Source organism: Nycticebus coucang, chromosome 8 (genome assembly GCF_027406575.1).
Source record: "Nycticebus coucang isolate mNycCou1 chromosome 8, mNycCou1.pri, whole genome shotgun sequence".
Lineage (NCBI taxonomy): Eukaryota > Metazoa > Chordata > Mammalia > Primates > Lorisidae > Nycticebus > Nycticebus coucang.
In genome coordinates, this window is record NC_069787.1 from 123342615 (window position 1) to 123486793 (window position 144179).

Consider the following 144179-nt stretch of genomic DNA (forward strand, 5'->3'; position numbering starts at 1 on the left):
ATCCAAGGTCTTTTTCTTTGCAATTTCGCCTAGGACCAGTCAGCACCACATGCTTATGGATGTATATTTGATCTTTACACGCTGTAGTCTGAAAATAAATCTCCTTGAAATAGAACATCATGCCCTCGTTTCCTGTGGGAGGTTTTGAATCTGGTTAATCAATTCTATTTTTCAAAAGCCAGCTTTGATATCTGGGTGTTCTTCCTCACCATCTCTTCCTGGCCTAGCACAGTATTTGCTGAGTGGGTCAATCTTGGGCCAGAAAGAACAATGAATGTATTAGAATTGCCAAGGATTAGAAACCGGAGCATTTCACTTCATAGGTCTGAGTTCCAAAAAATCATGAAATTCCTGAGCTCTTGGGAGATACTGGCATCAAAGAGGGTCTGATTATCTCAGCTTCCCTTCCAGTCCCTAGAGACTGCACTGGGTTGTAAAAGTCTACAGGAAAGAGCACACACACCCCCATGAGACCTGGTAATCTCAGTGACTCCCAACACCATCCCCCAGCAGGGCCTCTTAATAGACCACTGTGACAGGAAAGCACGTACTGGTCTCTGTCCCTGATTGTTTGCTTGTTAAGGCTGAGAAAACACTCCTCTTCATGGCTGCTCCTCTCAACAGCTGAACTCAGGGCAGAATGAGCTCAAATAACATCTGCATTGACCTCAAGCTTAAAGTCACCAAACTTCTTCAAAGAAGGACATATTTGAATGTGTAGTCTTTGAGACAGGGGATGAGGGCAGCTAAGGCCTCATCCTCAATTGGATGGATTAAATGCCAGTCTAATTAATTGACACTGCTAATGAATCCAGAGCAAGGGGAAAGCAATAGGTTTTATTCAGGCCCAAATGTTTTCCCAGCCAACTGCGTGATTTATGAGCCATGATACAATACCCATCCTACAGCCAGACACCAGATAGTATCAGGCATTCCTCTTGTTCATTCTCAAATCTTCAAACTTTGGGTCAGGCACTATTTTTAAGTCCTGGAGATGTAGTTAGCAATAAGACATATAAGACATAAGACAGACAAGGTCCCTCCTCTTCTGATTCTTGTATTTTAGTAGTTTGTTTTCTAGAAGACAATAATAGGCATAGATGAAATAATCCCAGACATGGATAAGTATAATAAAAATAATAGGCTGAGCTTGGTGGGAACTCAGAGTTGTTGCAGGTCTTGTGACCTTCCAGCCGGGACGCCATCTTGGCCTTGGAAATGCAGCTGTAGTTACCAGACACACGACGGAGATGCCAGGGCCATCCCAGCAATCACTGCTGTCTCACGCACTTCCCCTCCTGGGCCCTGATGGGACTCTGGAGGTATCCAACTGGGATGGTGGCTAGTCCACCAGTGGTCCCCAATCTTTTTGGCACCAAGGACTGGTTTCATGGAAGATGATTTTTCCAAGGACTGTGGGTTGGGGAAATGGTCTCAGGATGATTCAAGTGCATTACATTCCTTGTGCACTTTATTTTTATCATTATTACATTGTAATGTAATGAAATGATTATACAACCACCATAATGCAGAATCAGTGGGAGCCCGGAGCTTGTTTTCCTTCAACTGGACTGCCCAGCACTCGCATGGCCTCTTCAGTTGCACCTCAATCATCAGGTATTAGCGTCTCATGAGAAGCCTGCAAACTGGATCCCTCCCATGCGGTTTACAGCACGGTTCATGCGCCTGTGAGAATCTAGCGCTGCACTGACCAGACTGGGTGAGCTCAGGAGGTGACACACAACGATGGGGAGTAACTGTAAATATAGAGAAGCTTCACTCACAGGCCCACGGGTCACTTTCTGCTGTGCGGCCAGGTTCCTAACAGGCCTTGGTCCATCCCCGTCTGTGGCCCAGGTGTTGGGAACCTCTACAGCTCTAAACAGCCCCCTCAGGACCATTTATTTAGCTCTGTGGCCTTGGAGACCCAGTCCTCTGAGTATTTAGACTCTTAGGCCTGCAAGGCATCCCAAAGCCACCTCATCATTCTGCCTGGTCACGGGAAAAGATAGATTTCCTAGGTGAACCTCCCACTTATCCCTTTAAGCTCCAAAATGTCTCTGGTAAGCTGTTTTTGAAGGAAGTATTTCTAAACTATGTTATCTACCAAGCTGTTTTATTAAATAGATGTTAAACATAATTTAACTGTTTCTTAATAAACTTGATACCACCCTTAAGCTTCAGTTTTCCTTTCTGTGAAAGAGAGACAACTGTAGCCCTGACCTCACAGAATTATCTGCCGGGACGGCATGAGGCATGACACAGAAGGTGCTCAGCGCAGAGCCTCACCCACCCTCAGTGTCAACTAAGCAGCCACGGGAACTAGCACGCCAGCGCAGTCCTGGCAAGCCAAGCCATGCGATGTTATCTCTGCCGGCAACACAGGGATGGTCACCAGCGGCTGCCTGCCACACTCCTGTTCAGAGGGTTGTTTCTTATCTACTGTGTCCTGGGGAAAAATCAAATGCATCGAGAACTATGTTTATAGGCTCAATTAGAATCAACACAAATCCCAGGGAACACTTAGCGGACAGCCGTGGGTGTCAGATCTGATCTGCAGAGCCTTCCCACCCAGGAATAGAGTCTGTCTTTTGAAGTGTTGACTCAATCAGCTCTCCAGGGTCTAAATGAGTGTGTCGTTACTGTACTTATTCCTCCTTCTGTATACAAGGTCATATTTCTCTTTAATAAATACTTTATTTAAAGTGCTTTTATCATGCACATATCTTTAAAGATCTTGCTGGGAAGTTGCTCTCTCCCTAGCCAAGAGACACCCTACAGGCCCCTGGAAGTGATGTTGGCACAAACCAAAGCCAGGGCTCCTTGGAGGACATCTGGACATGGGGATACCAGACGCACGTCAGTCCAGGAGAAATCTCTAGTCTTCACTGTATAAAGCAAATCTTAAAAAGGAATAAGGTTACCTCTGGCTCTGTAAGTTGGACATTTGCTATCAGCTGTCTTCATACTAATGGGATCAGAACCAGGTACGATGGCTCACGCCTATAATCCAAGCACTCTGGGAGGCGGAGGCGGGTGGATTGTTTGAGTTCAGAGCTTGAGCTCAGGCATTCAAGACCAGCCTGAGCAAGAGCAAAACCTCATCTCTAAAACTAGCTGGGCATTGTGGCCTGCACCTGTAGTCCCAGCTACTCCAGAGATTAAGGCAAGGGAATTGCTTATGTCCAAGAGGTTGAGGTTGCTGTGAGCTATGATGTTACAGCACTCTACAGAGGGTGACAAAGTAAGACTCTGTCCCAAAAAAGAAACCTAAGGGGATCACTGTGATGTGTGTCTGTTATGAAACCAGACAGATATGAATGTACTTTTAGAGTGAACTGTGTTTCATTTTTTCCAGCTTAGGACCATTTTCCCTTCTTTGGGCAACAGTACTCAAGTCCAGAAATGGCCATATGACTTAAGCCTGGCCAATCAGAGCACCATAGCCTAAAGGAATCATGGTGACTGGTTCAGCTATAAATACTTTAGTCAATAAATAGGCTACTATTTTTGTTGGGGGGAGTGGTAAAGAGTTTCTTCCTAAACAGGAGAAGCAAGGCTAGACTACTACCAGTGGTCATCTTGCTACCACAAAAAGAAAACCGATGTGAGCACAAGACGGAACCCGGAGGACGTCATCTGACAAGGTCAAGACTTTGTTATATATGTTAGTTCTCTTTTATTTGATTTTTTTGAGCCAGTTTGAGTTGCGATTTGGTCACTTGTAACTGACAGATTTCTGATAATATGTCTGATAAGATGCAGTTCTTAGCCCTGTGTGACCTTAAGGTGGCCAGCCTCCAGGATGATCCCACATGCACTTTGCCTACTGGTACTCACATGCTTGAGTGGTCCCCTCCCACAGACAAAGCAGGGCTGGTGAACTCAGAAGCACTGCTGGATTGTGACTTCTATGGGCAAATTAAAAAGTGCATTCCGTTTTCTACAAGTTGAATTGCTCATCCTGCAGGAAGTCAGCCACAGTTCTCACAGTGCTGTGAGAACACTCCCGAGGCCCAGGTGAAGACGTCCACACGGAGAGAATCAAGGCCTCCCATAGCCAATGCCAATTAGCCAGCCGTATGAGGGGGCCACCTTGGAAGGGATCCTCCAGCCCCAGACGACCTTCATGAACAACCCGTGGTCATGACTGCAACCTCATCAGACAGCCTGAGCGAGAACCACCCTGCCAGTTTCATTCCAAATTCCTGACCCACCTTGAGACAAGAAATAATTGTTGTTTTAAGCCACCAAGTTTTAGAGTAATTTATTACCTATTAGATAACTAACAGAATTCTGCTACTTCTCATCTCCTGACCCCAGAAGGAGAAACAGGACACCATAATGTGTACTTCCCAGGATCTGGTCCCTCAGGTCTCACTCCATTTCTAAGAGTTCCCAGAAGGGAGGCGATGGCCACAGTGGAATCCCCCCTCCCCGATGGCATGCCATCCCTTTCCTCGAGTATCATCATAACCTCTCTAGGCACTGCCATTACTTGCCCAGGGTCAGTGTCTCTGCCCAGTCACTGGGCTGTCCCCTGGCCCCAAAGCCTCTTCCACCTAGCTCTCAAGTTCCCAAAGCAGAGCTCAGGCATCATGGACTTCTGTGAGCTAAGGGCTCACTGCGTCCCTGGCAGAAATGGGGCTGTGGCTCTCCCTTTCTCTGTGATATCACTTTCACCTTTTACCTGCCCATGAAGCTTGGGATGCATAAATTTTGTACATATCAAATGAGACCTCAAAAGTCCAGCTGGGCCATTTTTCTGTCCCATTGTTGGAACAAATAGCTTTCTGTTTGAAACAGAGCTTCCTAATAGGAATTTTTGGGAAGATGGAAATGTTCTGTGTCTCCACTATTCAGTATACCAGCCACCGGTCCCATGTGATTACTGAGCACTTGAAATGTGACTGCTGTGATATAAGGATTGAATTTTAAATTATACTTAAATAGCCACATGTGACTAACAGCCTCTGTATTAGGCAGCCCCACTTTAGAAGCAGTGGTTGGCAAGCAAAGATATTTTCTCTTGACCAGAAGGTTTGTGTTGAGATAAATGTGACCTAGGAGCAATACTTTTAACACCAGTGTCTTACCCAAGTTTAGTGGAAGGATCTCTTTCAGTTTTTACTTTAAATACCTCCTCCTATCTTCCCCTCAGGACTCAGACAGGAGCTGGGGCTCACTAATCCTACCACCGTCCAACTTGCCCATATACAACTGAAACTCCAGGGATGGGTGCAGCCCTCTTTCAAAGGGATATCTGTACCATCGAACCTGGAACCTCAGGCTGGGAAAGGATGTGGAAGCTTAAGGAGTCCACATGTCCACTGACCCCTCACTGCTTAGGATTATGCGTTTACTAAGCAGTCCCAACTCACTGGGAGATAAACATAAAATGGCTCAATAATAAACATAATTTATTAAAATTTATAAAAATAAACATAATTTTCCCAATTGCTATCTTCCAGTTTGATTTGCTCCTCACAAATCAAAAACAAAAGCATTATTGAAAGGCTGTCATTCGTCCATGAAGCTCATTGGAAGAAGGAAGACAGGTGGTTGAGGAGAAGAGAAGTTTATTACTTTGTCATCAAAGGAGGAAAAATGGAGGACCACAATCTCAAGGCCCAGATTTCTATAAGCAGAAACACAGGGCTTTTAAAGGGAAAGACCTCAGTTCCAGGCTATTGTCACTTGCCTGCACTTCACAATTCACTGAAGACAATCTTGTGATCCACCCACCCCCCAACCCCAGCAGGCCCACACAGGCCTCTGCCAGCACCTGGCCTCCATCTCAACAGTTCAGCTGAGCCATTTCCTGCCCCTCCTGACCTAGTCAGGGATGCAGGACTCACTTTCCAAAAAGTGCGAGGGACCTTTTAAAGAAAACACTTTTGCCGTTTTTTTTTCTTTTTTCTTTTTCTTTTTTTGGCTGTTTCCTCTGTTACATTAGCACATCATGGGCAGATTCATTTACTCTCCTTTATTTTGAAATACTTAACTTAGGTTGGTCCACTTTAAAACCTCTTCCTCTGTCTCTAATTCAGGATGCTCTCTGGCCTACTTCCCTCCATTACTTTTGAGATCCTCCAGGTTGCTGGCATGGGAAGGTGTAGGGAAGAAGGGGCCACACCATTCCCTGATGGGGAGATCCCGCCTGGAAGGACCTCCTCACCCCCGCTCTGCACAGCTAGCCTCTCAATTCAGGGTCCCGGTGCCAGAGGGCAGTGCTCTTGGGTGGCTCATGGCAAAACAGTTCAGGACAGGGGGTCTCCAGGTGCAGACCCCTGCCACCCCCACCCCCTGGCCACCCACTTTGCTTCCTCTGCGTAGGAAGGCAAAGGGAAGTCCTGCAGTCCACCCCTCAGATGTCTGGCCGGGCAGGAAGGGGCCACTTTCTCCTTCTCGCAGCCCCTCCCCCACTTCTTTTGTCTTGGGGCAGGAGTGGACAGTGAGGATAGGGGAGGAACCCCTTCTTACTGTGAACCCTGCCCAAGGCTGGGAATGACTCCTTTTCGCTCCTCCCATGTAGAAGGAGCAGCAAGGCGGTAGGGATAGGAGTGGGGCTGACTGCGGAAAGCCCTGGGCAGCCAGTCCCTGGCCTGGCTTCCTGTAGCTCCCTTGAAGGTGAAGCATTTAGCTCCTCTTCAGCTGCCATACTAGATGCGAGGTCCAGAGCAACAGAAAAATTCCCACTCCACCAACCCCATTTCCTTGTTGTCTTGGGCAGGACATGTGGATCTTGATAAGCTGCTTGTTGGTCTTGAGTGAGTTTCTGGCAAAAAGGCTGCAGGCAGAAGCTGGCCTTGGACAGCAACTCCAGCAGCAGTAGTCATCGCTGGCTTTTCAGGCAATGTCACCCTGTTCTGAGGTCCTCATATTGGGCAGGACGGGCAGAGGGGCTTCCAGAGTATTGGGTCAGGCCCAAGGGCACAGCTCTTGGCTTTCTCTGTTGACTTATAAGTGGGCAGTGGGGAAAGTTCCAGCCTAAGTGTCCTGACCCCTTGGGATAAAATTATACTTGCAAGGCACAGACAGGGTGGCTCAGGAACCAGGAGCAGTCAAATCTTCCAGGTGAAGGGAACCATAAAGGTGGGGTCTGGGGGCCGAGCAGGAGGCTGAGTGCTCACTGGAACCATTGCCAGGGAGCCAGACACAGCTGCTAGTTCAGTGTTTCTTGGGAACAGATGACTCTCCAACGTCACACTCAGTCTCTGGACCTTGCATATCATTAGGCCAAAGATCAAGCTGTTGCCATTCACAGTGGCCTGCACATTCACAGGCCCCTGCGAAGGCCCCTGGGAGTGGTGGCTCAGCCAGGCTCCAGAAGCTACCTGCCTGCCCTTGATCTAGACCACAAACAGTCCCCGATACACGAGCCCTGCTCTGCAACCCTGGAGGGGAAAAGGGCCTCGGCCTGTCTTTCCATTTTTCTTTCTCCTCCTCTCTCCTTTTTTTATTTTTATTTTTTTTATTTTTAGCTTGCTTGTTCATCATTCTTCTTTGTTTGAAGTACTCTTTTTTTGTTGTTGTTCATTTTCTTTCTTGTTTTTTTTCAATGCTTCCTCTGGCGATGCTCTGTCCCGTTGCCTCCCCAGTAGCTGGGATTACAGACGCCCACCACAACATCTGGCTGTTTTTGATGTTGTTAGTAGAGACGGGGTCTTGCTCTGGCTCACTGCTGGTCATACTGTTCTCGAACCTCTGAGCTCAGGCCTCTGAACCACCCACCTCGGCCTCCCACAGCGCTGGGACTACAGGCATGAGCCACCACGCTTGGCCTCCTCTCTCTTTTTTTAAACCGAAGAAAGAAGGGACCACTCACTCCATACCTACCATCTTAGGGAAGCTCGCTGCATTGATGCCAACGTGGTATTATTGCCACTCACTACCATCCTACCGACCACCTCAGGGAAGCTCGCTGCATTGATGCCAACGTGGTATTCCCACTCACTACCATCCTACCGACCACCTCAGGGAAGCTCGCTGCATTGATGCCAACGTGGTATTATTCCCACTCACTACCATCCTACCGACCACCTCAGGGAAGCTCGCTGCATTGATGCCAACGTGGTATTATTCCCACTCACTACCATCCTACCGACCACCTCAGGGAAGCTCGCTGCATTGATGCCAACGTGGTATTATTCCCACTCGCTACCATCCTACCGACCACCTCAGGGAAGCTCGCTGCATTGATGCCAACGTGGTATTATTCCCACTCGCTACCATCCTACCGACCACCTCAGGGAAGCTCGCTGCATTGATGCCAACGTGGTATTATTCCCACTCGCTACCATCCTACCGACCATCTCAGGGAAGCTCGCTGCATTGATGCCAACGTGGTATTATTCCCACTCACTACCATCCTACTGACCATCTCAGGGAAGCTCGCTGCATTGATGCCAACGTGGTATTATTCCCACTCACTACCATCCTACCGACCATCTCAGGGAAGCTCGCTGCATTGATGCCAACGTGGTATTATTCCCACTCACTACCATCCTACTGACCATCTCAGGGAAGCTCGCTGCATTGATGCCAACGTGGTATTATTCCCACTCACTACCATCCTACTGACCATCTCAGGGAAGCTCGCTGCATTGATGCCAACGTGGTATTATTCCCACTCACTACCATCCTACTGACCATCTCAGGGAAGCTCGCTGCATTGATGCCAAGGTAGTAGATGTGTCTTGCACTTTTCTCAGAAATGAACAGAAAAGAAAAAAAAGTAGAAATTAAATCTCGAGGACGTGGTTCTGACAGAGTACCAGCTCCCCATGTGCACTTGAGTAAGAGAAAGGAAAAAGCACCGGCGCTCTTAAAGCATTAGCCTCAAATCGGCTTTTGGCAATCTTTTCCCGGCCAGAATATGTCCCTGTTCTCAATACCATCTGTTCTCACACACCTGCAACCTTTAAATAGGCCAAATGTTCCTAGGACAGGTGAAAAATTTCTTTCTATATGCAACATAGCCCATACAGGAAATGTGGTTTCTTGAAACTCACTAGATTCTGAAACTTATTTATAATTTATAGGGAAAACATTCAAAATGAATGTGTAGCAAAGATTATAAAACATGATTGCCTTGTTTCTTTATTAAAAGGAGGATATGGAGCTGAAAGCTGGGTCAGTTGTTTTTTTCCCCCCTCTCAGCTGAATTGCTTTTTCCTTGTGGTTTGGCTAACTTTCAGAAGACTTTCATTTTTTTCTAAAAAAAATAAAATCTATTCGTTCTTAAAGATGAGAAGGTTCACTCACTGTGCTCAAGGTTATATCTTAATAGAATCGTGGCGACATTTTAGATGGTTCATTTTCTCACAACACAGCCACGAATCAGTATTGTTCCACTTTATTTATGAGAAAATACAAAGGCACGAAAATTTAGGAAACTCCCCGGGGTCAGATGAACTGACCTAAGATTTTAAGCCCTCACCCTGTCCCAAGTATTTTAGCAGCTCTGCTACTACTGACGCCCTGGGTAGAGTGCCGTGGCATCACAGCTCACAGCAACCTCCAACTCCTGGGCTCAAGCGAGTCTCCTGCCTCCGCCTCCCAAGTAGCTGGGACCACACGTGCCCGCCACAATGCCTGGCTATTTTTTGTTGTTGTTGCAGCAGTCATTGTTGTTTGGCGGGCCCAGGCTGGATTCGAACCTGCCAGCTCAGGTGTATGTGGCTGGTGCCTTAGCCACTTGAACCACAGGCACCGAGCCCAGAAGCATATTTCTAATGCTTCTGTTTTGAATGAGACCTTACTAGCTTCCCGGAGGAAATACCTGACGGGGTAATGATCTTAAGTTACTCACCACCTAGCATCCTCTCAATCAGTGGTTCTCAACCTTCCTGATGCTGCAGCCCTTTAATGCAGTTCCTGTGGGTCGCGACCCATAGATTGAGAACCACTGCTCTCAATGTCTCTCTTCTATCGAAAGGGATCTTCTTTTCTGCTGTGTTTTTCTTTTTTTTGCAGTTTTTGGCCGGGGCTGGGTTTGAACCCGCCACCTCCGGCATATGGGGCCAGCGCCCTCCTCCTTTGAGCCACAGGCACCACCCTGCTGTGTTTTTCTATGTGTTAATACTTCATTGGTGTGAATTCCTTTCCTAGTCTACTGTCTTTGCGCATCTCCTACCCATACCAGATCCTCCACTTGTTCTGTAGATGTATACCCAACTGGCCCTTCTCTTGGTTTTTTCCATTTCTTTAAAAATCTGTGGTGTATGTTTCATAATGGAATCCACGGACTTAGGAAACCACATTTTTGGCCTTTGGACACCAGCAGCACCAGCACAGCACCGCCAGAGTATAAACGCTGCTTGAAAGGTCTCAAACACGTGGACTAGCCCTGTTAGTGGACGCTAGTCATTCCTGGTCCCAGGAGTAGGAAGCTAAGTCAGTGCTCAGTGTCCCTGTGTAGGGTGGCTCTGGGAAGCACTCCTAGGCCTGTCAGCTCCCTAGAGCAGAAACTGGCAGCCATCTTTTCTTCCCCCTCACCAGAAGCCTCTTTATGTGGCTACTAGGAAATGCCCCTCCAGCGATGGAGGCTTCGCCTCACCTGCATGCTGGCCTTCGACCCAGCCTGTGAGTGCCAGCACCTGATACCTACAAGCCTCCATTTCCCTCTCTTAAATAAAGAAGATGCTTTCAAAATGACCAAATTGAAATAAAAATGAAATTACCAAATTGCCCATCTCTTTTAGGCTGTGAAAGGTTTAGAAGAGCCTAGAGAACATCACAAAATCTCAAAACTGCAGATGCTGGCGTGGATGTGGAGAGAAGGGAACACTTTTACACTGCTGGTGGGACTGCAAACTAGTACAACCTTTCTGGAAGGAAGTATGGAGAAACCTCAAAGCACTCAAGCTAGACCTCCCATTTGATCCTGCAATCCCATTACTGGGCATCTACCCAGAAGGAAAAAAATCCTTTTAGCATAAGGACACTTGTACTAGACTGTTTATTGCAGCTCAATTTACAATCGCCAAAATGTGGAAACAGCCTAAATGCCCACCAACCCAGGAATGGATTAACAAGCTGTGGTATATGTATACCATGGAATACTATTCAGCCATTAAAAAAAATGGAGACTTTACATCCTTCATATTAACCTGGATGGACGTGGAAGACATTATTCTTAGTAAAGCATCACAAGAATGGAGAAGCATGAATCCTATGTACTCAATTTTGATACGAGGACAATTAATGACAATTAAGGTTATGCGGGGGGAAGCAGAAAGAGGGACGGAGGGAGGGGTGTGGGGCCTTGGTGTGTGTCACACTTTATGAGGGCAAGACATGATTGCAAGAGGGACTTTACCTAACGATTGCAATCAGTGTAACCTGGCTTATTGTACCCTCAGTGAATCCCCAACAATAAAAAAAAAAAAAAAAGAAGAGCCTGGAGAGACAAAGAGTGGCCTGAAGCCACGTGGATCACCTGGAAAGCAGAGATGCTTTGGCATGTTCTGTGTAAGCCAGTATGGATGGTGGAGCCGTGGAAAAACCTCGCATTTAGACAGAGAAAAAACAAACTTTGGGATAAAAAGGATCTGGAATCCATCAACTCCAGGGGTTCCCAAAAGCCTGTCTCAGCACTTTAAGACAGTGGGACACTTCTGTCTTAAAATGGCTATGGAAGGGAGTGCTAGAAAAAGGAGGCCTTGCCAGAAATGTATTTCTGATCTGCAGGTTTATGAATGACTAGAAATTTTGCCACCTCTCCAATCCCCAGTGTGCAGATGAAGCCCCCCAAATGGGACATGACTATTCCAACATCTATGACCATTGAGTGGTAGAACTAGAACACAAATTCCCCAGATCAATAAGCATTTCTTCTTTTAGTACAACACAGAAATACTGTGCTGGAACTGTACTTAGAGGGAAAAATGTTCTGCTCCATTTGAACATCAAAAGGGGTAGCCAGGGTGGGGATGTGCCACCCCGTGCCCTGGAACGCTGTAGGCTCCAGCACACACTCCTCAAAGCCAGGTCTGAGCTTACAGAGACACTCAGAAACACTGAGGCCAGGCATGTCACACAGATAAGAATAAAACGGTCCAGATCTGGGAGATTATTGCCCCTAGAATGCTTAGAGTCCCTGTTTCCTCCTTCCAATATTAGCCTCCTTCCAAGGCTGAAGCTGGTCCTAAGGTAGAGTTTGGTGGATTCTGTGCGAAGATTTAGAGGCTCATTACAATTACTGTGTTCCCAGCACAGAAGTAAGGGTAGGATTGTAGGATGGGGTGTGTGTGTGTGTGTGTGTGTGTGTGTGTTTGAAGGCCTAGGAGGCCCCGAAGGAAAGAACATGGTAGGCCAGATATTAGGGAAAACTTGCTAAAACTCAGAGCTGTTTCTCTGATGACATGGGGGGCTTCCTTCTCTGTCACATTCATATGTCAGTGTTTTTTCACAGCGACGGCACAAGACAGAAACTACCATACGGTAGAACAGCTTCAGGCTGATCTTTTGGGTTGTCAGTTGCTTTTGTGCTTTAAGAAATTTAGTCAGGAAGGTAGCAGGCAGGCAGCATGCCGACCTTTTCCCTAGTTTGAGTCAGCCCCCAGCATCACTGCAAGTAAGGAAAAGGGAACCCCTCCTTTTTTTTAAACACTTCAGAAGGCACCATGGCAAATTTCACAGTGCATTCATAAAACATCTCTGACATGGAGATGTCTGGCCGGCTGGAATTTCTGGATGGCTTTTCCTACTGTAGTGATTTTAGCAAATTGTTGTCATTCTTCCCTCCTGGCAAGAGAAGGGAAAATCCCAGCCTTGAGAGCAGCGGTTCTCAACCCTGTCGCGACCCACAGGAACTATATTAAAGAGCCACAGCATCACAAAGGTTGAGAGCCACTGCCTTGGAGCATTAGTTCTGGCTCAAGGACATGGGATTTTCCTGGAAACAGAGACTGGCTCAGTGTGATGCCCCAGAGGTGAAGCTCCGTGTTGCTAAGATGCCTGCTTCTTGCAAGCAGCAGTGGGGACTCTCTCTGCTTGAGAGAGTCTTGATGCCCTTCGGAGTGACACAAAACCTCCATTACTTACTAGCTATTTGACATCAGAGTAATTTCAGCCCAAGAAAAAGGCCAAACTTAGACAACTTCACTAAGCAGAGTATTTTAAGAATTACAAGCAGAAATCATATCACATGAAATAGTGCATTTCAAAGCTGAGTACAAATTAGACTGCCCTGTCGGCCGCACAGAGAAACAAGGAAGTTAGTTGTGAATGTGTCTGTGACCGGCAGCACACGGACTGGGCGAGCATGTTCCTGGGCTCTCTGCCCCAGGCCTCACAGAGCCTCAGCACCTGGAGACCCCTCAGCCTCCTCTGTCAACAGCTGCATGCGCTGGCAGTCATTGAGGCAATAGTGACATCCGCCCACATAGCAGAGCCAGAGCTGTGATGCAGTGCAGAATTCAGGCTTTTCTGGGCCCTTGCAATGACCACTTTGTATCCCTAACTTCTCCTAAGGGTTTTGTTTACCAGGTGCTCGCCTGTGCCTTAGCCCAGATCAGGCAGTAGCACCCGGCTGTGCTGATAGTGTTACAGTCTTTACTGCCACACAGTCACAGCACCAAACTATCCCCAGGCTAGTTTCTGTGGGGAACGGAAAGTGAGGTGGCAGGGGCCCCACAGCCTGGGAAGTGCTCAGGGAGTGACTCCCAGCCACTTCTCCTCTTTTAACAACATTCTTTCACCTGCCAGAAGTAGCCCCTATTTACTTTCCCCATTATTGGCAAGCACAGCTTTTCCTCCTTAAAGTTAATCCTTGCCCCAGGTATTAAGATTTACCTTGCTAAAGATACTTTATAAATAAAGCTGCTTCCCCAGCCGGGTGCTGGCTGCCGTCATCAGCTCGTCAGCCCTCTCACCCCACCCTGTCCTTTCTCTCTTGTTTCTTGTCTTTCTTTCTAATTTCCCGCCATTTCCACTCAGGTTATTTCTCCTTACCCACGCTGGTTCATGAGAAGTTTCATTTAAGACTGTCTTGATGAAGCTGTGAAAACTGCTCCTTTTATTAAATCTCAACCCTTAACATAGCTTTTTATTTTATATGATGAAACAGAAAACACACATCAAATGTATCTGCTGTATACTGAAGTACCATTATGGCCACCCTGTATTTGTCTCAAAAGCATTTGTGCAGTTGTTTGAGTTACCAGCTAAACTGGCTGCTTTTGTCATGGAACATCACCCTTACCTGAAATGATGGCTGAGAGACAAATTACCCTTACTCAGACTTAAGTATACAGCAGAAAGTTTCTCAAAAATGAACAACCAGGCCTGCCACCTCAAAAATAACTGACAGTATTTGTTGTGAATGGTAAAATTTAAGCAAAAATTAGAATTTTATAAAACTTGTGTCACCCAGCATGAGCTTTACAACTTACCAATATTTAAAGACTACCAACGAGATCAGTGGTGATATTGACAAAACAGTTTTTGATATGGTGTAATAAAATGTGTCAACATTTTAAAGTTCTGGATAACTCAGTAACACAAGATTTTCTAAGTGACCAATGGTTTGATGTTAAAAAAAAATTATGCACAGGTAAAAGAACCTTTAAAAGTACAAGACAGACCAATAGTTTTTTGTTTGTTTGTTTGTTTTTTAGAGACAGTCTCATTTTATCACCCTGGGTAGAGTGCTGTGGTATCATAGCTCACAGCAACCTCCAACTCCTGGGTTTAGGTGATTCTTTTGCCTCAGCCTCCTGAGTAGCTGGGACTAAAGGCAACTATCAAAACACCCAGCTATTTTTTCTTGTTGTTGCTGGGGCCAGGTTCGAACCTGCTCCCTTCGGTATATGGGGCTGGCACCCTACCCAATGAGCCACAGGTGCCACCCCAGACCAATAGATTTTAACACAACAAAGATTAAAAACTTATCCATGCAGCTTCAGCTTCCACATTGCAACTAACCTTTAAGAAACTACCACTTGTGGAATCTGCAGGATGGCACCGGACCCCTGATTCTCCACATATGTTTCTACTTGTCAAATTGCCCAAGAGATTGCTGAGAAAATTCAACAACAAAACCAGTATGAAAGAAAAGGTGAAAAGACACCCAAGCTTATGGTGACAATCAGAGCTTTGTTGCAGAAACTGAAGGAAAAGATTGCCCTTTTGAAGGACTTATTGCTAAGAGCTCTATCAACACATCAGATAACATAACTTGAAGGGGATCGAAGACAGAACCTATTGGACGATCTCATAACTCGAGAGAGACTCCTTCTGGCATCCTTTAAGAATGAGGGTGCCGGGCGGCGCCTGTGGCTCAGTGAGTAGGGCGCCAGCCCCATATGCCGAGGGTGGCGGGTTCAAACCCAGCCCCGGCCAAATTGCAACAAAAAAATAGCCGGGCGTTGTGGCAGGCGCCTGTAGTCTCAGCTGCTCAGGAGGCTGAGGCAAGAGAATTGCGTAAGCCCAAGAGTTAGAGGTTGCTGTGAGCCGTGTGATGCCACGGCACTCTACCTGAGGGTGGTATGTGAGACTCTGTCTCTACAAAAAAAAAAAAAAAAGAAGAATGAGGGTGCCAAACAAGATCTAATCAGGTCCAGCCTGATGAAGGAAGAAGCTAAGTGAGGAGCACCCAACCCTTGGCTCTTTGAGGAGCCAGAAGAAACCAGAGGTCTGGGTTTTGATGAAATCTGGCAACAGCAGCAGAGAATTATCCAAGAACAGGACGCAGGCCTTAATGCCCTTTCCTCTATCATAAGTCACCAAAAACAAATGGCGCAGGAAATTGGGAATGAACTAAATGAGATAATTGACAACCTTGCCAATCTACCCTGTTTCCCTGCAAATAAGACAGTGTCTTATATTAAGGTGTGCTCCTAAAGATGTGCTAGGTCTTATTTTCAGGGGACGTCTTATCTTTCCTGTGAGTAGGTCTTATTTTCGGGGGATGTCTTATTTTCAGGGAAACAGGGTAGTAGAGAACACAGATGAAAAACTTTGCATGGAAACCAGGCACATGAACATCATGGACTGGAAGTCAGCCTCTCGTGTGATGATCATGATGATTTTATTGCTACCCATGGCCATTGTGGTTGTTGCGGTCTGGCCAACCAACTGATGGCAATAAAGAGACCACCAGCTGTGACACCTGACAAAGACAGCCCAGCACCCTTTTGGTACAAACCTGCTCTCAATAAATCCCCCCAAAGCTCAACAACAACAACAAAAAAACTACCACTTGTACAGTTTTGTTGTAATGTCAAAGTATATACACAATTATCTGAAAAAGTTCATGAACTGCTCCTTTTTCCAGTGACTTATCTGGAAGTTAGATTGTCTTTGTATACTTCAGCCACAACCATGTATCACAAGAGACGGAATCCAGAAGCAGAGAGGCTCCAGCTGTCTCCACGAAATCAGGTGTTAAAGGGTTCTGCAAAAAATGTAAAACAATGTCACTCTTGTATTTTGTTTAATTTTAGAAAATAGTTATTTTTTTATAAAAATGTGTCACTTATGAAATGGGTTGTTATTTTTAAATGAATTAATAAACACACATTTCTGTTTTAACTTTTTATGGCAAATATCTATAAATATAATCCAAATTTAAAAAATCCTTGGGGAGGGGTCCTCAAAATTTGTAAGAGAATAAAGTGGTCCCAAGTCCAAAAATGTGAGAAATGTTGATCAACTAAAACCTCCCATTGGCTCCACGCCTCTAGCTCAAGCGGCTAGGGCACCAGCCACATACACTGGAGCTGGCGTGTTCAAATCCAGCCTGGGCCTGCCAAACAACAATGATAACTACAACCAAAAAATGGCTGGGCGATGTGGCCAGCACCTGTAGTCCCAGCTGCTTGGGAGGCTGAGGCAAAAGAATCGCTTAAGCCCAGGAGTTTGAGGTTGGTGTGAGCTGTGACGCCATGGTACTCTACTCAGGGTGACGGCTTGAGACTCTGTTTCAAAAAAAATAATAATAAAAAAAATAAAACTTCCCATAATAAGGCTATTCTAACTAGGCAGCACAGAAGAGTGAAAAGAACAGGCACTTTGGACAGACCCGGGTTCCAGTTCCAACTTCACCACCTAGTAGCTCTTTGACTTAACAGATCACTTTGTTGCTCCAAGTTTCAGTTTCCTTATCCATAAAATGGAAAACATAATACCCACCTTATAGATTGTTTGAGAGTTAGAAATACTATTTATAATTCACTTAGCATAAGGCCTAATGGTAGATGCTTGAATATTTGTTGATTGAATAAATATACCCTGTTTCCCCCAAAATAAGACAGTGTCTTATTTTAAGGTGTGCTCCCAATGATGCGCTAGGTCTTATTTTCAGGGGACGTCTTATCTTTCCTGTAAGTAGGTCTTATTTTCGGAGGATGTCTTATTTTCGGGGAAACAGGGTAGTAAGATGTTCAGTGTAATCAATGAATACTTTTGGTTGAAAGGAACAAAAACAGCTTTCACAACAGTAAGAAAATTACCTTCCATAACAAGAAGTTCAGAGACAGAAGAGTTCAACAATGTAAGACCCTGATCCTTTCTACCTCCTATGCTAAGGCCTCAGCGTGGGCTTTCTACATTAGACAGGTGGAAGACAGCAGCAGTGTCCCCAAGACATCACAGGCAGGACAGTGTCTTAAAGTAGAGACAGCCCCCCACACACACACACACATACACACACATACTGTCTCTTCTGAAAGAAACATTTTCTTTCTTTTTTCTTTAAATAGATTTTTACAAAGAATGTATTCAAAGATTTTGACCCACTACATAGATTAAGAATCCCACTCTTTAACTAAAATAAACAGATTTTGGTAAGATTTTAAGTTCTGAGAGATTCAAGGCTGATACCAAGTCTTTAGATTTCTACTGCCTCAATGCTGAAGGGCCACCGGACAGCAATTTTAGTTTACACAACTCCACTATGATGCCTGGTTCCGTTCCTCCTGTGTCAGACAGCTTTGTTCTGCTTCGTTAACCCCATCTTTGCTCCTTGATAGTTCTTGGAATCCAGTTTCCAGATTTTTGGATTTCCTTTAAAAGGAAGTGTCACAACCATTTCCTAGGGATTTTTGCAGATAAAAACAAATGGAGAATCAGATTCTTGACTGATGTCTGGAAACTGCTGGTTGAGTTGCTGCTGAGATAAGCACATATTAGAAGTCCACACAGCCCAGAAGACAACCTGATGGATGTTCATTGGGAAATTCTACATCTTGCACACAAAGATGATATGTAGCCTGGAGTTCTGAGACTTCTTGACGGGAGGGTTTGGGGGCTGTGGCTGCTATCCAAAGTCATCCTCTATCGGAGGTGTACCAGGATCTTCCCTTCACCCTTTTAATTCCTCTGACAAGCAGAGGAGCCCAGGGCTGATGTATAGAGGGGCAACAGCCACCATCAAAGCCTTCTTGAAATTCTTGTTCCTGGATTCGCAACTGGTGTTGAAAGGATTGAACTCTAGTCCCAGCCCTGCTGGATGGAAAGCCTTCTTCTGTGAGGCTGCACCCCTGAGGAGGGGACTGGTACAGACTGGGATTCACCAGAAGACACTTTTTCTGCATTGCTTCCAGCAGACTCGCATTTCATTGACCTGAATTTGGCCACGTGTCCATTTTTGCACCAATCCCTTGCCAGGGGAATGGGATGTTCCTTTGACCAATCAGGCCCATTTTTGGCACAAGAGGTGGGGTCAAACTTCTCCAAGGCACAGGCCTTCAAAACAAAATTAGGGGTTTGTTAGGAAGGGAAAAGTAAGAATAAAAGGAATCAGTAGGCAATCACATAGGGTCCACTACTGTCAGTAAATAAAGTTCTAGAATAGTGGGTCCCAAATGCTGGTAGGCAGACTGGCCATCTGAGAGCTTATTTAAAAATATCGCTCAAACTGTAATATATATGTGAATTGCCTGGAGATCTCGTTAAAATACAGATTCTAAATGTGTACCAAGTTCTCAGATCAGGTAGCCGCTGGCATATGGACCACACTTTGAGTAGCAAAGATACACATCTCACATTTCCAAATTACTGACTCAGAATCTCCCAGGGGCTGCCCATTCTGAGAACTGTGTTCGGTGTGGTCAGTATCAACAACTTACAACACAACGTGCGTTCCACAAGCTCTGATAGAAGCCGGTACCCCGCCTGCCATGGGCTCATTGCCACAACTACAAAGGGTCCAGGCTTTGTTGGAGAGGGAAGCAGAAGGCCTTTGTGTGATGTGAGAGGTGCTGCCATAGAGATGTCACAGGTGCCCCCAGAGCCAGGTGACAGGACACTGTGGTAGTGAAGGTGAAGTTGCCAGAGGAGGTTTCCCAGAGGAGGAGAGGACCCTGGAACTGGGCCCAGGCTGAAATAATGTGGGTGTGAGAGAGAAAGCCTGGAAATGTGAATGCAGACGCACGTGTAGTGAGAATAAGATGGAGTCAGCTGGGCTGCGGCTGACACAGCTGGCCCGTCGCTTTAGGTCCTAAGTGACCTTTACCTCGTGTCTCCTGTTCTTGTTTTGTAAACTCAGCTTTAACCTGAAAGTGTGTATCTCGAATAGTTTAGGGCAGTTGGTTTAGGGGATTAACTTTTTAATTAGAAATGTTGTTCCAGGGCAGGGGTTATGTCAATTACTGTTTATTATGTGTCATGGGTTATGGCGATTACTGTGGTTTAAGATAAATGTTAGTTAAGATAACGGTTAGTACAGTTCTTGCTTTTAACTTTTATATATAAAACTGTTATTTGGAAAGGGAAGAAGAGAAACAGTCTTGGAGAGGTTGCTCTCACTGTTCTCCAGAATCCTGGCCTTCTGACAAATAATTTGGAGGCCCCATCCCTGTCTCTGCATTTTGGCTAATATGGCAGGTGGCCAGAACCAAGTATATTCAGGGCAGTGAGAATGTCTCTGTGGCTTATATACAGGCTGAGAAGAGGCAGGGGAAGAAGAAGTTGGAAAGGTAGCCTGGTGCTAGGTCACAAGAGGCCTTGAATGCTGTGTTAAATCACTCTGTAGCTGTTCTCAACCTTGCCTTCATAATATAATCACTCAGAGAGCTTTAAAATACCCCGATGCCCAGGCTACACCTAGATCAATTAAATTCTACTTTCTTGGGGGGAGGAAAGGGAGGAGGGAAAGCAACCATCGGTACATTTTGGAGCAGGTGATGGGCTGTCCTGTGTCCTCCCAAAGCTGAGGACGACAGCTTGAGAGCTAGTGCCTGGCTGACCCGTTTGCATAGAGAATGTTCGGCCCTGTGAGAAGAGCCCATCCTTCTGAAATGTACTTTTCATTTCAATTTGATATTCAAAGTCAGAATCATTAAAAAGCTTTGATGCCCCAGAAGCCATGTGATGGGCGTTGGAATGGAGCTCCCTGCACAGGGCCCTGCAGAGCACAGGCAGTTGAAGCCTGCCCTTTGTTCTCCCAGGCCTCGCTCCGCTGAAAGCTGATCCCTATGAAGCCTCAATCACCAGGCAGAGGGCACTTCTTTCTTGTAGCCCAGACTTCGAGGATCTTTGACTAGGACAATCTGCAAAGGATTGGCCAAATGAGAACACACTTCCCCACCCCTCACTCCCTCTTACTAACTGAATGCCTACTTGAGAATTTGGGCATATTTTTACTTGATAAGATGAAAACATGAACTACCCACATTATGGAGGCCAACAGTCAGCTTTTTGTGGGCTCTTCACAACAGGCATTTTTATGTGTGCTCTTGGTTTTGATCTTGGTATTCAGCTGTTGAAATGTTACAGTTAAGAAAAGTTGTCCCTTCTCTCCTTTCTCACTGCTAGTTCCTGAACTAATCTTTATAGTGTCCAAATGTTGCTGTGACACATTCATACTTAAGAGTTCCCTTAAGTTGCTGAATTTCTGGGGCATTTAAAAAAAAAGTATTTTAAATGATTCCATATACGTATAAAATGAACACAATTAAAACACAGCACCCCAAATTTGTTTACCCTCTAGCTTGGTCCCTCAGTTTTAGTCAATATAGTGTTCAGACGTCTTCACTGTGGTGAAATGAGCTCTTTGGTGACAGAGAAAGGAGACTGACCACATGTGCCACTGCCACAGCCCAGCAGGTTCCTGGGAATGTGCTCCCAGCTTTGGGCAGACTTGGTGTGGCCTTAATGATTATTTTGACTGTGTCTTGTTTTACAGTTCCCACCCAACACATGGGAGGTGAAGTGCTTCTTTGTTTTCAGGATTAAAACATCTTCTCCTTTGCTTTTGCTTGGAGAGGCCCCAGATGAAAGGCATGCCATGTTTCTCTATAGCACTCACAGGCTTATTTTTCAAATAATTCACCCAATCTCTTTCCACCGTGAAAATCCAGCCTTCCTCCACAATCAGATGATGAGACCTGAAAAAAATGAATAAATAAATAAATAAATAAATAAATCACTTATCTGAAGCTCTGATGCAGAGGATGGATTCTAAGGAAATGACAGGCTTTTGCTCTGGCTGTGCAGATGTGACTAGGAATCCACACTAGGACTCACACAGAAAGGGAGCTGGCTTCCATGTGCACAGGCGTGCCAGTGTGTGGGTGGCCGGGGGCAAAGCCAGCCTCCACTGGGTTTGAGACCCTGAGCAGGAGGCCTGGCTGCCGCTTGACCACTTACAAAGTGAATATGCAATTAGCAAACAAAACCTCTGTCCCCCCACCAAGTCCCTATCCCCACCATCCCAGAAGCCTGTGCCCAGCAGCCTTGGCTGTGCAGCGGCTTCCCATTCCTGTGGGCCACTCTAACCAAGCTTGGCTCTCCCAAGATCTGCCTGGATACAGACAGGCTGGCCTTTGAAGACAGGAAGGGAGTGGAACTTCCCTCAATGTCAGGGCTTTCATCTTGGTTCTGGGGGACATTACCTTCCTCTTTGTGGATCACTGATTGCTTTCAAAATACCAGGAGCCATTATTTTACCTTACAGGGGTATTGTGTGCTATGATTCATTTAGCTGGGGCTCTTAGGAAAACAGTAAATGCCTTCTTAGTCCTCATTGTACCAAGTGCTTTAACATCCCTGGCAGCGCCACTCACCTCACCCCACAGGCGGAGTCCTTTGACTTATCTGATGCTCACAGGGCCTTTCAGTCCCTGTGCTGACAATGCATGGCTTCCAAGTGAATCCAATAAACAGTAAGTAGTGTTGTGAATTTAGTCTTTACAAAAAAGCAAACTCATTTTCTAATGAATAAAAGGAAGACATAATTTCATCCTGATTAGGAGAGAGGCACAGCCCATACAAAGGTCTGACAATTAAGTTCCTGAACTCTTCCTAGAAAAAAGTGCTACACGCCTCATTACCGAATATCACTATGGTCACCTTTGAAGAACTCCCCTTTGGGAAGCTGTGCACTGACAACAGTGCCTAGTCTTTCCTTCAAAGCAATTTTGAAACTCTTTTTCTGGAATAGCCTCCAGAGCTGTCACCATATTACCCTTGATGTCATGAATGTCACTAAAATGTCTTTCTTTCAATATTTCCTTTATCTTTAGGTAAAGAAAGAAGTCATTGTGGGCTAGATCAGGTGAGTAGGGAGGGTGTTCCAATACAGTTATTTGTTTGCTGGCTAATAACTCCCTCGCAGACAGTGCCCTGTGAGCTGGTGCATGGTTGTGATGCAAGAGCCACGAATTGTTGGCAAAAAGTTCAGGTTGTTTTTGTCTAACTTTTCAATAGAGCCTTTTCAGCTCTTCCAAATAGTAAACATGGTGTCCAGGTGGTATAAACTGTCCAGGTGTATAAACTGTCCAGTGTATAAAACTGGACAGGTGGTATAAATTCATAATGAGTAAACATTGTTTTGACCCTATATTTGGACTGATGGAAATACAGAGTTGGCTGACTTGCCCTGTGCACGTTGACACTTTGTTTCAGGGTTGTATTGGTATACCCAGATTTCCTCACTACTGATCACATGGCCCAAAACATCACTTTGCCTCTCCAAAAGGTCTTGACAAACTGTGATTCTCCTTTGCTTTTGTTCATCAGTGAGCTCCTTTGGAACCATTTTTGCACATACCTTTCTCATGCCAACATTTTCAGTTAAGAATTTTATGTTTCTCTATCAGTGTTTACTCAGTCTGAGTTTCTCACAGTCAGTTGATGATTTTGATCTACAATCAGATGACTTTTGCAATATTCTTGTCAGTTCTGCTCATTACTGGCTGCCCTGACCTCTCTTCATCAGTGACACTTTCTCTCCCCTCAGAAAAATCTTTAATCCATTTGTACACTTCCATTTTCTTCATGACATTATCCCCATAAACTTGGACTAACACAACTTTGATTTCACTTCCACTCTTGCTAAATTTAACAAGAATTTGACAAACATTTGTTGGTTGCTGAGTTGGTTCCAACTCAAGCTCCAACAGTGTCATGACAGCACACAAAAACACGCAACAATAATGAACACCACTCAGCAAGACACTGTCACACATGGACATGAACACAGCTGTGAGGTGCTGATATACCAAGGTTATGAAACTTTACAGAGTTGTTTGTACAGTGCTGACAACATACGTTCACAGTGGCAAGTTCTTGAATTTAATTGTTAGAACTTCGTATTTTGGAGATAAATAGGATAAGAGTTTAAGTTTAACTGAAAAGATCTTCCTCAAAGGAAAACTATTGCTCACAGCCTAGGGATCCTACTCAAGCCGTTTTGTACCTTTCCCCTTCCCTTTCTTTCCCCTGACCCCCTTCAATGCCAAAGTGCACAGAATGAGCAACAGAATGAGCCTTTACAAGACACATTAGTTCATCTTGGGTGGTACAGAAAGGCAGTGATTATAAATGCAAGAGACACTTTGGCAGCGGGAAGGGGGTAGCTCCTCCCAGCTCTGTGAATTTTACATTCTTCCCCTGGGGGGAGCAGCTATGGTTGCTGCAAGCCCATACTGCCAGCAGTCAGGGGGTCAGCAAGTACCCAGGGAGGGGCTGAAGGGTTTTCTGGAAACCTACCCCATCTCTGCCTCTGATTCTAGGGATGCATCAGATGTGCCAAACTCATCCCATTCAGCAGTTTTAAATTGCCCATTACATGTGTTTTTAATTTTTATGTAATAAAAGAACAAATGGTTTATAATTAAAGACCAGTTGGTGATTAAAATCAGTTCTGTTGATGGCTAACAAACACAAGTAGAGGCTGATATAAATCTTTATGAGATCGCAAGGCCCACATCTGTGACAGTTCCTCCTCTCCCAACCATGTTTCCTCTGAGGCAGCACGCCTGTCCACTTTCCCCCAACATTGTTTTGGTCTAGTAATTCTATCTTGCTTACACAATTGCTCATCCTTTAACCTCCTGTTTTTGATTACCAACTGGTATTTATTTTAAATCTAGTTACTGGCCAATTAAATAGAAATTAGCTACATTTAGAGGCAGGGTTTCCTGATATTGCTTCTTCCTTTGACAACTATTCATTCTTCTTTAGGCTATCATGACAGCAGAAATCCCAAAGGCAAAGTTTAACACTGCTTTGCCAGGGCCCTTCAGAGTAGCCACCTGTCAGATCCAGAGTTGAAGGAATTGGGGAGGAGATGCTGTATTCACCCATTAGGATCTGGAGCAAGCTGGGCTGGAACTGGAGCTATTTCCTGTTGCGATTCAGTTAAGCCCTTTCTGATTCAAGACAGACTGTCCTACTAGAATGTCAGCTCATTTCACTGAAGAAGAAGAAAAAAAAGAAAAGAACATTTTCTGCTTTTCTTCGTTTTTCAGAACAGCTGGAATGCATCTTCCTTTCTACCCAAACACTGACCACTGTTTGGTTGGGTGAAGGAGAAACTCCCTTCCTGGGCTGGGTGGAGCACATAAACTAAGTTGGTTCTGGTTAGCAGGGAACAACCCAGCTATAGGCTGCCTATTTTCAAATCAAACCCATTGTGCTAATCACCTAGATCAGTGGTTCTCAACCTTCCTAATGCTGCAACCCTTTAATACAATTCCTCATGTTGTGGTGACCCCCAACCATATAGCAATGAAAATAATTTTATGGTTGGGGATCACCACAACATGAAGAACTGTATTAAAGGGTCATGGCATTAGGAAGGTGAGAACCACTGACCTAGATAATCTGATTTGGGTAGTATTTATTCTAAAATGAGAATAAGAAAAACATCTGTGACCAAATTCATTAGTGTAAGCCTTTTTCAGTCCCAACATGTGCTTGTGCAGACTGCGCAAAGTGTATATAAAGTCTATAGGATGTGGGACTATTTATATTGTCTCCTCATCGGGAAATGTTTTCTTCCATTGCCACAGTTTGGATATTTGACTCCTCCAAACCTCATGTTGAAATATGATCCCCAGTTTTGGAGGTGGGGGCCTAATGGGAGGTCTTTGGACCATGGGGGTAGATCCCTGTGAATGGCCTGGTGTTATCCTCCAGGTAATGAGTGAGTTCTCACTCTTAGTTTACATGAGAGCTGATCATTAAAGAGAGTCTGGCAGCTTGCCTCCCCTTTGCTTCCAGTCTGGCCATGTGATCTCTACCCACCAGCTCCACCATGAGTGGAAGCAGCCCAAAGTCCTCACCAGTTCCTGCACAGCCTGTAGATCTGTAAGCCAAATAAACCTCATGTCTTTATAAATTGCCCAGCTTCAGATATACTTCTATAGCAAAGCAAATGGACTAAGACACCTACAAGGGTCATTTAATCTTGTTTATAATAGGAAAAAACAGAAAATTGCCTAAAAGTATAATAATAAGGGATTGGGATTAGCTAAATAATATATTACACATTCAGTGAATGGAATAAAGTGCAGTCACTAAAAATTAAAGGCAAGGGCTTCCACTCTGAGATGTAGAGAGCTAGAAGAAACATCATTCTCACATTGACAATGAAAGTTATTGGGCTAACATGAAATTCACATTTTTTGAAACTATCAGAGAGCTAAAGTTTCAGAGCAAACAACGGCCAAAATCTAAGGAGAGGTAATGTTTACAGAAAGAAAAGAAAGGCAAAATGCTTACTTGAGGCAGATGCTACTGGACACCAGTAAGAAGAGTTCAGCTGAATACAATCACATGCCATATGATACCACTTTGGTCAATGATGGACTGCACAAATGATAGTGGGCCCACATGATTATAATAGTGTATTTTTACTGTACCTTTACTATATTTAGATATGTTTAGATGCACAAATGTTTGCCATTGTGTTGTAACTGCTACAGTATTCGGCATAGTAACATGCTGCCCAGGGTTTGCAGCCTAGGAGCAATAGGCTATACCATATAGCCTGAGTGTGTAGTGGGATGTACCATCTAGGTTTGTGTAAGTGCAGTCTAAGATACTTGCATAATGATGAATTCGCCAAATGATGCATTTCTCAGAATGTAGCCTCATCATTAAGTAATACATGACTGTACTTGATAAGCTGATAAAGACTAAGTATAAACTGGTGGGTGAGTATGAAACCCCTTGGGGATGAGGGTGACAGAATTTGGGGGATCTGCACCTCTTGCGGGCTCTTGGATTATACCACCAATAGGTGTTCACATTGCAGAACTGAGAAAGGGTTAGAACAATCTTTATAGGAGGATCAAGAAACTTCAGCTGGATCCATTTGTCCTATCTCCAAGGAAGAAAGTCTTAATCTGTAGAGGGAAAGGGCAATAAGCAGGTCATTGGTGAACACTCATTGCAAAGGGAACAAAAAGAAAACCTAGGGAGGGATGGGATTACACACTCGGCTCATAAATACAGCTAAGGTAGGAGCAAGAGAACTAAAAGCCATGCCCTTCCCCCAGCCCAAAGATATGGCATATAACTAAGACGGAGGCTTATTCAAAACAGAGAACACCACCTGTTTCCTGGTATCAAGCAAAGAGGCTTCAAATAACAAGTAACAGCAGAATACTACTGGGGAGAGATGGGCAAAGAGACTCTTTCTGAGGTCTAATAGAGAGGGAAGAACTAAAATTTAGAACACAGACATTGCTCTGATAAACTCACTGCTACTTCAAACAAAATGTATGTCTATAAGAATTTAAGCCTATGTTGAATTGAGGACAAGAATGCCAACCCAAACCTAGATTAATTAAAACCTCTACATTAATGATCTAGCAGAAGGAAAGACATCCCCATATCAAAACTGAAAAACTGACTCAGCGCCTGTGGCTCAAGAGGCTAAGGCGCCAGCCACGTACACCTAAGCTGGCAAGTTCGAATCCAGCCCAGGCCCCCCAAAGAACAATGATGGCTGCAACCAAAAAATAGCCGGGTGTTGTGTAAGGTGCTTGTAGTCCTAGCTACTTGGGAGGCAGAGGCAGGAGAATCGCTTGAGTCCATGAGTTGGAGGTTGCTGTGAGCTGTGATGCCATAGCACTCTAGCCAGGGGGACAGCTTGAGACTCGGTCTCAAAAAAAAGAGCTGAAAAACTGTTGACCTCAGATTCTACTATCCTACACAAAATGACTAGCTTTCAACAGAAAATTACAAGACATATGAAAAGGCTAAACAAACACCCCACACTCCTAAAAGACAAAGCAATCATCATAATCATATTTAAATATGATACAGATGTTGGAACTATCTGACAGGAAATTCTATTTTATTTCTTTTTTATTATTTTCCATCCCAGCTTTATTAAGGTATAATTAACAAAAATTATATATATATTTATAGAATGATGTTTTGATAAATGATTAAGTGAAATTAATTAACATATCCATCACCATATTTATCCTTTTTTTTTTTCTTGTAGTTAGGACACTGACTCTTAAAAAATTTCAAATATGTGGTACATTATTGTTAACTATAGTCAACATACCATGTAATAGATCTCCAGAACTTATTCATCTTCTCTAACTAAAACTTTGTACCCTTTGACCAATACCTCCCAGTCCCTGGTAACTCATTCTACTCTCTATATTTCCATGAGTTCAACTTCTTTGGATTCTACATATTAAGTGAGATTATGCTATATTTGTCTTTCTGCCCAAGCCTATTTGATTAGGGACATGCTCACCACACACACACTCACACACAGTTGTGTCTTTAATGACAATTAAAGATGTTCCAGACACTGTCAAAATCTTCCTTAAAGTATAAAGTTGATACCCGTTCAGATTTACTGACTTAACCAAAGGTCATACATACCACTTTCTCCTGTATTTTTTCTGAGAAGTTTTATGATTTTTAAGCTTTATGTTTAGGTTCTATGATCCATTTTGAGTGAATTTTATATAAGGTGTGACTTACAAACTGAAGTTCTTTTTTAAAACATATGGACTGCTATAGCCTGAATGTTTGTGTTTTCCTCCAAATTAATTTCTATGTTGAAATTCTAACCCCCAAGATGATGGTATTGGGAAGGAGGGCCATTCAGAGATGATTCAGTAAGGAGGGAGAGGACCCCCTAAATGGGATTTTGCTGTGAACTGATAGTGAAATAATGGCTTTTTATGAATTAGGAGGCCCTCACTAGACACCAAACCTGCCAGCACTTTGATCTTGAACTTCCCAGATTACAGAACTGTGAACAAAAAATTTTTGTTATTTATGAGCCACCCAGTCTATGGCATTTTGATGTAATAGCCTGGATGAACTAAGATGTGGACATTCAGTTGTTCCTGCACCATTGATTTAATGAGACGCTCTTGTCTCTATTGAACTGTATTTACATTATTATCAAAAGTCAATGGACTATGTTTATGTGGGTTTATTTCTGGTTTCTCTCTTCTGTTTTTTTTCTTTTTTTTTAAATTTATTTTTACCTTTTTTAGACAGAGTCTCACTTTGTCACCCTTGGTAGAGTGCCATGTCATCAGCTCACAGCAACCTCCAATTCTTGGGCACAAGTGATTCTCTTGCTTCAGCCTCCCAAGTAGCTGGAACTACAGGCACCTGTCATGATGCCCATTATTTTCAGAGATGGGGTCTCGTTCTTGCTTAGGCTGGTTCCAAACTCTTCAGCTCAAGCCATCCACCTGCCTCGGCCCCCCCAGAGTGCTAAGATTACAGGTGTTGAGCCACTGTGCTGGCCCTCTCTTCTGTTTCATTGATAAGTATGTCTATCCTTTCTCTATTGCCCTTGAAATTTGGTAGAAAGTCTTCAAAGTTTTTGGCAATTCTATTTTCTTTGACTTTCTATATAAATTTTTAAACTAGTAACAGGAACTACATAAAAGTCTGTAGGAATTTTGATTGGACTCTCAATTTACATAACAAATTGAGATGAATTAACGTTTTAACAATATTGAATCTTCTCATCTATGAATATGGTATATTTCTCCACTTACTTGGATCTTATAATGTTTTCCTCTTTGGTGTGTTGTACTTTTCCGTGTACATATCCCACATAATTTGTTTCAGGTTTATTTTTTGTGCTATTCTAAGTGGTATTGTTATTTGAATTTTAAATTCCAATTTTACAATGCTAGGGTATAGAAATACCTTTGATTTGTGTGCATTGACTTAGTACCCTGAGACTTCACTAAATTCCTTTATTAGTTCTAGGGGCTTTTGTGTAGATTTTTAAGGAATATCTATACAGGCAGTTATCTGTGAATAGCGATCCCTTTTATTTCCACATCTTGCCTTATTGGAACAACTAATATTTTTCGGTGTGATATTAAATGGAAGTTGTGAAAGAAGATATCCTTGTCTTGTTCTAAAAATGTCTTGTACATTTTTAGGGAAAAATGTATTCAGTTTCTTACCATTAAGTATGATGTTAGCTATAGGTGTTTTGTAGATATCTTTTCTTACATTAAGGATATTTCCTTTTATTTGTACTTTAATGAGCGTTTTATGATGAATGCATATGAAATTTTGTCATACTCCCTTTCTGCATCTCTTTTTTAATCTGTTAATATAATGCCTTACATTGATTGATTTTTAAAATTTGAACCAATATTACATTTCTTAGATCAATGTGATTTGGTCATGGTGTAAATTCTTTTGTATATTCCATTTTCAATCTAAAAAATTAAAATATACATCTAGGTACAGAAATACAGATATATAGATTGAGATAGTGTGTACACCTACATGTACATTCAGGGCTGGGGGCAGTGGAAACGAAAGTGTGAAGGTTTGCCTGGAGATCTGTGGTGTTTAAATGTAAGAAAATTCTTTTTAAAAAATTGTGTTTTATATATATACACACACACACACATATATGTTGCACAGGAACCAATCTGAAAGAGCTCCCAATAATCAAAACTGGAAGAATTTGAGCAAATAATAAATAATGAGAGTCCAATATTAGATTATAACCAACAGAATAAAGTACATATGCAAAAGTTCATACATATATGAATGAATGAGTTATTGTTATTATTATTGTTACTGTTATTATTTACCAGTATTTTCTAAAACTTTCTACATGGTCGGTAGAAAGTTTTAGGAAATACTGGTAAATTATAATAATAATAATAAATCACCCAAAACTGAAATCACTGACAAGTGATACCTATGTCTTACATTTTGGTCTAAATTGTTCTCACTAAGTGGGCTTAGTATGAACTAATCTGGTATCTCCTGTCTTCTGTATTCTGCGCTGTGTTGAAAACAACAGTAGGTGCGGTCAACGTGAATTGCTGACGTAAAGCATTGCCTTACCACTATTTCCTTTTGCAAAATAGATAACCATCCCCTGGATTTAATTGGTATCCAGCACCTATCTTAGTGCTTTGCACAAAATATTCAGTAATAGCTGAGTGATAAATACATGTTCTGTTGTATTTAAATTAGTGTAAATTGAAGAACACCTGAAAAAAAAAAAAACATGTATAGCATCTGATAAATAGAAATGACTAAACACAGACTGGAGCACTAAGTAAGTACTTTACATATGTTAATTTATTCAATCTTTGCCACCCTCAGAGGAGGAGGTATTACTGTTACCTCCATGTTACAGATGAAGAAACCACGGCGCAGAGATTAAATTGGCACAAAGCACACAGCTGTGGCAAGTAGCAAGCCGTGACACACGCACTTCTATGTTCTCTGTCATGTAACTTCTCACAGCAGCTCACTGAGTTAGATGTCATTACCCCCGATTGGCAGATGTAGAAACTACGGCACAGAGCAATAAGTGGCCTCCCTCAGAGTGGCGGGCAGGGACACTTGGCCTCCAAACCCTTCCTCTTTCTGCTGCACGCTGCCTCATGCATTAACATGAAGTGGGCAAACCAAAACAGGAAATTACCAGAGAGCTGTTAAAACACCTCTCTGGTGGAAAGCTCCCCACATGGATTAGTTCTTTCACAAGTCTGCTTAAATTTCACACCATCCACCTGCATGTTTTTTTTCTTCCCAACCAGCTGAGAAGGGTGACATTTCTTGATCTCTGGTTTAAATCGGAGAAGCTTGCATTACTACAATCACCAAAGAAGCTAGCTTACAGAGATTTTTTTTTTCTCTCTCCTTTAAATAGGCAGTTGAAAAGGTACAATCCTGCTTCCATTCCTAAGTCCATGAGAAAGTGATTATGGGCATTCTCAGGCAACAAAAGTAACTTCATTTTTGAGAGTAAATACCCTGTTGACAAGTTGGCAGGGCTTCCCTGTTTGGAAAAGAATGTGCAGAAAAAACTGAAAGATAATTACTGTGTGGTAACCTAACAGCGTGCGGCAGGGCTGCAGCCTGCCTGGCAGAGGCAGATGTGGCCACACAGTTCATTAACGCTGTATAGTTGGTTTAATTCCATTTGGGGTAATTAGAGAAGGCTCTAGAACCTGCATAGAGCTTCAAAATAGACTTTCTGATCTCAGCAGCAGTGGGGTGGATCTAAGCTACCACCGGGGCCCCAGGATTAGAAGACTTGAATTCCTCCCAAACCCATTTGCTTTTCTTTGACAATCATCTCTGCATGGACCATTGTGATGGAGGACAGCAATAGCCTGATGGTCACAATAAACCCAAAGTTTGAAACTGGCTTTAAAATGTGCTGTACAATGACTCCATTATTACGATGACCTCTTTTGCTTAAGTGTCAGTTATAATCACAGGAGTTTCTCATCTTCACAGTAAATAAATTGTAGTAATAATTGCTCATGAAGTGATTTTTCTATTAACATAATTTTATTTTTCCAAAGATTTTTTTTTTTTTGAGACAGAGCCTCAAGCTGTCACCCTGGGTAGGGTGCTGTGGCATCACAGCTCATAGCAACCTCCAATTCCTGGGCTCAAGCGATTCTCCTGCCTCCACCTCCCAAGTAGCTGGGACTACAGGCGCCCACCACAATGCCTGGCTATTTTTGGGTTATAGCCATCATTGTTGTTTGGTGGGCCCGGGCTGGATTCGAACCCACCAGCTCAGGTGTATGTGGCTGGAGACTTAGCCACTTGAGCCACAGGCACCAAGCCCCAATGATTTATTTTAAGAAAGTTAAAAGAAATCATTAGAGAGGAAAAAAGTAGCTAGGTAATATTGCATATTTTCTATTTAAAAATTCTTGGCCAGGCACAGAGGCTCATGCCCATAATCTTAGCAATCTGGGAGGCTTAGGTGGGTGGATCACTTGAGCTCAGGGGTTCAAGACCAGCCTGAGCAAGACCGAGACCCCCGTCTCTACTAAAGATAAAAAAACTAGCTGGGTGTCATGGAAGGCCCCTGTAGTCTCAGCTACTCAGGAGGCTGAGGCAAGAGGATCATTTGAGCCCAGGAGTTTAAGGTTGCTGTGAGCTGTGATGCCACAGCACTCTACCCAGGGCAACAGAGAGACTGTCTCAGAATAAATGACTATAAATAAATGAATAAATAAATAAATAAATAAATAAAATTCTGACAGCACTTTGAGAGTGTTCAGTAACTTCCTGATCCTCCTCTGATCTCCGCTTTCTTTTTTCTCCCCTTCCTTATGACTGCTCTTCCTCAGACTTCAAATATCACCTGTGCAAACTTCCTCCACATCCTTTACACCTCTTGGACTAGCTCTCCTCCAGCCTGTGTGATGACAGTGTGCAGCACAGCCGGGAGGTCCTGTCACATGTACCCCACAGGTGCTGCTCAAAATCCCTGGGGGTTCCCTGCCTGAGGTATCCACTTAATAATTTTCTTGGGCAAATGGGTACTGCATTTTATAAGTTCTCTGACCTTGAAAATCTGTCAGCTGACTTTGTTTCTAATGCCGCACTTGCAGCGTGCAGTCTCTGGTCCTGGCAACTGAGGGTGAGAGGTGCAAGCTATCCAGCTCTGCTGAGCAAATAGGGAAAGCCAAGCTGCCGCTAGCTATTTTCCAAAAGTCTTCTATATGGTTAATTGGCCAACAGATAATCAGGTGGCTTTGAGTCTTTTAAAAAAAAATAAGAACAGCCTTTTTTCTAGGCCACATGTATAGCCTGTCAGAGCAACACAGAACTATTTGCCAAAGCCTGTAGCCCCTGTCTTTAGCAGAAGAAAGAAAACATGTGTGGTTTTTGTTTGTAGCTGTGGGTCACTATGGCGTGTCACTGATCTGATTAGTGCTACCGTGGGCCTTGCAACAAAGGATTGCTGTTATCTTGCCAGGATTTTGTACTGAAATATTCCCATGTCCTCTTTCTTTTCACCTGCCTTTCTCTGACTGCCTATAAGGAGTAAGCTGGCTTCATTTATTCACCTATCTAACCCTTTACACGTACCCAGCTACTTTTCTATGGAGAAAGGCAAAAACAACTGTGCGACCTCTCTCCTGCCCCTTTACAGGAGTGGGGACAAATACCCACTGCATAAAGCTTAGTACTGGTACCAGGCCCCATTGGCTTCTGATTCCTAGTCCGACTGACTAGCTCAGTGAGAATGAGACATTATCGAAGCCAGCTCCATTCAGTTAATGGCGTAGGCTTCCTGGCTTCATTTCCTCAGCTCTGGAGTTCATCATGCCATAAACCACAGGGACTTTGTAGGCATGTTATTGTATTAGCACCATATGGAGAATACTCATGGAACCCACATGCAGAATGTGTGATGTCAGACCAGTTTACATGAGTCCAAATTTTGTGCAGCTGTTAGACTCAGATGTTTCATTTCATTTTTTATGTCAGCACTAGCTCAATAAATTCACTGATCCTGAGATTGAAAAGTAAAGAGAGCTTTGTGTGCTCACGCATGTTTCAGAGCCAGGAAACTCTGTACCACCCCTGTGTAGATCTGAACTCACGACCAGGGGTCACATAGAGCCATGGCTCCCGTACTCACTGAAGGACAAACAGAGGTGTGGAAATCAATAGAAAAGCAAACAAAAAGGACTGCAGCCTTCTCACAAATGAGAAACTATTACTTAAGATCAGATGTGTTCTTTGAAATGGATTCCTGCAAAGGAAATTTCAGGATAGACGTTGCCGTTTCTTCAGAAGGCGTTTGATAAAAACTATCCATCAAACTAAGAAGGAAAAGTGTTGGGTGACAAGTGTCTCTGCCTCTACCTCTCAAAGAACCAGCAAATCTGTCGTGGGTTCGCCTCTATCTCTCAGAGAACCAGCAAGTCTGTCGTGGGTTTGCCTTCGTCAGGGCAAGATGAATCACTGTCTTTCACCAGTGAAAGGAAACCTTTAAAAGATGCCACTGAAATGATGCCAATATTGAAAAATAAACAGCTCTCAATGTTTTCTTGGAATTAAGGATAGAAAGCTACACATTTTTTTTGAAAGCATGGATTTTTAGATTTATAGATGCTATATGACTCTCCATTATCTGACTAAATGTGTTATTTAAAAATCAGTGCTGGAGATCTGTGAGGTTGGCGGCGCGGGGTTGAAGCAGGCGGAGCGATCATGTCACACAAACAAATTTACTATTTGGACAAATACGACGACGAGGAATTCGAGTACCGGCAATGTCATGTTGCCCAAGGATATAGCCAAGCTGGTCCCTAAAACACATTTGATGTCTGAATCTGAGTGGAGGAATCTTGGTGTTCAGCAGAGTCAGGGATGGGTCCATTATATGATCCATGAACCAGAACCTCACATCTTGCTGTTCCGGCGCCCACTACCCAAGAAGCCAAAGTAATGAAGCTGCCAAGCCACTTTTCAGCCTGAAGCTTTAAACAGCTGTCCTTTCTAATATCTTTCTGATAACATTATTACATTGCCTTCTTGTTTCTCACTTTCTTCAACACACTGTTTGAATGTCCTGGTTACTGCTTTACTTCCTGAGTAGAGCCGACCACCACAGCCCAGCCAGGTGAAGGCCACAGCCTCAGGGGAGTGTGGCCCCAGAGCCACCTTATCCTCTGTGTCCAAAATGCACTTAGAGATAGAGGGAGTACCTGAGAATAAGACCATGGCTATTACAGGGACTGTGTAAATTTGATGTTTTGCTTTTTCCTGCTGGGTGTTTTATGTGTGGTGACTTGTGGATTTGTTTCAATGTATTGGAAACTTTCCATTTTATTCAAGAAATCTGTTTCATGTTAAAAAATCTTGATTAAAGAAGAAGTTTTTATAATCTTAAAAAAAAAAAAAAATCAGTGCTGAGAGGCCAGCTACGGTGGCTCATGCCTATAATCCCAGCACTTGGGAGGTTGAGGCAGGTGGATTGCCTGAGCCAGACCCCGTTTCTAAAAATAGCCGGGTGTTGTGGGGCATCTGTATCCCAGCTTCTTGGGAAGCTGAGGCATGAGAATCATGTGAGCCCAAGAGTTTGAGACTGCTGTGAGCTAAGATGCCATGGCACTCTACTGAGGATGACCAAGTGAGACTCTGTCTCAAAAAAAAAAAAAGAAAAAATTGGTGCTGAGAACTGTGGATTTTCTGTAATTCATTTTGAATAGTCTGTGGTTCTTCATAGTTCGGTGAAGAAACAGAACTTTGGGGATTAAAAAAAGAGGGCAAATTCTCTGCTTTTCTGGACTGGTGTAGGCACAGTTTCTGGGCCTAAATTAAGACTGGGTTTCAGGTTTATTTTCTCTTTTTGCACCAGCCTTCTCACCTCAGTTCAGGGACTTTCAGGCTCATCCCCTCACCTGGTGAGACGGCTGAGTATAGCTTTGCACACCAGTGCTTGTCTGAAAGTGTTTGGGGCATAAGAAACAACATGGAATTATTTTTCAACTTGTCTCCCCTCCCCTTCATGTTTTGTTGAACAGGTTTTTAAAAATCAGAGAAAACAAAACTACTCCAGCTTATCTTCTGAAGAAGACAGGAAACATTCAGCCGCAGCCTGCTGTGAACATTTCAGGGTTTGCCTCTCTCTCAGATGATGGCGTGCCTAGCTCCTTAAGACAGAAACTCCCTGCCACGTTCAACAGGCAGGCTCCTTGAGCAGACTTTGGGACATCCTGGGCTCATCTTAGGCTCTGGCTTTTAATGCTCAGTCATTAAAACCTCTGTAGGACCCTCAATGAATCCCCAACAATAAAAAAAACCTCTGTAGGAGATGTGTAAGCATAGTGGCTATTTTGGGGAAGATCCACTGAGTGGGATGTTCCTAAATATGTTAGGGAGAAAGGAGTGATTTCAATTTAACAACAAGGAAAAGAGTGTGCCTGGAATGAAGGACAATCACATTTATTGGGAAGATTCTGCTCTTTGAACAGAAGGCTTTGCTCAATGGCACCATCAGCCTCAAAGGTTTCTGAAACCCTCTGGACCTGGTGAGAGATGCTGAAGTGTTTTGGGTCCTGTTTGAATACAGTGCTGGCTGGCTGTTATAACTCAGGCAGGGTAAGTCATATGGCAGCACACGGCTGATGAGCTGATGCTGAAAATTCTCAACTAGGAAAATCAGAATATTTGCATGAAGGCCTCGTGGCAATCATGCAATTACAAAAACGCCTCACATTCTGAAAGCTGAACCTTGGTGAATGAGAACCCTTTGAATTTTTTAAAATTCATTTTTCTCATGATTCATACCATTTCATCATCTGTTAACAAAGAGTCATATTGTTTTCCCTGTGATGTGTATATATCCATTTAGTAAGGATATGTAAGAATTTGCAGAATAAAACAAATGTTATTGTAAAAAAAAAAATTGTACCATATGCCTGATTTCTGGAGGTGGTTTTATTCTATATTATTGATGTTTTCTGTATCTTTACTCTCAACCCTTCATGCCCTGAAAAGATTACTTATCTTTGAGTTTAAATAATCCATTAACTCTTTCACCAGAAGAAATTCTCCAGGCTGTTCCTACCAAGGGATTGAGGGCTGTAATGATCAGATATTCAAACACACATGATAAGAATACACAAAATTCGTACCTGGATTAACAAATCTCCTTTTTAAATCCAGCAATGACTTGATACTAAATAGGTGGTTCATATGTCTGGTAATCTAATTTGCCAGGACAATATTTACTTCAAATATTTAATCATATTTTTAGTTCTCTTTTTCCAGTATTTCAATTTTGTGTCTGTTTCTCCTTTTGATACTCTACATTTCCTCAATGTTCTGGGTTTTTCTAATTCTTTTTCTCTTGGTTGGTCAATTCAGGAAGTCTCTTGCTGAACTAGCTTCACACCCGCCAATTCTTTCTCTGGCCATGTCCAATAGATGAACCTATTGAAGACAAGTCTTCATTTCTGTTACCATTTTTCAATGCTGATATTTCCTTTTAATTCTTACAGTTTCCATATCTCTGCTGACACTGACCATTTGATATTACATGCTGTTTATTTTTTTTTTCATTCAAGCCCTTAACATATAAATCAGTTATTTAAAATTCCTTGTCTGATAATTCCAACAGGTTTTGACAATTACTCTGTGCTTTCTGATTGTGTATTTTTTTTTCTTTTAGTATGCCTTGTACTTTTGTTTTTGATAGGCAGACACTGTGTATCTGTAATAGGTACTGAGGTAAACAGGCCCTTGGTGTGAGGATTTATGTTAATCTGGCCTGGAGTTAGGCTATATTTAATGTTTGTTGCAGTTATAAGTTCTAGAGCCTCCCCTCTTGGCTTTGAGGCTCCCTCCCTTTGTACCGCCAGAAAGAGTCTGGGTCTTTCCGTTCTTCCAGCTGTAATCCACTAAAGGTTGTTGGTGTGGTGGTAAAGTATGAAAGGGGAAGTGTTCTAGAATCTTCTGATTAAATCTCAGTCTTTTAGTGGGCCAGTGCCTAAGAGGTGTGGCCTGTACAAGGGTTTCTGTCTATCCTCTCTGAGTATCATCCAACACTGCCTCCTACCCCCTCCCACATAGACAACATATCCATTCTCAGTGCCCTATTGACTATGTCTGTTTTGGTTTTGGTTTTGTTTCTTTTAGGTAGGACAGAAAGACTAGGGACTGAAGTAGAAAAAATCCCCTAAGCCAAGTGTGGTAAGGTTTCAATATTGCCTTATACAGTAGTCCCCACTTATCTAAAGAGGACATGTGCCAAGACCCCCAGTGGATGCCTGAAATTTCAGACAGCTCCCAACCCTATGTACACTATGTTTTTATGCACACATACCTGTGATAAAGTTTATTTCATAAATTAGAAACAGTAAGAGTTGAACAACCATAACTAATAATGGAATAATTATAACTATATGTATCTATACTGTAATAAAAGTTATGTGAATATGATATCTCTCTCTCTCAAAACATCTTATTGTACTGTACCACAGGTGACTGAAACCATGAAAACTGTAGATAAGGGTGGGGGGTGGATTATTGCAGCAAAGTCTTTACTCTCGGAGAGTGGGCTTTTGTTACGGAGAAGAATCTGGAAAGGTTACACTTTGCTTCTCTTATAGCTCCCTGCTAGGATCACAAGGGGATCTTTTTCAGCTCCTCACCCTGAGAATCTGACGGGGCTCTTGGTGGAGAAAAACCTCAAGATTGTAAGAGAAGTCTGCCTAGGATGGGGTTCCAGGTATTTTTCACTGTCGCACTAGTCCACACTCAGCTTCCAGCAGTTCATCGTGATTACTAGTGAAGTAGGCTTATTGGTTAAAGTCAGGTTACTTCAGCTTATTTTTTTTGGTAAGGGTTAAAGCAGAGGAGATTTTCTTGTTACATGGACTCATTTATATTAAAAGCTCCTGTTTTCATGAAAAAAACTGGTCTGTTTGGGGATCTATCTACTTCCTTAAAATTTTACCTTGATCACGTGACATTCAGCATAAGTGAGTCCACTTGGGTTTAGTCTGGTTTGTTGGGGTCTAATGTAGCAGTTTGATTCTAAACAATGGCCTCCATAATTTTTAACACATGTTAGAGTGGAACCAGAGGCTGTAAACTAAAATTAAATCCCATTTTTTGCCTTTCAGATTGACAAACATTAAGAATGACAATATTCAGTATTAGGGAAGGAGAAAATGAACGTTCTCAAATTGTGCTTATAGGGACCTAAGTTGGGTGTTGCCTCTTTTGAAAGCAATTTCACATTATAAAAGTTTAAAATGCACAACCCCCCAGGGCAGCACCTGTGACTCAAAGGAGTAGGGCGCCAGCCCCATACACCAGAGGTGGCAGGTTCAAGCCCAGCCCCAGCCAAAGAAAAAAAAAAGAAAAAAAACTGCAAAAAAAAGCTAAAATGCACAACCTCTTTCACTTATTAATTTCACTTCCAGGGTTCTATCCTACAAGATACACTCACACCATGTGAAAATATATATGTATAAGGGTATTTACTAAGTAACTGTCTATAATAACAATAAATTGGAAACGATCTAAAGTTCTATAAGTAGAAGAACGTTTTAAAAAAAAAAACCATGATTTATTTATTCCATGGTTATTGTGCAGTCCACTGATAAAACAGGTAAATATACCAAAATGGTAACATAGCCAATATATTGCTGTGTTAAAAATCAAGTTATAGAAAGGTATGTAAGTGTGATATTATCTTTGTAAAAACAAAACAAGCAAAACACTACATGTGCATGGGGGTGGGGCTGAGGATTCAGAGACATGCATTTGTATTTGCCTAGAAAAAAGTCTGGAAGTATAGACATTAAATTCTAGCAGTTAATCACTTCTCCTGTAGCAAAGAGGAGAAGCTTCCCATTTTAGAGGAGATTAAATACATTTGAAAAGCAAGCATGTATTATTTTTGTAATTAAAACATGCACACACAAAGCAAGCAGGTCCCTTTCTCTGATTAAAGAGAAAGCTGTCTGGGAAAGATGGCAATAACCTTTAATTTATATTTCTAAGCAATTCCAGGAATCTTACACAAGTTGCATTTTTGTCTGAGTAAAAATCCTCTTGGGAATACAGCAGGGAAGGAAAGTCACTTCTCTGCCACTGAAAGAATTGGTTAATCTTGGCTGTGCAAGAGTTGAGAGCAGACACTAGGTCTCTTTTACTTATCTTGTCACACTAGTGTCTGCCCCATGCCAAGCCCTCAGCAGGGCATCAGTATCTGCTGGCTGAATTAATAAATTATATGAAAGAAGTGACAATGTCTCGGTGACAAATGACTATGCTGTGTACATAGTCATGTACAGAAATCTGGCAAGGAGCTAATAGGAAGTTTCTGTGTTCTTAATGAGCATTCTAGAATGTCAATACTGAAGTTACTAGAAGCTTGGGAGTGTTGAGGAAAGTAACCAGACTCAGAAGGAATGCTGCTCACTGACTGAGAATCTCTCCTACTGAAATAGCAAGAGAAATTGCCTGGCCAATTTTCTCTCTGCCAGCTCATAAAAAGGATCACAGACTTCAGAAATGACATAAAAGTATAACATTTTAGTTTTAATTTTTGCATTCAAAAAATAATGAAGCTAACAGGGCCAGAGTTAGGATTTCTTGGGGATGTTAACGGGTTATAGTGCATAACTACAAGATATTAAGATAAAAGGAGAAGTAACTAGTATTTATTGAGCACCTCCTAGCTACGCTCTGAGTCACTCAACACGTGGCACCTCCTTAAATCTCACAACAAGTAAAGTGTTGTCTTCATTTCATAGATGAGGAAACTGGAACTTGGATAACTTGTCTCAGGACACACAGCCAGAAAGTGGCAGAGCTGGGATTCGGACACAGATGGGCCTGGCTCCAAGCTCCACGCTCACCTCTGTAGCCACTGGACTCTGTCCTGGCTGGCTTCACTGTGCCTTACACATCATATTAACGTGAGAGCGATCCAGGCAGAAAACTAAGGGTTTGGTTATTAGGAACTGAGTAAATGGGACCATCACATCCGTAGAACTAATCCAGAGATTCCATAGCCCTATGTAAGATCCCCACCCATCTTCCACTTTTGCAAACCATGGGGAAATGACTCAGTATTACCAAACAGGACTCTGAAAATCTTGAATAAACACAGGTGTGCTGTACATTCCCTGAACCCACCCCAGGGTGCACACCCCCCCACCCAGACTGAGGCAAATCACAGTCCCTGCAGAACTGCTTACAAGGTCATCAGTGATGCGAGATGGGCGCTTGTTATAAATACCCTCATGGAATAAAGTTCTTTGTTTACTTTTCCATAATATTTGCTAACTCAGACAAAATGGGTTTTGTCTTAATTGTCACCACAGAAGTTAACATGTCAGAGTGCTGGTGCTTTCAGCAAGTCCCTGCCACGTTTGAGTCCTCCATACCACGCATTTTATGCCTGGGGTTGGCCTCCATTTAGAGTGCGCTGGCAGCAGCTGCATCTATTGCTTTGACAGACTCGCCTGGACCTCTAAATGCTAGAGTGCCCCATTTCTCTCCTCCTCCTTCCTACTCTCCTCCCAGAGCTTTGTGTATCTTTTATATACCAATCACACGTGTTCTTATTTCCCCAAGCTTCATGTTTTCAGCCAAATGTCCAATAGAAGTCTCCCATGGACCACAGCTGGCAAGGAAGAAGGCGTGGCTCCTGCCTTCATCTCCAATCTATTCCTCCCCTCTGCCATGAATTCAAGTCTCTATCTCAGTAAACAGTATCATCAAACCTAAACATTTTCCTGATTTCCTACCCTTCCCCTGCCCCTGTATCTAGTTCCTAGTAAGTTTGGAGGGTCTGCCTCCAAGACAGCTCCAGTCCATCCACTTTACCTCATGTCACTGCTATCAGTCTCTTGCTTCAGTTCCTCTAAGCTGGTCTTCTTTCCACTGGTCTTCTGTAACCAGCGAGAACGATAAATTCAAAATATAAATGATGTTGATCTCTTCTTTTAAAGCACTGAGTCCTTCCCAGTTATGTTTTACGATGGTCTATAGCACTTGCGTTCTCTCCCTGCCTCTGGTCCCTCACTCCCATGTCCCTTCTGCCTGGCAGCCCCGCACTTATGCTGCCCTATTCCTGGGGCACACCAAGCTTACTCCTCTTGGGGTTTCCCTGGCTGCTTCTCAGGTTCTGACTTTGCATGGCTGGAGCCTTCCTCATCCAGGGCTGGGGAACCTGTGGTCTCAAGGCCACACGTGGCCCTCCAGGTCCCCAAGTGCAGTCCCTCAACCAAATCCAAACTTCACAGAACAAATCCTTCAGTCATAAGGCCACACTCAGGGATCCAGGAGACCATGTGACTGGAGGATACAGTTCATGGCTCTTCCATGACCACTAAACAGTTGTCCTTGACTCTTTGACAGTCAGACTCTATCATAACATCCTATTTTAGTTTCTTCCTAGCACATCTAATGATCTAAAGTGATTGTGTTCAGTTATTTATCTGCTTTTTGTCTATTTCCCCTCATAGTATGACATGTCCATATCAGCAGGGACCTTCAGCTGTTCTTTTTAATTCAGAACTATATTTCCAGAAGTAAAATTTTTTTAAATTGAAATAGGAGTAGAAATTGCCTGGGTAATTTTCTCTTTGCCAGCGTACAGAATAATAGATCACTAATTCACAAATAACTTAAAAGCATACTTTTTTTTTATAGAGATGGAATTTTACTTTGTACCCTCAGTAGAGTGCCACAGTGTCACACCTCAGGTGATTCTCTTGCCTCAGCCTCCCAAGTAGCTGGGACTACAGGTGCCTGCCACAACGCTCAGCTATTTTTTTGTTGCAGTTTGGCTGGGGCTGGGTTCGAACCCACAACTCTCAGTATATGGGGCCAGTGCCCTACTCACTGAGCCACAGGTGCCACCCTGAGCATACACTTTTAGTTTTAATTTTTGTATTAAAAAATACCATAGTGAGTGGAGACAGAATTAAGATTCTGAGTCAGAAGCAGACCAGCACATAATAGGTGTTCAGTAAAAGCTTGCTGACTGTGCAGTACATGGTTGCTTGACCTGATTACAAAGAAGTGAAATGCTGCCTTAACTAGCCTGAGGCTATCATTAGGATAGGAGAACACTGTATACTCATTTTAAGCAACATTCTAGTTAAATGACAAATTCTGGCTTGTGTTAAAAATTTACATTACACTGTGTCATGACTTACTGGATCATTTATCATATCAGTAGGACACTGTGAAACATCCTTCACTTGAATTCATCCAAAGAATACTATGGGGGGAATCTGCTTTCTTAATAGTGACCAGCTGCCCTTACTGAACATTTGTGTTTGATTTTCATCAGCTTGGATGTCTAACATCATGTCTAAAGTGCTGAGATGGCCAAATATGGGCTGCCCTGATTAGTGACCTCCATCTCCTCTTCAAAACAATCCCTCCCGGTTAGTTAAGCTAGATCCTGACAGGCCTGGCTCTCAGCCAATGAGCCAGTAGGACAGAGGGCTGATTGCCTTTGAACGCCACCTTTTCTCAGCAGAGGTCCATGGTAAGAATTCTGTTCCCTCTTGGTAGGGGGGATGGCACTGGCATCCCTGCCCCTTCTCTTTCCTCTTTCAGACAGTAATATGTTATTTATTCTCATCACTACTCATGAAGCCTTGTCTGAAGGCAAAGATGCAGAGTGCCAAAACTCGACAGAAGCTTGAGGTTTCCTTTTGCCTCCTAAGGAGAAGGTCTAAATAGAGGCATTTTATAAACAGCTGCACGTTCTTTTAGAGAGGAAATTGGAGGAACTGGCTGGCTAAAAGAAGATGAAAAATGGAGCTGTATGAAAGTCTTTTCTTCTGATAAATTATGGGTAAACCTGAAGGGGCAAGGAGACAGTGGTCCTTTCGTTATCTGCAAACTGAGCCCAGGACATACATATACTCAGAGTATGTGACTGAAGTAGATATTCTTTAACTCTAGGTTAAAAAACAACAACAGCAACATAAAATTAAAAAGTCTTGATAAGTTGCAAGGAGAGGTCATTCCTTTCCACTGGATTTGCCCTGGCTGGGTTGTGTGCATCAGCTTAACTGAGCAAGATTGTCTTTTGCAGGTTGTTAGAGATTTATTTCAGGAGTCTGTGTCAACAAAGAGTGCAAAATGAGTTCAAGTTGGATTCCGTAGATTGGGAGGAAGGAGAACATACATCATAATGAAGGAAATAGAGAAAGATTTCCTGAGGAGTCACAGCAGTTAAATTCTTTAGGTCATTATTATTATTATTTTTAATCTGAAAAGAGGAATGCGAGATGACATATACCTGCAAGGGAGTGGGGCTGTTCTGTTAGTTCCTGAGACTCAAAGCCAAAAGCTAGTTTTGGCCTAGTACCAGTTTCTGTCTATATTAAGACTAAAACATGTAAAGTCATGGAAATTTAGAGTTAGAGAGAGCTTTGGAAATCTTCCACTCAATTACTAGATGAGGAGACAGGTCTAGAAAAGTTTGTGTCCCAAAGTTAAAAAGTAAAGTGAATTTTACCGCCACTCTCCTCTCCTTTCCTCCCCTCCCCTCCTCTCTTCTCTCCCCTCTCCTGCCCTCCTTTTCTCTCTCTTCTCTTTATCTTGGAAATTCTATTTTTTAATAGAAAAATATTTTAAATTTTATTTATTTATTTATTGAGACAGAGTCTATGTCACCCTGGGTAGAATGCCCTGGCATCACAGCTCACAGCAACCTCAAATTCTTGGGCTTAAGGGATTCTCTTGCCTCAGCCTCCCAAGTAGCTGGGACTACAGGCACCTGCCATAACGCCTGCCTATTTTTTGTTGCAGTTGTCATTGTTGTTTAGCTGGCCCAGGCCGGGTTCAAACCCGTCATCCTTGGTGTATGTGGCTGGCACCATAACCACTACACCATGAGCTCAGAGCCTATCTTGGAAATTCTAAACCTAATTGAAACTATCTGCTCAGAATACACCTAAGAAAGGGATCATGTGCTGACCTAATGTCACAGCTGGAAACCATCTTTAATTGCAAAATGAAAAAAGAATTAGACAAAGCTCAGTAAAAGAACATATTTCTACTTTGACAGATTTTCTTTTCTTTTTTTTTTTTTTGCAGAGACAGAGTCTCACTTTATGGCCCTCGGTAGAGTGCCGTGGCCTCACACAGCTCACAGCAACCTCCAACTCCTGGGCTTAAGCGATTCTCCTGCCTCAGCCTCCTGAGTAGCTGGGACTACAGGCACCCACCATAGCGCCCGGCTATTTTTTTGTTGCAGTTTGGCGGGGGCTGGGTTTGAACCCGCCACCCTCGGTATATGGGGCCGGCTCCCTGCTCACTGAGCCACAGGCACCGCCCTACTTTGACAGATTTTCATGAATATTTGTTTCATGTATGAAGGTATTCCTTTATTTTCCAGAAGTTTCCAAATGAAGAGTGAAAAGAATTTTGGTATCCTTTGATGATAGTGGTTTAAATTGACTTTCATTTCTGTTCCTTGAAATTTCTTTTTCTCAAGCCTCAGCTACTCCACATGCAAAGACCAGGGCCACCTATTTGCATGCTGCCTCTGTGTACTCAAAAAGCAGCGGGGGAAAGCGAGAGTCCAGGCATGTAGATCCACCGGCTCTAGAGTACTTGGACACTGGCATCTTGATTTGCAAGTCATCAGGGAAATATTTCAAATTATTGTGAGTCAAATTATGTCATTGGCCTTCTAAAAACATGATGACTCCAGAAGTATCCCCTCAGGCTTAGAGCCACCATCCCTGACTCCAACTAAGAAAAATAAAAATTCCTTTTTCACTAACTCATACTCTTAAGAAAAGGGAAAAAATAATGAATCTCTACAATAAGGGAGCTTGTCTCCATTAATCATAATAGTGAACATTAGAAACTATCTTAATATTCAATAATAAAGTGGGAATTAAGTAAATCATGGCATGTAACCTGCATAAAATATTGTTTAAATGTCAAAGGAATAATTATGGAAACTGCAGTAATATGTAAATGGTTGTTCAGTAATTATGCACCGAGTATCTACTGTATTCCCGGATGCTTCCAGGCAATGGAAATAAAGGAGAACCTCAAATAGCTTGCAGGATAGTGGAGGGGTCAGCATGAATATGCATATCAGGAAGAAAAGGTGGTGAGGACAAAGGCCAGCAGGTGTGTTCTGGGAACTCTAAGCCAGTCAGTAAGACTGGGAGCTGAAGAGGTAGGCAGGAACCAGAGTGAAGTGGCTTTTGGATTTGCTCTGTATCTAAAGAGGTACCATTTTATGTTTGAACAGGCTATAATACACGACTAGCACATGCATATAGATATGTTTTCCTTAATTCATTGAATATATTAGGGAGATAGGTAGAAATCTAGCTTTCCAGGGAAAAAGGACAGGGCTGGGCCTCTAGGCCCCCATCTTACCTTAACCCCATCTCTAGTGATTGCTCACACCTGGGGAGGAGGGACCAATCTGTCAATCTACCAATCAGAACTTAATGTGCCAACTGCAAAAGGATGTAGAAGACTTTCTAGCCATCTTGAAGGTGACCTAGAATACCCTTAAGACTAATTTTCATGTCATTAGTTTAAATTTACATTGCAATTCATTTCCACCTCCCCCCATGGGCTTTCAGAGAGGCTCATGGGAGGTCCACATGTGCAGTAAGACTTTGGTTCCAAGGTGCCCTCTGAACTGCTTCTGTTCACAGCACTGTACAAACAACTCCGTAAGGTTTCATAACCTTGGTATATCGCCTCACAGCTGTGTTTGTGTGTTAACATGTGGTGGTGTCTTGTGAGTGGTTTTCATTATTGTTGTTGTATGTTTTTTGTGTGCCATGGCAAGAATGTCAGAGCTTGAATTAGAGCAATGAACAAACATTAGTACATTTCTGTTAAACTTGGCAAGAATGGAAGTGAAATCAGGGTCATTTTAATCCAAGTTTATAGGGATAATGCCATGAAGAAAATGGTAAAGTACAAATGGATTAAATATTTTTCTGAGGGGAGAGAAAGCACCACTGATGATGAGAGGTCAGGATGCCAGGAACAAGCAGAAGTGATAAAAAACATCGCAAAAATTCATCAAATTGTGCATCAGAATCATTGGCTGATTGTGAGAGGCTTAGCAGACCAAGTAAACATCAATAGAGAACCAGTTAGAAAAATTGTAACTGAAGATCTTTGCATGAGAAAGATGTGTGCAAAAATCATCCCAAAGGAGCTCACTGACTAACAAAAGCAAAGGAGAGTCAAAGTTTGCCAAGACCTTTCAGAGAGGCAAGATGATGTGATGCTTTAGGCCATGTGATCACTGGTGACGAAACATGGGTGTATGACCCTGAAACAAAGGATCAAAGTGCACAATGGAAGTCAGCCAATTCTCCATGATCAAAAAAGTTCCGTCAGTCCAAATCAAGAGTTAAAATGATATCACTAACCTTTTCTGATAATCAGAGGGATTATTCATTATGAATTTGCACCAACTGGATAAACAGTTAACTGAGTTTACCATTTGGAAGTGGTGAAAAGGCTGCATGAAAAAGTTAGACAAAAACGACCTGAACTTTTCACCTGCAACTCATGGCTCTTGCATCAAGAGCATATATCTGCTCACCTGGCACTATGAGGGAGTTTTTAGCCAGTCCAAATAACTGTGTTGGAATATCCTCCCTGCTCACCTGATCTGGCCCCCCGTGACTTTTTTCTTTATGTGAAGATAAAGGAACTATTGAAAGGAAGACATTTTGATGACATTCAGGACATCAAGGGTCATCAATGACAGATCTGGAGGCCATTCCAGAAAAAAAATTCCAAAATTGCTTTGAAAGGTGGACTAGGAGCTGGCATCAGGTGGTGCACAGTTTCCCAAAGGGAGTACTTGGAAGGTGACCTTAGTGATGTTCAGCAATGAGGTTTATAACACTTTTTCTAGGATGAATTGGTGAACTTAATTGTCAGACCCCCATATGTTCTGTAAAGATAAATGGAATATATGATCCCTACCTCTGAGAGGCTAACAACCTAGTGTCGGGATACTATCATCTAAGAAAATAGTGCGTAATGTAGTCTGATGAGCATTTCAAAGGAATTCTCTACACAGCACAAAAACAAATGCTTTGGCAGGAAGGGAGTGGAAAAATGATCCAGACAGTGTGACCAGAGGATAACTACCAATCAGGAAAATAAAACACATTATGAATTTCAACAGAAAATGTTGAATATAGGGAACTGGTTAATCATATTTTGGAAAATTGCTAAGGCACAATGGGAAGAGTGAGGTTTCAGGAGCAGTAACTTCAGGAAGCAACTGCACTGCCCACCCCCAGGTCTGACTAAACAAAGGGAAAGGATTGAAGTTAGCAGAGTTTAGAAGCTTGAAGAGGGGCTCGGACTTCAGGGAGGAAGGTGGGGGGAAACTGGTTCTGGGAGTGCCGAAAAAGCTGGAGGACACAAACAACTGCTTCCTTCCGTCGGGATGCAGGACGGAGGGTCCTTGCTGGGTGACGGCAACATCCTTTCAGGCCTTTAGGTCTCTCTTAGTGTCCCGCCATTGTCAGAAACCAGAAGGAATCCTTAAGGGGGCTGCAGAGTCCCAGCTGCAGCAGGGGCTTCGGAGCTTAATCTCCAGGACGGGAGTTTAAATCTTGTCAAGTGAGGAGGCAGGCGTAGAGGGAGGGCATTTCAGGCAGAAGGAAACCACATATGCAAAGACAGGATGCCATCCTGGTGCCTGGTGTTTGGAGGATAGTACTGAAATCACTTGGAGCTGAAACAAAATGAATTAGGACAGTATCAAGAAGTGCAATTGGGAAAAAAAAAGAAGTGCAGTTGGAATAATGAAAGCTCCCTTGTGTCCTGAAGGGCAAGGAATTCCATATTAAAGAGGAAAGCAGGATAATGCTTTTAAATGCCTTTTGATGTGTTTTTTCCTTTTTAGCAATTCAGGATTTTTGTCACCCTTACGGCCATTAAAAATAGACTGACTTTGAGGCTTATTGTCATATGGAAGGGGAGTATTTGACACAGCAGAGAACAAAGAGGTCTTTGCTTGGATTTTTGAATTTCAAAATAGTTTTTTTTAACTCCCTAGGGAAACAAAATAGCCAGAGGGTGAACCTTTTTGATTTGCAAAAGTATGGCTTTTTGAGACTGAGAAAGATTGACCCAACTCCAATAGCTTTATGGAAGCCATAGTTAGGCAGTCACAAAGTAGAAATATGTCGGATAGGACACAGGGCAAGTTCCTGTCTCACAACGACAACAGAAAAGCCTTCAGTAGCTGAGGAGGATTCAACTACAGGGCGGATTCCAGTGTTCCCGCTGTCTTCACTCATTCCACCCACCTCTGCGTCAAACCTGGGCAGGTGAAGGAATGTGTAAAGTTGTGAGAGCTTCCTGAGACATGTAGCAGGATGTCTTAGAACAAAAATGTTTATTCCTCAATTCCCCAGCGGCAGGCTGTCCAAACTGCCTGCTCCTCAGAGAGACCTTGCGTTGACATGGCGTCACATGGTCATCTAAAGATGGGCCAAGGATGTTTCTCCAAACCATATCATGTATAGTTTTCTGGTTTTTTAGCTTTACAAATTCGGTATATATGGGACTTGGTGGGCCCATATTGTTGCCTGTAACTGCAGTTCATTCATTTACTCTTAGATGCAATGTGTTGTGAGAATGTTCTATGACTTACTTAAGCCATTTCTGTTCTGGTCAATGGATTTTTGTGTTGTCTCTAGGTTTTTTTTGTTATGAACAGTGAGGCTATGAACATGGCATTCATTTTTCCTTAGGGTGTACATCGTGGATGTAATTGCTGAGTTATAGGCTATATATGATCGATTAACTTTATAAGCTAATGCTAAATAGCTTTCCAAACTAGCATACTGATTAGAATTCTCAGCAGTCTTTCAGAGTTTTTGTTGACTGCATCCTTCCTGTGACCAGCTATTGTTATACTTTTTAATTTTGTTAACCTAGTGGATGTAGAATGTCATTTCATTATCATCCCAATTTCCATTTTCTTCATTATTAAAAGGTTGGGTGTCTTTTCATATGTCTACTTAGCTTCAAGGACTCTTTTCTGGACAATTCTTTTGTATGTCCTTTGCCTTTTCTATCAAGTCTCTTACCTTTTGATATCCATTTGTAGATTTTTAGATATTCTGGATTCTAATCATTTGTTCCTTATCGTTGTTGCAATGATCTCCTCCTATCCTAACTTGTGGTTTGTTTTCCCTTTCTTAATCATGTCTTTTGAAGAACAAATGTTCTTAATTTTATGTAGCCAAATTTATCAGCCTTTTCTTTAACTTGATGTAACTTTTTTTTTTTTTTTTGAGACAGAGCCTCAATCTATCGCCCTGGGTAGAGTGCTGTGGCATCACAGCTCACAGCAACCCCCAACTCCTGGGCTCAAGCAATTCTCCTGCCTCTGCCTCCCAAGTAGCTGAGACTACAGCGCCTGCCACAACGCCCAGCTATTTTTTGGTTGCAGCCATCGTTGTTGTTTGGCCGGCTGGGGCTGGATTCGAACCCGCCAGCTCAGGTATATGTGGCTGGTGCCTTAGTCACTTGAGCCACAGGCGCCGAGCCTTATGTAACTTATTTAAGACATTCTTCTCTGCGGTCATAAAACTTTGTTTGAAAAGTTTAAAATTTTACCCTTCACTTTTACATTCTCAATCTGTATGCAAGCAATATTTCAGGATGGTGTGAGGTAGGGACCCAATTTTACTATATCCATATGGATAACCAATCATGCTATTTATTGAATAATCTGCACGTATTTGTCCATTTATCAATGTTCCACAGCCATCTTAGATTTTTAACAAGTCTTGAAATTTGATACGAAACCCTCCTCCCCTCATTCTTTAAAAATGGTTTGGCTATTCTTTGCTCTTTACTTCTTTATATGCATTTTGGAATCGGCTTGTCAATTTTGAAGAAATATCCTATTTGAATTTTTACTGGAATTGTATTGAATCCATTCAGTCTCAACCCACTTCATTTTCACTGAAGTCACATGGACTCCACTGAAATTGATCTTAGTAAAGTCACCAAAAATCCCCATATTGTAGAATCTAGTGGCTTTTTCTTTAACCTATTAATAGCGTGCAGCACAGATAAGAGTGCTTTCCCTTTTCCTTGACTCACTTTATGCTCTGGGCTGGGGAAACATCACACTGTTTTGATTTCCTTCTTAATCCACTGAACTCTTCTTAGTTTTTATAGCTGGCTCTACCTTACCTCTGAGAGTTGGAGTGCCAACTTCTCTGTATCCATTCTCCTTAGTTCTTTTCATACACACACACAAAGGTGCCAAAAAATGTATATACATTTTAAGAAAGGAAAACACTATATGAAAATTGTAATACTCAATATATGCCAATAACAACAGATGAATACAAATCACATTTGACTTTTACAGTTACAATCAAAGTCTACACAGAATATAATATATAATACATAGGGAACATGACTTATAATGTGTATACATTTTAGGGGACCCCCAGTGTGCAAAGGGACCTGAGCTTCAGACTCTTATATCCAATTGCATGCCTGATATTTCCAGTTGGTCTTCAAAAAGGCATTGCAGACAATGTATATAAAAAAGAACTCTGTGTGCTATCCTAAATATTTTCTTCCGGTCTAAGTAAATAACTCTATCATATACCTAGTTGCTAAATCCCCTCAAGACCAAGATTCAAATCAGTTTGCATTCTTCCCTTTCACTATACTCTACATCTAATCCATTAGGAAGTTTGTAGGTGCTACCTCCAAAATATATTTTGAGTCTGTATACTTTACTTCACCCCTCTGCCATCCTCCTGGCCTAAGCCACCACCCTCTCTTGCTTGCTTTGACTAACTTTGATAGCCTCCCAATTGGTATCTTGGCTTCTGTCTTCTTGTCTCATCATAACTCACTTTCCATGAGGTAAACAGAGTAACCTAAGAATGAGGATAAAATATTTGCTGCCTCTGCTTAAAATTTTCCAAAGGCTTCTTAGAATGATATCTAAACTCCACACCATGAGTACAAAGCCCTACTAAGCTGACCTCTTGGGTCCTTCTCACCAGCTCCATCCCTTTGGGCCTCCTCTTCATTCCTCATGTGTGCCAAGCCCTTTTCCACTGCAAGGCCTGGCATGTGCTGCTCCTGACGCCCTCGATTCATTACATGACTTTTACCTCCTTGTCCTGCCATCAGCTCAAATATCCTCAGAGTGGCTTTTCCTGACCTCCCGGTCATGACACTCACCGCAAAAAGTTTGGAATTATTTTGTATGCTTATTGGTTTACATACTTATTTCTAACTGGAATTAAGTCCTTTGAGGGCTGGCCTTATCTGCCTTGTTCATCATCCAGTATCCATAACAACACTTGGCATGTAATAAGTACTCAATACGTATTCACTGAATGGCTAAAACCTTCTCCCAGAGGTCGAGTGTGCTGTGAGAAGAAAAAAGACAGGCAAATGAGGCTTGTAGATTACCTTGCTTTTTTTTTTCATAAAACACTATGCAAAAATGGTCATGCAAATTAGCTTGGTACAGAAAGGAGCAAAGAAAAGGAAAGCAACTGATATGTTAGAATACGAATGTGAATGGTATTTCTTTCCTTCTATTACTATTGTTTTACTATGTGTGCAATAAATCAAATTAGCAGAGAAAATTAACTTTGAGTTTATAAATTCTCATAATGAAATGGGCCAAAGCGGGCTTGTGAAAACCATTTATATTTATGAATTTGGAAAAAGAAATAAAACTACCAATGAAAGCTCATCCCGGTGTTGTTCTTCACCTTGTCTGACAGTTCATGTCCAAAACACTAAACTTACACATTTGTTTTAGAATCCTAAATAACTCCATCTCCACTACCATCATCATGTACTTCTTTAATTTAGTAAGTATTTTGTGTCCCATACACATATATTTTAGAGAAGAGATGTAAACAATCCTCAATATTTATATTATTTTTCTTTCAGCTTTAATAATAATTTTAGCAATATTGCAGATGGATGTATAAGTGAAAATACATCATGGCTAATACAACATTCTGCTTAACAAACAGAATATCCTATTACTAGAATAATCAGTAAATGAAAATAAAATGTGCCCATGCAATGGACTGAATGTTTATGTCCCATAAAAATTCTTATGTTGAAATCCTAATCCAAAGAGGATGATTCGTGGAGGCGGGCCTGTGAGATGAGCCCCCATGAATGGATTTGGGCCCTTAGAAGAAGAGAGAGCTAGCCATCCTCTTTCCAGCCCGTGAGGATATAAGATGGCAGCAGAGTACAGTCCAGAAGGGGGCCCTCACCAGAACCCACCGTGCTGGCCCTCTGACTGCAGGCTTCCAGCCGCCACAGCCGTGAGAAATAAATGTTTGTTCTTCATAAACCACCCAGCTTATGGTGCTTTGTTGTAGCAGCCCAAACCGACAGCTTGTATCTTTTTTAAATATAGGTATTTATTTATATATGTTTTAAATAAACATGATTACTAGACAAAAGTTATGTCTCCTTTAAGACATACTTTTTTTTTTTGAGACAGAGTCTCACTTGGTCACAGCAACCTCAAACTCTTGGGCTCAAGTGATCCTTTTGCCTCAGCCTCCCAAGTAGCTGGGACCACAGGCTCCTGCCACACACCTGGCTATTTTTTAGAGACACCGTCTCACTCTGGCTCAGGCTGGTCTCGAAACTGTGAGCTCAGGCAATCCACCGGCCTTGGCCTCCCAAGTGCTGGGCTTTCAGACATACTTCTTCATTTAGCATAAATATCTATGTTGATCAAGTTTTATTCAGCACAATTATTTTTTATTTTAGCATTTAAAAAATTTTTATTTACCTGCTCAGCACCTGTAGCTCAAGAGGCTAGGGCGCCAGCCACATACACCAGAGCTGGCGGGTTCGAATCCAGCCTGGGCCCGCCAAACAACAATGATGGCTGCAACCAAAAAAATAGCCAGGTGTTGTGGCGGGTGCCTGTAGTCCCAGCTACTTGGGAGGTGGAGGCAGGAGAATCACTTGAGCTCAGGAGTTAGAGGTTGCTGTGAGCTGTGATGCCACGGCATTCTACCCAGGGTGACAGCTTGAGGCTTGGTCTCAAAAAATAAATTTTATTTACCTAATAAATCCATACATAATGTTTGCTATGTGCCTGGCACTGTAACTGCCTTAAAATATGAACCCATTTTATTCAATTCTCATCTAAACCTTATGACATAGGTACTATTATTATGCCCATTTTACAGATGAAGAAACTGATGCACAGAGATGTTAAATAGCATTCTCAAACCTCACACAGCTAGTAGTAGAAGCCAAAGCTGTGGTTCGAATCCAGGCAGTTTTTGCTGCTGGGTATTCACTATAACTGGATGTTGTATTGTTTAAAATCTAGTTAAGTAAATGAAAATACGTTTTCTTATCCAACTGGGATAATTTTGTCTGTGCGTGTTATTTTGAGTAGTTACTTGTTTTGAAATACCATGAGAAGACCGAATACACACCACAAGCAGACGGGGAGGTACCATTTAGTACACACCATACTCTGGAAGATATCATTAATACTCCTGTGATTGGGGTCACTAGGGACCATTTGGCAACTTGCGCTGTGCACAGCTCCAGAGACCAGCACCCACATAGACTCAACGTGGCTGTCACCCTTAGAGTTGTTTAGGGTCTAAACATCTTGTTATCTTGCCAGTGACCTAAAGATTATTGGCTAACTCAGAGCACAACTTTCAACTGGGAGATTCTTCTCTCTATACATAGCTCATTTTTAATTATACCTCCATCAAAATTTATTACTCAGAGAGTATATTAAAATGCCACTCAGTATACTCCATAGTTGTCATATCCCATTCCATTTTCAGCACACTAGGAAGAAAAATGCTTTAATGTTTAAATGTCTCCATATATGGTGCACTACCCAGCTTTTTTTCCCATGTGAAATGTTATGGTTTTAAATGCCTTTCTGAGTACTTTTAGAGAAGGCAACAAATCTAAGCCAACGTTACATGAAATGCCAAATTCATTCCTTGGTCCACTTGCCTTTAGATAGTTTTGAGAACACCCTGTTCAATTCTCAATTAAGTTGACTGGCAATCAGCTGATTTGGAATTCTTGTCCTACTGAGCTTAACCCCAAAAGGTAGGTGCAGTTATTCCCAGAAGAGGCAGAGCTAGAGGAGCCCTGGGTACATGGGATCTGAGTGGCCCTCTGGCCTAATTTATCTTCAGACAGATGAAGAGTCTGCAGAGAGTAGATAGAGTTGTCTGTACACACACCGTGTGTTGGTGGCAGAAACAATACTGAACTGAAGGTTCCAAACTCTGATTTTTTGTTTTGCTGTTACATCTTGTACCTCTGTTGACAACACAGTCTTTATCTTGTGTGAACACTCTATTTTATTTATTTATTTATTTTTCCAGACAGAGTCTCACTCAGTCACCCTGGGTAGAGTTCTGTGGCATCACAGCTCACAAACCTCAAACTCTTGGGCTCAAGTGATTCTCTTGCCTCAGCCTCTCAAGTAGCTGGGACTACAGGCACCTGCCATAACACCTGGCTATTTTTAGCTCTTGCTCAGGCTGGTCTTGAACTCCTGAACTCTTCCCAGAGTGTTGGGATTACAAGTGTGAGCCACCACGCCAGCCTGTGTGGACCCTTTAAACTACTCTGTCCTAACTTTGCCCTTACTGGGCCCATCAGTAGAATTCTGGGAGCATTGACTACATCTTCAGACAGGGAAAACGACTTCTAGTTCTTCTAGCTCAGAAGTCTGGGCTTCACCACTTATGGTGTGAATTAATCCATTGGTTAATTAACTTCCATGGGCTTTCTCAAACATGAAATGAGAGTATTGGACAAGTGGCCTGCCAGGTACTTTCTAGCTCCTGTATTTCAGGTTTCTGCAACCTCCTTGTGACTTCCACTTACATTTGTAACATATAATCATCCTTTTAGGTCTCCATGAAATGAGATAGTGTTTGTTAGTGGCTTAGTTAATTTTGCTACCTCATTTTCCACACGTTGCTTTCAGGGCCTAGGACTCTAACTCTCTAATGTTGTTCCCTTCTTACAAATTACCAATAAATTTGTGGTGACCTGTCATCCCGTTCTACTCTTTTTTGTTTTTGTTTTTGGTTTCCTCATGTCTTATGACAAAGACTCTAGGCTTTAGGATAAGAAGCTGTGAGCTTCACTCTCTACTGCTATTATATATACGTATATATAATGTGGGGTCTCTGGATTTCAGTTTCCCATCTATAAAGTGAAAGATGGGCGGCACCTGTGGCTCAGTGAGTAGGGCGCTGGCCCCATATACTGAGAGTGGCGGGTTCGAACCCAGCCCCAGCCAAACTGCAACAAAAAAATAGCCAGGCATTGTGGGGGCACCTGTAGTCCCAGCTACTCAGGAGGCTGAGGCAAGAGAACCTCCTAAGCCCAAGAGCTGGAGGCTGCTGTGAGCTGTGACGCCACAGCACTCTACTAAGGGTAATAAAGTGAGACTCTGTCTCTAAAAAAAATAAAAATAAAAAATAAAGTGAAAGATAATAATATTAACACACAATTCTTCAGAGGGAGATGTAAAGGACCATCTGAGAGAATGGTGGTAAAATGGCTCGGGGAATTGCAAACTGCATATGTTGCTAAAATATTTCAATCTAGAAGCTGAAGGACAGCAAGGTAAGGATGGCGTTGGATGAGAATGGGCCCTCCCTGCTGCCAAGTCCCCCTAGCTCTGATTTGGCCCAGGGTTACATGGACTGACTTTTCTCCAACATCAAACAACTATGGTGGCCTGTCATTACTTTAAGACATTTTTTTCCTCATCATTTTCTCATTTTTTCTCTTATAAATCTTTCCAACATATATGTATGGCAATTAAAAAGTTTTAGTTGCAAATTGTAGAAAACCCGAATCAAGCTAGTTTAAGCAATATTGGAGAGCTAATGGTTTATATTACTAAATAGTCCAGAGATAGATCTTCAGGTAAAGTTTGACCCAGCAGCTCAATGATGACCGCTGGGGCCTGGCTTCCCTCCGTTTTTCTCTTCTGCCCTTCCTAGTATTTGCTTTGTTTTAAGGCCGGTCATGTTATGATGCTAACACAACTGAATGCCAACTCTTCGACATTCTTGTCTATCAAGAAAGAACACGTGACTTTTTCCCAGCTAAAACCTTGATGTTCACTTTGACTGGATGAGCTTAGGTTACATGTCCCCTGTGAATAACTCTCTGGCCTCAGGAGATAATGCATCGACTAGTTTGACTTAAGTCACACCCGCCATTCCTGGGACTGGAGGTAGATTCAACTGGATCCCTAGTTTCTGGGCTGATAAGGAAATGAATGGGGAGAAATAGATGCTGAGGAGGCTCTTAACAAAAGACCACTGTAACAGTTTAGAAAAAGGTGCTCTCCTTATATGCAAAGCTGCAGTGGCCAAATGCTTCAAGACTTTTTCATTTGAAAACTAGATAAACAAGTTTAAATCAAATTCAGTGTGTCTAATGAGATACAAATTGACTTTCATCACTAGACATAAAGAACAATTATTAATCTTTGGATTTTGTGATTTTTATAAAGCATTAGATTTTATACTTCAGTGCTCTCATGAGGGAAGTTTTTTGTTGCTGTTGTTTATGCATTTTAGTCATTCACAATATTCTCTAAATTGAAACAGCAAATGTATTTTTCTTCCTTCTAGTGTAAAATCGAATAAGCAACAGCACATTGCAGGAAGTCAGTCTAGCCACAGCAAATCTGTACTTGTTTTTGTGAGAGAGGAAAGGAAGAATGAGTATTTGCCCCGTGGTATCAATTTCCTGTTTAATGTTCTCCAAGAGGCATTTGGAAAATGCCCAGCAACACAGATGTACGTAAATGCCATACATAACCTGTTTTCGTGAGTTGGAAGAGGAGTCTATAAAATTATGACAAGGCTGGTTTACCCTCACCTCCTGGGAGTTGGTGAGTCACTCTATCTTTAACTTAATGAATTGGAGGATGGATTATGCCAGAGTTTGGCATTGGAAAGATAAGAGGCATAGGAATGGCATGGCATTTGGCTTCTTAGAACATGTTCTTATTCATTTAAGGCTACTGTTTGCCCCAAAGTCTCCATGTTCCTGCTGGAGGTTTCCTTAGATTGCCTGTAAGAAAAGTGCATATGCAAAAACAGCTTTCTAGCTCAAACAAACAAACCACTACCACCACCACCCCCAACAGAAACCCATCTGTAAGATTTGCAGACACAAATTTGTTTTTAAACCACAGGAAAATGTGTGCACATATCACAAAGTATCTCTTAGGTGTGGGCAGATGTGTTCTCGGTTCTGCAGTCATATCACCCCTGACGACTCCCACGCTATTTCTGGACATCTTAATCAAAAGGTCATGGTTTGGTTGGAGAACCAAAATTCTATTTTTGTTGCAGCAACTAACCTGTGAGGTTACTGCAGATTTTAAGACCTTAGCACACAAAAGAAGATTCAGATATGAAGAGTCTGTTCTCTCAATTACACTTTTGAGCTACTTCCTCACGTAATACAGGAGGAGAAAAAATAGTTATGCTCTATTAAGCACCTACTATGTATAAGAAAGGCCTTTCTCTATCCCACTGTTAATCCTTACAACACTCCCACTACTTGTTCCAGATCCCCTCATCTTATAGGTGAGGAAATCAAGACTTAGAGAAGGTAACAGCCCAAGGTCATCCTATTAGCTGGTGGAGCCTGCGTTTAAACCCAGGTCTGTCTGGTCCTATAGGCCATGATATTTTTTTGAATTTAAAAATTGTCAATCTGGGATTCATAAATGCACATCAGAATATCCTCCAGAGCCTAAAATTAAATGCAAATCTGTTAAGTATGTGTATATATGCATTTTTCTGGGAAGTCTAAAACTTTTATCAGAACTATCAGCTATATTTCCAGGGCCTATCACAGTCTTGAGTATACTAGGCACATGATAAACATTTGTTCAATGGATAACATGGGTCCATGACATACAAAAGGTTAAGAACCACTGCTTTTACTCTACATTTCTAGATTGCTGTAGTTTATCCCATTATCTATACTACAGTTTAACACATTCGAATCTCCAGTACAAGTGGCTTTGTCTTGGATACATACATTCGTTCTCTTTTTAAAAAAGATTAAAAGTGGAGAATGTAGTTGGTAAGCCATTTAGAAGTATTTGATATTTGTCTGAAAAGATTAAACTTTCGTAGTCACTATTGTCTGAGGATGAATTTTTTCTTAAACAGAGCACACCAGGCAAAGAACTGGAACTATTTAGACGAGCCCTACAGAATAGAAATATAATGTGAACTACAAATGCAACCCACATGTGTAATTTTAAACTTTCGAGCACCCGTATTTTAAAAAGTAAAAAGAAATAGGTCAAACTAATTTTAGCGATGCATTTTAACACAGCATATCCAAAATATTATCATTTCTACCTGTAAGCATACCACAAAGATTACTGAATCATTTGACATTCTTTTTTTCATACTAAGTCTTGGAAATCCAGTGTGTACTTTACACTCAATTCAGAGTCCCTTTCTCATGGTTGGTGGCTACATTGGCTCATGGCTGTCATATTGGACAATAAGGAGACTCAAGTGCTTGAAAAAGGTGGGAAGGTCGATGAAGCTTGCAAGAAAGAAGGGAGAAAACGCATCAGGTTTTCCATTGAAGAGACACTTCGATGATCCAAGATACAGTGACGTTAGATCAGGCTGCCGCTTCATGCTGCCAAAATGACAGCTTTCTAGTTGCTTATTAAGATGGGCTTGAGAAAACAGCCCAACAGTCAGCATTTCAGCTTAATTCTTTTCCTATTCCAGCAGTTCTCTTTTCTTGGCAGCAGCCCAGCAGATCCATGGAGGCACATATGCAAGGGAAGATGTGATGAGGGTGACTGAAGTTACACCCAGTGATTATAATGATTTTGTTTTTCCACCACACCTAGAGCTAAGGATCTATGAATTTTACATGCACATCTTAGGCAATCTCTGGCCCCCTGGGGGAGAAAGGCAAAGTAGAAGTCCTGGGGTTGCATTCCTTCATTTTACAGATAACAAGGAAGGCAGCTGCAGAGAGCCTGAGGGCGCAGACTGCAAGCAGGGACCACGCCTTAAAAGAGCCCAGGAGATTTTGTTCTGCACCCTGCCCAGATTTACTCACACTTCTTTCAAGTGCTTTTTGAGGCCCTGTCGAGGCTTTTCTACAGTCTTGTCCTGCTCGGGCCTGACTTTCAGCACAGGTAAAACACCTTCTGCCGCTAAGCAGAGCAGTTTTATGGTGTAGAAACATGAAGATATAAAGCAACTTCAGAACTACATTTCTTCTTCTAAATGTTTCAGTTACTCAATGTGGATAAGTCTTCCTCCATAAGATACTTAGAGTCTGGTTAGCCTGAGCACCACCCTACAGTTCACCACAACTGAGCAATTATCTGAATCCAGATGACATGGTTTCATTTTATCCCTGGTGACTTAAATGAAAACCATTTGTTTCGGACCTAAGGGGAGATATTTTAAGCTGTAAAAGACAAAAAACAAAAACAAACAAAAAAACCCACATGAAGAAAACAGAGACACTATTTATTGGGGAACCTGCTGTTGCAGGAAGATGAAGCCCAATGGAGAGAAAGAGCTCCCAAACACCATATTTATAAGAGGAAGGGCTTTATTCACCCACCGGGAGCTTAGGGTATAAAAGAATTCCAAATGGCTGCACTCCCTGACTGGCTTGGTCTTCCCTTTTCATCTGCATTCAAAAAGTTCCAACCCATAGGAACCTTTTTCACTGGCCAGTTTGAATAAAGCGGGAGATGCTGTTCCAGCCCCCACAGAACTATAAGATTTCACGGAAGTGGAAATTTCCAAGTTCCAGGAAGTTAAGTCTACAAATTCCCAAGAGCTAAGTCACCATGGAGAGGACCCCGCAGGTGTATCCTTATGGTCTCCTTGAGAAGAGCTATTCTTCTAGACCTCACCCTTCTCGGGTATCCTCTCTCACTGCCATTTTCACAACCTCACAGTACTCAAATACATTATGAAACATCAATAAGAGAAATTCAGATTGTCAGGAAAATAGAGAGAGTAGGAAGAAATCCTACACGTAGACGGAAGTATTTGATTGGTGAAGTTCAGGATGGTTGAGAAAAAATCTCTCCACCCTCACTGTTACTAACGACTACTTTTACTGGTGCCATCACTGTCACTAGCATCACTACTCCCATCATTGCTACCAGCACAATGGTACTTTTGTACTTGGCAAGTCAGTGGATTCAACCAACTGCTGATGGAAAAATAAATATAATTTTTTACTCAAAGTAATAACAATACAAATAAAAAAATCACAGTGTAACGACTGTTCATATAGCATTGACATTGTATCAGATATTATAAGTAATCTAGAGAGGATTTTTAGTGTTTGGGAGAATGTATGCGGATTATATGCAAACACTATCATTTTACATAAGAGACTTGAGGCTCAGTGCTGCAGCACCCATAGTACAGTGGTTACAGCGCCAGCCACATACACCAAGGGTGGCGGGTTTAAACTTGGCCTGGGCCTGCTAAACAACAATAACCACAATAAAAAATAGCCAAGTGTTGTGGTGGGCACCTGTAGTCCCAGCTACCTGGAAGGCTGAGGCAAGAGAATCTCTTAAGACTAAAAGTTTGAGGTTGCTGTGTGCTGTGAAGCCATGGCACTCTACGGAGGGTGACATAGTGAGACTCAGTCTCAAAAAAACAAAACAAAAAAAGAGACTTGAACATCCTAGATTTTGGTGTTAGTGGGGACTCTGAAACCAATGCCTGGAGGATACCAAGAGACAACTGTATCACCATCATCACCACTACCATCACCACCATTACCACCATCACCATCATCACCATCATCACCACCATCACTACCATCATCACCACCACCATCACCACCATCACCACCACCATCATTACCACCATCACCATCACCACCATCACCACCATCATCAACATCATCACCACCATCACCATCATCACCATCATCACCATCACTACCATCATCACCACCATCACCACCATCACCATCATCACCACCATCACCATCACCACCATCACCATCATCACCATCACCACCATCACCATCATCACCACCATCACCATCACGACCATCACCATCATCACCATCACCACCATCATCACCATCACCACTATCATCAACATCATCACCACCATCACCATCACCACCATCATCACCATCACCACCATCATCACCATCATCACCACCATCACCATCATCACCACCATCACCATCATCACCATCACCATCACCACCATCACCATCATCACCACCATCACCATCATCGCCACCATCACCACCATCACCATCACCACCATCACCATCATCACCATCATCACCACCATCAACATGCTTCTCCTTCCATTACTCTCCTTTCCCAGTGGTTGGGAGAAGGACCTGGGAAAATAATGTTTTACAGGGAGTTTCTGCTACACTTAAGGCTGTATCTTCCCAGCAGGATACGGGTTCATGGAGTGGTGTGAATTGGAAAGTGCGGCGTTTGTAAACCAATCTACAATCCAAATAATTTCTTGCTGTTCCATAATGATGTAAAGTTACTTGCCGAGCTACTAGCAAAATAAAAAAGTCTAAGAAAGCAATTAACTTGCAGGGTGAAAATATAAGGCAGAGATGACGGCAGCTGAAACCCCGTGGGGAATAATGAGATAGGAATTCTTAGGACTTAATTCATAAGGGAGAGAGTCAGAATGTGGAGGAGTGGATGGTAGGCAGTGACTCATGTTCCCTGCACAGGGTACAAATTCACAATAATGAGGCTGATCCTACAGGCATATGTGTAAACCAGTCTTAGAACTGCAATCACTAGTCGTGGAAGATCATTGACTATTCTGGTTAATTTCTAAGATTGCTTTTGTAGTACACAAAAGCCCCGCTCACAGCCAGTTTATAGCAGAGGCAGCTGAGGGGGCTGGTTTGTCAATCCGTGTGATGTGGAGCAAGTTTCCTAATTCTCTGAACCTCAGTGTCTCCATCTGCAAAATGGACATCTGATGCAGTATACATTAGAAAATGCATAATTCATTACAGAGGATTTTCAATAGTTAATAGGAATGAGGATGGTAATGTGGACTTTGTTTACTAATTGAATGCTTGCCTTACCTCTATTAATCCCCTCTGCATCCCTAGGAAATAAGGACTGTTATTATCTCCATTTTACAAATGAGGAAACTAAGACTTAACAATGTTAAGGTCACACGGTTTGCAGGAAGATTTTTTTCTGCTGTACAACTAGATTTCTTTATCGTGCACACTGTGTAATTTGCAATAGTTTTAAAGGTCAATGGAAGATGAAAATTATCCAAACCCAAAATATAAATACACACAGAAAAACTCACCAATCTGGGCCATTTCAAAGGCAATGCAGTTTTATTACTTTCAAGGACATACAGTGACAAGACCATCAAGTGTTAGCAGTCCAGGCCCAGATTTAGTAAACAGATAAAAATGATTAGCTTATCTAAGAAGTTCTGGTCTTGCCTACACTTTGATTAGAGAGTTTTATAAATAAAAGAAACCTCAAGTGTTGTTGTTGTTGGTTTTTTTGCAGTTTTTTCGGCCGAGGCTGGGTTTGAACCCACCACCTCCAGCACATGGGGCTGGCGCCTTAGCCCTTTGAGCCACAGGCACCGCCCACCTCAAGTGTTAGGAAACAAATTATTTTCTTTGGTAAACAAATGCTTCTTTTCAAATGTTATTTATACTACTCATTCACTTACTAAGCCTTTTTTTTACAGATAGCATAAAAGTGCACTTCAACTCAATCCCTGCACAAATGATAAAAAAATTAGAGATTAAAAAATGCCCCAATTAAAAAGTTTTATTGTAAACATTAAATTTCCTAATCAGCTTAATGTTTGTGTCTTTTAATTCTTTGGAATATAATGTTCTGAATAAATGTAAATTTCTAAAGTTTTTTTTTTTTTTGAGACAGAGTCTCACTATGTTGCCCTCAGTAGTGTGCACAGCAACCTCCAACTTTGGGCTTAAGCAATTCTCTTCCTTCAGCCTCCCAAATAGCTGGGACTACAGATACCCGCCACAATGCCCAGGTATTTTTTTTATTGCAGTTGTCATTGTTGTTTTTTAGCTGGCTGGGACTGGGTTCGAACCCACCACCCTCAGTGTACATGGCTGGCACCGTAACCACTGTACTATGGCCACTGAGCCTAAAGTATTTTTTAATACTTACAGTTATCCAATCTTCACAAAAATATTTATTCTGGTATTCAACACGAACAACACAGTATCAGCTATGTCCTTTGTTACTTTAAAGAGTTTTGAGAAATGCAATCTTTACTCAAATGAAATATATGTGTCTTTTTTTTTTTGGAGGCAGAGTCTAACTCTGTCACCCCAGGTAGAGTGTTGTGGCATCATCGCTCACAGCAACCTCAAACTCTTGGGCTCAAGTGATCCTCCGGCCTCAGCTTCCCCAGTAGCTGGGACTACAGGCATTCACCCCAGTGCCCATCTAGTTTTTCTATTTGTAGCAGAGACAGGGTCTCCCTCTTGCTCAGGCTTGATCTAGAATTTCTGAGCTCAAGCAATCCACCTGCCTCAGCCTCCCAGAGTGCTAGAATTACAGGCATGAGCCACTGCACCCAGCCTTTTGTGTCATTTTTGAGTACTTTTTATAATAAAAAATGGAAAAATGAAGAAAGTGTTTAGACAGCACTGGTGCTAAGTGCATCCTCAGTCATGGACCTATGACTTCCATTAACTTTGGTGTATCAGACATGGCCCGTTTTGGATGCAGAATGTTTTAGCTATTGCTGTAAATACATGGAAAATATTTTACTATAACGTGGTCCCCTTAAAAGTTAATGAATTATTACAAAAAGAATATTGGGATTTATTAAATATGGTGGTCCCGAACCATGCCAAATATTTTGTGGTTTTGTGGGAATACAGCAAAGGTAGTTATTGGTACAGAAATAATTGAGGGTCTTAGTAAGTCCCAGCTGTTGAACACATGATCATTTCTTGGGAGGACAAATAACAATATTTTTCCATTCCTACAGTACATTCTGCTCTTGATATACCTGCATAACTACAGTGAACACTTGGTGGGAGGTACACACAGAGAAAGGAGACTGACCGAGACTAAATGACTAAAGTGCTTTTTTTGTTGCCTAAATGAAACTTCATTTGGTTGACAGATATCCGTCTAGAGCTAGACTTTCCATGTCATACAAACACTGCATGAATAATTTAATTCCATTTTGATGGGATGTCTTTCTTTATAAAAGCTAACCAAACATCTGTAATAAATTTTTTATTAGGTGGTATTTGGTTTTGATTGCATATTTGTAGCTAAATTTGATTTTTAACACACAAGTTTTAAGCACCTGCTTTATGCCCAGCATTATCACCTGCACCAGCAAAGGAAAAGCATTGGCACTGCCCTTCAAGAACTTGAAGTCTGAGTGACAGATGAAATATATGTATTCAGAATCATAAATATGTTGAGTTAGGAGGGATCTTGGGAATAAAGTCCAACTGAGATTCACCAGAAACAAGTGAAGTAACTAGACAGCTTGGGCATCATGTCACATCATTAAGGGACAGGTACTTTCCTTCTCAAGTGAGTTTTCTGTCATGCAGAAATGTGGATCTCTTGCCTAATCATCTTTTTTTTTTTTTTTTTCCAAAGAGGGTAGAATTCTAAGCTTTCTAAAATTTCCCAAGTTTTAAGTATTGCTAACTAATTTGAGTTTTATTAGAGCCAGATGAAATACATCTGTGGGCTTTATCCAATCCAATTTTGCAATCTTCGGTCTATACTAACCCTTTCAATTCACAGCTGTTGAAAATGGCATGTGTAGGTGTTCGCTGCTGTCGCCTGAGTCTCTCCTTAGTAACTTGGGTCATAGCTGTGAAGGTTGCCAAGCATTGTCTTCAGTCATGGCCTTGGTATTAAAGTGCTTCCGTGTGGTCCATCCTGCCTTTCAAAATTACCTTGTAGCTTGACCAGACCTGTTTCAGAAGTTACACTGAAGACTATGAGTGAAAGACAATGCAACCATCGGCAATATATAGCCTTCTCATCTGTCCCGGTCCGCCATTTTGCTACCAAGAAAGCCAAAGGATCTCTTGATCATATTGCTGTCGTAACTGCTGATGGGAAGCTTGCATTAAACCAGATTAGTCAGATCTCCATGAAGTCACCACAGCTGATTTTGGTGACTATGGCCAGCTTCCCAGAGCATACAGCTGCAGCTATCAAGGCTATAAGAGAAAGTGGAATGAATCTGAACCCAGAAGGAAGGGTCATTAATTCGGGTACCCATTCCCAAAGTAACCAGGGAGCACAGGGAAATGTTGGTGAAGCTGGCCAAACAGCACACCAACAAGGCCAAGACTCTTTACTGAGGGTTCGCAGCAACACGATGAATAAGCTGAAGAAGTCAAAGGACAAGACCTCAGAGGACACCGTTAAGCTCACAGAGAAACAGATCAGCCAAATGGCCGATGACACAGTTGTAGAACTGGACAAGCATCTGGCAGTGAAGACCAAAGATCTCCTTGGCTGAGAGACCTGCCAGGGGCCAGCAACACTCCAGAGCACGGAGTGGGTAGCAGCTTGGCACCCCCAGCCCCCATCCACACGTAAGGCTGTTGCCACGTGATAAGTCCTTGTGAAGCCCGGCCTTCCAGTGGAACACCCAGACTTGTTCATTCTCTTCCTCCTACCCCTCCTCACCCCATCATGCTCTGGGCCTTCAGTCTGGATGGTCCTCATAGAATATCTGCTGCTGGAAAAGAGTTGGGTTTTTTAATTTTTTAATTTTTTTGCAGTTTTGACCAGGGCTGGGCTTGAACCCACCACCCCTGGTATATGGCGCCGGTGCCCTACTCCTTGAGCCACAGGTGTCGCCCTGGAAAAGAGTCTTTACTTGGGCATTTGCCTTCACTGTGATGTTGCCAAGGGACTAGGACCATTGGCAAGCCTAGTACTGCCTGCTCCTCCATCTCAGGAGCCTCTTTTTATTTAGGCCCTCTCCACAGTTTTGAACTCTGCTTGAACTGACATGGGCCTTCACCTGTGACTGGACACCTTTGCTAGAGGCCCATTTTCACCAAGCATTAAAATCTAAATAAATTGGAAGAAATACCAACCACTAAAGAAAAAAAAGAAAGAAAGAAAGAAAATGGTGTGTGTAAAGTCTAGAACTGTTATCCAGGACTCCCAGTCCAAAGCTTTTATTATATCACTATACATTCTCTCAACAACAAAAAAACAAATTAAATGACTTATTCAACAAATTATTTCTTGAGATCTAACTGTGTTCCAAGCACTGTTCTAGGCCTTAGGGATGTAACACCAAACAAGAGAGCCAAATTCCAGACACAGATAATAACCAAGTGAAAAATTATATAAAGTGCTATGAGTAAAACAAAACTAGAAATGTGACAGTAGCAGGTGTGAGTGTATAATATTAGACAGGCTGGTCAGGAAAGGCCTCGCTGAGGAGATTACATTTACCCTGAGTTACAAATGACGAGAAAAAGCTCATGCAATGATCTGTGAGAAGAGCTCTCAAGGCAGAAGGAAAAGCTGGTGCAAGTGGGCTTGTGTGGGAAGGAACAGAAAGGACTGAGTGTGGCTATAGCAAAGTGAGCTGTGGTGAGGGGGGTTGGAAATGGGGTCAGAAAGACAGCCAGACACCTCCTAGGCCTAGCAAGGAGTCTGGAATGAAATGAGGGTCCCTACAGGGAAGCAGCATTAAGTTGATCATAAATGGAGAGTTTCCAAAGAGGAAGAAGCATCATTTGATAAGTAAATGGGGGTAGGTAATGGAGGTTCTTGAATTGAAGCTGTGAAATGGACCCAATAGTCTGGGAGATGCTTGAAATTCCAGTGGGCAAAACAATGATGCAAATGATGAATGAGAGTCTGTTCTGTCAGCTGAGTGCAGAGGGGGCTGAGGTCAGTGCTCCGAGTGAGGGCTGTCTTCCAACCCAGGTGTGAGGGAGCAGTGGAGGGAAAGAAGAGGAGGGAAAAAGTGTCACGGGCACTAGGTGGAATGAATGGATGGACGTCGGAACAAATGAAAGAGAAAAACTGCTGTGAGAAACTTAAAGGTTTCAGCACTGGCAGGCTACTTTGGAAGTAGCCCTGGTGACTAAGGTATGAGAGAACTACAAGATGTTAACTTTCAGGGACTCATGAGACCTCTATTGCTGGCAGTTAGAAAAAGAAAATTAGAGAGGCCTCTGCGGTGACAGAAAAAGAAAATTAGAGAGAGGTTTGGAGCTGCTCTTTGCATCAGTATAAATGGAGGCTGAAGTCTGAGAAGCTGATGTCTGGAGAAAGAAACAGGCCAAAACCCTAACCCTGAATATAACCACAGGAAGGCTGAGAGTTCAGTGGAACTAGGTGTTTGTTCTGTTTTGTTTTTTAAATTGATCTGTTCAGTCCAGGAAAAAAGGACAAAGCCCCTTTGTAAACTCAGGTTTGAAAAAAAATAGTTTGCTAGAGATAGGCAGCTATTCTTTATCAATGTAATAAACACTAATATTCTTTATATTAGTGTTTATGAACACTAGGAACACACACTAGGAACATACAGGAAAATGTTATTTGAAATAAAATTTAAAGACACATAACATTTAGACTCAGCTGAATGGCTTCTCTCTAACCTTTGCTTGCTGCTGGTGATTACTTAATGCTTGACTGTGAACCTGTCTTCCCCTGGGTGTTCTAGCCTCCCCATACGTTGTTAGGCTGACAGTCTGGAACTTGAAGACTGAGTTTGCAAACGAAACAAAACTTCAGGCAGACTTTTTAACACAACACTTTACTTTAACCATGGAAAAGTATGTCTTATCTTCCAACGAAAATAAAAGTTGGTAAGATCTTGGGTAGTAGAGGAATTAATGCTGGAGCATAGCACAGGCCAGGAGATAATTTAAAGAATAAGCAATTGATTGTTTTGTAGGAAGACCCTTGACTCATGTCACCTCCCTTTAAAAGAAGAACCACCATTGTAAAATGAGGGTTGAAAAAAAGAACAAGGACAAATTTTGCCGTTCAGAATGTTACATTGCGCCTTCCCTGAGGAAACTGTGAGAAAGACCATTCAGGAAAATTCTAAAGAAAAAATGTTCAACTATTTTAAGAATGCTTCAATTTTTTTGTGTGTGGGTGGGGGAGGTTTGTTTAGAAGGAAAATTACTACTATTGTTTTTTGTAAACATTAAATACGCTCATCAATACTAGTCATGAAGAATTAAAACAATACAAATCTGAACATGAAAAAATCATCTGACTTTCTACATGATATTATCACTTAAGATTAGAAAAGTATTATCCAGATGCTTTCTCTGTATGTACACAAATAGGAAGAGAGAGAAATAAAAAAAAAAAAAAAGAAGGAATAGGGAGATAGAGAAATACTTTGATGAAAGTTAGGTCCTGTGTTGCTCTTTGAAATAAAATATATCACATTTAATTTTACCTGAATTTCAATGGAAGAGAAGGGAAAAGAAAAGGCCCAAAATTAGAGCTAGAAAAAGGTAGAATAAAGCATTAGAAACTATGAAAATCCATTACACGTACTTTGGCCTCTAGTGCCATACAAGGTATACTAATCTTTGCAATTTAGTAGACATTTATTAGCTTTACCTATTTTAGGATACATATTTAACACTTCATTTTGACGAACTATCCTTAATAACCTTTCACGCTTAATTTATTCCATTATAATGTATAGAATAACTTTCTATCATGAGAATATATTTCCCATTGATATATGATAAAAGGGGAAAAAAGACATTATAGTCCCCTCTTTGCACAGTTCTGCTATGCATGAATTTCAGCACCTACATTTTAATTAAGTAACCCCAGCATCCCCACTAACACAGTTCAATATTCAGTTACTACGATTTATCAACTGAGGATTCTATGAAGTCGATAGACTCAAACATTGCTGCTAGCTTTTCACTATACAAATTACTATGTACGTAACAGACACCTCACAATCCATGACTAACACATCGCTTCCTTCAAAGATAGTTGGTGACTGGTCGCTGAGCATCCATTATTCAGATCACCCACAGAGAGCAAAGTGCACTGTTGTGTTGCCTTCTGTCCCCCAGCGATAAACCGTAACATTTTGCAAAAAACGGGTAATCAAAAGAGTGAATTGACTAACAAATGTGGAAGTACAGCAAAGAAAAGAAAAAGAGCTAGTGCTGGAAGTGAAATTAGAATCCAATGTAAATGGAATTACAGAGGAAATAGCCATGACACTGTCTACACTGCTGGGGTTTCAGAGCTCCTAAAAATGCAGCCAGGGGAACACCGACTTCAGTGAGGAAAGTGGTTGTGATGAAAAGAAGGCCAATGTCCCAGGGGAACTTACTCCAGGGAAATATTTCACGTTAAAGAAACCCAAGCAGATATTTCATGACATTAAAACTGCAAAGGATACAAAGTTGGAAGCTGATCTAAACCTACAGAGGAATATGAAACTTTCCAAGGCACAGAAAAGATGTATACAGGGTGTCATACCATGAGAAGGAGGCAAGTACTCCGGAGGCTTCTACACAGTAAAATAGTTTAATATCAATACCTCTAAGGCTTTAAATTATGTGCACTAAATAAATGTTAGTTTTTACAGTTTTTTCATCTCCTTATACATTTGTAACTGACTGTAGAGAGTTTTGTTTTGTTTTGTAGAGACAGAGTCTCACTGTACCGCCCTCGGGTAGAGTGCCGTGGTTGGTGTCACAGCTCACAGCAACCTCTAACGCTTGGGCTTACGCGGTTCTCCTGCCTCAGCCTCCCAAGCAGCTGGGACTACAGGCACCTGCCACAACGCCCGGCTTTTTTTTTTTTGTTGTTGCAGTTTGGCCGGGGCTGGGTTTGAACCCGCCATCCTCGGCATATGGGGCCGGCGCCCTACTCACTGAGCCACAGGTGCCGCTGTAGAGAGTTTTTAATGTTTTTTTTTTTATTGTTGGGGATTCAGAGAGTTTTTAATGTTTTCACAAAATTTTTTTTTTTTTTGTTTAGACAGGGTCTCACTTTATGGCCCTCGGTAGAGTGCCGTGGCCTCACACAGCTCACAGCAACCTCCAACTCCTGGGCTTAAGCGATTCTCTTTTTTTTTTTTTTTTTTGGTTTTTGGCCGGGGCTGGGTTTAAACCCGCCACCTCCGGCATATGGGACCGGCGCCCTACTCCTTGAGCCACAGGCGCCACCCCGTTAAGCGATTCTCTTGCCTCAGCCTCCCGCGTAGCTGGGACTACAGGCGCCCGCCACAACGCCCGGCTATTTTTTGGTTGTAGTTTGGCCGGGGCCGGGTTTGAACCCGTCACCCTCGGTATATGGGGCCGGCGCCTTACCGACTGAGCCACAGGCGCCGCCCTCACAAAAATTTTTAAAGGCCATGGACTAATCATTTCCCACTGACCCTTAAGATCGCATCCCACAGCGGCTCACATATTATTTTCATGATCCTGCACTGTGCAGTGAGGTCTGCCTGTACTTAATTACACATATATTGTGCAAATTGGTACTTACATATATTTTGTCCCCATATTATGTATCTTGACTGCCCAGCTGAATTTTAAACTAATTAATTGCAGAATTAAAGCACCCTCTAATTTCTTCTACATTGCCTACTACACTTAGAATAGCACTGAGTATTTGGTAAGTGCTTAATTAGTACTTTTTGATTTACTAATTAGTTATTGTTATGTTGAATGACAGGGTATCAATGAAAGGTAAAGTCATAATAATAAATATTGTTTCTTTCATTACAGCATAAGCTTTATCCATTCCCTTTCCCGCTGTTAAAACTACAAAGCATGACCCCAGATTGTGCCCTACTAGCTCCAGAGACACTGTTCCCATAATGATGATCAAATGGTGGTCTATGGGTTTGCTTCACGCACAACGTATATAATGCCATGGGCAGCCTGGATGCCCACCCCCAGCACCTAGAACAAAGTCTGTCATCCACAGGGACATGATATATATGTACCAAATGGATTTAATTAATAATGACTATCACTATGTCTTGTACATTACTTTGTGCCAAATGTTTTACATACATTATATCATTTTATCCTTTCAAAAATAGTTCTATGGACCCATTTTATAGATGAGAGAAGCTTGGCTCAGACAGATTAAGTGACTCACCCAGTAAGGACAGGATACGTTAAGAGTCTCAGCCATTCTACTAATGATAAATTGGTATCAGTGCCAACAAATGATGTGAAGATGTATTATGGAGAAAAATGATGCAACTTAAAATCTCAAAATTGTTTCTTTTTTTAATCACAGGCCTATTTCATAAAAAGGAGTGAAATTTATTTTTGCATAATTTTCCATTTGTAATTTCCTTTATGATATTTCCTTTTTAAAATGACTTTTAAAAAGAATCACAAAAATGTTTTCTAAAATATTAGCTTGAAACAAAATGGTAAAAATCATATTTTAGTTATCAAGAAGAGTCTGTTTATAGATCACTTTAGAAAACTCTTCTGTTGCATAAAGATTTACGTGTGTAATACTTGTGACATTTTTTTAAAGTTCACGTTTTTAAAAAAAGTCCTTTGGTTTTCTTCTTTGGTATTTTCCTGTACAAACATTTTACAAGTACTTCTTGGCTAATAAACTTAATTGCAAGGGAGAAGTAGCACGATAGTAGTATACAAATAATTTCTATTTATTTTCTTACCCTAGTAGCAGCACATGAGATCAGCCACGGTAGATTTTTTTGCAGGAGGTGCCCTGTAGCACATGGAACTCTTATGGCACATGCCATCATGGACCAGAGAGGCTGTGATGGAACTGGCAAAGCCCTGTTATTGGAGGGCTGTGATCAACTTGGCAAATGCAACTGCTTTACACTTGCTTTCTTTTTCTTTGTGTATAATCAAATATGCTTTTGATTATTCTTCTCACCAGTGAATATGTGTATGTATGCTATTTGGTGAAAGATTTCTTTTTTGTGTGACAGAATCTCACTATGCCACCCTTGGCTGAGTTCCGTGGCACCACAGCTCACAGCAACCTCAGACTCTTGGGCTTAAGCAATTCTCTTGCCTCAGCCTCCGAAGTAGCTGAGACTATAGGCGCCCATCACAACGCCTGGTTATATTTTTTGTTGCAGTTGCCATTGTTGTTCAGCTGGCCCGGGCGGGGTTCAAACCCACCAGCATGGATATATATGGCCGGCGCCCTAACCACAGAGCTACGGGCACTGCCCTGCTGAAAGATTTCCTTTGAATCTACTGCTGAACAGAATGTGACTTGCTCTTCTCTTTCTTTGACCCCATGCACCTTCCCTTTCATTTCTGAGGATTCTATGTTAAAATTGCTTCTTAAAATCAGGGTTTTATTCTGTGAATTTATTTCTTTGATACTTGTTTTACTTTTAGATTCCATGCTATGTGCTAGTCACAGTGCCTTTTTCTTATAGTTCACTTTGTCTTCCTTCAAATCTTCACAGTTGTCTTCCCTCTCTTTTAATTGGAAGATCAATTAATTCGTTTAGATCGATACATGTAGTAAATTCTCAGTTAGTGTGATACCTTGTCCTGTGTTTGGGCTCTGAAATGAATGATTCTATCAATGGTGGCCATTCAGTGGGGCTCTTCTGTTGACAGTCTTTCAGATCTCTCAGTCTCCTTCGGGCATAAATCACATCACTTCTGTGCAGATTCAATCATTCAGCAAATATTTATTGAGCACCTACTATATGCCAGGGCTGGAGATATGGTGGTGACAAATAATCCTCTTATCTCATTGAACTTTATGTTGTGGTGGGCAAGACATTCAACAGAACAGTAGGTAGAAGAATAAGCAATGTAAGTCCCAACAGAGTGCTGATGGAGTGCTACTACAAGGAAGGGAAACTCTCTGCCTTCTTAGCTTGTACACCCCAAACCTGTGAATTAAACTGATAAAAGACAGATTAATGGGAGAAAAGCACAAACATTTTATCACATTAACAGTTACACACAGCATGGGACCACATAGGAAAGAAGTAAAAACCCCAAAGAAGCAGTTAGATTCAGGGTCTTAAATACCATTTTAACAAAAGGCAATAAATAGTGGAGAAGTGACTAGAAAAAGAAAAGGGGCTTTGGCTTCCAAGGGCGGTAAATTGTGAGAACATGACTAGGAAATATATAGGTGAAACTAATAGAATTTGAGGGTTATTTTAGTAAGGTTTGTTTGTGTAGGCTTATCTCACCATTGATTCCTCATCTCTGGTGACAAGAATGCTCTCTTATTCCTGGTGCCAGGAGGGGATCTTTCTCACAGGAAATTTATGCCAGGCTTTTAGGCAGAAAAGGAGAGGGCAGAGAGCCCTTTCTTCATCACTGTTTCTCAATTGCCTTCAGCTCCAATAATCAGTATGCCAAGGCAGAATATTTTGGAGGAGCATGTTCTGATTTCCTTCACTATGAAGGCAATAAACAAGTTTTATGATGGGCTGGGAATGCACTACTTTAAATAGAATTATTAAGGAAGCCTTTTCTTAGGAAACGACATTTTCTCGGAGAACTCAAAGTGATATCCTAGGCAATCAGCCCCAAATCCCAAGAAAGCCATTGGCAGGCAGAGCAAAGAGCATTGCTACCCTGAGGCAGCAATGAGCCTGTTCTGCTTGAAGAACAGAAGGCCAGCATAGCTGAAGAGTGTGGAAGAGCTGTGCCTGGAGACTGGTCAGGGGCTGGATCCCGTGAGGCCACTGTAGGCCATTGGAAGGAATTTGGGTTGTATTCCAAATATAATGGGGTGATCCCTGGAGGATTTAAATAGAAGGGAGACATTAGCCAGAGCATATTTTTTAAAGCTCATTCAGAATATGTATGAAAAATGGATTTTAGGGAGCAGGATGATGTATCAGAAGCCTAATTGGAAGGTGAATGGTGTCTTGGTTAGGTGAAGGCCATAAAGATAGAAAAAAGTGGATAGTGTTAGAATAGAAATAGCACCGTCATGATTTGCTGATAGAGGTTCTATGATGGGGTGGGGATGTGCTACTTCAAATAGGGTTTCTCAGGAAGCCTTTTCTTAGGAAATGACATTTTCTCTGAGAACTGAAAGTGATATCTTGGGCAATCAGCCCAAAATCCCAAGAAAGTCATTGGTAGGCAGAGAAAGAGGAGAAAGGAAAAAGAGGAAGGGAAGTAATAAAAAAATTAGAATTTTGACATGATAGCTGCTATGTGTTTACTGAGAGAGGGAAGACCAGGGGAAGAACAGGTTGGGGTAAGGAATGAGGAGTTGTTTGACCATGTTCAAAGTGAGATACCTTTTAAATATCCCTGGAAGATGTGTAGTGCAGAGCTTGGAATTTAGGGGTGGTTGCCATCTTGCTCCCAGTTTTAAAGAAAAGAGAAGTTAAAGAGCAAATAATTTAAGAGAAATAAAAATACTTGAAATATGACTTGGACATTCATTTAGAAATGTTTGGGCCAACTGCTGCATTTTGGAAAACAAAATAACTGATGACAGTAGGTTAATACCACAGGGTATGTTTGACATTTGACAATTCAGTGGAGACAGTATCTCTCATAGCAACATTTTCAAAATAACTTGCCAGTGGATTCTGAGGTTGGACTAACCAGGTTAAATCCAGTCTCCGTCACTTACTAATGATGGAGTGACTGTGGCATGTTATTAGATGCTGCATGTCTCAGTCTCCTTTTGTTTGTTAAGCAGAGATAAGAGCGACCTCAAAGAGCACATTTCATCGGAGGCCTCTTAGAGTTTCATGTGGAAATTGTGCAGAGGGAGACAAAGACTAGTGAAGGCTACATTGTCTGTGGCTCCCAAAGCTGACCCAGACCTGAGCAGTACTGACCCAAGACAAGCCAGCTAAGGTGCGCAATTCCCCACTACAGAAAGAACTGAGCCCTTTTCATGGTTTTCTCCACTTTGAAATGGACAATAAAGACAGTGAGGGCCGGCTACCAACCTGGAGTGGATAATCAGTTCATAGGCTCCAGTGAGGGTGTAGAGCTGATCCCTGAGCTATTAAGTTTTGGCTTAAGAAAGAAACACATTTTTTGTTATTCAGACTGATGCCCCTAATTCAGTGGTTCTTAAACTTAAGCTGCATCAGAAACTCCTGGAGTGCTTGTTAGAGCATAGATTACTGGGCCTCATTCCCAGAATTTTAAATTCAGTAGGTATTGGATAAGCCCCAAGAATTTGCATGCCAACAAGTTTCCAGGTGATATGATACTCCACGGACCACACTTATAAAATCACTGCCCTAATGCATCCTAGACACCTAGGCAGCAGGCATGAATGACCTCAAACTCTGTAGCTGTGACAGGCAGGAGTTATCCATGTTGGCAACAACATTCTCGAACTAGGAGGAAAACCCACCTCTAAATGTAAGGTGTCCCTGCTCCAGAGAGAAAATCAGAATCCTGGCTTTCAACATCAATTAGATCAGAAACACAGCTAACATGAAGAACATTAAAAAGTCGAAAACAGCCCTAAAAATCACATTTCCCTGAGTTGTACACTCATCCAGGTCTTGGCCTCACTACTTGGGACCACAGCATCCTTCACAGATGTTCTTTAAACATAGAGGTTGGGCATGGCAGTGAGCTGACCTGAATTACAACAGTTCCCATGCTGTGTCTAAAACGGCATTATTCTTCATAGTGATTTCTGTGCGACACCTTAAGAATTTCATCTGGGGCTTTCAATTATACCTCAGGCAGGCAAACTTGGATCACAGGAAAGTCTTGGGGTTTCTGTTAGTCCTAGCCTCCCAAAGACTATTTCATTTCTACTCTACGAACAACTAAGGATAAGATACCTTCGTTCTTTAATTAAGTCTGAATTGTGTCATTTTTCTCCCAGTCATGTCTGTTTGGGCTTCTATTGACATAAACACCCTAGATGGAGTGGCTTGTAAATATAAATTTATTTAGTATAGTTCTTCCGGCTGGATGTCCAAGATGAGAATGCCAGTATCATTGGTTCTGGTGAGGTCACTTCCTGGGTGGTAGACCGCTGACTTCCTGTTGCATCCACCCATGGCAGAGAGCAGAGAGTAACAAGCTCCCTCATGACTCTGACAAAGGCATTAATCCCATTCCTGACGGCTCTGCTGTCTTAATCCCATCTAATCCTAACTACTTACCAAAAGTCCCACCACCTAATACCATCACATTGGGGAGTAGAATTTCAACATATGAATTTGGGGAAAACATATTTAGTTCATAACACTACCATCCTATTTCCTGAAGGAAAGTTATTATTTCTGGAGGGAAAGGTTACTTCCATTTGGATCCTCTGGTCTTAAATCTTCCTGTCAGATCCTGTATTGCTCCCTTTGGAGTCTTTCTTGATATCTCATTGACACCTAACTCTCCTGTCTCATTATGCCACAATCTCCTTGACAGTTTTTCCCCCTCCCAAACATGCTGATTTAACCTCTGCTTTCTGCAATGAACAGATGTATCAGTCAGATCAAGCTAAGTCATGCCATAGTAACAAGGGACTTTCCTATTTTAGTGGTTCACAGCAAAAGTTGTTTTCTCATTTATGTCAATTTCTCATTCATGTTAATAGATGATCAGCTCAGTTCTGTTCTCACTCAAGTTATTATTAGTTTCTTTGGACTCTCCATATGATCTGAAGACATCTTTGGTTGCAAAATCTTGACAGGGAAGAACGATGTGAGACAGGAAGAAAGAAGAAAATAAGAAAATAACCTTTTTTAAAAAAGAACTTTAAACCAGATATCAACAAAACCATGCTTCAGAAAATAAGTTTATCTGTTCTGCTCAGAAAAGACTAATGATGTTACCAATCAGTGGTCACTTTAGTCACCGGCCATGCTTGCTATGATTGTGCAGAGATTTAGGGGCACTTTATGAACAATCTTGACTCCTTTGTGTCCAGAAAGCAAAGGCTGTAAGACTGTTGTTAAGAGTTAGTAAGAGGATGCATATGGTTCTGATGGAAACAAAAGTAGAGAGAATAAACATTGTAAATGAAGAGAAAATGATGAGAGTTGCATGTAAGGAATGCATTGTTTCACAGAAAGAATAGTTCTGAGGGACAAAGAGAATCAGGCAGCAATTGAAGAGCTGGGCTTTTGCAATCAAGAATAATCAGCAAGAGATGAGGCGAAGTGATTAACAAAATGGAAAGCCTGGCCCATGGAATCAAATGATCAGAATCAACACAGATGTCCTATAGCCTGTGTTAACTCCAGAGAAGGCCAAGAGTTTGTTTGGGAACTTAAAGGCTAAATAAATTTGTGGTAGACCAAGGCCCAGCCTGCCTGCAAAATAAGTGGAAAACTCCTACACTCTGCTGCCCAGGTGTAGATAAGGGGACACTGCCCCAGGCTGGGCACAGAAAGCATGTCAAGGTCTGGGATCTGGACATGAGCCTGAATGAAGCAGCTTGCCGAGTAACTAAAACATTCCCCTATTTGATAGCATGAGTTGCTTTTGGTTGCCAGTGTGGCTGGAGGCATAAAAGGTAGGGAGCCCACACTTCTGGGCTCCCTTGACCTCTCAAACATCTCGCTCTCTTCAGGCTGCCAAGACCACCAAATTTATAGAAAACAAAAGAAGCAGTGGACAGCTGCATCTGCCTTACCTCATGTCTACCCTTTCAACGGCTTATATGGAACTTTGGAAAGTACTTGGAAGTATCAAAGTAAAGCATCTTTGAACTGAACTCAAAATGTCATCCTTGCCCATTCTCTCACCTAGACGAGACTCCACAGTCTGACTGCATGGGGTGAAAGTGCAGTGGGGAAAACTTGCTAAAAGCTATGAGTGGTCCATTAGTTCAAGGCCTGTCCCATCTGAAATGTCAACTGAGTGCTAATTGTGGATATTATATCTGCTGAGGTCACAGGATTACTGCCTCAATGAATTTTCAATTATCTATTTTGGAAAAAATGCCCAATAGTACATATATATCAGTAGGAGACAAGTACATCTGATTTAAAAGTTTCAAGAACCATCTAACTCTTAGTAGATAGAAATGTGTTCATCTAGTAGAAGCCTAAGCTCCGCTTAGTCACATTCCAGGGGTCCTCAAACTACGGCCTACAGGCCACATGAGGCAGTGTGATTGTATTTGTTCCCATTTTGTTTTTTTACTTCAAAATAAGATATGTGCAGTGTGCATAGGAATTTGTTCATAGTTTTTTTTTTTTTTTTAAACTATAGTCCGGCCCTCCAACGGTCTGAGGGACAATGAACCGGCCCCCTATTTAAAAAGTTTGAGGACCCCTGCTAGCAACAGGACCTACATCCCTGTACACCCCATGCTCTTGGCATCTCCCTTTCCTTCTGAGTCTCTCCCTGGGCACCTTTACAAACTTCCAGGTTTTTTTTTGTAACACAGTATGAATTGCCCCATCTAATGTGATATTAATATGTCATGGTCCAAACTGGGACACTTTTGAGTATGAAAGGGAGTGCTATTAATATCATGCACACACATAATGGTGTCTGTTCTGGAAAAGTGATTATATTTGACTGTATAGATATGCTGATCCAAGTATTTGCCTGTCCATGGCTCCTTCCAGAGACCTTGCTCTGTTAAGAGCCCCTGCCAGACAGACATATCCAGATTCATGCTGACCAAGAGCCTCCAGACTAGACCCCAGTTGAGCGTGTGACCCAAAGCTGGTGATAACCCTGGGCAAGTGATTCTGGGAGACCCTGAGAAGGCCTGGCTTGACATGACAAGCCTCATCAAACAGATTTTCTCTTTGATAAATCAAAAATACCACCTAAAAGAAGCCAGGGGGTCAGTGATTCTGTTTTTTCTGCCTCCATACTGTTCACATGTGGAACACCCTTCCATTGTCAGTAGTTTCTGTCATTACACTACAACATTCTCAACTGCTAGAGAGTGGGGTGGGGAAGTGGCAATATAGGAATAGCAATGTCTACCAAAACTACAAATGCACACATCTCTGACCAAGTAGTTCTAAGTCTAGAAATTTATTCTACAGATAACACTTGCACACTTGGAAAAAAAAATCTCTAAATGTCAATCAATAGGGAACCAATTAATTATGGTACATCCATAAAATGTGTACTAAAATGACTTTCTAGATGTATGAAGTGAAAAAAGCATTAAAAACAAAACAATTCAGAGGGAGATCCAATGCCTCAGTATTAACCATCAAACCAGAGGCATATCCACAGTTTTCATGTGCTTTCATAACTATCTAATAGGCTTGGCATTTATTAAATACAGTTTTACTCCAAAACTCCAAAATACGTTTGAACTCCTTCTGTTATTCCTTTTGTTTAAACCTAATTATGCAGTGAACAGAATTATCACCACCCACAAAAACATGGAAAATCTATCCCACACACACATAGGAGAAAAATGGTATTGTTTTGAGGATTAAATATCTTTTACAAATATTTTATTCATTTGTTTCCTTATTGATGTAAAGCTATTGTCAGGAAGCCTGTATGCTTTTAGGCTGGGAGCCTGCTTTAAATGCGGGCATATATTCTTTAACATTTCAAGTATGATTTGGAGAGGTCAACAGTTTTGTAATGGAACTGTGAACACATCAGAAAGTATATAACTATAGTTGGAACAACTTCTTGGGGAGGAGTTCTTCACTCTTAAGTAGAAATGGTTCAATATCATGGTATATAATTGCTTACATCCTCTTTTTCATTTTTATGAATGCTTCTCTCTGGCTTATGATGTTTGGTTATAACTTCAACATTGTTGCCTACACACTACTACTATTGCTACCACTCAGGACATTTCTCAGATGATCTTCCCCCTGGGGGAAGAAGAGACTTAACTATCAACAGGGGAAGGAAACATCATGGGATCTTGGATCTTGGATCTTGGCCAGAGTGATAAAATATTTCTTTGGAATGGCTTTAGAGAACACTTGTCCAAAGATTTCATTATATAGATAAGGGAGCTGAGACCCAGAGAGGCAGATTTACATACTTCGGGTCACACAGCTGGATGGCCAAGGAGGTAGGACTGGAATCCATCTCTCCTCTCAGGTTGTAATGTGGTAGATTCAATCAGAGGGAGTGAGAACAGGATCAACTTTTAAACCTCTACAATAACCAACATTTTAATAGTTCTTTATGGTTTAAAAAGCACTTGCACATCCATTATCCTCTTTGGGCCTTAAATAAAATGTCAGCTCAGCTCAGTAAGGCAATTTGTGTTCTTATTTAGAGGAGAAAAAGCAGAGATTCAAAATTACAGTCTTTGAATAGTGGAATCACATCTAGGTTTTCTAGTACTATAAACCTCATGTCCATTTCATTTTACCACTTTGTCTAGCAAAAGCCCAACACCCAACCTTCAAAGTTTTTGAAATTATGGAAATTGGGTCAAAGGTAACATTGATATTATTTTAAGACTATTTCTTGGGTGCTGTGGCAGATGGGGTCAGAATGTAAGACACGGCACGTATATTCGATAAAACTCTGCTGGTTTTAGATAGTTCAAATATGATAGTACACAGTTGCTTATTTACTTTTTATTTTAATGAAATGCTTCTCTCTTGCACACATACACATAGAGATTTTATTGATGAGAAAGCTGATACCTATGGGAAACCCCAGTCTGAGACTTGTGTACTGGGCCATAAGATTTGAAAAGGTGTCCTTCTGTCCCTGTTTTCCTTAGGACCCTGAAGAGCAAAGCTGAACAAATGTTCCCAGAGAGCTCAATTCTCTTCAGAAAAAGAGACAGAGAAAGAGAGAGAGAGAGAAGGGAAAGGTCTGGGTAACTCACGTTCTGTTACTCTTTCCAAACTCAGGGAAGTAAATCACTCTCCCCCTAGACAGGGTAAATGAGCCAGGATTATTATGATAATAGAGCTCCTTACACACGGAAGGAGACCATAGGAGTGGAAAGACATGTTCCACACTGTTGTAAGTTAGTGAAGATTGTATGACTTAATGTAGGTAAAACACTTAGGGCCTAGTATGGAGTCAGCACTTGATTAATGGAAGTCTTTTAATTCGAAATCTACAGACCTGTTTCTGGAGCCAGCTCCTCCATTAACTGATTCAGGGCAAGAGACCACATCTATCTTGTTCACTACTGAACCCTCAGACCAATAATACTGATCCCTTACATACTACCTGCACCAATAATAATAGTTTTTGAATAAATGAATTACCCTCTCTGAATTTGTTTCTTCATCATAAAATGAGCAGTTGATCTTAACGACATTTAGGTTTCTTCCCTGCTAGTTCTATGCTAATTAGGGAGACCCAATAAGACTGATACCCCTCTGTGGGTTTTTTGATTAAAAAAAAAAAAAAGACAAAAGGATTTGCAGCCAGCATTGGCATTTAGCTTTTTTATATTGAATTCTAATATTGAGAGAGGGCAATTAATTTAGAATAGCAAAATATGTATAATTCTCCAATAATGTTAATTTTTCTCTATCTCTCAAATGTTCTGGTTGATTTCAGTAATAGTACTGCATTGCCTTCCATTTCTTATAATTTCTTTTAAAACTTTCATTTTGGAGTGATAAAAAGCTTGTCTCTATGAGTCAAATATCTATAGGTATATTACTGTTCAGTCTTTTTAACAGTTTAGGATTTTAGGGAATAAATTCAATGTTGCCAAGCATTCAGATAATTATTTAGAAAATAACCTCTTACCCACTGAGCCAAAAGCAAAACCATTCTCCTCATGCTAACATGTTACAGATGAGACAATAGGTTCAGGTGAAAAAGTGACAAGGCCACAAAGCGAATCCAGAGCAGTTTTTAAGGTGCCTTTGCATCTTATCATTATCTTATTAAGCAGTTACCTATAATCATGGGCTCCTTTGTTCACTATGCTGCTAGAGAGTACGTACAAAACACAGAATTTAGAACTTTTCATTAGAAAATATAAAATTTTTACTTACATTTGAACAGATTTGCCAACGAGGCAAATATCATATATCTAAAATGAACAACCTCGAAAAGCACAATGAAAAACACTGCATTTGCAATTCTGAATTCAGTAACTCTGAAAACAGATTCTTCAAGACTCAGACCTCCTTTAGGACCTTCTGTTTCAGTTTTGGAGTCTAAAAGACTATCTGCCCTGTGTCTGACTTATTTTCCTGTCAGACAGGAACTGGAATTTGAACTTTGCTCTCCAAAAGCCAAAGGCCAACTAATTTAGAAGGAGACTCTCAAAATCAATGATGGTTTCTTCTAGTTTCATTAGTTGTGTCTAAAGTGATTAAAAGATTTGATTCCCTGATAACCATAAGCCTTTTTGCTATTTTTACAAATCACATTAATTTCTATCCTCAGTTTTGATCACTTGTGGCATTCCTGGGGCAAGTCTGGATTCATGTAGCATTCCAACCCAGAATGCCTTTTCAAGTCTGCAACAGAATCCTAGGCTGGTGAGTGATGATACCTTTACCGAAGTGCCTCAAGGTGTAGAAGTTGTTTCCTGTGGCCTAGACTCAGCCCATCCCCTCCGCTTGTTGAAACATCTGCAAATAGTTTGTTCATTTCAGAGACATCTGACCACAGTGAGGCTCCCATCTGCATTACTTCCTTTTTCCTTATTGCTCATGTAGAGCATCAATAATGTGAGAGCAAGAGGGCCACACGGAGGGCCTAGGACTTAGATGGGGCACTTGGAGGTTAGCTCTGAGGGTTTTCTCTCCTACACATTCATTAATTGAGTCATTCGATCATCATCATTTATTGGGTGGTACTAGCAATGCAAGTATCAACAGAGGAACAATTTATTGCATGCTACATTTATTGCCTCAAGATGGGGGATTATATTCATCAGTTTAGAGTAATAAACCATATTTACCACATTTCTTCTATGTGTGAAGCTCCACAATTGCTTTAATTCTCTTATTTTGGTAGAGACAATGTTGATGGAATACTTCACTTAACCTTTTAAATCTATTTCCTGCTGGGTGTGTCACACCTGTAATCCTAGCACTCTGGTAGGCCAAGGAGGGTGGAATTCTTGAGCTCAGGAGTTCGAGACCAGCTTGAGCAAGAGCGAGACTCAGAGACTCAGAGATCCCGTCTGTACTATAAAGAGAAAAACTAGCCTGGGCATTGTAGGAGGCACCTGTAGTCCCAGCAACTCAGGAGGCTGAGACAGGAGCATTGGTGAAGCCCAAGAATTTGAGGTTGTTGTGAGCTATGATGAGGCCATGGCACTCTACCCAGGGTGACAGAGTGAGGCTCTATCTTAAAAAAAAAAAAAATCTGTTTCCTTACCTTGAAACCACGTAACATTGAAAGCAACACTCTCAAAGGCTTTTTAAAATAATAATCACTAATTAATTTTAAAAATACCATAGAAATTATTGCTTGATTGGTGACATGATAAATTGTGTAGTACAAAGCAATAAGATCCCTCCATTTGCTTCAGGCCTATGTGTTAAGTTACAAAACTAACTGCTCAACTCTTCTTAAAAAGAATTATAAAAGGTGTTAATCCAGTTGGATCATTTTTATGCTCCATGTGACATTAATTCCAAGTTGTTTTATATATTGTGCACATTTTTGCACATTTTAATGTTACACTTATACTCTTATGATAATCAAATTATATGAAGAGCTAATTAACTCTGTCCCTGGTGTTGTTGAGCAATAATTGTACCTTCAAAGAACCGGGTGAGTTAAGGTGTAGGCAGGGTGTGGCCCATCCTCCCAGGATTTCAAAACCACGTGGTTCTTCAGGTCCTGTTGGGGCTCATCTATTTGCACATCACCCCTGCAGGAGTTTAGACTAATCAGGTCGCTACATCCTGACACGATAGTCTCTACCATTGTTTGCAACGTGACACAATGTCAACAGACCACAGAAAAGTTAGCAACAGGAAAGGAAAACACTTTAATCCCAAGCCCATCCCCAGGGTTCAGGACGACATATATCTTATATCAATCATCTGATGCCAAATCCCACAAATGAGCTCAGCCAAAAGGTTGAGCCGAGCTGTGCTGACTAGCTCATGTTTGCCAGTTCCAAGGCAACACTGAGGCAGCCTGTTTGCTCAATCTGAAAAGGCAGGTGGTTGTTCTGTTGTTGCTTTCTTGTAGCTGTAGAACATTCACACAGCATCATCATTCCTCAGCTAGTCTTCATTTATCCAGATATTAGACATCTTGGAAGCTGACAGGTGTTAGCTTCTCCCCATCCCCCAATGTTCTCTGTCTTTTCAATCATATAGCAGAGCAATGCTATTAAATACAACAGGAAAACACATGCCAAGGGGCAGATGGGACCTAGTTGCCTGAGAACTCTGAGGAACAGAGAGAGCTATGAGGCCCTGAGCTACTAAGGCCCTGTGGTACCTCTGTTCAAATTAGAAAGACACCCCTTCCTAGGTGGCTGCACAGTGCATGCCCTGGCAGGTGAAGGTAGGTCTAGAGTTTAATGTCTAACCACCTCCTTCATTAAGCACCACTATGGTCAGCAAAATGCACAAATGTATAGGACCCTGGCAAAAGGGCCACATGTAGCCTTAAAGAGGAGGCAGAGGGCATTAAGAAAGATAAGGGCAATTATTACAGGAGAATGATGGAAAGAAGAGTATTGTGTGCTTTTATTTTCTAAACATGAAAGATTGATCAAAAATTGGTATTTGCCTTCTGATTCCTGTTAAAACAGCCTACTGCTGTCTTATCCTGAACTCCCTTCCCAGAAATCTCCTCCATCATGATTTTTTCCTCTGAAGGATGCTCTACCAACAGAAAGGGGATTTGCATTTACACAAAAATGTGTGCAAAGCATTGCTATTCTTCTTTTTTTGGATAGAGAGTCTCACTTTATTGCCCTCGGTAGAGTGCCATGGTGTCACACAGCTCACAGCAACCTCCAACTCCTGAGCTTAGGCGATTCCCTCACCTCAGCCCCCCCAGTAGGTGGGACTCCAGGTACCTGCCACAACGCTGGGCTATTTTTTTTTTTTCACTATATAATTTTTTATTTAAAATTTATGATAGTTCATTACAATCTTTATAATAAAATCCATATGGCTGGGCTATTTTTTTGTTGCAATTTGGCCTGGGCTGGGTTTGAACCCGCCACCCTCGATATATGGGGCTGGTGCCCTACCCACTGAGCCACAGGTCCCACCCAAGCATTGCTATTCTTAAAGTGATCTGCATTTAAAGAGAGACTGAAAACATTTAAATATTAAGTAACCAGCTTGTTCACTGCTTTATCCCAAGACCTCGGACAGTGCCTGACACACAGTGGGGCTCTTAGTATGTTGCGTGCCTAAATCTCTAATGCTAGACTTTCAGCCATTCATCAACACATAATTACGCCAATAAGGTCTCTCACCTTCGAGAGTCTACAATGTTAGGTCAGGCGCGGTGGCTCACGCCTATAATCCTAGCACTCCAGGAGGCAGGGCTCACAGGTTGAAGACCAGCCTGAGCCAGAGCAAGACCTGGCCTTTAAACAGGTTTTGTCATGGGCACCTGTAGTCCCATCTACTGGGGAGGCTGAGGCAAGAGAATCACTTGAGTCCAAGAGCTTAAGGTTGCTGTGAGCTATGATGCCAGAGCACTCTACTGAGGGCAACAAAGTGAGACTGTTTCAAAAGAAAAGAAAAAAATGCAATGTCAAGTAAGGAAAGAATCATGAAATATTAGTTTTCTCCTAGGTGCTTCATAGGACAGAGGTTTCAGCTGTCTTAGAAAATACCATCACCACAAATATTACTATAATAGTATACATGTAATAGCACATACTATTATTATAGTATTATATGTAACTAATCATATATTATTTCCATTAAGATATGTATAATTATAATAGTACTGATTTAAAACTTTCATTGCATATCATGAAATATTGGTTGAACGATGATGAAGCAAGAGTAAGTCAAATATTCTCTGTGAGGACACAGCCTCTTACACTGCACTTCAGTACTTGATAAATTATGTACAAATGGAAAAGAATCGGGGGCACTGTTGTATTTTAAACATTTAAGATGTATTAAACATTAAAACATTAAAAGTATTTATACTTTTGCAATTTTATGTATGTGTCACAACATTGGTGTATTGTTTATAATAAATGACTATATCATCTTTCTCAGAGGATCTCAAAGCCACCTGTGGTGAGTGAGGAATAGCTACCCCCAAACCTCTGGCGAGGTTAATCATGCTGTTATTTCTACCACACCAGGATCCCATGAGTCAGTGGCAGGGCTGCCACTACTCATGACACTTTAGTTCGGAACTCTAAACATCACAGGGTATTTGCCTACCCAACAATTCATTCACCCATTCCTCCTTCAAAATATTGATTAGATACCATTTGCTAGGCCCTTGGGCTTAAACCTTCAGTATTTCATTACTGAACTCACATCATATGAACACAACAATCTATAAAAGAAAAATAATCTGATTAACAAAAATTTTAAATTCAGAGCTATTTTTCTGCATTTTGGTGATTAATCCTAATTGGTCTACAGTGACATACCTAGGAGTCACATTTATACGAAGGAAATGATCGAAATACAAAATCTGAAAGATGTACTGGGGTCTTACGCTATTCCTGGGTCATAAGAACTTTTTGATGTTTGCCTGCACAGCTAAATACTTGGGTTTTCTGTGTCTAATTAGAAGTTTCTGCTGGGTATTATTGTTGAGTTGGTACAAGATGTTCAAGACCATGAAAAGATGAATGTAATAGCTTCCTTGTGTCACAGACAGAATTTTTTGTTTGTCCTTTTTAGTAACTGTACCCTGATTCTCTTACTGAATTCAGTTATTCCTCTCGCCAAACCATGCTTCCAGACTTGACTGTATAAATTACATTTCATGCACGCACATGCAAGCTGTGTATCCCGTTAAACGAAGACGAATTGAAGGCACATTTTAATGACCTTTGAGTTCGGTGAATGTTGTTTTTTTTTTTTTTAAGTCACCTACCAGGCAAAGTGTAAGAGACAATGATTTACAGAGGTTATTTCCGGTGTGCTTCTGGAAATTCGATTTGCTCACAGAATCGGGCCCCCAACCATGCAAGTAGCATTTTGCTTGGTTTTCTTCTACAGTCCCCTACCCCCTCATCCCCTTACTGTCCCTAGAAATACCCTGACGCCCCCACCGGCGACGCCTGGAAGGCACGGATGCCCTCCCAGCTCTCTCGGCTGGAGCCTGCGCGTGGGGCGGCAGCGGCCACCCGGGCAGCGCCGGCGCCACCGAGGCAACGGCTGCGTGACTGGAAGCATTTCCCAGCCCCGACGCTGCGGTTATTCAAACTGATCTCATTTCCAGTCGTCACGACACGCGCTTCCCCTCGCCTGCACGCGGCGTAGCGTGAGAGGGGCCCGGCAGCCGGCGCGCCCACCCTCCTCTTCGTGCGGACTCGCCCCCCCAGCCCTTCCGAGGCCAACGACGGAAAAATCCCATCCTGTTTGTAGTAACACTCCCGTTCGCGGTGTTCAAAACCGCCGGGCGTGGTGGCGGGCGCCTGTCGTCCCAGCTACTCCGAAGGCTGAGGCCAGAGGATCGCTTTAGCCCAGGAGTTGGACGTTGCTGCGAGCTGTGACGCCACCGCACTCTGCCCGGGGCGACAGAACCAGACCCTGTCTCTTTATATCAAAAAAGAAAAGCCCCCCGACGGGAACAAAGAGTCTACCCGGCCCTGCCCCTTCGCGCCCTCTGCCCCCAGCCCGCCCGAGGTCGTTGGGGTCGGTCGCTGGGCAACGAACTCGCCTCCCCGCCCCGGCGTCAGCACGCGCCGGGCTCGGGACTCCAGGGCGCCCCTTCCCGGGTTGCCCGGCCCCGACGGAGCGGTCAGCACCCCGGCACCTGGGCGGCCGAAGGACGGGGGGGAGCTCGATCCCCGCCCGCGCTCCCCTCTGCCTCGGTGCGCGGCCTGTGGTGTTTGCCGAGCAACATCGGAAATGGAAACTTCTCGGCGCTAACGTGAGGGCATCAGTCGTTGGGGCTAAAGTCGGCGGAGGGGGCCGGGCGGGACCCGACATTCTTCACCGGATTACGCGGCCAAGTCGGCACGCGAGGCCGGCTCCGGGCTGGCCGGGAAGCTGCAGCGTGCACACAGGCGGCCAGCCCGCCGGGTTGCGTGACCTGCTCGGCCGCGGTCGCACGCACTTCGTGCTCCGGGCGGCTCCCGCCGAGCGGGAGGCGCAGGTGCTAGAGGGCGGCGCCCGGCTTCCACTTTCACAACCTCGGTGGGGAGGGTAGTCACGCTATATTTCTGGGACTGGGAGTGAGTTCACCAGGGGGAGGACGCGGCGTCCTCTTGTTATCAGAATTTGGGTAACATTCAGTAATAAAACCCGCTCAGACAGGATGTACTTATTATACGAACTGGGAACCAGAGCTGCTCCATCAATAAGCAATCGAGCTGGGGAAACTTTCTAAGGAAAGCTTTAATTGAGGCACAGGGCATGTGTGGTTCGTGTGACATGCTTACACAGAAAGGAACTGGAGCAAAGGCAGCAAGTTTGGGATACGAGTTTTGTCCACTTTGCACAGAGACTAATAACAGAGTCGTGATTCTGTGCTGGCTGTCCTGCCTTTGAGCAGCTTTCTTTCCAGAGGTGCGTGATCTCCCAGGCATACCAACTGGAGACACCTCTTTTGTACAGCAGTTCAAAAGCCCCAAGGGCATAAAAAATATGCCACCTTATGAGACACCAGAGTCTAAATTCCTTAAGATCTTGTGAACAGAACGTGTTTTTCTGCTCATATATCTATTTACATAAGTCAAAAGTTTGTACATTTGCAGATAAATCAAGTTTGGAGGCCAAAAAAAAAGAAAGAAAGAAAATGTCCACACCAAGACAGTTCAACACTCAGAAGCCCCCAATCAACTGAAAGCTTGGGGAATTCCACATTCATTTATTTCCTATTTATTTAAACTTTGATGCAGTGGATGTATATGCTCCTTCTCATTTTCCTTTTATAATCCCTAGTAGGCCTGTTTACACACACATTGATTTTTGTTATATGTGAAACACATTATGGAAGAAGGGGATTCTCCTGTGTTAAGATATACACAACGAATGCCTTGGAAGCTTTCTCAAAAATATATATTCTCCTCTCAACTTACCGCATGTAGGAAGAGAGAGCATGATTCATGTTTAATTTCAAAACGTTCTCCCAGCTAACTCTGATTCTTACTTAAGTATATGTAGGGAGTATTGATTTTGTCCACTCAGCATACTTCTTTTCTTCTGGGATACAACTGCCCCTCCTCCCTGGATTCTGCCTCTGCCTGTTCTCCTCTAGAGGTGTAATTAGAAGGGAGGTGTCTCTGGGTGGCCTTGCCTACCTGCTCCCCACAGTTGGCCAAGAGGCAAGTACCTGCCTCAAGCTGAGCCAGCTGCCTGCAGTCCCTGATCTCTTCAGGCCTCAGTGATTTGGTCAAGAGATATGCATATAATTCAAGATGTGCCAATGAAAATCATTTCCTAGCACTCTGTAACTAGAGGATGGGACTAAAACCCCCCTCTTTTCCTTTTGGAAAAGGACTGTTAGGCCTCCACTGCTCCTCCATGTGCAGAGACTGCCAGCAAGCAGTAAAAGAATGGAAGGAGCTTTCATTAAGTGGCAAGTTTGAAGGGCTGAGTCTCTATGGCTTTCTAGAGTTTCAGAATCCATACCTGAGGTTCTCAAAGCAGTCCTGGTTCCTGCTTTCCTGAACCTTGGTTATGTACCTCTTCTGTTGATTCTGTGAGGTACCCCGGCATTCTAATAAAATACATATTTATGGAAAGAATAAAATATACATTTAGAATGCTATCTAGAATACTTCAAAAAATATAATGTTATTTTAAATTTGCTTTTTTCATAGACAAATCTACCAGGACATTCTATCACATTACCAAAGAATCACATCATTACTAATAGCTGCATAATCTTCTTTGAATGAATCAATTTTTCACAGTTTGATAGATTTCCTATTTTTAAACATTATAAATAAGACTGTGATGAACACTGAATACAGGTGCTAATAAGAAAGAACTTTCCCCAAAGTGTCCAGCAACCTTTTCTTGGAGGTTTTTTGGATAGAATTGGGACATAGGCCTTTCCTGATTTAATCACTGATAAAGGGGAAGAGGCTAACAGGAATTATCTAATCTGAACTCACTCCAGGACTTGGACTGATAGACATGTGCTTGGGGGGAAAGGCTTAGAAAGTGGGGGTACACAAGTCTGAATTCCTGAACAAAATAAAAAAGGAGAATCAAGTGTCCACTACAACAGTTTTGAACATTTTAAGGGGTTTAAAACATAATAAATGGTCTAATTTTTTACCGAATGGCAATGTTTAAGAGTGCTAGTAGTAAAGGCTACTATGATATAATTGTTTTAATCTTTTTCATCTTTTTGACAGATCTAATAAAATGCTTGATGTTTTATATCAATAGTTCACAAGTAAATATATTCAAGATGATTTGCAAGTTCTTATTGGTATTAAAATTTTCTATTAATGGAAAAATAACGACAGGAAAATTGCTATACTTAGTTACCTGTAAGTTTAGCGGCTACCTAAAATTATAGGTAGAGAAACACAAGCTTAATCTACACAAAGGGAGAATGAAATCACTTCTGCCAATCCCTGAGCAAAGAAATGTAACTCAGATTCTAAGATTCTTTATTAGAATCTTATGGAAATCTGAGAAATAAAAAAGCAATAATTCCACTAAATAAGCAAATAATAAATTTTACAAGAGTCATTTTTTAAATGTCTAAGGCAATTACTAGTTTCACTCTTTGAATTCATTGACATTTATTAAATGCTTATTAATAGGCCAGACCTTGGGTGCTAAGAGTTTAATAAATGGAATTTAGGTAATTTAAAGAATAATCTCTTCAAGAGCTATAGTGCTGTATAGCACTGTGTTTTGAGCTTCAAATACATTATGAGTGATAAGTTAGTGCCATTAGAGCTTTATTCTTTGTGTTTTAAAATATATTCAAGGGACAAATATTAAGTTGTATTTGGTACACAGTATATTTTTGGATAAAACTCTTATCAGTAGTGAACAGGCCACAGGGAAATACATTTACAATCATTAAAGGTTTTGCTGTAGTGCTTGACTTACTTTTAATATTTGAGAGCAGACATCATTTAAAGGCTTGATTTGTTTCCACTGGAAATTTTGTTCAATAATCATATCCTCAGGGCTGAAAAAAATTCAGTACAAATTTATTCCTGCACAGATGACAAGGCATTTGAACTCCTAGAAATGCTATTTAAACATGTGACATTTATTAGCTACTCAAAAGTTCACACTATAAATATGTTGGATTCAAAAAGATACAGATACACAAATTGTATTTTGTGATCTAAGCCACCTCCAGACTAATCTGGGGTCCAAAATAGACAAAGCGGCTTTATAAAGCAGTCTAAAGCTTTAAATGTTGATAGCAGTTTAGTTTGAAAAAATCACATTAGGAAAGAAAATCCAATTCATATCTTAGTGGGAAGAAAATGTGTTGGGGATGAGTGAAACAAATCAACTGGTTCCTTGCAGCTGACTTTTTTGAAAACTAGGAGCTATATTGGAATAAGGTAATGAAGAAACCTAAGTGTAAGACAAAGTTAAGTTTATTGAATTAAATACTTTTTGAATATGTATTTACATGTTACTAATCCATTGTGAGCTGATGCCCCAGGGTACTGGCTGGCTGGCAGAGTCAACTAACACTCTATGTGAGGCTCAGGCTGAGGTGCTTCTACTTACATTTAGCCCAAGTACACTCAGGATCCCATGCCCTCAGCCACTTCTATTATTTGGATGAAAGCAAACAATAGGTAGGATCTGACTGAGTTATGTTTGGAAGGGTTCTCAATTTAATAAGACATTGTGTATGAAGTGCCTGGCAAATAGAAAGAGCTAAATAAATGTTAGTTTTTCAAAAATGTTCTTTTTTTCTTGCATTGGATGGAACTCAGAAACAGTGAAAGTGTGGTTGGGTCCAATCTGGGAGGCCTATTTGCAAATGTTTTATTTAAACTTTTAAGGGGACTGAGTTATAATATGGTCTGCTTCATAGGACTAAAATACAGTTGGGGCTAAATGTAATTTTGCTATGCTCCCTTTCACTTTGACATTAGCAATCTTGGGTAGACTGCCTGATACTTTAAACAGAACTGAATATAAAGTGCCTATTCTCCCACATGTTTTTTTTTTTGGGGGGGGGTGTTGAGAGGTAGAGAGGAGGGAACACAAAACAACCCTCCAAAATGAATGGGATGAATGACTGCACCCTGGATAAATCTCTTAGGTAAATTCATAACGATAACAAAAGCACTGTGTTCTCATAAACCAACATAAAGGTCTGCAGACCAAGTAGGAAGCACTAGTTACTTTATAGACTATTCCAAAAACTAGAGGCAGTTTTTCCCCTGACTTACAGAGCAAATGATAATAATCATCATAAAAGAAGTTAAATTTGGTTACTACTAAATTACTTTTAAAAGTGAATATAAAAAGTTACAACTTAGCTCATTTAAAAATTAAGAAAATGGGATAACAAACTTTATTCAATATGCTCAATTATGAAAATATTTTAAATTATACTTCAGTTCTAGTATGGGCAGTAGTTGGGTAGGAAAAATAATCAGAGAGAGCAAGAGAGAAATCTGGAAATTAAGATATTGAGACCAACAGAGACAAGGAGAAAAAAAAAGCGCCAACAAAGGACAGGGTTTTTGTTTGTTTGTTTTTTTTTAATCTATTTTGCAACACTCTGTCACAACATTCCATCTGTATTGTCTTCTTCAGGAATAACACTTTTACTGCTCTCCTTTTAAAAAGGCTAGTCTTTGTAACTTACCTACTTTCTTCCTCCTTAAAATTCTTACTAGGTGTATGGTGTCCAACTTTCTACAATGATGAAGATGTTCTATGCCCATGCTGTTTTAGACAGTAGCCACATATGACTACCGAGTACTTGAAATGTGGCTATTGCAATATAGCAACGGAATTTTAAATTTACTTAATTTTAACTAGATTAAATAATCACATGTGGCTACCTTATTGGGCAGTGAAGTTCTAAGGGAAATTTACAGTGGAAGGTAAATACATCTCAAAGAAAATGTACAGATGAATAAACACAGATGAAACTAAGCCAGAGTGAATTATAGCCTTTTCACTAGATGCTCCCCCATCCTTAAAGTATTGCCTATCATATACACAGAGTACTCAATAAATATTATTGCTCATAATGCTACTACAAGAAAACCTAGCCTGAGAATAGAGCTATCTTGCTTTAGGTGTGCATTCCTGTTTCAGATAAGGCACTCAGTGTATTTGGGTGAACTTTTTTTGTGTCCTGTATGTAAACCTCTACTATTACAAAATGGCAACAGTCCCAAGAAATACGATGGGGATGAATAGCTCTTAAAGTTCTTTAGGCTTCTCATAAGCATGCTGTACTTTTGCCACTTAATTGATTGCCTTCTGGACCACTTAATCCTTTCTTCAATCCTTCAATTATTGCTTGTTTTTCCCAGATGAAGGAATCCTTTTTGAGGGAGTGTAAACAAAGTCAGTGATAGGTCTTGGGCAGAAATGCCCTTCAGGTTTAGTATAGAGGGTATACCTATCTCCCAGACTTTAAGGAACAAGGCTTCTAGGAAGTGTTCAGAACTTCATGCTGTCATTTTCATTAATAGGTATCAAAAAGCAGTTAGACTAGTGTACCAGCACTGCTCTGCATCATCTAATCACTTCTTTAAATTTACAGATTTCATTAATTTTCTTTGTATTTACTTAATTTCATTTTATTCAACAGTAATCACGCTCTTTCCCTGCTAGGGGGCTGTGGATATTTTCTTTGGTTTCTGGAAGAACTGTACTCTGGACCTTATATAATGCTCAAAAAGGAGAGTTCTGGCTACAAATGACTGACCTGCTGATCTTGCCTGGATTAGTTAGGAGTATCCCTCTTTCCCAGGATGCTGTGCTTGCTGCATGGCAGGTCATCAATAAACACTTGCTTATGAATGAAAGTTAAGTCAGTCACGTGTAAATAGTGAACTAGGGTGTCTCAAAATACTTCTTGAACTATGCCTTAATCTTGACTGCTTTGGGGCTAGAATGAAAATTTCACAACGCCTTTCCAATTAATTTGCTGTCGTAGCAATGACTGAGGCCAATGCTTCCCTTTACACCCATGACATCTACAGGAATCTCTTACTGTAATCAAAAACATTAACCGCCCACAGCTGTGTCCACCACACAGGCCCTGGAGACACGTTTGAGTCGCCCAACCCCTAGCAATGCCTCTCCAACCTCCGCAGGACTGAGACTTCTTCCTTCTTTTCAACTGCAGCGACCAAGACTCCAGCCCGCCCTCCCCCGTCTCCCCTCTGGACGCACTTCGCGTAAGACCAGTCCTTTCTTCCGACACCCACCCGGAGCTTTCCCGCTTCCGCCTGGCGCCGGGAGGTCTGGGCGGCGCACGGCACCCCTGCTTCCGCGTCAGCGAAAAGCGTGGGCCGTGACGTCGTCGCCCCTGACGTCAGGCCGACGAGCAGCGCGGTCGCCCGGGAGACCGGGAAAGCCGTTTCGCACCCGGCGAAGTCGAGGTCTAGGTGAGACAACAATGGCTTCGATCACACCCGGATGACCTGGTCCCCCGGGAGGCAGTTCCGGAGCGGAGGCGTGCTCGCCTCTAGGGAGAGGGCCGGAAAACAGAGCTGCGGCGCCTCGCTGAGGGGCTGGAGCGCCGCGCTCCCCTGCACCCCTGTCAGGTCTCCGCGAGCCCGCCCGGCCCCGGCGCCGCCCCCGGCCCGCTCCCCCGACCCCCTCCTCCTGCTTTGCCTCTAGGAATGCGCGGCTTCGCCCCAGCCCCGCTCCCTCCTCCTTCTCTTCCGGCTTTGGCGAGTCCGGAGAGAACCAGGTTAAAAAGGGACAAATTTGAAAGCCCTTCCAGCAGTTTTGTATGGCCTTGCGGTTGGCTTGTATTTGGAAAATCTCGCTACTTTAGGAAAGTCAAAGGACGTGAACTCCCGCCTTTCACCTGTCCCTGACCTGCTGGTGATTCATGCCAAGGGAATGGTTTTTTTATGTAAGAGTCTGGAAGCTGAACCGGAGTTGGTGGCCCAGCGTGACACAGGCGTGAGAAAGGACATTTACAACACCTAAGTATCTGCAGTCACTTATCACCACACCTCTTGCAAAAGGGCAGTCCACATAGGTGAAAGTTGAAGGGACTTAGTTGATAAAACACATAAAATAATGTTATGTATTTATTAACAATAAATATTAGTTGAGTAAATTAAGAATTACAAATTTTCCCTGTTGTCATAAGAGAAAGAGGCCCTTTTTATTGAGAAACTAGTATTTGTGATGGCTTCCTCCATTCTTGTAATATCTACACAATTTAAAGACCTGGGAGTGTCCTTTTCTGGAGGGCCTGCAAGTCATTTCTTTACAGTGCAAACATCAATCTCCTTGTCACTTTGGAAGTTTAGGCACCTTATTCCTAGTTATAACCACCTGCTTAGTAACAGATGAATTCCTTAGGACCAAGGCAATTAGCTAACACAGATGGCTGCCCCAGATACTATAAAAAGTGAACTGAAGATGAACAATAAAAGAACACACAGCAAACTGTGTTAAGGTCTCTTACATGACAAGTTAGCAGTTTTCTTGAGAACGTATGTAATGGATTGTGTCTCCATGACTGCATGGAGTGTGATTTTCTTCTTTGGATCTCATTAGCAGATTGGCTGTGCAATCTAGTTAAATACTTAATTACTAATTGTAAAATTGTTATCTTTCTGCATTGTGGAGAGTTTTCTGGGTTGGCAGGATGTTTTATTTTTAATTTCCCCTCAATAAGTAGAACCTCCAGTTCCTCTTCTTGGTGTAGTAAAGCCATTAAGTTGTATTATAGTCACAGATAATGAAGGTACTAAATAAAAGCTTTTACTGGTGCCTTGTTTATACTGTCACTTAATTTTATGGGCGAAACTTTAAAAGGAGATTTGGTTGGTAATTTTAGGGAAAATCCTACTCCTGGTAGAGCTGAAGATGATACTATTTTATTTTACTGGTGGCAAACCTGCTGTGAAGTGGCAGAAATGAAAATAATGAGCATTCTGGGCTCTTGCCACATGACTGTGACAATCTGCCAAACCTTAGATTATGTAGTTGGCAGTTGGGCCTCTGTTGACATAGTTAACTTTACCTGGGTAATTGACCTCAGTTAACTTTACCTTCCCCTCAACTTGTGTCATATTATGTTTTATATGGGAAGACATAAAGCTCATTAGTTGTTTTAAACAGCAACTCATTGAAATAAGTATTTGTGTTAACATAGGAAATGAGGAATCCCTTCTTCCACCAATGGTTGCACAATTTATAAGAATAATACCACTCTAGGACTTTTTGTCAACTGTAATTTTTCTGCCACCCTGCTGTGGCTGGGGTTGCTCCTTCTGATAGCGTACTGTGCCTCTCTAGTGTCTCTGTATCAATATCCTGCTCTGATCAAATATAAACCTCAGGAAGCCATCACTAACTCCCCACCCCTGTAGTAAACATAAAAGACATTTTTTCTTTCTTGAACTCTTGGACTGCTCTTGTCTATAACTCATGGCCCTCAGACCTTCTTCCCTGCTGTGGAATTACGACTGTGTTATCTGACTCTGCTGCCAGCCCCAACTCCTTAGCTATTCTATATAAATGTCCCCCTGAAACTTGACTGTCTATCCTTTCTGCATATTTGGAAAGGATTAAAAAAAGAATCTATAGCCGGGCGTTGTGGCGGGCGCCTGTAGTCCCAGCTGCTCGGGAGGCTGAGGCAAGAGAATCGCTTAAGCCCAGGAGTTGGAGGTTGCTGTGAGCTGTGTGAGGCCACGGCACTCTACCGAGGGCCATAAAGTGAGACTCTGTCTCTACAAAAAAAAAAAAAAAAAAAGAATCTAAATGCTTTTCCGTTCATTGCATGTGGTTTTATGAAAGTAGTAATAAAGTTTTATATTGAATTGCTTTTATTGGAAAAAGAAAATCTGTTAAAAGTAAAATACATAAAATTATATAAATGTCTATCTTAGATAAAATTGGCACTGGACTTCTAAGGCTTTGATGACTCTTCTGTTCAGTGACTACATGTCGTATTTAATCTGGTAACTCTAAATGTTTTTTTCAGTAGTTCATCATTTAAACAAGTATTCATGCCACAATTACTATTCTTATCATCTGCTGAACTGAAATATCATATTTATGTTTTTTCTAGCAGCTTTTCCGGAAAAAAATTTGATGTTCTAAAAATTATACTGAAATGTGAATTTAAAATTTTGCAGTTATTCTGTATTTGCAAAACAAATAATTAGTAGTAAACCACAGCAGAAATTACTATTAAACTATAAAGTTTTAACAAATGAGAAAATATGGTTTCTAACTCGGCAGTTTCTTTCTATAGTTCTTTCCTCTTCTACTAGCATAATAACTGAGAAAACCCCAATCATACCTTTTAACACTGAGTTGATGAATATCTCTTGAAAACATCTCTAATGAATAGGGATGCTCTGATAGTCCCCCAGATGCTCCTAAGAATTTATAAATCATCTTTTAAATTAAAAATTCAGATTTTTAATACCATATGTCAATTCTGACTTTTGCCATCAATGTCTTTAGATTGTTTTGCTCAAGAACTCTCTCAGCCTATTTTGGGAAAGTATGGATCGTCACATTCCCATGCATGCTTTACCTGAAGAAATCCAAAAGGTATGGCATTCTATTGCATTACTACAGCATAACGGTAGCTAACAAAACTTCAGTCTAGCAGAGGTTTTGTATTTATTTTTGCCACAGAATCTGAATGAATGGATGGAATGGGAGTCAATCATGTTGGGCAGAATTGTAGAATTCAATTCAGTGTAAAGAATTTTGTTCCTGTGGAAGAAGACAAATAAAAAGTTCTAGTACAGTATTTGACCAAGTAGTTGTAGAGCCCTAGTGAAAAGAAAGCTCCAGAAATGTCTATGTTTGTTAAGTTTTTATGAAGCTGGATTTCTAAGTCTCTATGTAATGCAACTTTGCATACATTAATTCTTGCCACTTACTGTGTGACAGGCACTGCTTTTTAAGCCCTGTCATAATACAGTTGATCCTGATCAACATGGATTTGAACAGCCCAGCTCTAATTATAGGTGAATATTTTTCAATATATACGTTGGAAAAATTTTTTGAGATTTGAAACAATTCAAAAAAACAGATGAAAGGTATAGCTTAGAAATATTGAAAAAATTAGATTATGTAGATATTAATCTGTTGTATCAACGACTGTGAAATATACATAAATCCATTATGAAAAGTTACAGTTTATCAAAACTTAATCCACCCAGATACACACTGTACATGGTGCCATTCACAGTCAAGAGAAATGTAAACAAATGTAAAGATATAGTATTAAATCATAACTGCATAAAATTAACTGTATTATGTTCTGTACTACTGTAATAATTTCAGAGCAATCTCCTGTTGCTATAAAATGTCATGTGATACTAATCATCTCCATGTGTTCATTTTTCTAGTAAAAAGTGATCTCTTGCTGTTCTTGTGTATTTTTCATCACATTTAGTATAATACCATAAGCCTTGAATAACACCAGGGAACCCATACAAAGGGCTAGTAGTGATGCTAGAAGTACTTTCAAGAAGCAGAGAAAAGTCATGGCGTTACAAGAAAAAGAATTGTTTGATGTGTACTGTAGATTGAGGTTTGCAGTTGTGGTTACCCACCATTTCAAGGTAAATGAATGCAGTGGAAGGACCATTGTCAAAAAAAGAGAAAGGAATTTGTGATGCCATAGCTGTACTTGCACCAAGAGGTGTGAAAACTTTTCACTTTCTGAGAAATACTTTTTTTTTCTCATATTGAAAATGCAGTGTTTATGTGGGTGCAGGATTGCTATAAGAAAGTCATACCTATAGTCTTTAATAAGATTTGAGGAAAATCAACTTAAAAGGAAGGTGAAAGATCTAAAGCTAGAGAATTTAATGCCAGCAAAAGACGGTTTGATAATTTTAGAAAGAAGTTTAGCTTTAAAAAATGTCAGAATAATAGGAGAAGCAGTTTCTGCCTACCAGGAGACAGCAGATGAATTCTAGATGCTATTAAGAAAACCATTGAGTGTGGTGGCTCATGCCTGTAATCCTAGCACTCTGGGAGGTTGAGGCGGGTGGATCACCTGAACTCAGGAGTTTGAGACCAGCCTAAGAAAGAGGGAGACCCTGTCTCTGAAAAAAAAAAAAAAAAATTAGCTAGTAGTCCTAGCTACTCGGAAGGCTGAAGCAAGAGGAAGTTGAGGCAAGATGATCGCTGAAGCCCAAGAGTTTGACGTTTCTGTGAGCTATGATGCTGCAGCACTCTACCAAGGGAAACAAAGTGAGACTCTGTCTAAAAAAAAAAAAAGCAAACCATTGAAGAGAAACAGTATTTGCCTGACTAGGTTTTTAATGCAGATGAAAATGCCCTATACTGGGGGAAAAAAATGCCACAAAGGACATTTACTAGTAAGGAAGAGAAGCGAGCACCAGGAGTTAAGGGAGGGTGGGATAGGCTAACTCTACCATTTGTGCAAATGCAGTTGAGTTTACGATCAGTACTGTCCTTATCTATAGAGCTATTACCCAGAGCCTTGAAGGGAAAAGAGAAAAGCAGCTGCTAGTCTTTTGGTTGTACAATATGAAGGCCTGCACAATGAACTCTTTTTCTAAATTGGTTCCATCAATGCTTTGTCTCTGAAGTCAGGAACTACCTTGCCAGTAAGGGACTATCTTTTAAAGTTCTTTTGATTTTGGGCAATGCCTCTGTCCACCCAGAACTCCTTGAGTTCAACACCTAAGATGTTGAAGTGGTCTACTTGCCCCCAAACACAACATGCAACATTTCTAATTCATCCAGTAAATCAGAGGGTCATAAAGACCTTTAAGGCTTATTATACACAATACTCTGTGGAAGGGATTGTCAATGCTGTAGAAGAGAACCGTAATAGAGAGACCATCATAAATGTCTGGAAGGATTATACCACTGAAGATGCCATCATTGTACAAAAACACTGTGAAAGTCATCAAGCCCGGAACAATAAATTTCTCCTGGAGAAAACTGTGTCCAGATGTTGTACATGACTCCACAGGATTAACAAGAGAGTCAATCAAGGAAATCATGAAAGAGATTTGGATATGGAAAAAATAAGGCAAAAGGTTTTAAGATACTGATCTTGGAGAAATTCAGATACCACACCAGAGGAATTAACAGAAGATATGAGTGCTTCCAATCCAGTGCCAGACAACGAGGAATAAGGCAGAACCGGTGCCAGAATTGACATTGATGTTCTGGCCAAGGGTTCCATTTATTGCAGACTGCTTTCAACTTCTTTTATAGCATGGACTACTCTATGATATTGGCACTGCAACTAAAGCAAACGTTGAAAGAAATATTGATACTGCATAGAAAGTTTCTAGAGAAATGACAAAGCAAAAAATTCAGAAATTGTGTTGTATTTTCTCAAAGTTACACCATGGAATGTGCCTGTCTCTTCTGCCTCCCCTCCCGCCTCCTCTGTCTCTGCCACCTCTGAGACAACAAGGCAAGCCCCGCCTCTTCCTCAACTGCCTACCATGGCCAGGACTCAACGTGAAGACACTGGGGATGACAAACTTTATGATGATCTACTTGCACCTAAGGAATAGTGAATATACAGTATTTTCTCTTCTTTAGGATTTTCTTAATAACATTTTCTTTCTTCTAGCTTACTTTATTGTAAGAATACCATATGTAATACATTTAACATACCAAATATGTGCTAATTGACTATGTTATAAATAAGGCTTTTGGTCAATGGTAGGCTATTAGTAGTTAAAGTAAAGTAGTTAAAGGGAAGTCAAAAGTTACACATGGATTTTTGAGTAGCCCCTGCATTGGTCAAGAGTCAACTATGTATCAACCCATTTAATCTGGTAAACAATCAGTTCTTCACAGTTTCTATGCTACTCTCTATTAGTTCACATCTGTCCTCAGGCAAAAGCATTTCTCCTATATTTACTTTGGCAATCCATACATTGGTAATGGTATAATTTCAAAAATATCTCCTTGAAAATGATTGGTTTAAATTTAAAGTTAAAACCTCAAACCTTAGCTATCATTAATCATTCAGGTTTTATAGTAAATCTATACTCAATTTTTAACCTCCAGTCTATTATATTTTAATTAGAAATTGCAGTCAGCTCTCAGATGCGCCCTTGTACATTGTGCTTGTTGCTTTGGGCTGTGAGTTAGCATTAATCATGCTGTTGATTTAACTGGAAGCTTACTGTTGCTGCCTGTCCTTCAGATTTATATAAACCGCAACCTAGCAGGAACTGGAAGGGGAGTCTAGTTACCAGAAAAGACCTTTAAATGATTTCATTCAATTCTCTTCACCTTTTAAGTATAATGAAGTAAGGACAGAGAGAGCTTGGGTATGCTTTTGTTCACCTGAGAAATGATGCTTATATTGTTTGAGGATATGGAATATCCTTTCTCTTACCCTGAACTGAATTCCTCCGTGTATTAGTCTAGATGTGGTAGAGATTAAAAGAAACAAAGCAAAACAAAATTGGCAAGAAACAATACCTACACTTTAGGCCCTAATCACCCATCAGGAAAAGGACATATAATGACATTAAAAAAAAAAAAAAAAAACCTCTACAAGACAGTCTGTGAGTCAAATGCCATATAAGATGGTATCTGCTGTGAGAATGGAGAAGGTGGAAAGAGAGATCCTTGTATATTGGGATGGTCAAAGAAGGAGCTTTATGTAGGAGGAACTGGAGCTGGTTTTTGAAGGCTAGCCATTTCCAGAGACAGCAGATGAGCATCCCAGACCAAAGGAACAGAAGCTTTCTGATGAGAAAAAGTTGGCCAAGTTAGAGAATGTTTAACAACTTTGCGTATTTATTAGAGTTGTAGAGTGTTTTCTCTCGTATTTGAGGTACTTTATAAGTGAATTGTTTAAAAATTGCCCAAACTGAGCATTTCATGAATCCAAGGCCAAAGTCTGAAGCAGAAGTGGCAGGCAGTTCTCCAGGCCGTGCAGGGAAGTGGGGATGGAATGCCAGGAGCAGCACAGCTGCCTAGGATGCTGGACGCATGTGCTGGTTGGAGCCTTTGGCCTGCCCAATGTTTAGAATGTAAAGTGCAGTTTTGCACTTTTTCAGACCTAAGTTAAATATACTTACACAAGTATTTATTAAGCCTATTAAGGGTGAGATACTATTCCGAATGCTTGATTATAAAGTGAATAAAATATGGATAAGCATCCCAAAATTTATAATAGCACAGTCACCTACAATAAATATTTGTTTTCCATAACTTCTTACCTATATTTGATTTGTTTATGATTTGTCCATAATTTAAGGAAAATGCCTAGTGATTGGACAGCATGTCTAGTCAGTTTTCGTATATCATTCCGTATGGAATAATGTTAGAGATATAGATGTGTAGTTTACAGTAATAACAGGAATAGCTCAAATTAGAACAGTTTCACTTTTAAGATGAAATTTTTTTTATAATGGCTTAGAAATTGTGCTCCTTTTCATTTCTTTCTTTTTTTTTTTGAGGCAGGGTCTTATTCTTCTAGATAGAGTACAGTGACATCATCATAGGTCACTGCAACCTCAGATTCTTGAGTTCAAGCATCCTCCTGCTTCAGCCTCCCCAGTAACTAGGACTAATTCAGGCACACCACCACACTCAGCTACTTTTTTTTTTTTGATAGAGACGGGATCTCACTCTTGCTCAGGCTGGTCGTGAACTCCTGAGCTCAAGTGATCCTTCTACCTCAGCCTTGCAGAGTGCTAAGATTACAGGCAAGAGTGACCATTCTCCGCCAGTCCCTTTCTTTATTGGAGAAAAAACTTGAGGAGGGTCAGCATGCAGTAACAGGTCTTTCAAAGATTTTTTTTTCTTTTTTTCTTCTTCTGTTAACTTTTCGTGTCACTTTTTATGCTGGCTTCTCTTTCTGGAGAAGTTCTTGCTGAATTTCCTTTTTTTCCTGTGTATAAGACAAGGAAGGAATAGTATAGAAATCAAGGGGGGAAAGGTGAAGGGAGAGTCCTGTTTTTCTTTCTGTACTTTTGCTACATGATAGGAAATGGATGGTTGATAAATTAGGACATGAAAATGATTGTACTACCCTGTACTATTAATAGCAAAATGAGTAAAAGTAGAAAAAGGAGAGTTGTAAGAAAACGTAAAGGTGGTAGGGGAGATGGCCCTGGGAGAAAAGTGTGGAGAAGAAGGATGATGATTTCATAATAGAGAATCTATTGCCTATCTTCGAAGGCTAAGATTGTCAGATCACCTTCCCCTGGTCTTATCTCCTCAGGGATTACAAGGGAAAAAGGAATTAAATATTCTTTGACTGTCATTCCTAGGTCTTTTTGCTTTTTATCACAATTTCTGACTGAGCATGAAACATTTCTCCTCTCTTTAAGTGTGCAGAAAATGCCATCAAGATCACATTTGTCGTCTTTGTCTTCTGCTGGACTCTGTAGTTACCTCTGGATATGCTCGCACTGTATCTCTGAATCTGCTCCCTCTAGCTGAGCTGACTCCTACCTGTCTCTGACCTCAAGATAGCCAGCAGCGTTGCTAGAATTTTCATCCAGTATTCTCAAAGTGGAATGCACTGGAAATAACAATACAGTTCTGGGTTTAGGATTTTACTGCCACAATTTAAAACTGAAACAACACTTATATATGGATCAGCAAAGTGATACTATAGTTGGATCTCTCTTCTCTTTATGACTGTCAATCCATTTAGAGACATATGGACTTCTCTTTTTAGAAAAGAGCAATGAACAATCTTCCTTTTGCTGTTTTTGCAAGGAGGCATACGCAGAAATCAAAACAACAGCAACAAGTGAGTGGAAAAAAATGAGCTTGCAAAAGTGAAAATTGATCCCTTGTTTTTTAAAATGGTGACAAAATGAACACTTGTAATAGAATTTTAGCCTCAGGAGATTTTTATTAACACAGGACATCAAGTAAAATAAAGAGATCAGAGTTGTTTATTTTACAAAACAGAAGTGGCTATACAAGGGCTGGAAAGCACACTGTTCTTTCTGGGATAACAATCCCTTTCCCCAGCAGTAACAGCTCATTTTGTCCTGTTTCAGTAAAGTAATTTTAGTACTTGGAACTTTGAAATTTATTCAGAATAACAGTTTTGTATTTCCAAGCACAGATTGTCATTGCCAGAAAAAATAAACTTAATTTTCCAGGTCATTTTGGGGCACCGTGGCTAGGTTCAGATTTTGTGTTGAGTTAAAGTAGAGGAAAAGAAATAGAAAATGGTCTTAGAAATGTTAGACTTAGCATCTTGGGAAAGTTGCGATATGAGTGTGTGTGCATGTGCCCGTGTAGTGTATTTTGAAGCAACTGGGATTTAAAAACATTATGACAAAAGGAATAGGAAGCAGTATAATCTTTGGAGAGACTATTTATTCACTTAATACTGTGAGCTAAGGGAGTTCATTAGATAAAACAAGTTTTGTTTTGTTTTTTTTCAAAATATTGCTATGACTCTTGAAAAAATCTGAATTTGTCAATTTGCAGTCAAATTTCCTTTGGCTGGTTGACCATAGAATGTCACAGAGTTTACTTGGGTGAGGTTTCCCAATGGGAAGGTAGCTATTAGAAGCAATAAACTCTGGAAGTTATCTAGATAGACATAGGTATGTAATGTATAATTTATACGGTATAAAACCACCATTTCTTGATACTGCTCAATAAAAATGTCTTTATGGATTTTTCGCTAGTATTTTAGTGCCAGATTGGTGTGTTTTTATTTTATTATTTTGAACTTGAACTTACTATTTTGAGATATTGTAGATTCACGTGTAGTTATAAGAAAGAACATCACAGGATTCCACATATCCTTCACCCAGCTAAGCCCCATAATAACATCTGGTAAAATGAAAATACAGTGTCATAACCAGGATATTGGCAATTGTTACAGTCAGGATTCAGAACGGTTCCATCAAAACGAGGATTCCTCATGTTGCCCTGTTACCGACATACTCACCTTAACTTTCCCAAACTCTTCCCTCTTCCCAATCTATGCCCCCTGGGAATGATTGATCTTGTCTGGAATAATTTTATTATTTCAAGAATGTTATATCCATGGCATCATGCAGAGTGTAACCTTTTGAGATTAGCTTTTTTTCACTCTAATTCTCTGGAGCTTCATTCAGGTCGTTGTGTATATGAATAGTTTATTTCTTCTTATTGCCGAGTAGTGTTCTGTGGCATGAATGAACTAGTTCTTTAACCATTCACCTACTTGTTGAAGAGCATCTGGCTTTTATGTGGTGTTTGGTTATTACACATGAAGTTGCTGTAAACATTGGTTTATGTGAACATATGTTTTTATTTTCCTGGGATAAATACCCATGAGTATAATTGCTAGATTGTATGATAATTATTACATGCGTAGCTTTTTAAGATACTGCTTAACTGTTTTCCAGAGTGGCTGTACCATTTTACATTTTCACCTGAAATGTGTGAGTGATCCAATGTCTTTGCATCTTTATTTGATGTTGTCAGTGGTGTATAGTGATATCTCATTGTGGTTTTAATTTGCATTTTCCTAATAGCTAATGATGTTGAATAGTTTTTCTTGTGCTTATTTGGGATCTTTATATACTCTTCAGTGAATTGTCTTCTTGTCTTTTGTCCATTTTCTAATTTTTTTTTTGTTTACTGTTGAGTTTTGAGAATTCTTTATAAGCTGGTCAGATATGTGATTTGCAAATATTTTCTCTTGGTCAATAGCTTGTCTGCTCATCCTCTTCACAGGGTCTTTGCAGTGCAAAAGTTTTTAATATTGATGAAATCCAGGTTGTCAGATTTTCCATTATGGGTCATGCTTAGGGTATAAAGTATAAAACATATTGCCCTAGTTTCTGAAGATTTCTCCTGTTATTTTTAAATCATATATATATATTTTACAATTTATGAGGTCTGGCAAGTTCATGAACTTACCATCATGTGCTTACATCGACAGCACTGTACAAACAAATCCGTAAGGTGTTATAAACTTGGTATATCAGTGTTTCACAGTTGTGTTCCTGTTGACGTGTCACATACAGTGTTTTGCTGAGTGGCGTTCCTTACTGTTGTTGTGTGTTTTTGTGCTGTCACTAGAATGTTGCAGCATGAATTAGAGCAATGAACAAACATTCATAAATTTCAGGTTAAAGTTGGCAAGAGTGAAAGTGAAGTCAGCACGTGTTTAGTCCAAGTTTATGACGATAATAATACCATGAAGGAAACAGCGGTGTGCAAGTGGATTAAGCATTTTTCTGAGGGGAGAGAAAGCATCACTGATGAAGAGCAGTCAAGGCATCCAGTAATAACGAGAGCTAATGAAAACATTGCAGAACTTCATCGAATTGTACATCAAAATCATTGGCTATTTGTGAGAAGCATTGTTAAGTAAACACTGATAGAGAAACAGGAATATCTTTTTTTTTTTTTTTTTAATTGAGACAGAGTCTCATTTTGTCATCTTCGGTAAAGTGCTATGGTATCATAGCTCACAGCAACCTCAAACTCTTGGACTCCAGCAATCCTCCTTTTTTTTTTTTTTCCAAAGATCTTACTCAAGTTTATTTTTTTTTTTCCATTGGGGTCTTTATTTTATTTATGTATTTATTTTTATTAAATCGTGTACATTGTGTACATTGATGCATTTATGGGTTTCAGTGTACTGATTTGATATACAATGCGAAATGCTTACATTGAACTAAGTAACACGTCCATCAGAATTACACTCTTTTTAAAATAGTTTTGAAATGTACCATCAGCCTCCCTAGTAGCTGGAACTACCGGCACCCACCAGAATGCCCAGGTATTTGGGGTTTTTTTGTTTAGTAGGCTCAGGCTGGGTTCGAACCCACCAACCCTGGATCATGTGGATGGCGCCCTAATCACTGAGCTACAGGCACAAGAAACAGGAATATCTTAACTGGAAATCTTGGCCAATTCATGGCTCTTGCATTATGACATAATACACTAGATCACACTATGGGAGATTTTTTAGCCAGTAAACCAATATCTGTATTGGAACTCCCTCCCTACTCACTTGATCTGGTCCCCAGTGACTTTTCTCTTTACCCAAAGATAAAGGAAATATTGAAAGGAAGACATTTTGATGACATTCAGGACATCAAGAGTAGTATGATGACAGCTTTCATGGCCATTCCAGGCAAAGAATTCTAAAATTGCTTTGAAAGGTGGATAAGGCACTGGCATTGGTATGTAGTTTCCCAACGGGGGCACTTTTTTTTTTTTTTTTTTTAGTTGAGGGTACAATAAGCCAGGTTACACTGATTGCAATTGTTAGGTAAAGTCCCTCTTGCAATCATGTCTTGCCCCCTTAAAGTGTGACACACACCAAGGCTCCACCCCCCTCCCTCTGTCCCTCTTTCTGCTTTTCCTCCCCCCCATAACCTTAATTGTCATTAATTGTCCTCATATCAAAATTGAGTACATAGGATTCATGCTTCTCCATTCTTGTGATGTTTTACTAAGAATAATGTCTTCCACTTCCATCCAGGTTAATACGAAAGATGTGAAGTCTCCATTTTTTTTTAATAGCTGAATAGTATTCCATGGTATACATATACCACAGCTTGTTAATCCATTCCTGGGTTGGTGGGCGTTTAGGCTGTTTCCACATTTTGGCGATTGTAAATTGAGCTGCAATAAACAGTCTAGTATAAGTGTCCTTATGATAAAAGGATTTTTTTCCTTCTGGGTAGATGCCCAGTAATGGGATTGCAGGATCAAATGGGAGGTCTAGCTTGAGTGCTTTGAGGTTTCTCCATACTTCCTTCCAGAAAGGTTGTACTAGTTTGCAGTCCCACCAGCAGTGTAAAAGTGTTCCCTTCTCTCCACATCCACGCCAGCATCTGCAGTTTTGAGATTTTGTGATGTGGGCCATTCTCACTGGGGTTAGATGATATCTCAGGGTTGTTTTGATTTGCATTTCTCTAATATATAGAGGTGATGAACATTTTTTCACGTGTTTGTTAGCCATTCGTCTGTCATCTTTAGAGAAAGTTCTATTCATGTCTCTTGCCCATTGATATATGGGATTGTTGGCTTTTTTCATGTGGATTAATTTGAGTTCTGTATAGATCCTAGTTATCAAGCTTTTGTCTGATTGAAAATATGCAAATATCCTTTCCCATTGTGTAGGTTGTCTCTTTGCTTTGGTTATTGTCTCCTTAGCTGTACAGAAGCTTTTCAGTTTAATGAAGTCCCATTTGTTTACTTTTGTTGTTGTTGCAATTGCCATGGCAGTCTTCTTCATGAAGTCTTTCCCCAGGCCAATATCTTCCAGTGTTTTTCCTATGCTTTCTTTGAGGATTTTTATTGTTTCATGCCTTAAATTTAAGTCCTTTATCCATCTTGAATCAACTTTGTGAGTGGGGAAAGGTGTGGGTCCAGTTTCAGTCTTTTACATGTAGACATCCAGTTCTCCCAAGGGGGGCACTTCTAAGGTGACCATAGTGATATTCAGCAGTGAGTTATGTTGCACTCTTTCTAGGATGCCTTCTCAGACTTGGTTGTCAGACCTTGTAAGTCCATGATTATATAAAGTGTGACATTTAGGTTGAGATCCTTTTTGTTTTTTCTTTAACCAATAGATATCCAATTGTGCACTGTTTGTTGAAAAGGCTGTCTTTTCTTCCTTGAATTGCTTTTACACCTTTGTCAAAGTCAGGTGGGCATATTGACGTAGGTCTGTTTCTGGGTTCTCTGTTCTGTTTTATTGATCGATGTGTCTTTCCTTCTCCCAGTGCCTCACAAGCTTGATTACTGTAGCAATCAGGTAGAATGATTCTTCCACTTTATTCTTTTTCACAATGGCTTTAGCTATTCTGGTTATTTTTGCTTTCTATATAAATTTAAGAATATTCCTGTCAATATCTATAAAACATCTTCCTATGAGTTTAAAAGGAATTGTAATATCCCAATTTAGGGAGAATTGATATCTTTACTATTTGAAGTGTTCCAAACCAAAACATAGTATGTCCTTTCATTTATTTAGGTCTTCAGTTTATTTCATCAGGATTTTGTAGTTTTCAGTTCATAAATCCTGTACATGTTTTAGTATGTCTATACCTATGTATTTAATGTTTTTATCATTTCTAATCAGTAGTGGGGGTTTTCTTTGTATTGTATTTTTTATTTCAGTGTCCATGTGCTCTCTGAGGGTATAGAGAAATATAGTTTATTATAGTTTATTTTCTTTTTTCTTTTAGATGCAATTTGGCACTTTATTCAATAGTCTTAGCTATTTTTTTTTACAGTTTATTTTCTATGTGTATCTTAAATCATACAACCTTATTAAACTTATTTGTTCTAGGAGTTTTATAGATTTCTTGGGATTTTCTACATAGACTTTTTGTCATTTCTTTTTTTTTTTTTTTTTAGGACACATTAAAATTTGCTTTAATACTTCTTTGGGGGGAAAAAACCACACTTGTAGTGAATGAACAAGAAACATTTTTATGCTATTATTTGTATCTACCGTGCCATGAATTCATAGGGGAAGAGGTTCCAGCAGCTCAGGGAGGCACCTTGCCATTTAATGTGACAAAGTATTGATTGACTTTTGAATTCGTGGGAAATAGGTCCCAGCACCTGATATCACTGTTACGTGGGGCCTATTGGTTATCTTGTGTGCCCCTGCTGTACACATATTATGCCATGAGCTCATGGGGAATAAATAGGTTCTTGCTCCTAAAAACATGGGTCCACTGGTACTCCTGTGTGCTATGTTATATGCTTATTATGCCATGAATTCATAGGGAATGGGTTCCAGGAGCTCAGGCTCCTTTCCGTTAGTTCTCACAAAGTGGGCTTCTCTGGGTGGCGCAGGCTGGCACTTCTGTTGAACCCAGGTACCTTTCTCTTTGGCTTCCTTCTTTTTCTGATCATTTTCCTTCACACGTTTCAGGACGCTATCTCAGCTCTTAGAGTGCTTAATATGCTCAATATGAACATTAATCCTCTTCGCAAGGATCTTGCCCTTAACTTGTTTGTTTACAACAATGCCAACAGCATGCTGGGTAACATTGTAAACTCTTCCAGTTTTGCCATGGTAACATTTGTGTGGCATGCCTTTTTGAATAGTACCCATTCCCTTGATGTCTACAATATCACCTTTCTTGTAGATTCTCATATATGTGGCCAAAGGAACAACTCCATGTTTTCTAAAAGGCCTAGAGAACATGTATCGGGGGCCTCTCCTCTTTCCCTTTGTGTTTGTCGTTTTGGTGAATTACTGGAAGATGGTGTCTCCGGCCGAAAGGAAAGGCGACTTTTTGTCATTTCAAATAGGGACAGTTTTATTTCTTCCTTCTAATATGTATAATTTTTATTTTCTCTTCTTGAGTTACTGCTGTGGCTAGATATTCCAGAATTATGTTGAATAAGGGCAGTGAGAGTGGACATCCTTGCCTTTTCCCCAGCCTTAAGGAAAAAGCACTCAGTCTTTTACTACTAAGTATAATATAGTTTTAGGTGTTTTTGTAGTTGCCCTTTACCACATTGATTTTTCAATTAGTAGTGCAGCAAGTCAACTAAACAATGAAGAAGGGCCTCGATGCCCTTGTGAAGCAGGCGTGTGGTCTGTGTGACTAATGGTTGCATCATCCAGTGTCCTACCTCAAAATTTTTCTTCTAATCTGAATGAAATGTATTGAGACACTTATTGTTTAGAGTAAAGGCATCTGTTTGAATGTAAAACCTCTTAGAAGGATTAGCATTTTATACTACTGTTACTCTTTTGTGGATTAGTTTATCTATTTCTTTTCTCTTTATCTAAGGACAAAAAACACAGGCTGGGTGGAGAAGAAGGAGGCACAGGTTTTAAGCAGAGAATACCATAGCTTGGTAGCGGGAGGGTACTGAGTACCTCTTCAAGTGAAAGTATAGGCACAAACTCTGAAAAGGATTTGAAGCCTAATTTAACCTTTAAAAATATTATATCATTTTGACATTCAATAACTGCAATTTTAAAAGTACACACTCTACAGATGAGGAGTCTGTTTTGTAATTTATTTTCAAATGGTTCTATGTTTGTTTAATATACTCTGTTTGTTAATGCCTCCTCCAAAGTGGATCTTGTGGAAAGCAAAACCCTTTTGTCAAGAATGACAGTATATCATTATTTACTTTCAAAATGAGAAGATGATATAACACCAAGCTGTAAGAATGAAGCATAAATTATATTTCACAGAAAGCTATATAACTTTTACTTTATTCATTTGGGAACATAATTACAGTATTTAATGTTTTCTAAAGTTTCAAAAAAAAAATGCCCTAAGTAATTAGTGCATGCAGACACTAAGAATTTGAAATGGTTATTACATTTTTTTCTGTTGTAGATTGCCTACAGAAATTATTTACAATTGAATAGCATTGACATTTTTGTGCAATGTGCTTTTTAACAGATCACTTAGTGATTCAGATTGTGTTAGGTGAAGTCAAGAGCTAGCCCTTGTAGACCTATTATTTTATAATTTTGTTATCTTGTTTCCTAGATCATAAAGAATATTATACTTCCCCTTTCTTTGCTGAACTTTTAGAAGACTGATTCTCTAAAATGTATCATTTCTCCCATTTCAGCTTTTCCTCCCTTAACTGCCATGATGAAATAACATTCTAATAGCTTTGACAATGTAGAGTTTATACTCTTTCTCTTTTGTGCATTAGGCTGCAAATATACTTGTCAGGAGTTTTCTCTAGAGTAAGGATAGTGTACTTTGCCAGAAGGTATAAAATTGTGATTAATAAGCAAAGGTTAAGGATGAAAATAGAGTAAGAAATATATGTAAAAGCTGTAATGTCTTAGAATAAATAATATACTCAAGATGGGTGAAAAGATTTTAAGAAAATATCCATCTGTTCTAAATTAGTTCTGGTCTCTTGCTTTGAATAAATTATATTTCTGGGAGCTGATAGTTTCTTTGAATGGGATTGCAGACCCATTGGTTATCTTTGAGGACATGTAGAAAGTAAGTGGATAAAGTAAAAAAGCCATTCTGTGTACACGTATAACATGCCTGTAAATTGCAAGCTGTGATCTTTATTTCAATTCCTGACAAGATTTTAGAATATATTATTAAAGGGTGATTTGTGAACACAGTAAGCCTTGGACCAGTTTTATGTTCAGTAAGAGGTAGCATGTAGGCCTTGCCATTTCATTTTGTAGAGGGTTACTAGATCCAGAAGCTGATTAGGCATAGAATATATGGACTTTATGAAGGAATTTGATAAAGTTTGTCATAATATTCCTGAAGAAGACAGTATCAATAAACATGGGTTATTTGCAAAGATAATTGGATAGTTTAATGAGAAGATGAAGGGTTATACCTGAAATGTACTAAGTAAAAGATTCATATCAACCAAGGAGATAGGACATGCTGCTGAGCTCTATTCTCAATTGTGTTGTATTAAACATTTTAAAATCAATGAGTAAATGGGTGAAATGACTGATCAGGATCAAATTTGCAAAAGCACAGCTTTAGAGTTTCCTGGATACAAAAGGTAATAGCTAAAGACTTAGCCTAATACAGATAGATAGATAGATAGATAGATAGATAGATAGATAGATAGATAGATAGATAGATAACTTTATATATACATTTATAAACACATGCACATATATGTGTCTAAGAAAATATAGGATATGTATTTACCTTTACACTTACAGTAAAGGTACTGTTCTTACAGTTCTATACTTGGATCTGAAAAGCTAAATCCTCACATAATAGAATGGGAAGTATTGGTTGCAAGAAATAGATAGCTTAAGGGAGAAGAGAAAACTAGTGGAGGAAGGATGGGCATGGATCTCAAAGGACAATCAGGGCAGCTAGATCTCAAGAAGGACTGAAGTGACTGTTTTTCTCTGTAGCCACACCGTCTTTGTCTCCGCTTCCGTCTGTGGGTGTGCTCATTCTTTCTCATTCAGCAATGTGGCTTACTGTGTATCTTGCGCATGACCCTTCTCTCTTATGACTGCCGCAAAGGTGACCTAAATGTCTAGATTATCAACATTTATAGGCCTGGTTGCATCATCCCTATTTAGAGCTTGGTGCTTCTGTGTCCAATATTCAATTCTAATCAGCCATGACTAGGATAGACAAGTGGAGAGAGTCTTAGGTACCAAACACAGCAGCCAGGGTTCAAGTAAGTGGATTTTTTAAAAGGAGGACATAGGTGAGAAGGAAATGCTTGGTATGTTCAGTATAAGAGGACATGAGTTTTACTGCAGTATTTTTTAATGTAATATAAAAGCCAGCTACAGTACATAATAGCAGCATGTAATTGCTCACAATACAAAAGACCGATGTGGTCTAAGTTTGCATTAGAAGATATTACTAATGATATTACTAATGAGATAGAATGTGAGAAGTTTCAGTTCTCTTGTCTCTGTTTTAGTGAGACCAACTAAGCTGAATTATTCGATTCTGAGCACCAGACTTTGAAACATATACCTAACACTGGAACTAGTTCAGAGAAATCTAGAATGAGAAAGGAAGAAATTCAGCTGAAGGAATTGGAGGTGTTGACCTGGAGAAGAGAAGACGTGGATTGATCCTGATGGCTGCCTCTAAATATTAAAAAGACTTGTGTGTGAAAGAGGCCTGGTCAGTCCCATGGTTAGTAGGAAGAATAGGATCAATGGATATTCCAGGGAAGCAGATTCGGGATGAGCATGAGAAGGAATTTACTAAGAGGCAAAAGTGGCAGAAGATGAAAGTAGTTTAAAAAGTAGTTTCCCACATTGGGGATGTTAAAATAGAGGCTACACAACATATCTAGGCTGGAATAGACTCAATGAACCCATCTATAGCTTGAACGGGGTTATTCGTATAATTCCTTCTAAACATCGTGTCTTATGAAGCTATAAATTTGATATCAGTGGCAATTAGATTGATGTAGTCCTTCATCTATATCCCATGGTATTATATTATGGTTTTTAATTTAGAATTTTTAGTATTAAATTTAAATGAGCCAACTTTTACTTTATAAAAATTTGTTATTTCTTCTGGCCAATATTTGTGTAATAGCATTGAGTGGCAGATATGGCGGCTCCCACTCTTAGTTACAGGAGCAGATTTTACAGTCTCAAGGGAGACAGCATTAGGAATAAATGCTCCTTTAATAATCCAAGAGTTGATTTCAATTTAGTGCCCTGGAGCAAGTATTTTATGAAGCTGTCTCTTATTCTTTGTGAATAACAAAGCAAGCAGAGTCTACTTGAGGAATATTTATACTTGAGAAAGAAAATAGAATTATCTCTCTTGACTGTGCTGAAATTTCATTTTTCACTGCCCATATGCTTGCCTAAGTCATATAACACTTTCACTGAAGGAAATAAGAAGATTTAGCTGACACACACGTGATAGATAAATATAATACAAATGGTTAAAGGCATAGGTTTTAAATAGACCTGGGTTTTAGTCTCACCTTCTCTGCATATCAGCTGATTATTTAACTTCAATAGTCTTAGGTTTTAAAAAAAATCTATAGAATGGGTATAACCAGACCTATTAAGAGAAAAGAATTGATATAGGGAGATTAAGTTCAAAGTGCTTTTTCTATTTATGTTATGACAAAATGTTACATTCTATAAAAGTCATAAAATGATGAAACTTAAGAGGAACTTAGAGTTCGTTTGGTCCAATGCAATAATTTTACAAATGCGGGAAGTAAGATCTGAAAAAGCCAAGAGGCATCTCCAGGATCACAGAAGGTTGACAATGAAAGGCCAGAGATTTCCTCCTACTTCATGGAAAACAAAAATTATAAAAGTGTTTTCGCCATTTTAAGTTTTATTGTATGGAAAACATTTTAGGAGTAAATCTTTCTTAAAGATACCATGGAGAGGGCGGTGCCTGTGGCTCAGTGAGTAGGGCGCCGGCCCCTTATGCCGAGGGTGGTGGGTTCAAGCCCAGCCCCGGCCAAACTGCAACAGAAAAATAGCCGGGTGTTGTGGCGGGCGCCTGTGGTCCCAGCTGCTCGGGAGGCTGAGGCAGGAGAATCGCATAAGCCCAAGAGTTGGAGGTTGCTGTGAGCTGTGTGACGCCACAGCACTCTACCCGAGGGCGGTACAGTGAGACTCTGTCTCTACCAAAAAAAAAAAAAAAAGATACCATGGAGAAATAATTACTCTGAAAGACTCTCTTCTAATTCTAAGATTTTGTGTCAGAGACAATATGCCAGTTAGAAACATTTTATCCAGATGTAGGCAATGTCATAATTATCATTCCCCGGCATAGTATACTATATGTTTACTTCATTTGACCAGCATGGCTGTAATAACATCTTCTCTTGAACTTTATTTTTCAGATTTAAAAAATCATTTTATTAATAGGAGTGTATATTCTATTTCCTAGATGTCACCTGAAGAGAAAGTTTGCAAGTACTGTGGAGTCAGCTATCTAATTCTTCATGAGTTCAAAGCAATGGAAGAAAAAGTGCAAGCAATGGAAAAAAAGATGGCATTTTATCAAGGAAGTGTAGAACGTGAAAAGATACTTCAAGAAAAATTACAGTCTCTTAGCCGAGATTTTGAACAGTACAAAATTGACAGTGAATCCAAAACAGAAAGGTTGAGTATGTTTTCTTTTCTATCATGCATTTAGTTTGAAAGAAAACTGCAGAAAATAGACATTGAATATTTTTCTAGAATTTCTCCATATCAGATATAATCCATTCTTGAATACATTTGATTTTGTTCATTAACTATATTAATAATTACTAAATATAATTATTAATTTACTATCTGAAGAATTAGAAACCAATTAATTCAGCAACTGTAAATTGACATGGATCAAGTTTTTTTCCCAGATAGGTATCTTATATATTTTTTTAAATAGGAAGATTTATCTATTCAAAATCAAGTGAATTTTGGTTTTTTCTTTTTGTTTTTTTAAGAGACAAGCTCTTACTCTGGTACCTAGGCTGCAATAATGTGGCCTGATCGTAATGATCATAGTTCACAGTAACTTTGAACTCCTGGGCCCAAGCAATCCTCTTGTCTCAGCATCCCAAAGTGCTGGGATTACAGCTGTGAGCTACCAGGCTTAGCCTAATTTGGTAGTTCTTAGTACCTACCATTTTTTTTTTTTTTTCTAAAGACGAGGTCTTGCTCTTCTTGCCCAGGCTAGAGTTCAGTGGTGTGGTCATAGCTCACTGCAACATCAAGCTCTTGGTCTCAAGCTATCTTCCTACCTCAGCTTCTTAAGTAGCTGGGACTACAGGCCATGCCACCACACCTGGCCAATTTTTTGTAGAGATAGGGTCTTGCTATCTCGTGCCCTGGCAGGTCTCAAACTCCTGGTCTCAAGCGATTCTCTCAGCCTCCCAAAATGCTAGGATTACAGGCATAAGCTACCATATCACATACCCAGCCACTAACATTTATTTTTAAATGGTTTTGAATTTTTAGATTTATAGAATAATCTCTCATGTTTTGAAAAGGATTCCAAGACATTAAAATTAGTGGAGTGAATGTTTTTAAATGATTGCAATAGTAGTAAAATGTAAAGAATGGGTTCCTAATGTTTTAGGATCTAATCGGCAACTTAGTCTGCCTAAAGGGACTTCATTCTTAAGCTTATACAGGCAGGTTTTGTTGTTATTTTATGGTTTTTCTTTTTTCCTATGAATGAAATTTCTCAATTTAAAGTATCAACGGTTAATGTTAGTAAGCCTTGATCTAATGAATTCAATGAATATCATATAAAAAGTAGGAACTTTCATTGTAACAATCGTCTGATTTCTTTTCTGAACGTATTTATCTTTGTTCATTCTTTATGAGGTTTTTGTTTCCAGTCCTTATCTTAAACATTGTTACTGTTATTAAATTTTAAGCTTTTTTAATTTTGTGAAGGCAAAAAGTGGAAACCAAATAAGCACATGTATATGTATAGAGAAAATTAAAAAAATAATAAAGAGGTAGGAACTTTCTTAAACCTCTTAGAATTACTTTTATTAATTTTTTTAAAAGGTATATAATTTATATCATATGCCAGTTGACTCTGATACTTCTTAGTCCTTTTCCCAGAAAATTTCATTGTCATAGTTTCCTCAATTTCATCTGAATACTAAATATTTTATAATTTTTGCCTGGAAAAAATTTTTAAATTTGAAGTATTGTTTAAAGTTTCAAATTTTGAAGATGTTTGCCTGTCAGGGATCTTTTGTTTGGTGTTATTCACTCTTTACTTTCTTTAAAAAGATGTTGTATTATACAAGTAATCATAAACATGTGAAGTAAAAGAAGGGCATAGAATAAAAGACAAGAAAGTCCCTTTCAGCCCTGCTGATTGTCTTCTTATTGGAGGTAACACCACTTTTAAGAGTTTGGTATATGTCTTGCAGATCTTTCATTGTGCCTTTACATTTAATATATATAGGTTTCCTTAAGATATGCAGTTTTATATCTTTATCTTTTAATAGGCTAGTTTTTAACATAAGCCATATGTTAAATATATTGTTCTGTGACTTATGTTTGCCACTTAATTAAATATAAATATTTTGGAAATTGTTCCATGTTAGTGCATGTAAATCGACCTTGTTCTTAACTGCAGAACAATGTTTTCCTTAGTAAAAATATGCCATGATTTACATAATCATTTTTCTTTTCAACATTTATATTATTTATAATTCTTGTTATTACATATAATATTTATATGTGTAGTCTTGTGAACATGTTTTTAAATAGGATAAACTCCCAGAAGTGAAATTGCTAAAAGCAAGCAAATGCCAATTGAAAATTTTGATAATTTATAATAAATTGTCGTTCAACCTAGTAGTTTCTCCTCATATAGTCAGATGTCTTTCAAATCCCTTAAGATTTTATAATTTTCTTACACATTCTGTATTAGTTGTATCCCTAGAAATTAGTTGGGGATTGAATCTTATTCTTCATTGCATTTTCTAATTTTTCTGAATGCTATTAATTTTTGTATATCGATTTTGATGTAGCTTCTTTATTAAGTTCTTTTGTTGTGTATGCTTTACACTTGAGTCTCTTCATTCAATATCACTGTCTAGATTCTTTTTTTTTTTTTTCCAGTTTATCAGAGGGTATATTAGTCAGGGTTCACCAGAGAAACAGAACCAATGGCTATACATATAGATATATAAGAGAGGATTTATTATTAAGATTGGCCCATACAGTTATGGAGGCTGAGAAGTCATCTGCCTTTTGCAAGCTGGAGAACCAGGAAAGCTGGTGCTGTAATCTAGTTCCAGGCCAAAACTCTAAGAACATGGGATCCCAGTGGTGTCAGTCCTGGAGTCTGAAGGGTTGAAAACTTGAAGCTCTGATGTCTAAGAGCAGATAGCAGTTCCTGCTCCAAAAGAGAAAGTGCGTTTGCCTTCCCTCTGCCTTTTTTACTATCTAGATTCTTAATACACATGTACATATAAAACTGTCACATCATATTCAAATAGTACATGTCTTATCTTTTTATTCCCAATAGTTACACCTTGTCCCCCTCTTATTAAGTTGTATTGGACCTATAGAACAATGTTGAATAGCAGATTTGTAGAGTAAATCTTTGTCCTGGATTCTAATTTAATGTGAATTTGTCCAATACATTAAATAGGATGTTCCCTATAGATTTCTTTCTTTCTTTTTTTTTTTTTTTTTGAGACAGAGCTTCAAGCTGTTGCCCTGGGTAGAGTGCTGTAGCATCACAGCTCACAGCAACCTCCAAGCGATCCTCCTGCTTCCACCTCCCAAGTAGCTGGTACTATAGGCGCCTGCCACAATGCCCGGCTATTTTTTGGTCGCAGCCATCATTGTTGTTTGGTGGGCCAAGCCTGGTCAGATGTATGTGGCTGGCACCTTAGCCACTTGAGCCACAGGTGGCTTTTTTTTTTTTTTAAGACAGAGTCTCACTTCATCACCCTGGGTAGAGTTGTCACCCCAGGTAGAGTGCTGTAGCATCATAGCTCACAGGAACCTCAAACTCTTGGGCTCAAGTGATTCTCTTGCCTCAGCCTCCCAAGTAGCTGGGACTACAGGCACCCACCACAATGCCTGTCTATTTTCAGAGATGAGATCTCCCTCTGGCTCAGGCTGGCAGAGAACCTGTGAGCTCAGGCAATCCACCACCTCAACTTCCCAGAGTGCTAGGATTATAGGCGTCAGCCACTGTGCCTGGTAATTGCTATAATTTTCTTAAAGATACTTTTTATCAATTTAAGGAATTCCCCCTTTTTTTCCTAGCTCTTCAAAGTCTATTTTTTTAAATCAGAAATTGTTATTGAATTTTAATAAATGCTTTTCCAGCTTCTATTGGGATGATCAGAAGATTTTTCTCCTTTAATTTGTTGAAAAGACTAATAGATTTTATATTATGAGGCTGTAGTTACATATTTGGTAAAAAGCCATTTTGATTATGATATATATTTTAAGAGTCCTTAAATTTTGTGTATTTGCTTATCTTCTTCATGATTCTTGCCATAGCTATAAGTACTTTGTACTGTTTTTCTATAAATACTCCCGTAAATATATGCATTTTCATGAATATAGTTAAGTGGAAAAATATCACTTGCCATCAATAGAAGCATAAAAAGTAAAAATATAATTTTAGGTTGAGTATCATTTATCTAAAATACTTGGGACCAGAAATGTTTTGAATTTTAGGTTTTCTTTGTATTTTGGAAAGTAGTATTTGTAGTATACATGCCCTTTGAGCATCTCTAATCGAGAATTTGAAATCCAAGATGCTCTAAGGGTGTTTCCTTAGAATGTCATATTGTTCCTCAAAAATTTTTGGATTTTTGGAGCATTTCTTTATTAAAGTATCTCTGTAGTACCCAAATGATTGCCTGTATTTCTAATGATGTGTGAAACAGTTTATGAAGAGCATGTTCTTTTAATATAGTGCCGGATTAGTTTATTAATATTTACATCGATATTTGCGTCTATGTTCACAGGTAAGTTTGGCCTACAGTTTTCTTTTTTAATGGTATAAGACTGGCTCTCATCAGTCTTTCATCGTAAGGTAAGAAGGCCTCCATCTTTTGTGTACCCCAGACATTTTGAATAACACATGTTACCTGTTCTGTAACTTTGATAGTTCTTCATAAAAAATGTCTTGTATCTTTTTGTGGGGTGCAGAATTTTCATGACTCATTGTGTTTTCTCTATAATTAATAGTTGTTTATGGATTTTTACCTTTTTTTTGAGTCAGTTTTTGGAAATTGGTGCTTTTCTAGACAATTACACATTTCACTTGGCATTTCAAATTTCTCGGTATTTAGTATTAGGTAATAGCCTCTTATTTAAAAGTTTTCCTCTGTATCTATTATGGCCTTCTTTCTGTTTCCTTGGGTTATTTGTGTTTGAGTGAAAAAGAGACAAGACAGAAAGGAAGAGGGAGAGAAATTTTTTTCTAGGAAAACATACAGATTTGTCTGTTTTATTGGCCTTCTCAGAACGAAATTTTGGTTTAATTAATCAATATGTTTATTTTCTGTTTTTTTTTGGACTTAGTTAACATATGTCCATATTTGCATTTGTTTATTATCCTTTTACTGAAGTTAAAGTCTTGGTTGATTTGTTTTTAGTCACTTTTTCTAATAAAGACGTTTTAAAGCTATCATCAAGTTTGCCTGTGGTGATGAAGCTTTGTTAACAACAAAGCTTTTAATAATGGCACTTCATTTTCATTTACTTCTAAATAAGATGGAAGTTTAGTTTTTATTTCACTTTTAACCCAAGAAATACTTAGAAGAATATTTTCAAATCGCTAAGTGGATGGATTTTTTTCGTTATGCTTTTATTTATGTACTCTTTATTCCATTGTGGACAGAAAATGTAACCTTGGAAGTTGGCCATTTCCAAGAATTACCCACTGCATGCCCATCAAAAAAAAAAAAGAAGAAGAGAGAGAACCATAACAAAATAGAAAATTTACCATATGGCTGTGATTTAAAGAAATTGCAGACACTTGAGTATACCAGTGGATTTCATATATTTTGTTAGTATAGAATATTCTTTTTGACCTACTTTAATTTTTCTAACACCAATTTTTAAAATCATAGTTTGTGTACTTTCACTTCATGAATGTTTTATAATGAATTTTTAAAAAGTCATTGAGCTTTGTTTTTTTAAAGGAGTATTAAGTTCACAGCAAATTTGAGCAGAGCATACCCCAGTCCCTTCTCCCTCAACAACCTGCCCTACCAGGGATATCCCACATCACAATGATGCATTTGCTATAATTGTTCAAGCTACATTGACGCTTCCTTATCACCCAAAGCACGTAGTTTGTAGTAGGGGTACACATTATCGTCTTGGTGCTCCACAGTCTGTGGGATTTGACAATGCGTGTATGGTGACAATGCGTGTATTTGACTATTGTAGTGTACAGTACAGAGCAGTTCCACTGTCCTAAAGATCCTCTGTGCTCCACCCGTGTCCTTGCCTCCCCACTAACATGTGGCAGCCCTATCCAAGCTGTCACATGTCTGTGGCTGTCACCATAGTTGTGCTCTTTTCAGAATATCATACCGTTGGAAACCAAACAGTATGTAGCCTTTTCAGATTGGCTTCTTTGACTTCACAATAGGCATTTACAGTTCCTTAATGTCTTTTCGTGGCTTGATAGCTCACTTCTTTTGAGTGATGAATGATATTCCATTGTTTTAATTATTTCCAAGTATTAGTAATCATAAATAAAGCAGACATAGACATATAGATATAATATCTATGTCCAGGTTTTGTTGTGTAAATACGTTTTCAATTAATTTGGATAAATACAAAGGAGCGTGATTGCTAGATCATGTTTAATTTTGTAAGAAACTGCCAAACTGTCTTCTAAAATGGCTACACTACTTTGCATCCATCCCCACCAGCTTGAGTAAGAATTCTTCTTGCCCCATATCCTTGCCAGCATTGAGTGTCCTCAGTATTATGGATTTTGCTCATTCTAATAGGAATATAGTGGTATCTCATTGTTTTCACTTGCAACTCCCTAATGATATATAATGTTGAACATCTTTTCATGTGCTTGCTGTCTGTGTATCTTGTGTGGTATGTTGTTCAGGTGCTTTGCCCATTTTTTAAAATCAGGTTATTTTTTATTGTTGAGTTTTATGAGTTTTTTGATGTATTTTAGATAATAGGCCTTTATCAGATGTGTCTTTTGCAAATATTTTCTCTCAGTCTGTGGCTTGTGTTCTCATTCCCTTGACATTGTCTTTTGCTGAGCATAAGTTTTTAATTGTAATGAGGTCCAGCTCACTGCAGCTACGGGTATAAACTTATGGTACTCACTCACCAGCAGGCATTAATGACATATCTGCTAAATTATATCCTTTGCAATCACAGAGTGGCACACTGATCTCAGCAGGGTGTTTATTTTAGAAAACTGAGAAGCCATAATGGCAAGTTTTTGGACTGGAATATTTGTGTTTAGGATTAATTTTTTAAGTTTACCTTTTAATTTTGAGGTAATTGTAGATTCCCATGCATTTATAAGAAAGAATAAAGATCTTGCACATCCTTTACCTGGTTTCCCTAATGGTAACAACTCATGAAACAGTACAGTTTCACAATCAGGATATTAACATTGATATGGTCCAAATAGAACAGTTCGTCACAGCAAAACTTTCTCATGTTGCCCTTTTGTAGTGACAACCAACCCTCTCCTTCCCCTGCCCTGACCCCTGGCAACTACCATTCTATAATTTTGTCCTTTCAAGAATGTTATATAAACAGAATCATGGAGTATATAGTCTCTTGGGATATACTTTTCACTTAGCATAATTCCCTGAAGAGTCGTTCAAGTTCTTGTGCATAGCAGTAGCTTCATTTCTTACTATTGCCAAGTAGTAGTCTATGGTATGAATGTGCCACATTTTATTTAACTGTTTGCCTTAACCATTCTTGGAAGAGCATATGGGTTGTTTTTAGTTTTTTTTTTTTTTTTTTACAATTACAAATAAACCCGCTAGGATATATGTTTATAGGTTTTTTTTTGTTTGTTTGTTTTTTTATTGTTGGGGATTCATTGAGGGTACAATAAGCCAGGTTACACTGATTGCAATTGTTAGGTAAAGTCCCTCTTGCAATCATGTCTTGCCCCCATAAAGTGTGAAACACACTAAGGCCCCACCCCCCTCCCTCCTTCCCTCTTTCTTCCCCCCCATAACCATAATTGTCATTAATTGTCCTCATATCAAAATTGAGTACATAGGATTCATGCTTCTCCATTCTTGTGATGCTTTACTAAGAATAATGTCTTCCACGTCCATCTAGGTTAATACGAAGGATGTAAAGTCTCCATTTTTTTTAATGGCTGAATAGTATTCCATGGTATACATATACCATAGCTTGTTCATCCATTCCTGGGTTGGTGGGCATTTAGGCTGTTTCCACATTTTGGCGATTGTAAATTGAGCTGCAATAAACAGTCTAGTACAAGTGTCCTTATGATAAAAGGATTTCTTTCCTTCTGGGTAGATGCCCAGTAATGGGATTGCAGGATCAAATGGGAGGTCTAGCTTGAGTGCTTTGAGGTTTCTCAATACTTCCTTCCAGAAAGGTTGTACTAGTTTGCAGTCCCACCAGCAGTGTAAAAGTGTTCCCTTCTCTCCACATCCACGCCAGCATCTGCAGTTTTGAGATTTTGTGATGTGGGCCATTCTCACTGGGGTTAGATGATATCTCAGGGTTGTTTTGATTTGCATTTCTCTAATATACAGAGATGAGGAACATTTTTTCATGTGTTTGTTAGCCATTCGTCTGTCGTCTTTAGAGAAAGTTCTATTCATGTCTCTTGCCCATTGATATATGGGATTGTTGGCTTTTTTCATGTGGATTAATTTGAGTTCTGTATAAATCCTAGTTATCAAGCTTTTGTCTGATTGAAAATATGCAAATATCCTTTCCCATTGTGTAGGTTGTCTCTTTGCTTTGGTTATTGTCTCCTTAGCTGTACAGAAGCTTTTCAGTTTAATGAAGTCCCATTTGTTTACTTTTGTTGTTGTTGCAATTGCCATGGCAGTCTTCTTCATGAAGTCTTTCCCCAGGCCAATATCTTCCAGTGTTTTTCCTATGCTTTCTTTGAGGATTTTTATTGTTTCATGCCTTAAATTTAAGTCCTTTATCCATCTTGAATCAATTTTTGTGAGTGGGGAAAGGTGTGGGTCCAGTTTCAGTCTTTTACATGTAGACATCCAGTTCTCCCAACACCATTTATTGAATAGGGAGTCTTTCCCCCAAGGTATGTTCTTGTTTGGTTTATCAAAGATTAGGTGGTTGTAAAATGTTAGTTTCATTTCTTGGTGTTCAATTCGATTCCGAGTGTCTATGTCTCTGTTTTTGTGCCAGTACCATGCTGTCTTGGCTTTGTAGTACAGACTAAAATCTGGTATGCTGATGCCCCCAGCTTTATTTTTGTTACAGAGAACTGCCTTAGCTATATGGGGTTTTTTCCGGTTCCATACAAAACGCAGAATCATTTTTTCCAAATCTTGAAAGTACGATGTTGGTATTTTGATAGGAATGGCATTGAATAGGTAGATTGCTTTGGGAAGTATAGACATTTTAACAATGTTGATTCTTCCCATCCATGAGCATGGTATGTTCTTCCATTTGTTAATATCCTCTGCTATTTCCTTTCTGAGGATTTCATAGTTTTCTTTATAGAGATCCTTCACCTCCTTCGTTAGGTATACTCCTAGGTATTTCATTTTCTTTGAAACTATGGTGAAGGGAGTTGTGTCCTTAATTACCTTCTCATCTTGACTGTTACTGGTGTACACAAAGGCTACTGAGTTGTGGACATTGATTTTATATTCTGAAACATTACTGTATTTTTTGATGACTTGTAGGAGTCTTGTGGTTGAGTCTTTGGGGTTCTCTAAGTATAAGATCATGTCGTCAGCAAAGAGGGAGAGTTTGACCTCCTCTGCTCCCATTTGGATTCCCTTTATTTCCTTGTCTTGCCTAATTGTATTGGCTAGAACTTCCAGCACTACGTTGAATAGTAAAGGTGACAGAGGACAACCTTGTCTGGTTCCAGTTCTAAGAGGAAAAGCTTTCAGTTTTACTCCATTCAGTAAAATATTGGCTGTGGGTTTGTCATAGATAGCTTCAATCAGTTTTAGAAATGTGCCACCTATGCCTATACTCTTCAGTGTTCTAATTAGAAAAGGATGCTGGATTTTATCAAATGCTTTTTCTGCATCTATTGAGAGGATCACGTGATCTTTATTTTTGCCTCTGTTAATATGGTGGATAACGTTTATAGACTTGCGTATGTTAAACCAGCCTTGCATCCCTGGGATGAAGCCTACTTGATCATGATGAATGACTTTTTTGATGATAAGCTGTAATCTATTGGCTAGGATTTTGTTGAGAATTTTTGCGTCTATGTTCATGAGTGAGATTGGTCTGAAATTCTCCTTTTTGTTTGGGTCTTTTCCTGGTTTTGGTATCAGGGTGATGTTTGCTTCATAGAATGTGTTGGGGAAGATTCCTTCTTCCTCAATTTTTTGGAATAATTTCTGCAGTACAGGAATAAGCTCTTCCTTAAAGGTTTGATAGAATTCTGGAGTGAAGCCATCTGGACCAGGGCATTTTTTGGTTAGAAGATTTTTTATTGTTTCTTTGATCTCAGTGCTTGAAATTGGTCTGTTCAGGAGCTCTATTTCTTCCTGGCTGAGTCTAGGGAGAGGGTGTGATTCCAAATATTGATCCATTTCTTTCACATTGTCAAATTTCTGGGCATAGAGTTTCTGGTAGTATTCAGAGATGATCTCTTGTATCTCTGTGGGATCAGTTGTTATTTCCCCTTTATCATTTCTGATTGAGGTTACTAGAGATTTTACTTTTCTATTCCTCGTTAGTCTGGCCAGTGGTTTATCTATTTTATTTATTTTTTCAAAAAACCAACTCCTTGTTTCATTAATTTTCTGAATGATTCTTTTGTTTTCAATTTCATTGATCTCTGATTTGATTTTGGATATTTCTTTTCTTCTACTGAGTTTAGGCTTAGATTGTTCTTCTTTTTCCAATTCCATAAGATCTCTTGTGAGATTGTTGATGTGCACTCTTTCTGTTTTTCGAATGTAGGCATCTAAAGCGATGAATTTTCCTCTCAAAACTGCTTTTGCAGTATCCCACAGGTTTTGGTAGCTTGTGTCTTCATTGTTGTTATGCTCAAGGAAGTTAATGATTTCCTGTTTTATTTCTTCCTGCACCCATCTGTTATTCAGCAGAAGATTGTTTAATTTCCATGCCTTTGGGTGGGGTGGAGCATTTTTGTTAGAGTTGAGTTCCACCTTTACTGCCTTATGGTCTGAGAAGATACAAGGTAAAATTCCAATTCTTTTGATTCTGTTGATATTTGTTTTGTGTCCCAGGATATGATCAATTTTGGAGAATGTTCCATGGGGTGATGAGAAGAATGTATATTCTTTATCTTTGGGATGGAGTGTTCTATATGCGTCTATCAGGCACAGTTGTTCTAGGGTCTCATTTAAATCTCTTATATCCTTGCTTAATTTCTGTTCAGAGGATCTGTCCAGCTCTGTAAGAGGAGTGTTAAGGTCCCCTGTTATTATGGTATTATCAGATATCATATTGCTCAGACTGAGTAAGGTCTGTTTCAAGAATCTGGAAGCATTTAAATTGGGTGCATAGATATTTAGAATTGAAATGTCTTCTTGTTGTATTTTTCCCTTGACCAATATAAAGTGACCATCTTTGTTTTTTTTTGACTTTAGTTGCTTTAAATCCACATGTATCTGAAAATAAGATTGCAACTCCTCTTTTCTTCTGAATTCCATTTGCCTGAAAAATTGTCTTCCAACCCTTGACTCGGAGCTTTAATTTGTCTTTTGAAGCCAGGTGTGTTTCTTGCAGACAGCAAATGGATGGCTTGTGTTTTTTAATCCAGTCAACCAATCTATGTCTCTTCAGTGGGGAATTCAAGCCATTAACATTTATTGAGATAATTGATAAGTACGGTAGTATTCTATTCGTCTTATTTTGTGAGAGTCCATTGCTTAGTTTTATCTTTTGCAACAATGTGGAGGTTGGGTTCTGTCCTTTAATTTCTGAGTTCTTACTTTGCTGCTGATCCATTGTGGTGGTCAGTGTGCAGAACAGGTTGAAGTATTTCCTGTAGAGCTGGTCTTGTTGTGGCGAATTTCCTCAATGTTTGTATATCTGTAAATGATTCGATTTCTCCATCAATTTTGAAGCTTAGCTTAGCAGGGTACAGAATTCTGGGCTGGAAATCGTTCTGTTTAAGTAGATTAAAGGTAGATGACCATTGTCTTCTTGCTTGGAAAGTTTCATTAGAGAAGTCTGCGGTCACTCTGATGGATTTGCCCCTGTGGTCAACTGGTGCTTACTCCTGGCAGCTTGCAGAATCTTTTCTTTTGTCTTGACTTTGGACAGGTTCATCACAATGTGTCTTGGAGAAGCTCAGTTAGAGTTGAGGTGACCTGGGGTCCGATATCCCTCTGAAAGCAGTGTGTCAGAATCTTTGGTGATATTTGGGAAATTTTCTTTTATAATATTCTCTAGTATGGCTTCCATTCCTCTGGGACATTCTTCTTCCCCTTCTGGAATTCCTATAACTCGTATGTTGGAACACTTCATAAAGTCCCATAATTCTGACAGTGAACGTTCTGCTTTCTCTCTCCTCTTTTCTGCCTCTTTTACTATCTGAATTATCTCAAAAACTTTGTCTTCTACCTCTGAAATTCTTTCTTCTGCATGGTCTAACCTGTTGCTGATACTTTCCATTGCGTCTTTAAGTTCACTGATTGACTGTTTCATTTCCTTCAGCTCTGCTATATCCTTTTTATATTCTTCATATCATTCATCTCTTATTTGATTCTGTTTTTGAATTTCCTTTTGGTTAATTTCCACTTTATTAGCAGTTTCCTTCATTGTTTCCATCATTTCTTTCATTGTTTTCAACATTTGTATTCTAAATTCCCTTTCTGTCATTCCTAACATTTCTGTATAGGTGGAATCCTCTGTAGTAGCTACCTCATGGTCCCTTGGCGGGGTTGTTCTGGACTGGTTCTTCATGTTGCCTGGAGTTTTCTGCTGATTCTTCCTCATGAGTGATTTCTTTTATCTGTTTCCTTGCCCTAATTTTACTTTCACTTCCTCTTGCTCTTTAAGTTCTCGTGCCTGTGTAAGTTGCGGGCGGGTTTAGACGGATTGAACACACACAACCACTTGCCGGTTTTCCACTGTTTTAGTCCTCCTCTTGGGGTCCAGAAGTCTCTCGCTGACTCCCTGTATCCTCTCAGGGGTGATGATAGGCAGATCCCACCAGCCAGAGATGCCTGGAGTCCTATCTCCCCAGACTCACGGTGCCCAGATGCAAGGAAGCTGTTACTCGGCTGCCATCTTGCTCCGCCTCCGTTTATAGGTTTTTGTGTGGATGTAAATGTTTGTTTCTCTGGGGTAAGTGCCAAGAGGGCAGTGGATGGCTCGTATAGCAGTTGCGTGTATAGTTTTAGGAGAAATTTCCAAATAGTGTCCCAGAGTGTCTGTAACATTTGTATTCTCGTTAGCAATATAGGAGCCATCCAGTTTCTCCTTATCCTCACCAATATTTGCTATTGGTGCCTCACTGTGGTTTTAATTTGCATTTCTGTGATGGCTAATGATGTTAAACATCTTTTCATTTGTTAGTCTACTAGGGCTGCCATAACATAGTCCCACTGGGTGGCTTAAACAACTAAAATGTGTTTTATCACAGTTCTTGGTGGCTTTGGAAGTCTTTTTTTCCCTTTTATTAAGTCATATACACATAGATCATGAATACATTTATACATTTGTGGGGTACAATGTGTTGATTTTTTTATACAATTTAGACAGCTTACATCAAACTAATCACCATAGCTTTCACCTCATTTACTTAATTGTGTTAAGACATTTATGTTCTGTTCTTGATAAATTTGACTTGTACCCTTGCAATATGCTCCATAGGTGTGTTCCCACTGTTTACTCTCTCTCTACCAAACCTTCCCCCTCTCCTCCCATCCCCTTCCACCTCTCTCCTTCATCCTGTGCTATAGTTGTGATGTATCTTTCATAAGAAAGTGTGAGTAATTATAAATTGGTTTCATAAAACTACTGAGTACATTGGATATTTTTTCTGCCATTCTTGAGATACTTTACTAAGAAGAATATGTTCCAGCTCCATCCATGTAAACATAAAACAGGTAAAGTCTCCATCTTTTTTTAAGGCTGCATAGCTTGAGTTACCAGGGACTTTATAATCTGTAAGGCCTCTCTTCCTGGCTCATAGGCAGCTGTCTTCTTGTCTTGTCCACACATGACCTCTTCTTTGTATGTGTTTCCCTCCCTCTTCTTATGAGGACACCAGACTTGCTGGATTTTGGCCCCACACTAAGGACCTCATTTATCATTTGATCTTAATTACCTTCTTAAGGCCTCTCCAAATGCAGTCACGTTGGGGCTTAGGGCTTCAACATATGAATTTTGTGAGGAAAACAATTCACTTGGTAACAATTTGCTTATTTGCTACCTGTCTCTTCAGTGAAATGTCTGTTCATATCATTTGCCCATTTTCTAATTGGATTTTTTATTTTACTGTGTGTTGAGAATTCTTTCTTTCCTTTCTTTCTTTTTTCTTTGAGACAGGGTCTCACTTTGTCACCCTTGGTAGAGTCCCATGGTGTCATAGCTCAGAGCAACCTCAAATTCTTGGGCTCAATCAATTCTTTTACCATAGCCTCCAAGTAGCTGGGACTACAGGCAACCTGCCACAATGCCTGGCTATTTTTAGAGACGAGGTCTCACTCTGGCTCAGGCTGGTCTCGAACTTGTGAGCTCAGGCAATCCACTTGCCTCTGCCTCCCAAGTGCTGGGATTACAGGCATGAGCCACCGTGCCCAACCTATATGTATATTTTTGTTTGTTTGTTTTGATGTGTGATTTGTAAATATTTTTTCCCAGTCTATTGCTTGTCATTTCATGTTCTTTACAGGATCTTGCAAACCAGAAGTTTTCTTTTTACGAAGTTCAATTTATCAGTTTCCTTTGATGGTTCATAGTTTTGTTACCAAGTTTAAGAACTCTTTGCCTCGCTGTAGACCCTAAAGATTTCCTTCTACACGTTTTCTAAAGTTTTATACATTTATGTCTTACATTTAAGACTGATTCATTGGAGTTAATTTTTTTATAAGGTCTTCATTTGAGGTTCATTACAATTTTTTTTCATTGATAAGTATTAAATGTAGATATTTTCAGGGTACATGTGATCATTTCATAACATTTATATAATCATATCAGGGCAATAGAGACATCCATCACCTTAAATATTTAATTTTATGCTAGGAACAAATTATTCTCTCCTATTTTGAAATGTACATTTTTTTTGCTTGTAGTTGTGTAAGTGCTCTAGGACCATTTGTTAAGAGTCTACTTCTCCTCCATTGAATTGCTTTTACACAATTGTCAAAAATTAGTTTGGTATAATTTGTGTGAATTTATTTTCGTTTCTCTATTTCGTTCCGTTGATATGTATGTCTCTCTCCTTCCACCAATACTACACAGCTTTTAAAATTTTACCTATATAGTTGGCCTTAATATTAAAGGTAGAGTGATTATTCTCATTTTATTCTTTTGTTAGATTATTTTATCTCTGGTTCCTTTGCCTTTCCTTGTAAAATTTAGAATAAGCTTGTTTATGTCTACAACACATTTTACTGAGATTTTGATAATGAAATTCATTAAACCTGTATATTAATTTGGGGAGAACTGACATTGTTACTAGGTTGAGTCTTCCAATTCATACCCATGATATCTCTCTCAAGTTGTAGATCTTCTTCGGTATCTTTCATTAGAATTTTCTAATTATCAGTAGATAGGTCTTGTACATGTTTTGTTAATTTATACATAAGTGTTAAGTTTTCTCTGGAAAAGATTGTAAATGGTATTGTGTTTTTAATATTGGTTTTCATGTGTTCATGAAAACACATGTTAATATGTAGAAATGCAGCTGGTTTTTGTTGTTTATGTTACATCTTGTAGCCTTGCTGAATTCATTTATTAGTTTCAGGGGTATTTTTGCAGATTCTTGGATTTTCTGAACAATTAGGTTCACCAAATATGAATAGTTTTCTTTCTTCCTTTTCATTTTATTTCTTTTTCTTGCCTTGTCACAGTGGATAGAACTTGCAATAAATGTTGAGTAAGTATAGTGAGAATGGATGTTCTTACTTTGTTCCTTATTTTTGCTAGAAATCATTCAGTCTTTTATTATATTAAGTACGATGTCATTTGTAGGTTCTTTTGCAAGTTGAGGAAGTTCCTCTATATTCTTAGTTTGCTGAGAGTTTTTGTTGTGAGTGTTGCCCTTTGCTAAATCACCTTTGTGTCCTTTGATACAATCATACGATTTTTCTTCTTAATCTCATGGATGTGGTGGATATATTAATTTTAAAATGTTGAACCAGCCTTGCATACTTAGAATAAATTCACTTGTATATATTTCTGGATTTGATTTTCTAATATTTTGTTGAAGGGTTCTGCATCTAAATAGTAGAGATATTGGTATCTGGCTTTAATATTAAAATAATATTTGCCTCATAAATTGAGTTGGGAAGTAGTGCCTCCTCTTGTTTTCTAGAAGAAATGGTCTAAAATTGATGTTAATTCATCTTTAAATGTTTAATAGAATTCTTCAGTGAAACCATGTGGGCTTGGAAATTTCTGCTTTTGAAAGCTGTTTATTACAAAATTCAATGTTTTTAATGGTTATAAGACCATTCATATTGTCTGTCTTGGTTAAGCTTTGGTAATTTGTGGTTTTCAAACAATCGTTCTATTCCTTCTAAGTTGTCAAATTTATGATGGTAATGTTTTTCCCGTTCACTTACTATTTTTTTAGTGGCTGCAGGTAACTATAGTGATATTTCCTGTTTCATTCCTGATATATCAGTGATCTGGTGATCTCCTTTCATCCTTTTACTTCTTGGTATAGATTTATAAATTTTGTTAATTTTCTGGAAGGGCTAGCCTTTTGTTTCATTGATTTTCCTCTATTGTTTTCCTGTTTTCGATTTAATTAATTTCTGCTCTCATTTTTTTTTTTTGTATTTGTTTTCTTCTACTTATTTTGGGTTTATTTTGCTTTTCTTTTTCTAGTTACCTGAGGTAGGAACTTTAGAATATTTATTTGAAACTTTGCTTTTCTAATGGAAGCATTCAATGCTATAACTTTACTTTCTTCCCTGCTCTAGTTATGTTGTATATATTCTGATATATGATATTTCCATTTTCTGCAGTAATATAATTTTTTAAATTTCTTTTGAGATTTCTTTGATCCATGGATTATTTAGAAGTGTACTTTTTAGTTTCCAAGTGTAGATTTTTCTATTACTTTCTGCTATTGATTGCTAGTTTGATTCCACTATGGTCAGAGAACATACTCTGTATGCTTTCAGTTTTCCTGTTGGTTTCTTGAACATTTTTTAGAATTGTATCTTGATTTTTATAGTGATTTTGAGTATATCACTTTGTCTGAGTTTCTTAGTGGTTTTTCTGGCTGGGTATTACCATATAGATAGAGAATTTGTCACAATCTGCAATTTAATAGTGATGTGTCTGGGAATGATTTTCCTTGGGTTGATCTTCTTTGAATCTTTCCTATTCTAGAAAAGAAAACAGCTTGTTAGATCTTAGATTTATGTCTCTTGCCATATTTAGGAAGTTTTCAGCCATTATTTCTTTGAATACTCTTTCGTCCTACTTCCCCCCTTTCTTTGTGTACTCTAATCATGTAACTGTTAGCTCTTTTGTTAATTGTCCAACAAGTCCCTGAAACTCTGTTAATTTGTTTTTCTGTTTTGTCTCTGTTGTTCAAAATGGGTAAATTTTGTTGATTTATCTTAAATTTTACTGATTCTCTCTTCTATTATTTCCTTCTGCTATTTCATCCAATGAATTTTTATATTTCAGTTATTGCATTTTTTAATTCTGCAATTCCTATTTGGTTCTTTTTTTTTTTTTTTTTTAATGCAGTTTTGGCCAGGGCTGGATATGAACCTGCCACCTCCGGCATATGGCGCCGGCACCCTACCCCTCTGAGCCACAGCCACCGCCCCTTATTTGGTTCTTTTTTGTAATTTCTATTTCTTTCTTGGGAGTATTTACTTTTTCTTTTATTTTAGGACAATTCGTAATTGCTTTTTAAGGGCATTTTGGTGATATTTACATTATAATCCTTATCAGATAACTCTAACATCTGGATCCTCTTGATGTTGGGTCTGTTGATTGTCTTTTCTCACTTTGTGGTTTTTCTGATTCTGGTTTGATGAGTGATGCCAGTTGTATTCTGGTTATTTTGTGAATATATATATATATATGTGTAGTTTTTCTTTCTTTCTTTTTAAGTAAGCAGTCCCCCTGTTGAAGTTTAGTGTGATAGCAAGGTGGCTAGAGGTAATGGTTAATTTTGTATCATTTTAACTGGGCTAAACGATGCTCAGATAAGATAACTAATAAAAACGTTATTTCTGAGTGTCTCTGTGAGGGTGTTTCTAGAGGAGATTAGCCTTTGAATTGGTAGACTGAGTAAAGCAGATTGCATAAGGTAATCTATGTGGGCCTGAAAAGAGCTAAAAGGAAGAAGGGCAAATTTGTTCTCTATTCTTCAGCTGGGGTGTTCATCTTCTCCTGCCCTCAGACACCAGTGCTTCTAATTCTCGAGGCCTTCAGACTTGAACTGGGCCTTACTTGCATACCATTGGGTCCCCTAGTTCTCAAGCCTTTGGGCTTGGGCTGGAACTGCACCACTGGCTTTCCTAGGCCTTCAGCTTGCAGATGGCAGAACATGGGACTTCTTGGTTCCCATATCTCTACATATCCTATTATTTCTGTTTCTCTGGGGAGGTTTAACTAATATAGCACACATGTTCAGCTTCTCACTGGGCCCACTGACAGTACTCCAGGGAAAATAGGGCCCAGACTCACACTGCCTTGGATCAGTCATTCTTTTCCAGCAAAAGTAAGTCACTAATTTGCACTGCCCATGTCTCTATATAGGGAAGTAAAATCAGCTCTTTGTTATTAAACTTATTGTCACAAGGAAATAGAGAGTCAGGGGGCTGGCTTATACACTTTGTTGCTGTAGAAGGTAGGTACAGAAGCTTAGCTCCCCTCCATGCCCCTCTGATATAAGGAATAAGAGAGGCAAAAGCAGAGTGCCACTGGTCCTGCCTCCAACCACTTAATTATCCTGCCTTGCTGATGCCAGCTGGGAGTGGAGGCTTAACTCCCTGCTTGTTGGAATTGGAGAAGCAGAGTGTCCACACCACCTCAGTGATGCTGTGTGGTTCTGGAAGCTTCTTACTGAGACATGCTGGCTCTGGAAGATGGGGAAGGGCTTGGAATAGGAGTGCTCCTGGTTTCACTGCCTCATTCAGATTTGTATGGAGGTTTAGTTCCCCAGTGGGCCTCAGTGACACCAGGGGTAGAAGGAAAGTGTAGGCTTTCCTTTCACCAATTTGTACCACCTGTTCAGTCTCAATGCATGGTAGGAGTGGAGGTGCTCAACTCCCCACTGGCCCACTGGTACTACCTTGGAGGGAAATTAGAACCTCACTTACTTCTATAATAAGAGATTGAAAGATCAGCTTCCAGCTCAGCCCCACTGACATTACACAGTGGGGGTAATTGAGTGCTAACAGGGGTTGTGGGTATGGGAGATAACTCCCCATCTAAGTCCCACTGAAACTGTAAGGTGGGAGGTATGCTTTTCAGTTGGTATTTGGCTGAAATTGGGGAAATATTGCCAAGAATGTTTTCTGTTGTTCAGTCACCCTTTTCTTGGCCAACTAGTAGTAGATCAGATTTTTCTTGGAGCTCTGTTTTTTCTTTTTTTTATTGTTGGGGATTTATTGAAGGTACAAGAAACCAGGTTACATTGATTGTATTTGTTAGGTAAAGTCCCTCTTACAATTGTGTCTTGCCCCCAAAAGGTGTGTCACACACCAAGACCCCTCTCCTCCCCCACTCCTTCTCTTGAAGCTCTTTTTTTGTCTGTGTTTTTTGGTGTTTCTGGGTTAAAGACTTCTGTAGTATCTTATCAGGTATATACGAAAAGCAATAAAGAAATTCAGGGACTTCATACCTTGATATTTCTCAAGATCCAAGGCCCCTGGGCCATGTGTCTTTGGCTTTCCTCCTTTTGGATTCTTCCTATGCTTTTTGTTTTATTACATCTGGGGGTTTTTTAGTTGTAAGATCTGGGAACAAGGGAACTATTCCATCTTGGTGGAATCCTTGGGTTGACATTTTTAGTCAAATATTTCTTTGAGTAAATTAGAATATTTAAAAAAAAATAATTGGTTCAATTCCCACAAATGTAAGTAGCTTACAGAAGAAGTTACTAATTATATAAATGTGCCTCTACATGGCTGATAAACATTTCTTTAATTTATTTTCTTCTCATGACATTAGACACTGTCGTAAGAGAGGCCTGTCCATAAGGGACAGAACTTAAGAGTTCTTTTCTGCACAGTTGGCAGTCATCAGGTTAGGGGAGCCAGATAAGTCAAGTCTAGAACAGGCAGCCCAAGGAATGGGCTACCAGAGGTAGACACCAAAGGTCCAAAGAGCCAGATTGAGTTCACAATTAATTAGGACCAAATTAATACAGAGAGTGTATCTGAGTTTATGAATGGAGAGATTTGGAGGGAATAAGGGCAGCTGTTTGGGGTAGAGGGGGAGGTGGCAAACAAAGCAGATGCTGTTAATTAGTCATTATCTTCTTCCTCCAAACCTACCTCCACCTAGATGGTTCTGTGAGTTAGGAATGCATTCCATAGCAAGTGGCTTAAATGGACAAAGGTTCATTTCTTGAAGCAGCAAGAAAGGGTATAAGCAGCTCAGCAATGTCTCACTCTTCCACCTCTCACTCTGTCTCATTCAGTGAGCAGGCCTTCAGCCTCATTATTATTTCAACCTATCTTCTGCACCACCACACATCATATCTAGTTTCTAAGTAGGAATATGGAGGAGGAATTCGGGAAAGTGCCTGTATTAGGAAGTTAAAAACTTTTCCAGAAGGCTTCACTATGTGTCATTGGCCGTGGCTGCAGGATGTTGGCTCATTGCTCCCCAAGATGATGTTAGGTTCTGTTAGAAGCAGGAGAAACAGATACTAGCAGGGTCTGCCTCACTGGGCCAGTACATTTTTCTCCAGAACATAGCATATCCTTGCTTATTTTAGTTCCTTGAGAGGAAAAAAAAAATAGTATCTAACAGCAAGGACTCCCTTTAAGATGTTTTGTTCATGTCTTGTATAAGGCTTCTGCTTTTCTACTTTTGCAGCACTCTTGGTGTTAATGGCGGTCGTGTAAGGGCGTGTATGTGAAAAATGATTGGGACAATTGAATTTTGAAAAATAAAGACTATATAGAACAACAAACTGATGTAGAACTGTAGTGCTCGCTGGAGTGGATCTTACTTTCTAGGGACCATTTCAAACTTCTGAGTCCTTCTCAAACCCTATATCTCTCCTGAGATTTTGATTCACACTAGCTTTGGGGAAAGGTGGAAATCCTGGCAGTAAAATGAGAACTGTTACTGATTCAAGTGTGGTTGGGCATATGAATATAGGGGAGAAAGGTTGAATACCATTGTAGAAATGCATTGATTCTTTTTCAGGCTGCTAAAATGGCACCAAAAGATGGAGGGTCATTAACAAATAGTTAAACCTAGAAGTTTACGTCACATTCTTTAGATTATAGATATGAATTTATATCTATGCTCTGCATTACTTGAACTTCAAGGAAACTAAAATTCATACCACATAGTTCTGAGACCAGCTAATCCTCTTATTATCTTTTCATTTTTCTCCCACACCAGCACTAGATTGCGTTCTAGTTCAAAGTCCTTAGGTGTAGAATGTCCTCTTTTCCTTTATGCCTTCTCTTCTGTGGACACGTGCAAACAATAAAGAGAAGTTGATAAGTATTTTTATGATTGGTATACATGTTTACTCAGTTTTTCTCGTTACTAGATCTGGCAAGGATATACAGATATTTCTTCAACAATTCTGATAGACCTATATATACATGTATATCTTTTATTACCAGCATTATTTTGAAAGCCCTTTTATGTATCATTGTGATGTTGCTATAGCAACATGGTTACCAAAATAAGGTACATTTTTTCCTGCTTTGTTTTTTTTTTTTAAAAGATCTTCTTCCCCCCCCCCCCCACCCCTCCAAGCTTTCTAATTAGCAGTGTAGAGTTTTAGGCCCCAATCATTTCTCATTCTTTCTATTCGTCTATCTTGAATTTCCCTTCCTTGAAATTATTTAAAATTATAACAAATAAAATACAATTTTTATTGGGTTAAATCCAAGTAGGAATTATAAGAATGAATTAGAAGGTAAGCAATATGTAATCCAGAGGTATCCAACCTGCAGCCCGTGGAGCCACATGCAGATTATTTGAGGACTGTTCTGCTTATCTGTGGTGAATGATATTTCAGAAAATTATGCATGGAGCTTTTCTTTTGTTCATCTGCTTTCATTAGTGTTTGTGTATTTATTGTGTTCCCTAAGATAATTCTTATTCTTCCAATGTAGAGCTGAAAAGAAAAAAGGTTGGACACCCCTGACAGTATAGGCTCTGCTGTTACTTAGTTTCATGACCTGGCCTCTTAATCTTTCTGTGCCTTGGTTTCTTCATGTGTAAAATGGTCAGAAAAAAAGATATTTTACAGGGATAGGGTACCTGGAATTCAGTTTCTTTTCACTCTCTCACCTTCATCTTTTCTCTTTCTATGTTTGTTAACAAAGGTTAATATCATATAATTTCTCCCTATAGGATCACATTCCCACCTATCTTGGGTATATAAACATTGACTGATTTTGCACGGGAAGTTCTTCGGTCTAGGATATATCATTATCTTAGCTATTGCATAATTAATTTCAGTTTAATTGGTATTTTAAAATACCTAGCCCAACTTTGATTAGGGTCATAGCCTATTTTCTGCTTGGTGGAGTATAGATTTTATGAAAGCATAACTTTAGAACTTAATTATTGCTTCTATTTATTACAGCCCCTTTCTTCACAAAAAGGATATGGGAGGATTTAAAAGGGCATAATAAAATTAATGACATAGGTAGAAAAAGAAAGGGAGGTGTTGGAGAAAAACCAAATATAATATATCAACCTCAAGGATCAAAAGTTAAGTTCAGCATTCCAGTAAAATACTGTGACCTGAGCTCCGAGGATGTTTATACACATAGGTGGCCTTGTTATAGGAGTAGGAGTGGAGCAGGGGTTGGGTAGGTAGGTTTTTGTTTATTTATATGTTTAAGCAAGGCTGACTTAACACTAGAAGAAACCCCCAAGAGGTCTCAGGGAGATAATTCAGGAGAGTAAGTAAGCCCTGTGAGAACTCCCACCATCTGTGAATCTGAGGCCAGTATTAATATACAAAGGTGCCCCCCCGCCCCCCAATGCTGGACTCTCTGCTGTTGTTCATCAAGGAAGCAGCAAAACTGTTTTGAAGAAAACAGTCCTGGCTTGTCTTTCTGTTAGCCTGGTCCTTATCCCTCCACCACCTCCTTACTGCCTCACTTACCAGTGGTCCTGGAACTGTCATTTCCTCTCCCTATAGTAGGAAGCCCTCATTTTCTCACATGCGTACATCCCTCAGTTTACTTTAACCTGGGTTCACACAGTGCATCATCATTTTAAAAAATGATGTAATTAAAAAATGTTCAATTTAGTCACCGTTCATTTCCATGTTATTAACTCTAAAAAATACGCTAGTTCTTTATCTTTCTTAATTTTGTAGCAGCATTTGCCACAGTATTTTACCCCTTCCACCCCAGACACTCTCTTATTTGACTGACATGTCACATTATTCTGTTTTTATGTGCACTCTGGTGATAGCTGTTGCTTCTCATCATCCTTTCTTGGCCTCTCCACTTCTTCCTGCTGTGTAAATGCTAGAGCCTTCTGGGGCTATGTACACAACTCTCTTTTGTTTTTACTCCGCATTCTCTCTTCACTTTCCAGCTGATCTTATTCAACTCCAAGGCTTTAGTCATCCTCTTTGTGTTGTAGGCTTCAGAATCTCCACTTCAACTTCTAAGCTCCAGCTCATTTCTTCAACTCTCTATTAGGCATCTTCACCTGGCTGCATCACAGGCTTCATCAGGCCCCAAGTGAACTGCTCATCCTCCTCCTGCTGCTGTTGTGCTCCTAACTTTAGGAAATGCTGCCCCCACCATCACTGAGCAGTGTTAAGGTAGTATATTGAGAATCTGAGGTCTTCAGTCAGACTGCTTGAGTTTGAATCGTGGCTTAACAGTTATCAATGGTGTGAACTTGGGCAAATTAGTTAAATAATCTTTGCCTCAATTTCCTAGTCTGTAATATGAGAGTAATAATCCTACCTTTGTCACAGCATTATTCTGCATATTAAATGGGTACATGTGAGGTCTGTGCATGTATCTATGTATATTAAATAAAATATATGAATTACTTATATGACATACTGTAATTATGATTATCATCCATCCTGGGCATCGTACTTGATTCTTCCTATTTTATCATCTTCCTCTTGAATATTTTTTAATTCTGTCTGTGTGTTTATTGATTCATACAGTCACTGTGGCAGTCCATTCTCTGTTTGGACATTTATAATTGTTTTCCTATATTACATGTTGCCCATTTTTAATCCATTCTCTATTTTGTAGCCCAAGTGTTTGCATCAAACAAATCAAAATACGTATTTGATGATTGTAATCAACAACATTGTCCTTAGAGTAAGGTCCAAAATCCCCTCTGTGGTTTGAGGGTCTGTGTGATTTCTGCCTCTTGATTATCCCTTTAGCCTCACTCTTCTTGTTTTCATCACCTTAGCCTTTTTTCATTTTCTCAAGGGAAACATCCTCTGTCTTCTGACCCTTTGAATGTACTATCCCATCTGCCCAGGACTCTTCACCATTCCCACCTTTTTGCTACTTTTTTTTTTTTTTTTTTTTTTTTTTTTGGGCTTAGCTGAGATGCCAGATCCTCAGAAAGGTATTGGGTAACCTCTAACGGGGTCATGACATCCTTTGTTTCTCTTTTTTAATTGTAACTATTTATTTGCATTCCCTACTACAAGTTCTATGAAAACCAGTCTTATTGTTTGCTTCATGTATCCCTAGAACCTAACACAATGTCTGGCACATAATAATGTTACAAAAATATTTGTTGAATATTTATATAAGCAGATATGAGGAGTGTATGATTTGTGTGTTTGAGGGATTCTCCACTTTCTGATTCTTGTGGGCATTGGAGCTGAGCTTTCCCTGTAGATGCTGGAAAGATGAGACGCTTACTTTCCAAGCTTGCCTTTCAATGAAGGGTGACTTTCTGTGAGGGCTCAGTTGAGTGACATGTAAGTGAAAACTTCCTGGGGGGCTCTTGAAAACTTTGCACCACCTGTCCCCCTTTAATGCTTCTTTCTTCATCCTCGTACCCAAAATTCAGAGGACAAGTTGGAGGTGGATTAGCCTTTTTGCAAAATGAGGTTACTGTGAGGACGAGCATGAGATTTTAATAAATACAGAAGGAGCCTGCAGAATTGATAACATCTTGGTCCCCTTCTACCAGCTCTGACTTCTTACTATGTGAGAGAAATGAACCACTACATGGTTAACATGCAATAGTCTGATTTCTGTTATATTAGCCCAATGCAATCACCGATGCATTCACTTTACTGCCTACATCACGTATTTGGTACCTAGTGTATGCTGTTCTATGTGGGTCAATGGATGGATGGCTTAATGGATGGATGGGTGGGTAGATGGATAGATGGATGGATAGACGAGTGGGGAGGTGGATGGACAGCAACCAGAAGATTATAAACTGTTGAAGAATAGAGACCATATGTTATATTTTTTTATCCTTCTTCCCCACACCCAACTTTACCCTGAGCAATGACCTGCATGTAGTAGATGCCCAACAAATGTGTGCTGATGACAATGTATATTGAGGTTTGAAGAGGATATTTCATTAAGAAGGGCTCTAAGTTACGGGTTTAATTTGGATTCTAAAAATAAAGTCACCTAAGAGGGCACCCTCTGGGTTCTCACAGAGAGACACATAAGCCTTTGGGTCAATCTGTAGTGTATTCCTGAAAATTTAGAAAACCAAGTACTTTATAAAAGTCAGAGTCAAGGGTGTACCTTGGCAAGTGCCCTTCCCAATGATGTGTAAAACAAAACAACCTTTATTAGATTACAGATGTCAAGTAGTTCATTGTAAGTAAGATTGTCATAAATTTATAGTCCAAACTGAAACTTTTTGAGAGTAAAAGGAGATCCTATCCATAATTATTTTTGAACAATAAACTTAAACTGAAACTGTCTCAGGACTTAGGACTGGTCTTAGGAAAATAACTCGTTTCTGTATGTCAAAAAAGTCTATAATATTGATGTACAGTTTAGTTACTATAAAGCCTTCTTAGGCCATTTCAGTATATTGGTACATATTTTTTCTTAGCTAAAATAAACTACCCATTTCATTTCTTTCTTTGTGGTTAAATGATTTTTATCCTTCAAGATCCTTCTTTTTCATGATGTTACTTTTAGTTGCTCCAGCCCACATTGATCTCTTTTTGATCTTGGATAGCACTTAAGTTTTAAAACAGGGTAGCAGTTGAATTTATACTGTCTTGTTTTATCTTTTCTTGTTTCATCTTCTTAAGTTTTGCCTTTTTAATATGTCAAAAATCCTTAAGAACAGACACTATACTTTATCTTTCCTGTACATGTATTGACATTACGCACAGGACTAGCACAGTTGTGGGTACATGGTGAGTGTATACTAATTTGCTGAATTATTGAAGTGTATGAAGTGAATCATGAAGCCAAGATTTTCATATCACATTTCATTTTTATTTTACCACTGAACATAACATAGGAATGTTGATATACTTCCTAGAATGTGCTCAAATTTATGCATTGTTCTATTCTGCAAATAATTTCCATGTCAAGAAAGAAGAAATAGAAACAATATATCTCTTCCTATCACCTATATTTTCTATTAATAATAAATGCATGTATACCTGTAGATGGCTCTTTGCCATGAATTGCATCATTTACATTGACTTTTAATGTGCCTTCTGCCATTTCAGTTTCTGTTCTCAGCACACAGCATCACTCATACCAAATCTATTTGTACTCAGATAAATGCTTAGAGAGTGGTGAAAGGTATTTCTTGCTTTGCTTCTATGTGGTTTCAGATGAATTGGAGAGTACGTCATTCGAATATAATTTAAAAGATTGAATCATAATTTCTTAGAATTTATATTCCATTTTTCTGTTAATGGATGTGAGTTTCTATATTGAGTTTTATCACCTATGATTACTCCTGGGTTTTGTTGTCATTGGCCGGCAGAAGAGGAAGGATGAAGTCTTTACTGCTGGCAGCCAGCAGGCACATTATAGAATGCCTGTGCCCAAACTCAGCAAAGGACACAAAGAAATGGAGAAGAAAACTGGAAAATAATCTATTAACACTTTCCTTGCCCCAGTTGGGAGTGGAGTATGACAAGGAGGCAGGGAACAAGGGAACTATTTTCTAAAAGCGAGAATTAGCTTTTAGTAAATCAAAATTCAGAGGAGGAAAAATAATTTTACCTTGTATTAATTACACATTTTTATTGTGTCCATAATTATTAGATAAGCTTAAAAAATTTTTTTAAAGTTTTTTTCAAGACCTTTTGTTCAGATTATGTACATGACATAAAGATGAAAATAATCACATTTACTCCTGTATTTTCATCGAGAATTTTCTTTACAAATTTTATATTAGTAAAATAGTGGATTGTTTTTCTTTCAGAGAAAGTGACTTCATAGAAATGTGTTCATAAATATTATGAACTATTTCTTAGATGTTTTATGTGGTCATCAGAATGGTGCTTTGAATTCTGAATTCTCTACTGAAAAATATTTAAATGATTAACTTATACATTCTGATGTGCATATTGATGTACAATTTTTTTGTTGTTGTTTTTGGAG

At 40.1% G+C, this 144179-nt stretch overlaps 1 protein-coding gene and 3 pseudogenes across 2 annotated transcripts in view; 3 read left to right on the forward strand and 1 right to left on the reverse strand.

Annotated features, from left to right (window-relative positions):
• Nucleotides 1–17675: 17675 nt before the first annotated feature.
• On the reverse strand, nucleotides 17676–95741 carry LOC128592270 (activating signal cointegrator 1-like; annotated as a pseudogene).
• On the forward strand, nucleotides 34648–35370 carry LOC128592271 (cyclin-dependent kinases regulatory subunit 1-like; annotated as a pseudogene). Its single transcript, XR_008381826.1, has one exon. The product of XR_008381826.1 is annotated as a cyclin-dependent kinases regulatory subunit 1-like (transcript).
• LOC128592273 (ribosome-recycling factor, mitochondrial-like) lies at nucleotides 65962–66596 on the forward strand (annotated as a pseudogene).
• A 2838-nt stretch (nucleotides 95742–98579) lies between the features above and the next one.
• Nucleotides 98580–144179, forward strand: part of LEKR1 (leucine, glutamate and lysine rich 1) — a 198848-nt gene continuing 153248 nt past the window's right edge. Inside the window, exons 1-2 of the mRNA XM_053600166.1 lie at nucleotides 98580–98762; nucleotides 116504–116718. Coding sequence (XP_053456141.1) covers nucleotides 98715–98762; nucleotides 116504–116718 — 263 coding nt within the window. The 5' untranslated portion in view covers nucleotides 98580–98714. The remainder of the gene's footprint in view (nucleotides 98763–116503; nucleotides 116719–144179) is intronic.